Source organism: Schistocerca piceifrons, chromosome 7 (assembly GCF_021461385.2).
Source record: "Schistocerca piceifrons isolate TAMUIC-IGC-003096 chromosome 7, iqSchPice1.1, whole genome shotgun sequence".
NCBI lineage: Eukaryota > Metazoa > Arthropoda > Insecta > Orthoptera > Acrididae > Schistocerca > Schistocerca piceifrons.
In genome coordinates, this window is record NC_060144.1 from 379,883,733 (window position 1) to 380,027,911 (window position 144,179).

Genomic DNA, 144,179 nt, shown 5'->3' on the forward strand with positions numbered 1-144,179 from the left:
TATATAAAGGGGATCCCGGCAGGTTACGCTAAATTCCAAGATAACACTCGACAGGGAACACTACAGTTAAAGTGGTCCTGGCAGGGCACGATAAATGGAATGGTTAGGAAGTTTTATCCTTCTGACAGGGCACGCTAAATGGAATTTTTTTCTCTTGGCAGCTGACGCTGAAATGCATGATATCCAAGCAGAGTTGTACACAATGAAAGTTAACACTTGGGGTGACTGTATCAAAGTTATTATTTGATTGAGAATGCAGGAAAAATTTAGTTTACTTACAATATTTATTTTTACAACTCAAAAGAAAGAAACAAGACAGGTCTAATTAAACCTCAACGAGATTATTTTCGAATATCGTAAACCACAGGTGGCTTAAGAGAACAATGGACAAGGATTCTGGGTGGTGAAGATGAGTTACACACACTGGCCCAAAAAAGAATGTGGATAACGTGATCTGTAATTGTTCTGGCGCTGAGCAGACTTTGACCGTTCAATTTACATTAGGCTATGTGGGTGCAGCTGAGAGCAAATGGCGATTGGGGTTTGTACCCCTAGACAAGGTCGGAGCAGCAGTACTTTACCCTGTTTACTTCGTGCAGCGATGTAATTTGCATCTGGCGAGTCATGTGCAGCAGTGGCGAGTCGTAAGTCGGCACCTGTGAGTCGATCGCGCCAAAAAAGGAATGAAAAATCCCACGATCTAGCGATCAGGCAGACGGATCGCAATTTACTCCCTACTAGAGCCCTGAAATCGCGGAAGTTTTCAGTGTGTGACACACCCATTCGCAGTTCGTACCAAGGACCAAATCTGCTCACTTATACCGTAGAGCGTCCAAGGATGCCGAACGTCGAGACTGATAAACCAAATCCAGTAAGTGTGCCCTCGGCCAAAGACGAGTCCGAGACGATTGAAGTCCCACTGTCGGTACAGTGAAAACTTCATCACAGGCTCCCCAGTCAGTCTTAGGACAGTACCCAAGTATCAACCATACCTGCAAGATCTTCGACCAGAAGTTGCTTCCAGACCAAAGTCCAGAGCTAGAGTGCCTCACAGACTGAAGACCCGAACCAGAGTGCCTCGCACCTCTCCAAATTAAAAATAAAATTGCCGTTTTTCCGCATAGTACACGAACAACAACGCCTTCCATTCCGTTTTGAACCAACCACCGAGCTTTAGAGGCGCTGCATTTCACCTCCTACAAGCCAACAGAAACTCACGACCAATCAGCGCAAGAGGTCGATGGAAGTGGGTCACAGGCCCGTTTGCAGTTTCGGCGAACACTAAAACTTGTATATTTTTATTAGGCGTGGCGCAATCCACAATGCCCGGTTTACAACCTCAGTGTGTAGACACGTTCCTTCAGACCGTCGTCCCCAGCCCAGCTTTCGGCTGGCGCCAATGCAGGTAAAGCGGACATTGTCCTGCTGGAAACCTGTCTCGACTAGGGGGTACTCCGTCGGCCCCAATGCGGTCATGGGCCTGTCCGGCAAGATTTACTGAGGGATGGCTCAATGCCACTTGCTTTCAACTTACAAACATGCCGTTTCTATCAACTAACAACCATAAAAGTACCTTATGCCTTTAGCTCCATCAACACCCTATCAGTTTGTTAGCTTTCTGGGGTTTCGCACCTGTTGCGTAACGTTGTAAATAATTCCTTACGAGGAATAGATGTGAGAGTAACTTGCCCTCTCTCAAGTGGCCTATGCGAGAGACGGTAATTCGCTAGTCCAGCTGGAGCACGATGATGTAGGGATTTCATTAATTGTTGTTGGATAGCTGGTGCAGATGTGAAAAGATGCCGTTGTGATTTATGTAGAACATGGCCATCTCCTGTTGTGGTGGTCAAATGTGATCGATCAGAAGCTTCATGACGAGTATGGCAGACTTCACTCTTCCGTATTGTCGAATATCAAGTCACTGTAAGATCTAAGGGCCCCATAAATCTGGGTACTTTACGAGTCGACCAGCCATAAAAAAAGACCCAAAACATGACCCCTTTCAAACCTTGTCATATGGTGGTGGAACTGTCGCAGATGAGTACGTGGTGTCTCCATGTTCTTCATAGTGGCAATCGATACCGTCCCCTCTCCTCCCGGTAACAACACTAATGCTCTATTTGAGAGGTTCTACATGTCACGTAGAATTGTAACTCTAATCATTTACAAATCCAACGACGGCCACTAAGAGTACGTAGTTACATGGAGTTCGAACCGTGTCTTTTGCGACCTTCACTTCGTTTTATCTTGCAGTGTGCGTGTAGATTAAAGATTATTTTTCAGCGTAGGGATAGAATATAGTGAAATGATACTGCTATCTTCAACAGAAGATGAAGAATGACGCCATCATTTACATCACCTACCAGATATCCACTTATAAAGGCCATGTCCAGACCATTCCCCGCATTCTGATCTGGTTTGTTTAACATTTTCAGATATACGAGTGTTCTCTATTGCTTATCAATTTGGGACACTTACAAAATTAACCTAATACAAGAGGTAAAGAAGATTCTGGCGGTTTTATTGCTGGCTGCGTTTTGTTCATTGTAAGCTTCCTCCCCTAAATGCTACCTCTGTGTCCAAAATACTGGCCTTATTTGTTCTGAAACCGCTCTCCGTGTTAGGATTGTAGTCAGATCGACATCGAGGAAGATGGCAAAGTTCTTCCTATTGCGCTAAGCTTGCATTTTCATTATAAGCAGTTTGTCTTGATGCACTGAGAGGCGAGACGTTGCATCTTGATCAGATACTGTTCACTGAAATGGACTGCTATTATATGTAGCAGCCTATTGAATCACAGTAGTGGGAATTTCACGATAAATGCACGTTATTTTACTCATCATATTTCCGTTGGTCAAAATAGCACCACACTAAGAGGGCTCCCTACCAGAGCCATAGGTGTGGTTGGTGCTTGTGGTTGGAGGCTGCTTACCGTGGGGTGTGTGCCGACGCCGTTGGGTAGGTCATTAATTTCCTCGGCCTCGGCAGACATGGGCTGCGTTTCTTGAATAGGCCGTTCTGGTGCCTTAGTTGGTGGATAAGTACCTGTCATCATTCTCGATGGGTCCGGGAACTAGCATAAACACAGGTATAATAAGTAAAAAATCATTCAACATCGTAGGTAGCGTAAAATATATCTTTATTTAAGACTACTGGTTTCAACAGACTGTTGTCTTATTTAGGTCTTAAAAATCTTTTTGTTGTGATACGTGTTCATTTTACGTTGAGCCTCATGCCAAGTTATCAAGTGGAAAACATCTGCACATTATAAAAGGTTTCTCATTACCAAAATATGATTTTTTCCACTATACAGCGCGGCGTGATTGTCAGCGTAAAATGAACGTTTCTCAACAGAACCATATTCAAGGTCTGAAGTTGACGCCTGTCAAAACCGGTTGTCTTAAATAACGAGGTATTTTATGTGATCTAGGCTACTGAACGTTTTTCAGCAAATAAAACATATCGCACCTTCAAGACTCTCAGAATGAGAAAATTCAGTCGACACAAATGGTGAGCATCTTGTTCGTGGGCGATTAAGTGTTGGAAGCGATTTGACGAAGCGCCTGTTCTTTGCTGACCCCTGTTCAGTCCTGTTAATTGAGACTTGTTGTGAGTTCACGTCTGCAAGGTCGTTTAACTGATGCTAGTGGCTGATGTTCAGTCCTTGTTTTAAAAGTGGATCTGATCCTTCGCACCTGGAACACGCCCGAATTATTTTTAATATAGATGCAAATGAGGATACATTTTTGCCAGCATTAGTCCCAATATTACATCATTAACTATAGACATTGTTTCTTTAACATGCGTTCCTGTGTTTTATATGAAGCGCTCAGGGGTTCAAAGCTGTAATAAATTTTTTATTTAAAGCTCTACTGCATTCGTTTCTTGTAATTGTTTTAGCATTTCATTCTGAACGATCACATGTTCAAATGTTTTACAGTGTTCAATTGTGTGTTTTAGCTGGTTAAAGGGTAACAATTTTCTTGTTCTGAGGGCAAACACCTGCAAATGATCCGTAACTTTTACCCGTTATATAACCATAATATTAAATATTATTAAATTGATAAATTTTATGTTTTAGAGTCTGAGCTGATAAAAGCAGCTGTTTGATGCATGACGTGAGCTTAAGTCACCAACCTTAACTTGGTTACTAAAATTTCAGTTTCCCTTTAGCTGCGCTGTGAATCTATATCAAAGCACATTTTTTTTATTTGTAATTACTTATCATTTAAAATATCTTCGCAAAATGATAATATTAGCTGTTTTAATCAGTTTAAAAGATTGTCTGAGTTAAATAGTTTTTGTAATCTAAAGCTTTATAAATTTCAATAGTGGATTGTCTATTAAACGTACTATTTCTTAAATGTTTCTGATTCCTTTAACTTTTGGTGTTAAAGTATAACTAAAACGAAATATCTTTTTTTAAATAATTGTTAAGAGTGTTGAGTGTCTCTGGGATATTTTATTAAATGTCTGTTACATCCGATAATTCACATGAGTTAAAAATTGAAAATAAAAGTAACAATAATAATGAAATTTGAATATTTGAGAACTTATGCCTAGCTCCTTACCACGCCCTGATCTACGCTACCTACCATTTCATCATACTTTTCATGAACAACTTAACAATAAATACCAATGTCTAGCCCGCCGTGTGGCCGAACGGTTCTAGGAGCTTCAGTCTGGAACAGCACGACCGCTACGGTCGCAGGTTCGAATCCTGCCTCGGGCATGGATGTGTGTGATGTCCTTAGGTTAGTTAGGTTTAAGTAGTTCTAAGTTCTAGGGGACTGATGACCTGAGACGTTAAGTCCCATAGTGCTCAGAGCCCTTTGAACCCATGTCTAATATATAATTGGTCTGCATTCCTTGTAGACCCGCGCCACGACGCAACGTCACTGGGTGCCTCCAAGGCTCGCACTCCACGACCAACGTCAGCGTGGTACACTCACTTGGGACACTGTCCGTGACAAACCAACACAATGTGCGAAATGATCTGCGCTAGTAACAACAATTCTTGGTTTTCAAATGTTATCTTCAGGTTATGTTCATAAATACGTCCTAATGACACTATTAGGGAATCATTTACATTTATACAAATTCTTGATTGATTTCTTAATTAACCTGTATATGCCGAGAGTTAAATTAATGGCATACGTGACAAGTATGGACTTTGACACAACAATGAACCTCTATAACATTTTTATGTTTTTTTAAGGATTATTGAACATCTCCTCTTTCATTCCAGTGTTGGTTGTTGTAAGAAGCAGTTCACTACTGGGAGCTACAGGCAACTAAATCCAAGCATCATTTTTCCTACGGCCTGATACTTATCACACCATAGGTTTAGTGTAATTGTAATGATTAAAACTATTTTTCATTCTGGTTCAAAAATTGTAATCTGTCTTTCAACGAACCAACAGTCATATGTCATTTATTTAAATTTATGCAACCTTATTTGTGCCTTAGGGACACATACTAATTTTTCAGTGGTAAGGTACAGGTAAACGATCTGTTTAGTAACTGTTGTGCATTACTGAATTATGTGTTTGGTGTTGTATTTTTTCTTAGAGAGCACGATATATGGGCACTGGACGCGTGAGAGAAAGTTGTGTCTCCCAAAATCTACCAGGTTTCAAAGAAGAAGGAGATAGCGAATGATGACGGAGGTACTATCGATTCAGCAATGAGAAAAGGAAGAAGTCAGTTCTGTGTAAATGGCAAGACAACTTTGTTGGTTCTGCAGAATCAAATATGTGTGAAATCTTATGGGACTTAACTGCTAAGTTCCTCAGTCCATAAGCTTACACACTACTTAACCTAAATTATCCTAAGGACCAACACACACACTCATGCCCGAGGGAGGACTCGAACCTCCACCGGGACCAGCCGCACAGTCCATGACTGCCACGCCTGAGACCGCTCGGCTAGTCCCGCGCGGCGCAGAATCAAATACCATTGATAAAAGATCATTACAGCTGTCAAAGACACACACACAGAATTTCCTGGGTCATCCACTATGACAGAATGCGACAGGGGTATAACTAATAGAATGGAACAAAATGTGAATCATTACAGAAAGAATATGCGTAACTGATAATGATGCTGAGCTCTTTTCAGTTTGTTAATGGATGTCAGTGATCACAGTGGCAGGATACTCTACCGCAAAAATTGAAATACAATCGTTCAATTCAATTTTCGAAGAGATATTCTGCAAGTATGCGTGAGGAATTATTCGACGCCACTGAAAGGATCTGGACGAACGCCCACATTGGAGCCGCGTGGTCGATAAGCTCCAGTTTCATAGACTTTAGAAGTACTGGAACTCTAGAGAAAACGCTGTGTTGTAATAAACAGTAAGTCATCAACACATAACTTACTACAGGAAATTTAATGTGTCACTGTGTGTTTAGTGTTTTGTTGCTTATTATCAAATGCAGGTATTTCTCTATTCGGTTTTTAATTTGTTGTAGTGTTTAATTTGTTTGTTTCAGCACAGACGTGCGAAATATTTCTATTTACGTGTTCTTGTATGTTTTGCCCTCAACAGTGCTTAGCGTGACATACAGAGTGAAAAACGAATGCCGCACTTGCGATTTTCCATGCCAGGTCAACACAAAGTGTGTCCAGAAAAATCTGGTCCCTCCAATAGGTTTAATAGAAACGCAATTTAAGAATCGAAACTCTGCCAACGCTGTAACTGGGTGAAGCGTGAAAAACAACAGATAGGATGAACTCTGCACTCTGCTGGAGCTGTCCCATTATCTTGGACGAGGCAGTGTCAGAGAACGGACATGTAGACTCGCCGATGTTCGAGTCGCGTTCCACTATAACACTTTTTTCTTTTTTTCCGTTAAAGCATGAAACTGAATACAGTTTACACCTCCGAAAACAGTATCTTGTGTATTTCTTTCTGTTATCCGTATCTTCATTTAAACATTAAGACTGAAAATGAACTTCTTACAGACGTAAACGATCACTTTGTTTCGTCCATGACACAAATAAAGTCAATAGAAAATAATAGCGGATGCAATGACACCTTTTGTATACAATGAGGAACAAAAACCACAATAGTTAGACTACACAACATTGCAAATTATGCCATAGACAATAATTCCTTTCTATACGTTTGAGGTGCAGGGTTACTTTATTACAGCAACGTTTGTTTTAGAGAAGCTATTCAAAGCGACAATCGAGCATATGTAAACACTTTGCTACTCGCTGGATCATACTTCACTTGACAATATGCAGTAATTTTTAGGTGGTCCTTGATATCCCAGACAAGGGCGGTGGGATAGAGTTGACTGCGACCTGGTCCCACAAATTTTTGGTTTCTGACACTATCTGGATTTCATAAAGACACATGCAAAGTCGTAATAAAAAATAAAATACGATCTGGGTCACACCTTTTTACTATCGACTTCCGGTTTCCGTCTTCGCTGCACTTCATCTTCGGGTCTGGCTTCGCAATGTGCAGTTTGTTAAGATCGGTGAAAAACTAACAAAAAATACTAACGCAAAATACAGCGATCTTCTATTTTACGGTAGTTTTACGCCACTGTTGACAAACTGCTCTTTGCAGCGTACGACCTGGGAATGATCTGCAGTGCAGATTGAAGCCACTTGCCGGCAAGAAAAAGATGAGTTCCAGACGGCGTTCGTTTATTCATTATAAAAAAAGCTATCAACGTTGCTAAGATACGATCTCAATTTTGAAAAGCGTACCGTCCTCTCAAAAAATGGCTCCACGATACTATCGCAGGAGAGGTAACAGATGAGGATGCATGATCTCCGTGACGGATCGTTGTTCTACGAGATTTCCCTTAATAGCTACCAGCCACGAAGTAACGTCATGACGATGGCCGCCCACACTATGATGCCTGGAGTGGCACCGCGGTTCTGGCTTAACCACAATCGATATTGAGCATCTTTGGTCGGAATTTAAAGGTATTGCACACCGTGTGCTAGAGACGTATGTGCCTAGCAAAAACATAGGGGAAGGGAAAGTTCCACCTTGGTACAACAAACGTAGTAGTAAGTTGCTGAGAAAGCAGAGAATTTGGCACAGTGATTTAAACGTAGTCACTACTGCGCTGACAAACAGAAATTATGCGAAATGAAAGCAACTCTCAAAAGGTCAATGAGAGATTCTTTTAACGAATTTGAAAGCAATATTTTATCTGCAGATTCTAAAAATAACCCCAAAAGATTTTTGTCTTACGTAATATCTATGAACACTACAAATAATTCAATATCTTCTCTTTCTGACAGTACGTACGGGTAATGTAACTGATGCTGATAAAAACAAGGCCAAAATTGTAAACCTAGCTTTCCATAACTCGTTTACTGTAGAGGACTGCAGCACCTTTCCCTCCTTCAGTTATCGGACAAATGCAAGGATGGCTGACAAAGTGTTTAGTGTATCTGGGATTGTTAAACAGTTAAAATCATTTTACGCCTGGAAGGCAACTGGCGCACACGGTATCCGCGTAATATTTTATGTTGACAATGCCACAAATGTAGCACCATTCTTATCATCATCTATCAGAGATCATTGGAACAGCGGAAAGTTCAACGGGACTGGAAGTAGGCCAAGGTCATAGAAATCTGTAAAAGGGCTAAATAATCGGATACATATAGTTACCGGCCAAGTTTCACTGACATCGATTTCTTGAAGAATGAGGGAACATATTTTGTGTCCAGACATAATGGCCTTTCTAGACTCTGGGAAGTTCATCTGCAGACACCAACACGGTTTTAGGAAACAGCGGTCATGCGAGACACAGGTGGTCCTCTTTGTGCATGATATGCAACAGGCTCTAGATACCGGCTCCCAGGTTGATGCCATATATCTCGACTTCCTAAAGGCGTTCGACTCAGTCGCTCACTGTCACTTGCTCCAAAAAGTGCGCGCTTACGGTCTATCCGATGACATGCTGTTGGATAGAAAGTTGTCTAACTGACAGAGAGCAGTACGTCGTCCTGAGTGGGGTGACTTCAAAAGAAACAAGCGTAACTTCAGATGGGACCCACGGCAGCGTAATAGGTCCGCTGCTTTTTACGATTAACATAAACGATCTGGCTGATGGTATTGACAGAGGCATTAGACTGTTTGCTGATGATGCTGTAGTCTACAGGAAAGTAGTATCACACGAAACTTGTGAACAAATCAATGACGATTTGCAGAAAACTAATGCATGGTGTAATGACTGGCAGTTATCTCTCATACTAGTAAGTGTAACCTACTGCGTATAACAAGGAGGAAATCCCCATTAATGTAAGAGTACAATATAAATGCCCAGTCTTTGGAAGCGGTAACATCCGTGAAGTATCTGGGTGTGATTATTCGAAATTATATCAACTGGAATGATCAGATTGCCCATGCGATCTCTAGGTTGCGGTTTATTGGTAGAATCCTGAAGCGATGCAGTCCTTCAACAAAAGAAATTGCTTGCATTACGTTAGTTCGTCCATCTTAGAGTATTGGTCGTCTATATGGGACCCTTACCAGTTGGGTACGGTTCAAGTGATTGAGAAGGTCCGAAGAAGAGCGGCAAGATTTGTGACTGGTACATTTAGCTATCGCGAGAGCGTTACAAACCTCGTAGAAAGTTTGAAGTGGGACACACTTACAGCTGGACGACGCGCAAAAAGGAAGGGGCTGCTCACTAAATTCCGATATCCGAGCATATATTATTACCACCAACTTTCAAATTCAAGATAAAGGATATTAGACCTCTTACTGAGGCGTTCAGACAGTCGTTTTTCCCTCGCGCGATCCGTGAGTGAAACAGACGGGCGGAAATATGACTTTGGCGGGAATTGTGCCCTCCGACACACACACCGCTTGGTGGCTAGCGGAATATATATCCCTAGATGTAGAACGAAGATCCGAAACGAAAGACCAGAGACGGCAGTGAAGAATCGGCGGCCAATGGTGCGCGGAATCGGACCGCGTAGCTCCAGGCGCGCCCACTACAAAAGCTGCATATAAACGCAGCTCCTGCTAGCCTCTGCCGCACAAGATCGGCCCAAGTGTGCAACGTGATTAGTGCTACGCTGTCAGTATCAAGTGTTTTCTCGGATTCTGTGTATATTAAGAACTGTATTGTTTTCACGTCGCCTCTCGCTAGTGACATTTGCTGTAAAGAAAGTTAAGTATTGTCAGATTGCTTTCTGGAAATAAAACTACTGATGTTATTTGTTTGAAACTGTTGTATAGCATTCCGAGAACGCTGCATCCCGTAGGCACCCTATTAGCGACTAGTGAGCAAGACCCCACAACCTCTGTGCTTCTCGAGAACATTGGAAAAATAGAACCTCTCCACCGGCCACGACCATAATCGGCGACTACGGTCATCCAGGGTGCGCTCGAATTAGTTTTCTTTAACTTCATGGTCCGTTCACGAGATGGACCTACTAGTAATCAATGTAGTGTTTGACTCTTCTTGGAACGAATGCTCTCGGAATGTTAACAGTAAACGAAACCTTGGTTCAGAAAATCTATGTTGTATGTTCAAATAACTTACGTGTTTGCTGCCGGGTGACGTCGTCGACCACCGCCGATATTTCGACAGGAGCACACCCTGCCATTCTCAAGGCGCCAATGCAAGGAGGAAGAAATGTGCAAGGGAATTTAATACCTCGGTTCAAAGAGGAGAAACGAGGAAGATACCACAAACAGAACAAGTGTCAACACAATCAAAGATAACCAACATCAGAAATATCAATAGTGACTGTTAATCAACAGGTGAGGTAGCACCAATTCTGTCCCTCTGTTTTTTGATGAGAGACAGAGCCGGATTCCAAGCAGCATTTAAACAAAATCCACCATCTCCGTTTATAAGGCTGCTTGATAGTTTCATTTCAACAGCTTCCTTAATAACACTATCCCAATAGCTGGACGTGTAAGCCAGAATCTCCGTGTTGTTGTATTCCATAGGATGATCGGTGTCAAGGCAATGATCGGCAATAGAGGATTTGCTCGGCTGTTGTAAGCGTGTGTGACGCTTATGTTCAATACACCGGTCTTCCACAGTCCTCTGTTTGTCTGACCAATATATGGCATGCCACAACTGCAAGGAATACGATAGACACCAGAATTACGCAAACCAATATCATTTTCTACGGACGCCAATTGAACATTCAATTCGCCGGGAAAAGTTAAGGTCTCACGTGTATAGTGTAGCTGCTGCCACTACTGTAGGTCGAGTAGCTCCGTGACGCTTTCGAACTTTGTAAATGAAACTATAACGAAACGTGTTGCTCATCTCTGCGTCTTCTTTATTTCCTTTATCATAAATTGATTTTATGAATCGTATAGCGTACGGATCACAAACCGGAAAGAAATGTTTGCGTTTCGTCTCCATAATAAGGTCTACTAACTGCTGTTATATAGGCGCTATAGTGCTGTGCTAGAAACAATTTAAGAGTGCTTGATAAGACGGAAGGTTGTTATGAGATGGATCTTGTTCCAGCAAAACACCAGTTCAGAAATAAACACATTTCGTGAGGCTCCAGTTCCATTTGATTTATAGTGCTGACATTTGCCTGTAGCAGGCATCAGAAATATGAGGCTGTTACGTCGAGAACTGTTAGGGGCCCCGAATTTATACTGTATAGAGAACAAGCCACCTCTCACGTGAAAATTTCGGAGTCCCTTGACAAATCATAGTTGTTGCCGTTTTATCTCCGAAGATGTCTCCAACAGATGGGACAAAACGTAAATGAGTAGTTTTGTGCCCCACCCAGCGCCTTAAGCCCATAATTTTTGACCGAAGTAAACCCAGGCCGTGAGATTTACACAGTATCTGTACTTTTTGTTCCAGAACGTGGCTCATAAAAAAGGAGCTTTTGGTCCTGATATCTAGTGGTCTGTTGCTGATATAATGGTTGGGTCAAGTATTTTGGATACCTCTTGGGCTAAGGACCCTTTGCATATCCAAGAGAAGGATCATTTTGCTGCAACTAACCTGCAGTACTGGGACAAAGTCAGAATATTAAACAGTTCAGTTAACTTAGGCAATGGAGCATATTGGTTGGCTCTTTTTGCGTTAGATGTAGCATTTTTCAGATTTCTCCTCGTCAGCAGAGCATATCTAAATAATTTTTTTAAAGAAAATAAAAAGTGGTGGTTCCCCTCTATGCCCACACCGGTATGATGGCCATCACAAAAGGTCTACCGCCATCTCTGCACAAGGATTAGTTTTTACTAAAGTGAGGTCTTGCACGATGTGAGTACTGCGATGTTTGCGTCTGTCTGGTTAAGGTTAACCTTTCATAAGCGCTCATCTGGAGATGGCTTGGGTCGACAGTTGAACGAAGAGTAGCGGTTTTAATGCAGAGGAAAGAAGTGCGTAGGCAAGGGCCATGGGATAAAAAGTCTTTCTGATAGTTCGGTCGGAATGTTAGAGCAGTAGCAGTTTTCTTGCTACCTGTGACTGGTCATGCAAGGATAAGCTTTGTTACCAGTGGGTATCGTGCAGGTCGATACCTTTGACGTTGTTCGGTGGTGTTACTCGGCAGCTGCTGCTAGGTGCAGGTGTTAGCTTCTCCTTCAGCGTCAGCATACTTGTAACAGGCTCATGATCATTTTGTGACCGACAGGTCATATATCGGATTCACAGTGTAGGGCAGTGTTGGCGGTTTGTTTGTGCCTAAGAGTGCGAGCTTGTTGGCATCCCTGCTGTGGCTTGTTGGTCGGCTTTAATAGCATTAATTCAATTTAATTTACCCAATCGTTCAAGTTTTAACGGTATGTATTCGAGGCATTTATCTACCCGAAAACGTGGTTTTTTGGTACCAAAACCGGCAGCGGATTCCAAGACGGCTTGCATAGCAAATTGTGTAATTTTACGAGATATTCCCAGGATCACTATCCGAGAAACGTTGAAAATTTCGTTTATATCTTTATCGATTTCCGAGATACAGAGTTTCAGAGTTACCGTACTTGTAACTTGTGAAAACGTAGCTTATGAAGTAAGATAACATGCAGAAGTATGCTGTGAAGTGACTCTGTTATATCCAGACGGGTTGTGCAAAAGCCGCATGGTAAGACAGAAGTACGTGCAAAATTTCTGTGTCTGAGGTATAAAATTAGTTTTCTTTTATTCCACTTTCACGTTCGTAAAGTATAGAAATTTTACTAGCCCATAAAGTGCTTGAGTGACACGTCATACTGTAGCAGTAAAATGAAGGAAAACAGCACAAAGGGTGATTGTGCTCAGTATTAGAATATTGGCTGTAAACAGAGGTACCGGCTGCCTCATTTTATCTTCCTCTCCACCTTTAAAAACTTTCTCAAATATTTTGGCATGCGAACATCTTCGTCATTTTTCATTGGTGAGACAAAAGGAGACTCTGGCTAAAGGAAAGAATTGGTAAAGTAATATTTAGTAGCATTACAGGAGGAAAGAAGGCAATGAGAGTGTGAGAGATAGAAAGAGTCACAGTGGCATTGGAACACGAGTGACTGAAATCTGGTACCGTGCGCCAGGGAATTTGAATCCGCGTCAGACGTCATGGACGTCGATGACTCCTAGAGGTCTCTGCAACATCGCGCCGTAAGCTGGGGCGGCGCGCCTCCAGGCTCGCATTTAGTGTGCGGGAGCCACAGTGGAACACGTGGTTCCAGCAGCCAATAGTGGCGCCCGCGTTAGTGTACATGAGCGCTTGCCTCTCGTTCAGCCAGCTATCTAGAGGGTTGGATCCCCTCCTTCGAAAACGTCAGATACCAAAGCCTCGGCTACTCTCACAGTGGAATCTCCGTCTTCGAAGATTGTTGCTGTTGCTGTTGCTGTCTGTCTGTCTGTCTGTTCGCCCGCCGCTCGCTGCTGTAGCTGTTCGTCCATCCGCCTGCCTGCTCGCCATCCATCGTCGTCGCCGTCGCCGTCACCACCGCCGCCGCCGCCGCCTGCTATCCGTCCGTCATGAGTACTCCCACCTTCACTGTCATCTAAACCTCCCCCTCCCCCTCTTCCACAGTCACTTGCTGGAATGCCGCCCCTGGCCTTCCTCCTTACACCTCACTTCCCCCACTTACCCATCCCCCTATCTCCTCCCCTGCTGTATATTCCCACCTCTACTCCCTTCCTCCAGCCTCCATATCCTCAACAGCTCCCACTGCTACCCCTACCCTCATATACGCCTCTGTTGCCGCCTCTGCTGCCACCCCTCAGGTGGTCGGCTTCCCCTCTCTCACCCACCCCATCTCTTTGTCATCTGCATCTCCTGCACGCATCACGTCACGCCGAGCCACCGTCGCCACCACTAACTGGCTGCTTCTCCCAGCGCCTCCACTACGCCACAGGGATCTGCCACCTGCCACCTCCCTCTCCTCCCCATCCCTCTCCCCTCCTCCCAGCCGCCAGTCTCGAAAGAACCCCAAAAGCGCGTCATTATCGACTCTGCTCCCGCCACTTCCCACAAAAGTCAACACCACCTCCCCCTTCTCTTGTCGTCTCCACAAACACCAACCCTCCTCCAGCTACCCAAACCCAGCCCCCACCCTCCACACCTTTGTCCTATCACCTCCCCATCCTAAGATCCTCGATTCTCGTACCCTCACCACGGAGATACGAAAGTATTTACCTGGTGCTCCCATCTCCCAACTCATTCCTCGCAGGGACTCAGTCCTTATCGAGTCCACATCCCCCTCCTTTCACACGGAACTCCCAAGAATTATGTTTGGCTCCCATGCATCTCTGACACCTTTCATTTCCTCTACCACTCCTCATCAGCCCCAGCCTCCCTTTCGCCCCCCCCCCCCCCACCTAAACCGCTGTAATCACCAAGCTCAGCCCGTGATCACGGAGGATGAAGTGTTGGCGGAACTAAACTCCCACCCAGACCTGGAAATCCGCCATATCCACAATGCCTCTGGTCCCACCTACCTCATGTGGGTCTTCTCTGAGTCCGCCCCCTCCATTGACCATCTCCTCACCCATGGTGCCCTGATATACCACCGTCGCCACCCTGTTGAATCCTCCAAATCCCCTCCCCAATCCTACCATTGCCAGTGGTGCCTGATGCACAATGACCACCTGGCTCCCAACTGCAAAAACCCCCCACCTGTCCCCATTGCAAAACCTCCCACTTTCTTAAGAACTGCCCCAACCTCGCTGCTCCTCCTTCCTGTAACACCTGCAATGGCCCCCAGTCCCACCAACTCCCACTAGTGTAAAGCCAAACCCCCTCCAACCACCCCTGAACTTACAGACAATGTTTGTCCCATTGATACCCCTGTCCATCCCAACAATTCCATCCATCTACCCCCCCAGCCGAGGACATCATCCAGTTCCTTACCATTGTACTCCAAAACATTCACCCTTTTCAGCGCCCCCACACCTTCCAACAAATCTCCCTTGCCGCTCGCTCTGTTTTCCACCTGAACACCTTTGCCACTTACTCCAACAACCAAGCCCACTTCACCTTCACCTGCCTCGACACCCTAGTTTAAGCCTCTTCCCTTCCCTCTCTCCCCACCTCCCCCTCTTCCCGCCATGGCGCGGCACGAGTATCACATCCTCTTCCAACATTCGCTCCTTCCGCTCCAACAAATACCTGCTCATGCACACCCTCTCCCACCACCAGGTCGACACCTTCCTCTTGAACGAAATCTTTCTCCAGCCCCACCATTCTATCCGCACCTCTCCCTATATCCTCCACCGCACTGACACTCCTGGTCCTCGTGCATAGGGTGGAGTCGCAATTGGCCACATCCTCTCCTCAATGACCTCTCTGAACACCTTTGCGTCTTTTTCCCCTCCCTCACCATTACCTGTGCCACCATCCATGTCCGCTCCACTGCTCCTATTCCTTATGACTTAATCTCGCAAATTGACCACACTTTCTCCACTTATTGGATTGCTGCCAACCTCAACATCCATAGCCACACTCTTGCCGCCCTTTGGCGGTGGCATCAGTTACTCTCGACAATCCAAGGTGACCGTTTTCCCCTTCCCCAGCACACTGGACCACCCCAGTATCGCTGTCGCCGTCCTTGACCCCACAGGTAGCGATCACCTGCCCATCCTTCTCACCATAACGTCTGCTCACCGCCCCCTCCGGCTCCGCACCTTACACTCCCTCCCAAGGTCGTCCATGACTACTCCCGTGCCAACTGGGATGCCTACTGGGACTCCATCTCCACCCAGGTCGAAAGACACCCTCTTACCTATCGCCATCCTGATGGCATCATCCACTCCTCGTCCTTCCTTCAGAAGGTAATTACTGACGCTGTGGAGGCCCATGTTCCTACTAATACCATCCACCCCCACTGTCCCACTCACCCTCTGTAGGCTGTCCTCCTCCGTGAATGCCGCCGCCCCTATCGCTCCTTCCTGCACACTCGTGACAGGGTTACACTCCAATGCCACTGGCAAATACAGCGACACGTCTGGAATCTTATTACAGCAATGAAACGCTGAGACTGGCGCCAGACCTGGACACGACTCAACACCACCCTCCCTATCAACTCCTCCAAGTACTGGTCCGCCTTTCATTGCCTTACTGGTTCCCTTTCTGCTCCCCACTACCCCCTTCTCCATAACGATCGCCCCCTTCCTGACAACCTCAGTAAGGCCGACCACTTTGCTTCCCACCTTTCTGAGGTCTTCTCCATCCCAGATGATCCCCACTTTAATTATTCTCTTTTCCCCACCATCATGGAATGTGCCGATACCTCGGTCGCTCCACTTGCTCCTAGTCTCCAGTGCTTGGGGCAGTTGCCCCCCTCTGACATAAACACTCCCATCACAGCACACGACATTACACTTATCCTCTGGTCCAAATGCAACACGGTTCCTAGTCACGACTGTGTCACCTACCGCCACATTCGAGAAAGCCCCTATTCCTTCCTGACTGTCCTCGCCTATCTCTATAACGTCATCCTCTCTAGTGGCTTCCGCTCTGACCTGTGGAAGACCTCCCACATCGTCTTATTCCTCAAACCCAACAAGCCCCCTTCTGCCACCTCTTCCTATTGTCTAGTCTGCTTCACCTCTGTCTTCAGTAAGGTCTTGGAATGCATCTTCTCCCACCATATCCATCAGCACCTTACTCAAAACCACCTCCTCCCCTTTACTCAGTGTGGTTTCCGACCCTCCTTCTCCGCTGAAGACCAACTCGTTAACCTCAATCACCTTCTGTCCCTCCAGCTCAACTCCCATCGTTCCGCCATTTTTGTTTCCCCTGACCTCCAAAATGCCTATGACTGTGTATGGCATTCTGGTCTCCTCGTTACACTCCAAACCTACGCCCTGCTTATCAAATTTGTCCATCTGGTCGCCTCCTTCCTCTCGCACCGTCATTCCTATGTCACCCTCCACAACACCAATTCTCGTATCTTTTATCCCACTGCTGGTGTACCCCAGGGTTCTGTCCTCTCCCCTTCATCTCTTTTGTATTGCTGATAAGCCCAAGCCACCCCCACCAGTACACCCTCTCCAGTATGCTGATGACACAGTATTCCTGGATCTCTATCCTACCCTTCAACAGCCACAACGTACCCTCCAAACCCACATTAACCAGTTCAGCACTTGATGTAACCAGTGGTTCCTCCGTCTCAACCCCCCCAAAACCCAGGCAATCATTATAGCCCACCCCACCCGCTCCTTTTGTCTCCATGATTTGTACCTCACCTTTTATGGTCATCGCATCCAGCTAACCCCCACCCTGAGATAACTTGGCCTCACCCTCAACCGACACCTCACCTGGACCCCTCATCTCCAAACCATCCAGCAGAAATCCCATTCCTGCCTCCGCCTTCTGAAACTCCTGTCTGGTCGGACATGCGGATTGCATCCTTCTACCATCCTCCACACCTACAAATCCCTCATCCATCCTATCCTCTGTTATGCCAGCTTTGCCTGGATCTCCGCACCTACCCGCCTTTACAAGGTCCTCCAAATCCTTGAACGCCATGTGCACCACCTTGCCTTCCATATCCGACTTCCTTCCCCACATGGCTCCTGTATGAACTGATCGCCTTCCCCCACCTCCTCCTGTTCCTCCAACATCTCTGCATCCTTTACATTGTCTACAAGCTTGATCCCCCCACCCTCTGGTTTCCTCCTTCCTCTCCACCCCCTGCCTGTTGCCCCACCTCTATCGCTGTATCCCTCCCTCTCTCCACCTCCACACCTTCCATCTCCTTCATCAGGGCAATTTTCAGCACCTCCCCCTCCCGGCTGCTGAACTTCCCTGTGACATCTATCCTTCCTTCCAACTATAACCTGGCCTTGTTCGCCCCCCCCTCCCCAGGGCCCCCTTTTCCTCTACCCTCCATCTCCAAGAGCGGATTTTCCTCCTTCCCCTCCCCCTGAGACCCTGCACCCCTTACTTGCCTCTTTCCTTCCCACATCCCTCCCTACCTGGCCCTCTTCAGCGCGCCCCCCGCCCATCTCACCCCTCTCTTCCCCTACCTCCCTTCTTCCGGTCTCCCTTCTCTCCTAGCACATGGCAGATCCTCCGTTTTGATCACTGTCAGCGTGCCCCAGCAGCGTTGTGTTTAGTGCTGTTTCTTCGATGCATCAAGAGGTGTGATATTAATTGTGTGCTGCCTTGAGGTTCGCTGTCAGTGTTTGTTATGTGCTACGCCATCCGTCGGTACTTTTATGTTCCAATTATACTGTGCCTTGTGTTCTTTTAATTTTCGCAGTGCGTGGTTTTTGTGTGCGCTACATTTTACGGTTTTTCTCTCCATTTTACGGTCGCCCCTTTTTTTGTCTATTGCCTTCCATGATGTTCCCCCTTTTTTTATATCTATGTTCACCATATTCTCTCCTTTGAATAATTTTAACTGTCGTCTATTGTTTGTTCTCTGTCTTTCGGCTGAAGAGCAGCACAAATGCTGCTGCCAGCCCGCCTGATGGGGAATTGCAATACAATAAGGAAAAAAAGAAGCTCAGCCAGCGAGTCTAATCGTTGCGTGAGTCTCGACACATCGCCTCGGCAACAGACAGCGTGTTTGTCGTTCTTTGTTTTCATTACTAGTGGACGTCTTGGATTCGTTTTGTTGTCTCTGTCACTCCGTTGCTTCTTGCATGTTGTCGTCGTCAGGTCTCTCTCCGTCGTCCGACGTTGTTTCGTGCCCGTCCTTTCCGTTCGTTTGTTTGTTCGTGGGTCCTTCTCTGTTTGGTCCCGCTGCGCTTTCCTGGCCACCCCGCGAGCTCCGTCGTCCGACGTTGTTTCGTGCCCGTCCTTTCCGTTCGTTTGTTTGTTCGTGGGTCCTTCTCTGTTTGGTCCCGCTGCGCTTTCCCGGCCACCCCGCGGCCGGAACGGTCGCGGTCGCAACGGGTTACAACAAGAAGGGAACTAGAAAGAGATTGAATGTGGCTGTGCCTGTGGGAGGCAAATAAAGAGGAGGTGCAAGTCAAAGTGGGTGAGAGTCAGTGATGCAGAGAGGTAGTCTGACAATGACGGAGAGGGAGATGGTGGCAGTGAGAAATTAGCAGCACAGGGAAGGAATGAATGGGATGTAGAAGTAAGGAAGAGTATGAGGACAGTTACAGTGAGGGACGACAGTAGCAGCAGGAGGCAGTGGCGCTTAGAGAGGCATGAAGAAAGAATGCCGCTATTTATGGCTCAAAGAGTGAGAGAATTAGCAGGTGGGGGTGGGGCAGCTGGTACCCTACTTTTCAATGAGATACGCTTCAACCGGAGCATATTGCCCTTCTCTGTGCTCCAGCAGGAGCATTTTTGTGCTGGTTATTTTATGATGGGTACCCGTGGTCTAGGGTTCGATCCCCGCCACTGACTAAATTTTGATAAATAATCAGCATTGGCGGCCGAAGACTTCCGGCATAAGAAGTCAGCCTCATTCTGCCAACGGCCTTGTCAAAGAGGGCGGAGGAGCGGATAGAGGTTCAGGGCACTAACTTGTCCTAGGGGTGGGAAATTGCTCCTAAAGGCGGAAGAATCAACATTGATCAACGACATGAGGATGCAGATGGCAATGGAAAGCACTGCATTAAATACACGTAACGTGTGTCCACAGGACATTTGGCCTGTAATTGAAGAAGTGTCATAATGATCTCTCCATTGGCAAAAGATTCCGGAATAGTCCCCAACTCGGATCTCCGGGGGGGGACTGCGAAGGGGGAGGTTACCATGAGAAAAAGATTGAATAATCAACGAAAGGATAGCGTTCTACGAGTCGGGGCGTGGAATGTCAGAAGCTTGAACGTGTTAGAGAAACTAGAAAATCTGAAAAGGGAAATGCAAAGGCTGAATCTAGATATAGTAGGGGTCAGTGAAGTGAAGTGCAGGGAAGACAAGGATATCTGGTCAGATGAGTATCGGGTAATATCAACAGCAGCAGAAAATGGTATAACAGGTGTAGGATACGTTATGAATAGGAAGGTAGGGCAGAGGGTGTGTTACTGTGAACAATTCAGTGACCGAGATTTCTAATCAGAATCGACAGCAGAGCAAAACCGACAACGATAGTTCAGGTACACATGGCGACGTCGCAAAGCTGAACAGATAGAGAAAGTGTATGAGAATATTGAAAGGGTATTGCAGTATGTAAAGGGGGACGAAAATCTAATAGTCATGGGCGACTGGAATGCAGTTGTAGGGGAAGGAGTAGAAGAAAAGGTTACATTAGCATAAGGGCTTGGGACTAGGAATGAAAGAGGAGAAAGACTAATTGAGTTCTGCAACAAGTTTCAGCTAGTAATAGCGAATACCCTGTTCAAGACTCACAAGAGGAGGAGGTATACTTGGAAAAGGTCGGGAGATACGGGAAGATTTCAGTTAGATTACATCATGGTCAAACAGAGATTTCGAAATCGGATACTGGATTGTAAGGCGTACCCAGGAGCAGATACAGACTATGATCACAATATTGTAGTGATGAAGAGTTGGCTGAAGTTCAAGACATAAGTCAGGAAGAATCAACACGGAAGGAAGTGGATTACGGAAGTACTAAGGAATGACGAGATACGTTTGAAATTCTCTAACGCTATAGATACAGCAATAAGGAATAGCGCAGTAGGCAGTACAGTGGAAGACGAATGGACATCTCTAAAACGGGCCATCACAGAAGTTGGGAAGGAAAACTTAGGTACAAAGAAAGTAGCTGCGAAGAAACCATGGGTAACAGAAGAAGTACTTCAGTTGATTGATGAAAGGAGGAATTACAAACATGTTCTTTGAGAATGAGGAATACTGAAATACAAGTCGCTGAGGAATGAAATAAATAGGAAGCGCAGGGAAGCTAAGACGAAATGGCTGCAGGAAAAATGTGAACACATCGACAAAGATATGATTGTCGGAAGGACAGACTCAGCATACAGGATTATTTGGTGACATTAAATGCAACGGTGGTAACATTAAGACTGCAATGGGAATTCCACTGTTAAATGCAAAGGAGAGAGCAGATAATTGGAAAGAATTCATTGAAAACCTCTATGAGGGTAAAGAATTGTCTGATGTGGTAGAAGAAGAAACAGAAGTCGATTTGGAAGAAATAGGGGATACAGTATTAAAATCGGAATTTAAAGGAGCTTTGGGGGACTTACGATCAAATAACGCAGAAGGGATAGATAACATTCCATCAAAATTTCTAAAATCATTGGGGTAAGTGGCAACAAAACGACTATTCACGTTGGTGTGTAGAATATATGAATCTGGCGATATTCCATCTGACTTACGGAAAAGCATCATCCACACAATTCCGAAGGAGGCAAGAGTTGACAAGTGCGAGAATTATCGCACAGTCAGCTTAACAGCTCATGCATCGAAGCTGCTTACAAGAATAATATACAGAAGAATCGAAAAGAAAATTGAGAATGCGCTAGGTGACGATCGGTTTGGCTTTAGGATAAGTAAAGGGGCGGGAGAGGCAATTCTGACGTTACGGCTAGTAATGGAAGCAAGGCTAAAGAAAAATCAATACGCTTTAATAGGATTTGTCGACCAGGAAAAAGTGTTCTACAATATAAAATTGTGCAAGTTGTTCGAGATTCTGAAAAAAGTAGGGGTAAGCTATAGGGAGAGACGGGTCATATACAATATGTACAACAACCAAGAGGGAGTAATAAGAGTGGACAATCAAGAATGAAGTGCTCGTATTAAGAAGAGTGTAAGACAAGGCTGTAGCCTTTCGCCCCTACCCTTCAGTCTATACATCGAGGAAGCAATGATGGAAATAAAAGAAAGGTTCAGAAGTGGAATTAAAATAGAAGGTGAAAGGATATCAATGATACGATTCGCTGATGATATTGTTATACTGAGTGAAAGTGAAGAAGAATTAAATGATCTGCTGAGCGGAATGGACAGTGTAATGAGTACACAGTATGGTTTGAGAGTAAATCGGGGAAAGACGAAGGTAATGAGAAGTAGTAGAAATGAGAACAGCGAGATACTTAACATTAGGATGGATGGTCATGAAGACAATGAAGTTAACGAATTCTGCTACCTAGGCAGTAAAATAACCAATGACGGACGGAGCAAGGAGAACATCAAAAGCAGACTCGCTATGGCAAAAAAGGCATTTCTGGCCAAGAGAAGTCTACTAATATCAAATACCGGCCTTAATTTGAGGAAGAAATTTCTGAGGATGCACGTCTGGAGTACAGCATTGTATGGTAGTGAAACATGGACTGTGGGAAAAGCGGAACAGAAGAGATTCGAAGCATTTGAGATGTGGTGCTATAGACGAATGTTGAAAATTAGGTGTACTGATAAGGTAAGGAATGAGGAGGTTCTACGTAGAATCGGAGATGAAAGGAATATGTGGAAAACACTGATAAGGAGAAGGGACAGGATGATAGGACATCTGCTAAGACATGAGGGAATGACTTCCATGGTACTACAGGGAGCCGTAGAGGGCAAAAACTGTAGAGGAAGGCAGAGATTGGAATACGTCAAGCAAATAATTGAGGACGTAGGTTGCAAGTGCCACTCTGAGATGAAGAGGTTAGCACAGAAAAGGAATTTGTGGCGGGCCGCATCAAACCAGTCAGTAGAGTGATGACAAAAAAAAAAAAAAAAAAAAAAAAAAAAAAAAAAAAAAAAAAAAATTCATAGTCTTACAACTTACTGAGTAACGATTGTTCATTTCCCCTTACTACAACAGCCAATGTCCGCTGGATTTCATTTAGCAGATTCCATTACAGCAGGCCTAGTTGGGCGGGCGTTTCTGGAAACGTGCAGGTGGTGTTAGCGTAACTGCCGCTGGCCCGGCACCGGCGCTACGCGGACGCGTTCTGCATTCAACGGCGGCACGGCGGCAGGAGCGACGCTGATTGCGACGGCCTGAAATTGGCCGCAGCAAAGGACACCGGAGCGCCGCGCCGAGCGGTGCTGCGCTTACACGGCGCTGGCCGGGGCGGGCGCCTGCCGCTCAGCTGGGTTGGGCCGTAGCGACACCGACACGGCACCGCGCCAATCCACTCCTGCTTCCGCAATCAGCCGGCGCAAGCCGCAGGCGCAAACAGCCACGAACGCGCGCCGTGCACTGCAGTCACCTGCTAAAGGGCCCTCTGTATAACAGTTGCTAGTAAATGCTATGAGAAGTTACGACCTGTGAAATTTCTTGATAAGGGTATAATTCTGATCTTTGTCATTTTGACTTATCACGCATTAATTTTTATTTTAAAATTTTTTCTCTTTTGAGACAGCAGCCTACTGACTTGTTTGAAGCGGGGCCATGATCGACTCAAGTCCTCAGTTACATCTACGTCCAAATCTACACAGGTTCTCCGCAAGTCACAGCACGGTGCATGCGGACGGGTACCCTACAGCACTACTCGTCATTTCGTTTCATTTTCCACTCGCAAGTAGAGCAAGGGAAAAACGACCGTCTATATGTCTCCGTAAGAGCCCAAATTCCTCGTACCTTATATTCGTGTTCCTTATGTGCAATGTATGTTGGCAGCAGTAGAATCGTTAATCAGTCAGCATCAAATGCCGGTTATCTAAAGTTCGAAAGTAGTGTTCCTCGAAAAGAACGTCGCCTTCTATCCAGAGATCCCCATTTTGAGTTCCAGAAGCATCTACCTAACACTTGCATGTTGTTAGAACCTACTGGCAACACATCTGGCAGCTTGTCTCTGAATTGTTTCATTGTCTTGCTTCAATCTGACCTGGTACGGATCCCAAACACTCTAGCAATACTGAAGAATAGTCTCACCAATGTCCTATATGCGGTCTCCTTTACAGGCAAAGCATTCCATCTTGTTGTTGTGGTCTTCATTCCAGAGACAGGTTTCATGCACCTCTCCATGCTACTCTATCCTGTACAAGCTTCTTCATCTCCCAGTACTTACTGCATCCTACATCCTTCTGAATCTGCTTAGGGTATTCATCTGTTGGTCCCCCTCTACGATTTTTGCCCGCCACGCTGCCCTCCAGTGCTAAATTTGTGATCCCCTGATACCTCACAACATGTCCTACCAACCGATCCCTTCTTCTAGTCAAGTTTTGCCAAAAATTTATTTTCTCTCCAATTCTATTCACTACCTCTTCGTTAGTTATGTCATCTACCTATCTAACCTTCAGCATTCTTCTGTAGCAACACATTTCGAAAGCTTCTATTCTCTTTTTATCCAAACTATTTATCGTCCATACATGGCTAAACTCCATACAAATACTTTCAGAAACGACTTCCTGACGCTTAAATCTATACTAGATGTTAACAAATTTTTCTTCTTCAGAAACGCTTTCCTTGTCTTTGCCAGTCTACATTTTATATCCTCTCTACTTCGACCATCATCAGTTATATTGCTCCCCAAATAGCAAAACTCCTTTACTACTTTAAGTCTCTCATTTCCTAATCTAATTCCCTCAGCATCACCCGACTTAATTCGACTACATTCCATTATCCTCGTTTTGCTTTTGTTGATGTTCATCTTATACCCTTCTTTCAAGACACTGTCCATTCCGTTCAACTGCTCTTCCAAGTCCTTTGCCATCTCTGACGGAATTACAATGCCCTCGGTGAACCTCAGAGTTTTTATTTCTTCTCCATGGATTTTAATACCTACTCCAAAATTTTCATTTATTTCCTTTACTGCTTGCTCAATATACGGATTGAATAACATCGGGGAGCGGCTGCAACTCTGTCTCACTCCCTTCCCAACCACTGCTTCCCTTTCATTCCCCTCAACTCTTATAACTGCCATCTGGTTTCTGTACAAATTGTAAATAGCCTTTCGATCCCTGTATTTTACCCCTCCCACCTATAGAATTTGAAAGAGAGTATTCTAGTCAACATTGTCAAAAGCTTTCTCAAAGTCTAGAAATGATAAAAACGTAGGTTAGCCTTTCCTTAATGTGATTTCTAAGATAAGACGTAGGGTCAGTATTGCCTCATGTGTTCTAACATTTCTACAAAATCCAAACTGATCATCCCCGAGGTCGGCTTCTATCAGGTTTTCCATTCGCCTGTAAAGAATCCGTGTTAGTATTTTGCAGCTGTGACTTGTGAAACTGATAATTCGGTAATTTTCACGTCTGTCAACACCGGCTTTCTTTGGGATTGCAAGTAGGGACAGGGAAAAACGACCGTCTATATGCCTCCGAATGAGCCCTAATTCCTCACAACTTACCTACGTGGTCCTTATGTGCAATGTATGTTGGCAGCAGTAGAATCGTTAAGCAGTCAGCTTCAAAGTTCCTCAGTAGTGTTCCTCGAAAAGAACGTCACCTTCAAACCAGATATCCCCATTTTGAGTTCGCGAAGCATCTCCCTAACACTTCCATGTTGTTAGAACCTACTGGCAACAAATCTGGCAGCCCGCCTCCGAATTGCTTCGATGTCTTCCTTCAATCCGACCTTGTAGGGATCCCAAACTCTCGAGCAATACTGAAGAATAGGTCGCTCCAATGTCCTACATGCGGTCTCCTTTACAGGTAAACCATTCCATCTTAAAATTCCCCGACAAACCGTAGTCGACCACACGCCATCCTACCACGGCTCTCACATACTTGTTCAACCTCATATCGCTTTGAAAAGTTACGCCCAGATATTTAATGACTTACTGTGTCGAGCAGGACACTAGTAATTCTGTATCCGAATATTACGTGTTTGATTCTCCTATTCAACCGCATTAACATACGTTTGTCCACATTTAAGGCCCGCTGACATTCATTAACCTACTGGAAATTTTGTCTAAGGTGTATCTTCCTACAGACACTGATCTTCGCCACCTTATTGTGCACCACGTCTTCATCAGAAAACATTCAAAGACTACTGCCGATCTTGTCCGCCAAATCATTTTTGTATATAGAGAACAACGGCTTTCCTATCACACTTCCATGGGGCACTCTTGACAATACCCTTGTCTCTGATGAACGCTCGCCGTCGAGGATAACACACTGGGATGTATTATGTAAGAACTCTTCGAGTCACATACCTGTGAGCTTATTCCATACTCTCGTACCTCCATTAACAGCCTGCAATGGGTCACCATGTCAAATGCTTTCCGGAAATCCAGAAATACGGAAACTGCCTCTTGCCCTTCATCCATTGTTCTCAGAACACATTCCGACCACTGTTGCACCATGGAAGTTATTTCCTGGTGTTTCAACAGGTCCTGTCCCATCTTATTGTCAGTGTTTTCCATACATTCCCTTTCCCGTAGATTCTGCAGACAACCTCATTCCTTACCTTATCAGTCCACCTAACTTTCTACATTCGTCTTCAGCATCACATCTCAGATGCTTCTATGTTCTTCTGTTCCGGTCTTACCACAGTCCATGTTTCACTATTACATAATGCTGTGCTCCAAACGTACATTCTCAGAAACGTCTTCTAATAATTAAGCTGTATGTTTGGTATCAGTAGACTTCTCTTGGCCAGGAATTCGCTATTTTCCAATGCTAGGCTGCTTCTTCTGTCATCCAAGCTCCGACCTTCATGTGTGATTTTCCTGCCTAGCAGAATTCCTTAGCTTTGCCTGCATCGTGATCCGTAATTCTGATATCAAGTTTCTCGCTGATCTCATTTCTACTACTTCTCAGTACCTTCGCCTTTCCTCGATTTACTCTCAGTTCATATTCTGTACTTACTAGGCTGTTCATTCCATCCTGCAGATCCTGTAATTCTGCTTCATTGTCACTGTCGATAGCAATGTCACCGAGAATCTTTGAAATTTAGTCCCAGATATTAAGCTTTCTGTTATTTCCGTCGTTGTTCATTCAATGTATAGGTTGAACATCAGGGGCAAAGGACTACATCTCTCTCTCACAGTGGCTAGCGTTCCTGCCTCTGGATCAGTGGGCCCCAGGTTCGATTCCCAGCAGGGTAGGGGTTTATCTCTGCCCAAGGACTGGGTGTTTGTGTTTTCCTCAACATTTCATCGTCATCACCATCAACATTCGTACTAGGGCCTAGATTAGACTGTGTAAAAAATTAGACTGTGAAAAAAATTGGGACTTTGTATGACTAATGACCGCGCAGTTGAGCATCCCACAAACGAAACATCACGGTCATCTTTTATGCTTGCTTTGTAATACGAGCACATCGGTCTTTGTCTCCTACTCATTTTGTTCCCCGTACGTTCTTATTCATGCTACCCGCCGTTCTCTATAGCTCACTTCTGATTATCTCAGAATTTCTAATAACTTGCACCACATTGTCGAACGCTTTCTCTATGTCGACAAATCCCTTCAACGTTTACTGATGTTTTTTCAGTCTTGCTTCAATTATCAACCGCAACGTCAGTACTTTCTCTCTTGTGCCTTTACCTTTCCTGAAGCTAAACTAGTTTTCATGTAACAGATCAATCTTCTTTTCCATTCTTCTGTATACTACTCCTATCAGTAACTTGGATGCATGAGTTACTAACTTGTACATTCTACACACCAAATTCTACAAGTGATTTTAGAATTTCCTGTGGAATGTTATGTATCCTTTCTGTCTTATTCGATCTTAAGTTCTCCAAAGCTCATTTCAATTCTGATTGTAATACTGCATCCCCTACCTACTGGCTATCACCTTTTGTTTCTTTTTCTGTCACGTCGGTGGACGATTCCTACCCCTGATAAAAGCTTTTTATATACTCTTCTCGCCTACCTGCTTTCTCCGCTGCATTTAACAGTGATCTTACCATCGCACCCTTAATGGTATTGCCCTTGCTTTTAATTTCAGCGCAGGTTGTTTCGACTTTTCTGTAAGCTGAGCCAGCCGTTCCAACAATCAGTTTAACATAGACACCTAAATAAAAATTTAACCTCCACCTGCCTCTAACTGTACCCATCAATACTTCTAACTGCACCTCGTTAGATGATAACTTTCTAAAACCCAATCATCAGTCCCCACTAACTCTTTAGGAAACCGTGCACCTTTTTATGTGATCATTGAACTATAGCAATCCGGAAGGTTCACTGCAGCAGATAAAACATAAAAGCCGCAGTATTAATAACGCAGGATGAACTCCATAAACAATCATAGAGAAGATAATGGATAGGAGGAAAGAATGCATTTAAGGTCGCCACAAGGCAGACAAACGCTAAGATTAAGCGGCAAAGGAACAAACTGGAGTTGAAAGACATAATGGATCCAGTATTAGAGTTTAATGGAACTTTGGGATCTATGTTATCAAATAATAGGAAGACATCATTAAGAATTCTTTGGAATTTCTAAAACCATTTCGAAACAGGCATATAAACGACTAACCAGGTGGTATTTAAAATCCCTGTCATCCCCTTGAGTGCGAGGTCGCAAACGGCAGTGATGTTTAGGGCGTTAGATTCCCTACAAATCGCGTACCACGCAGCCGCCATATTGACTACTAATGGCAACAGAGGGCGGGACTGGAGGTGTCCAATGGTGAGCACAGTACAGACAACGGCAAGACACAATTATTTTTAGGTGAATGAGAAAGAGAAAGAGGAAGATTAGCGGAAAACATGCCACAGACTACGATATCAAAGCTCGGACTGGGGAAGAATAGGAAAAGGAATAAGCTATTCACCAAAACCGAAAGCGATTTAGGGAAATCACGGACTGCCGAAATCTGGATGACCAAACGTTGGTTTGAGCGGTATGGATGGGAAAATGGCGAATGTAAGCATAGCGGACAGTACATGGAGAAATTTCTACCGAACTCGGTTCACCAATGTCACTTGTGGAAGATAGTAAAAATAATCGAAAACGAGCTTTATTGAATTTGACTCAGTAGTTTTTGGGGTTGTTAGGTTGACAGGTAAGAGCCTTGACGACATTTAAGCCCTAGGAGACGGTGCGACATTAGGAAGGAATGAAATACGTGGAAGGCATATGCCTGGAACTCTACTAGCGTAACTGCGAAACGGAATGAAAAATTGGGAACTTGGTGCATACATGGATAATAATCTACAAAAACAATGTGCCGTAAGACACAAGTATTACCCATATTTCTGTTACTATAATTGTGGAAGTGATAGTTAAGAAACACCTGGAGCAATCTCAATCAAAATCATACGAATGCGGTTCTTCCTATGTGTACAAAATAATGGATATGGGGTGGAAAGGCACCCCCTGGGCAACCAGTAGTGGGGTGGAGATGGGAAGGAAGTAACGCCAAAACAATCAACAGCGGCCGATAATACTTCGAATAAATAGTTTTCGGTGCTGCTGGACTATGGAGCGGTAGTCTCGATGACGCTTCACGCTTACTAGTTTCCTAAGTGTGAGGGTGGAGAGTGGGATTCCGTGGTAAATTAATAGACTAGTACAGATACAGCCGTCGTGCCGAAAGCTCATCGGAGTTGTGACTGACTGACGTGCGCGCGCGAGAGCTTGTACCTACACGTACAATCCAAGACAGGGTGCATTTTGCCTTAACCTGTGTAAGTGAAATAAACTAATTCAACAATAAAGTAAACATAAATAAGAACGTAGAATAATATTAGACTACTTCTTTCCTCATTGTTTGCAAAAGAAAACGCAGAATATATCGAATTGAAGCTATATTTGGAGCAGATATTCGTTTACACGATCGCAGCTGAATTCGCTGAGTCTAACAGCTCAGCGGATAAAAATGACTTAGTTGCCTCCTATTACAAAAACTTTTATATTTTACCGTGTTAACAAATGACTGCCTCAGAGGGCAAAACCAACAGCAAAGCAGACTGTAATTTGTGTGTACATATCTTAACTAAAGGCAGCATTTTGGCAATAGTAAATTAAGTCTTGCGATATCGACACATATAAATTGCTTGTAATAGCCAACAGATATTATTGTGAACTCACTTCTGTGCACTACAATGACATCTCTCGATGGTTAAGTCACTGTTGCTTTACTGCCTTAAATAATTTTGTACACATAAATTACTGAATAACTAGTAAGAAAGCCTACAATACTACACAATATTTGCACTTTAAATTTCCCGTGAGAAATAAATAAACAGACGAGTAAGGGCTACAGAAACGAGGTCACCAACTTGCCAGCGGAAAGCGCAGCAAATCTCGACGCCTTCTTTGCAGAAGAGGAGCGGCGATTGCCTGTGGAGAGAAGACGGTGGCCAAGGAGAAAATTAGTATCATCAAAGTCTGGCGCGAAGAACGGCTCTTTTATCTTAAGCAATCGGACATCCAATTTTCCGGAACTAACCCTTTCAGTGTTCTCTTATCTCCTCGTAGCCGTGAGCACCAAATCCCAGACGCTTAGCACAGGCTGTTGGAAATGCCACGTGATAGTTACTGCATCGACTATCAGCACTGCGAAGGAACGAAGATGTGGAGAAGAGCAGAAGAAAACTGAAAATATAAGCAGGGCGCACATGTAATACTGTATGAAACGTCATAAGGTTTACGGTGTATACTGTCGTATTGAAACGTAGAAACAGATAGATAAAAATTAAATCCTTTTTTATTGTGTCTGTGTCGGCTCACGGTTCGCTACAGATTTGTTTTGTGTCAAAAATTTATCAACAAATTCAGTGGAAAGTATACGACACGAAAGAGTACACAAAGGAAGCTACGATTGGGAATAAATTTGCCGCTGACTGCAGCAATAATTCAGTTTCATTTTATTGTGTAACGATCGGTTTTGGTGTTACCAGCTCCATTCTCAGGTGCCTCTGTCCATTTTTTCTTTCCTCTTGTTAAGAAAATTACATTATAGCAGTGCATACACAATACAGAAACTTTACTCTTTGATTATATGTTACAAATTCATTGACCTCTTCCGATCATTAGATTATTTAATATTCTTATGCTCTAGTCAAGCTGTAGGTAAATTTAAATATCAAGATAATCCTAGAGAAAAACGTTACTACAATTATCTCATATAACTTACGCTTGTTAAGCATCGTCTAATAATGACGGAAATCGGCTTTCACCATCAATTAAGAAATACTTAAAGTGAAGGTGTTTATGTAAACTTTCACTTGTAACGGAACATTGATAACGTTCGATCAAGTAGTTGTTGTCAATATCTGACACGATGATTTAATAATTTCATCTAAGTTTACTTAGAATGGTAAATGCACGATTAAATTACTATTTTGGAATTAATAATATGGAACAAATCCATTATTTTTAGTCTGAACTCCCCCTTAGCGTGGAATTAATTATTATTACTAAAAGCATAATATCATTTACAAGAGAGAAGGAAACCATTAGACCTGAGGGAAGTCACACTTTTGCCCTGGTGGTTTCCTTTCGATGAACTGGTGTAGAGGGCAGACGCAGCGCAGTGTGTTGAGATATGGGTAACTCATGGCCCTGACGCGTTCCCTTCCTCGAAACAACATTTGTGTAGAAAAATTTTACCACAGACAGACTGAGCAGTGTAGGGTGGCTAGGCAGCTGTAACAGTGAGAGGTAGTGTTTTGATGCGCTCAGCAAGACATTACAATTTTTTTCATTTTAATAAATATAGCAACCAACCACTTTGTTATGTACTTTTATTTAAGGAGCTTCGGGTTTTCACTCACATTCAATTAGAGTAAGAAGACGTTGACTCTTCAAACAGGATATAGCTACAACATCGACAGCAAATAGGCTGCTGCAGCTACTATTCTGCTGTGCTCGTTTTTGTTTCGATTTTAGCGTTTGGGATGTGCCACGAGTTGTAATTACGTACTGAACGAAAAGTTAAGTATCTATTGTTCTATCTGAAGATGGTTGAAGGCTGCAGTAATAGAGTTAAATTCGTCGGTATAAAACCATGCTGTGAATGTTTCAAGAGAATATTAACATTACTAAAGGAAAAACATTATTCTCAAGCGTTTTTGAAATGTTTTAAAGTAACGAAAGGAAGTCGATAAATATCTTGTCAGTTTCATTTACGTTCCCAAAGGCGAGACCTAACGTTATAACAACATGAATTAAATAAGTGTTGCCATTTAGTGAACAGATTTAAGTAACAATATTCGTTCCATCAGAATGTGGCGACCGGTGTTCAAAAAATTCAGTTTCGTGACGGAATGCTCAAGGTTATTTTAGTAATGCTTCTTGTTCCACTGGTGAGTGTGATCACTGAGTTTAGGGTGCACATTAATTATGAGAACGATAATTCAATGTAAGTGTGGCAAATACTTTGTTTCTAAATAAAGTGTCCAAAAGGTTTGTCTAATATACGTTTCAAAAAAAAGTTCGACAGCTAAATTAAAATTTAGGCTGGTGAATACACGGTCAAGATTAGTCAAACAGTGCATTATAGTCTGTATCCAAATTATTAATACTGCTACTTGTACAAAGGCTCCTTAGAAAAAAATTAAACTTGTTTACTACTACTACTAGACCAATTACTGTTTAGCTCTACACGACCGTTATACTGAAATGTTTCCCACACCACCTTGTATTGTCTTTCCATGCGTGTGAGTAACTGTATGTTCACTGCTGGAGAAATATGCTCCAGTGCTGCAGATACCGTGTTGAGCTGAAAGGGTAACCAAAGTAAGGAGAAATATTCTTCGGGGCTCTGTTGCATAGCAATCAGATTGCTTTCAATTCTGAGAAATGTCCAGGTACAATTGTGGATTTGAATGATCCATGAAGTGACTTCTTTTCCGAGGAAAGCATCGAACTATTTCACTAGAACTGAACGCTCCCGTCGGAACTGTTCTCAAGCTGGTATTTATTACTAAATCACAATAGAAGTATACTCTGGTTGTAGAATTACTCGTACCTTCTTGAAATGAGCAATATTTTATTGTTCGATTAACTGATTTCCTTCCATACACACATATATTTTAGAATGTGAATCAAAATCTTGCAATGGCGTCGATTTTTACATCAAAAGAATGGCTCTCCTCTTGTAAAACTACTGTTAACAACAACAAAAGCTCTATATCCTAAGAATAATTATGTGAGTGCTGACCGCCACAGAATAATAAACAATATCTTTGTCTTTCTCTCTCTCTCTCTCGCAGTGTCACAGCCAGTTATGCTGCATGATACATCAGATATGCGCCTCTTGTGGACGAACGTTTTCGGGCAAAAACAAACACGAGCGCTCACACAACATAATTTCGGTGATTGTTTATGACGCTGTATTACTGTCCACTAGAGTATTAATGTCCACTATATTTCTTATGATATTTTGGTATTAGTGAAAGACTATCGAAATGGAAATTATAGATTTCGGTGCATATACGGCTGACGAAGCCTGTGCTGCTTGAAAATTCCTGATGCAGCTTATATGCATATCTTACTTCCTTCCTTTTATACATTTGTCGAGGATGGCATGAGATGTGATCAGAAACCTTTTTTGTCATCACTCAAACCTTCTGTCGTACGCCTTCGGATGTCTCAAACGGGTAATCTAGTCATTCGGCCAAGCCCCACAAAGAAAACCAAAGGAAAACCTCGGGGTAGATTTACCGTCCTCGTATTTCTCATTTGCAAAGAATATTAATTGAATTACAATGGAAAAAATATTTATAACATGGATATACGTTTAATGAGTTTAAATACTGTTCAAAAGACAGACACAACACTGTTAATCTTCTGTGTCTTGAGGTGAACCGTCGACGCGTTGGTTTACGTCCATCTACGATTCCCTTCTATCTGTCATCCTCGGGTAACTGATTGAATTCTATTCCCATTTCACCGTATCCTCATGGGTATTATGGTTTTCCGCATATGGTTAAAAAATGGCTCTGAGCACTATGGGACTCAACTGCTGAGGTCATAAGTCCCCTAGAACTTAGAACTACTTAAACCTAACTAATCTAAGGACAACACACACATCCATGCCCGAGGCAGGATTCGAACCTGCGACCGTAGCGGTCGCGCGGTTCCAGACTGTAGCGCCAGAACCGCTCGGCCATCAGCGGCCGGCCCGCATATGGTTAACATTAAAATAAGAGTCAGTGTAAGTTCTGTGGAAAAGGTGTTTGATCTATGCTGAGCTGAAATAGAATCTAATCTAAAGTCCTTTCTATTTCTCAGTCCTGAATTCCAAATATTCGGAAGTCGTAAAGTGTACTTCATTTCTATCAGCAACCATAGAATGCACTACGCACAAATCCAACTGGTGATGCCGTCTCAGCTTATGCTCGTCATCTTTGAGATGGACTTTAACACTTGTTGATGTGCTTGTAACTGATCGGCATTCGCTCAGTTTGTAACTTCGCGAGCAACAATTGACACAACATAATTTACATACACAGATATGTTACAACAATAGTACAATTAAAAAGATAATGTCAATCACAAAAGATTGAAACAAAGTAATACGCAGTTTTTTTAAAACTGAGAACGGGTTACCACTTCCGAACAGCATGACTTAAGCTCAGTGAGAAAGAAAAAAAAATACAAACATACACTGACACTGTCAAATTGACATAAGAAAAAAATATCTTGCCATAGACCAGATTCATTTGAGTCACTAACCCATGGTCATTATGCATATGCATTTTTTTAAAAAGAAATCATTCATACTATAGCTAAATTCTCTGCATACTGAAAACTTATCTTTGCAGTGGAAAACAAATACATAATGTCTGCTTATCTCTCGTACATTATGCCTGAAAAGGAAACTAAGTACTAAATTGCAAAAAGAAAGAAACTATCCTAAGTGTGATTTATAGGTTTAATGAAAATTCGCTAATCAATATTATTTGATAAGAACAGTATCTTCAATCTTCGGAATCTTCAGTTATCATGAAATTCCTTTAACAAGTGATGAGGATACATTTCTTTCACCTTTCCACTCTTCACATCCTTCAAAACATATGTTCCTGGATGGGGTATTTTGGTAATCACAAATGATCCTTGGTACAATAATTGCCATTTTGCCTTCTTCCTCTGTATAAGTGAAGCTATAGGATGAGTTTTTACTATAACTTAATATTATTTTATTTTTCCAAGTCGATTGTCAAAATACATTTTCCTTTTTGTTGCCTTGTCCATTATATTGAGTACAGATTGTTGTACTTTATTTTGTAGGTCTATTTTGTTAATAACTACTTTAGGAATTGATCGAATCCAGTCATTCTGTTCCTGTTTTCCAAACATCAGTTCGTATAGGGTGTATTCTGTCGTAGTATGTGGAATATTGTTTACAATTTCCTTAAAATCGTCAAGATAATCGATCCATTTGGGTTGCTGGTTGTGGTAATATGTTCTGATGAACCGGTTTCATTCACGAAAAACTCGTTCCACGGGATTCGCCGAAGTGTGGTACACTGATGTTACAATTTGTTTTATACCACAACTGGTTAATGTTTGCCTCCAACGAAATCTAGTGAACATTGACCCATTCTCAGAAAGAATAGCCTCAGGTTTGCCTCCCTCGACTATATAATCCTTTATCAGCTTCTTGGCTATGGATGCACCAGTAGCTGATTTTAACTGATAAAGTTTGACGTATTTAGTGAATATATCAAGAAAAGCTACAATATATTTGCATCCTCCCCTTGATGATGGTAGAGGACCACAGACGTCGACCGAAATGATTGACAGCGGTTTAGTGGGTATAATAGAATGTAGGAAATCTTTCACACAAAAATTTTCTGGTTTGGCTAGCTGACAAATTTTACATTTCATTAACTGTCTGTGTACTTTCCTGCGAATATTTGGGAAGTAGCAATATTCTTGAATCTTCCGAGCACACTTTAATACTCCAAAATGTCCCCAAGAGATGTGCGTGTACAAAATTAAGCCATTCTCATTCTTCTTGGGAATACACACCTTCCAATTATCTGAATCAAGATGCCCTTTGAAAAATAAGACGTCGTTCTCAACTTTGTACACTCTCTTCAGATCATCGTTTCCAGGCTTTGCTAAAGTTTCCTTTATTGAATGCTAACGAGGATCTTCATTCTGTAGTCTTCCCATGTTCTTACACTTGTCAAGAAAATGTTTCCTATATCTTCTACCAGTAATAATAAGAACTTTAAATTCAGACGGATTGTCCGTGAAGTTGATTGTTGACAAATCTCCATCTGGCATTGTAGACAGTGCATCGGCTATGAAATTATCCTGTCCGCTTATGTATTTAATTTCTAACTGAAATTCTTTGAGTGAGAGCGTCCATATTACTAGTCTTGGATGTAATAATTTACATATTTGCAAAAAACGTAACGCTTTGTGCTCACAGTATACTGTTGTCTTCGCTCTGTGTAAGTAATATTAAAATTTCTTAAATGACCAGACTACGGCAAATGCTTCCTTTTAGGTTGTCGTATATGTTTTCTCACAGGCAGTTAAGAGTCGCCTAGCAAAAGCTATTGGACTGAAAGTTGATTTTCTATCTATCATCTTTACTTGGAGGAGGCATGAACCTATTCCAATTTCCGAAGCATCTACCATTAAACCGAATTCTTGGCTCTTATCTGGATGATATAATATTTATGAATTGACTAAGGCATGTTTTATTGCTTCAAATGCATTCTGGCATTGTTGCGTCCACACCCACTGAGTATTTTTGCGCAACAAGGTGTGCAACGGTTCTGCATTAATAAAGTGGTCGTGAATGAAACACCTGAAAAAACAGACAACTCAGAGGAACCCCTTTATTTGCCTTTTTGTTGTTGGAACTGCAAAGTTTTTGATTGCCTGTAGTTTCTCGGAGTCCGGTAAGGTGCCTTTTTCATTTATAAGATGACCCAGAAATTTGATTTTATCTAGAGATAAATAAGACTTTTGCATATTTTCGGCTATGCCTGCTTCGTTGAAACGTTCTAACACTCTTCTCAATAAATCAACGTGCTTCTTCCATGTGGTTGTAGCTATGACCATGTCGTCCACGAACAAAGTTAAACTGCTTCGAAGTGCAGGTCCCAATGCGTAATCTAGAGCATTTATAAAAACTCATGACCCCACGTTTAGCCCGAAAGGTAAAACCTTCAATTGATAGCTTCTACCTGCATGTACAAACGCGGTGTACTTTTTTGATGGTTCGTCTATTGCCACCTGCCACAATGAAGTTTTCAGATCAGTATTTGTGAAGTATCTTATCCCCTCTAACTTTTGAATTAACTCATCGATATTTTCCGGATGAGTTCGCACGGGCACGACAATCTTATTTATCTGCCGTGCGTCTAGCAAGAGACGAACTTTTCCTTCTTTTTCGGGACAACATGAAGCGGACTACGGTATGGACTCGTCGAAGGTTCGATCAGATCACATTCAAGCCTTTCGTTGGTGCCACGGTAATGGATAAAAAATACGGCAGAAAACTTGGTGTGGAATCACATCTAAATGGCATTTGTATCCCTTGATTACACCAGGTGTTTCTTGAAAGACTTCATGATATTCCTGTAGAAGATCATATAATTGCATTCTTTGATGTTGTTGCAAATATTCAGTTTCTTGCACCATTTCGTATACCATATTTTCAGGTTTTAAGACTGGTTGCCAGTAATTAATTTGGTAATACCGTGCAGGTTTGCTATGTATCCACTCTATTTGCAGCTTTCGTCTCTGACAATACTTTCCATGGGTACTATATTCCCTGAGAAGATTCAGTTGATGTTTCTGATCCATTATTGTAAAACTGGCACGGCCTAGAGAAAAATCTATATGCCAATTTCACTCTCTAAATTCATCTATACCCAGGATACAGTCCTCAACCAATTTTTCTATTGCAAGGAACGTGCAATTTATAGCTACATTTCCTAAATATAACTGGAGTTGAGTCTGCACTTTAACCTGAGAAGACTTATGACCAGTAGGGCCTACAATTCTACAACACTGAACAGGAAAAATCGGTGGATTTGCATTCTAAAGTATTCTTTGAAATAACTTCTCAGAAACGACATTTACTGCTGCTCCTGCATCTAAAGTAACTTGCACAGTAATGCCTTCAATTGCCGCCTGATTTTTGCAACAGGTTCAGTGATGTGTTCCTCTTGACAAGGAATCATATCCTGCTGAAGTTCTTCTATTAATAATCTGCCAACATTGCACCGAAAAAATTTACACTTGAATTTTCGCTCCTCAAAACCTCCTCGACCGCACCGTCGGGGCTTCTGACGGTCGAGTTTAGTTTCATGATTGTCCATTGTTAGTATATGTCTGCTCCGTTACGTCAGTTATTGTTGGTGGTTGATTTCTCCATTCATTTGCATTACCATTTGGTACCCAACCTGAAGTTTCTGGTTGGTCGTGATATTCTTGGGTTGGTTGCTGATATCGGCGTTTTGGCTGATAATTACCTTCTTGATAGTATAATTTCCTCTTCGTATTATCCTTCCTCCATTTCCGTTTATACGCTTGTTCACATTGTTGGTCATAATTACACTGGTCGGGATTTTCCTTATCAAATTTCACGTTTTCACCTGCGGGTTTGGTGAACTGTGTGCAAAAGGTTTGTTTCCATACTGTATGTTGTTACTCTAGTATTTGTTAGTTGGTAACTTGGTTGGTTATAGCGCATACGTGATTCTTCGAACAGAATGTCTATTGAATCCAATGTGGCTAGAAAATCTTCGGCGTGTTGTTCAGGCACATGTAGAAGTTTTCCTTAACTTCAAGTGGAAGTTTGCCCTTTATTATTCGAATGATATCCTGCGTCGGGATTGGTTCATTCCAGTATTTGCTTTTATTTATATACTTGTCGAAATACTTTCTTAAAGATCCATTTTTGAAAGAAAATGGTTGTGGGTCAAAAACTTCCTTACGTAGTCTTTCTTGTACTTCCTTATTCCAGTATTTCTGCAAGAAAGCGCGTTCAAATTGGTCATAATGTTGACACTAATCGGATGCTTCTGACGCCCACATCGATCCATCTCCATGTATGAATCCTGCAACGTACATAATTTTTTGTTGCTCAGTCCACATTCGCGGCAATATCCCTTTAAATTGCTTGATAAATACCACGGGATTTATCGACTTTCTTTCGGGAATAAATATCTGGAATTGACGATATTTAAGCATTTTTTCTTCATTCATAGTCACAGGTTTATTCTGGTGGCTACTTCGTGGTGGATGATAATCTTGATAATTTGTTTCTGGTTTATTATCTGAATATGCACCAATACATGGATATTGTTGCATGGATTTGGTTTCACTGGTTTCATCAAAAACTATGTCTGCTTTTGATAAAGTGCAAGTTGTATGTGCCCCTCTAGTATTAGCTAGACCCTGCTGGCATGCTTTTAATGCATCTTCTATCTTTGCTTTCCAAGCAGGAAATTCATATCCTGCTTTAAATTCTGCATTAAGTTGTTCTTGTGCAGTTTCGTTGTTAGCTTGCAGGTTAGAAACCGTTTCTTTCAAGGTTTGGTCAACCAAATTTCGCACTGTCTCGGTTTGCTCTTTCACCCAATTTTCAATATCCTTAGAGAATGCAATCTTATGTTCATTGAAAAGTTTCTCTATGTGTTTCTCGCCTTCCAGACTGAGAGTATCTACCCTCCGACTTAGCCCAATGACAGCTTGCTCGTTATCGTGCTTAATTGTATTCACGTCGTGCGCAATATTGTTCTGTACATGAATAAATTCTTGCACTTGATGATTTAGTGTATCTTGACCACATAAGATGTCTTTGTATTTGGTTGTTAATTCCTGATACTGTTGTTCTTGTGTAACTATGAGTTGTGCCTGACTGGCAATCAAGTGACTCTGCTTTTATTCCAAACTTTGGAAATTTTCAGTAATCTTATCATTTATTTCTTTTAGTTTATTAGATTGCTCCTGGGTCAAATTAAACTGCGCACTCTCCAATACTAGGAATCTACGATTCATGCCATTTGCAAACGAGGATTGCGTGGTTTCCAATACCTGGAATCTACGATTCATGTCATTTGCAAACGTTGATTGTGTGGTTTGCAATGCTTTAATCCCTTGTGTTATGACAGTCAAACTTGACATCATCTGAGATAAGAAGTCTGTATTCTCAGCAGTTGACGATTACACTGGGCTTAATGAGGATTGTACCGACACATTTTTCGGTAAAGTCATTTCGTTTTCGCACGCGTCTGTGTCAGAGATGAAATTCATGTTGTTTGTTGGTTGCTGCATATTTTTCTGGGCTTCACTCGACATATGAATGTCGAAACTAGCAACCGTTTGTGCCGACGGCGTGAGCGCATTAATTACTGCAGGTTGCTCAGCCGTAATCGACATATCGCTAACTACGGCAGTATTAAATTCTGTGAAACTAGTTGACGATGCATTCACACAATTTAATTCATTTTGTTGCATTGTGATGCGTGCTTGCTTATTGGCTTTGAACATAGATCTAGTTATCAATATGTATATAAGCAATTGACAGTTTCTCCACTGAATAAGTCCTCCAAAAGTGACTATTAAATTTTACGCACGCAAACAATATTACTGTCCTTATACTGTTAATGTACTCTTTACAATGTGACACAAACACAACACATACATAACACATAAAATATTGTCTTATTATATCTACTGAAATACTGGAATTCTAGTAAAAGTTATGTAGCAACACCATTTATACTTAGAAAATCAATACATGAAAGGTAACTACAATGCATAAATGCTCAAGAAAGCTAGTAATTCTAATGTTCTTGCCTTTTTGAAGTTTCTGTTCGGCTGCTGGGACGGCGTAGTCGTTCTCTTCACAAGATACTCCCGCACGTTCCGTTAGCATGAAACATACAAAGGACCATACTGTAGTTACTCTATAAAACTAGACATATATACACACAATGAAACATTAATTACTAAATTACTAACATAGTTATATTGCAGGTTCACTATGAGTGTTGTATCAGGATCGTGTCCTGTCTAACGGTAGACATAATAAAGGCTCATTTGAACAAAATTAAATCTGTTTACTACTACTACTACTACTACCACTGCTGCTAGGCTAATTACTGTTTATCTCTACAGGACCTTTATACTGAAATATTTCCCACATCACCTTGTATTGTCTTTCCATGTGTGTGAGTAACTGTATGTTCACTGTTGTGGGTAAATACATACAGCGAACACAGGCCGATGTGTGAAATTGATAGCGATTACACGCTTCCGCTTTTGTAGAAATGTGCTCCAGTGCTGCAGATACCGTGTTGAGCTGAAAGTGCTAACCAAAGTAAGGAGAATTGTTCTTCGGTGCTCTGTTGCACAGCAATCAGATTTCTTTCACTTCTGAGGAATGTCCAGGTACAATTGCGGATCTGAATGATCAATGAAGTGACTTCTTTTCCTAAGAAAGCATCGGACTATTTCACTAGAACTGAACACTCCCGTCGGAACTGTACTCAAGCTGGTATTTATTATTAAATCACAATAGAAGTATACGCTGGTTGTAGAATTACTCGTACCTTCTTGAAATGAGCAATATTTTATTGTTCGATTAACTGATTTCCTTCCATACACACATATATTTTACAATGTGAATCAAAATCTTGCACTGGAGTCGATTTTTACATCAAAAGAATGGCTCTCCTCTTGTAAAACTACTCTTAACAACAACAAAAGCTCTATATCCTAAGTATAATTATGTGAGCGCTGACAGCCACAGAGTAATTAACAATATCTTTGTCTCTCTCTCTCTCTGGCACTGTCACAGCAAGTTACGCTGCATGATACGTCATACTTGGAATTGCGAGTCCGATTTTAAACGTAACGGAAGAGTGACAAAGTAGTAGGGAGATCACGCTGCGTCAGAGACACGACAAGCGTCTCATAAAATACATACGTAAGGAGATCTCCTTGCGTTGTAAACTGTCGTCGTACATATTTGGCTTCGAGGAATACGTCAAAACCTTGTGGTTCCAATGGCTCTGAGCACTAAGCGACTTAACTTCTGAGGTCATCAGTCGCCTAGAACTTAGAACTAATTAAACTTAACCAACCTAAGGATATCACACACATCCATGCCCGAGGCAGGATTCGAACCTGCGACCGTAGCGGTCGCTTGGTTCCAGACTGCAGCGCCTAGAACCGTACGGCCACTCCGACCGGCTCAAAACCTTGTGATAAAACAAGGCGTGATTTACTTCAAAAAGGCAACGACACGTAACAAAATATTCAGATGGTCACCAACATTATACCAGATTCGTCGGTGGGCTGTATAATTACTATCAAATTCCAAGCCTGCGAACGTGAACAGGAAGAGATTTTCACATCATTATACAATTACTTGATAATTTATTCAGCACACTGCACTGCGGTTAGGTGATTAATTTCTCTTTACTGTTTCTCACGCTCTTTTCGGAGGTTGTGGACACTAGTCAAATAACAGCTCATCAGCCACATCAATGTAGCACATAATGAAGTTGAATATCATCATTCTAGGGATACATTTTTATAAGAAAATAAAGATGTCATTACACTATTGATCTCAGACACAGTAAAAGACGGATGTGGTGGTGAAACAGTACTATTCTGGAGAGGATGTGACGACGGATTTCGTTTAGTTATAGTTTAGGCCTGATTCAGTGACCAGGATTTTTATCCGGAATGTTTTGCTCATGCGTAGGTGAGGAGCTGATGAGAAAGTGTAGGTTTGGGAAGAGAATGGCCAGGTGAGCTTGAAGAGGGCTGAGTCGGGTGAGTAGCATCTGGCTTCGTTTTGATGTTGGTAGGTTACGGTATATATGTGTATGCAGCACAAAGTAAGGTGGTTGCATGGAGTATCCAGTATTATACAATTCCTGGAGAAAAAAAAAGTGAAACACCAGGAAAGCGAGGAATGAAAATTCGAGAAGATACGACGTACCGGAATGTAAATGATTAGAATATCGAAACATATTTAAGAACAATATTACAGATTGAGCTCTCTTAAAGTCTTGACGTTGCACCACTTATGGGCTTGAAGCATGCTTGGTTGGGAAAGGTGTCATAAAGGTTTCGTTTCGTGTCCTGACGAAAACTGGCCCACTACTTCTGTTGAAGATCCTTCGTATCTTGAATGTTGACGGAGTTGACGTCGGAGGTGGTCCCGCACGTTTTTTAATAAGAACGGATCTGGGAATTACGCTGACAGAGGGAGAACCTCAGCATGATGCGGACAGTGAACAGAGAAACGTGCCCTGTGTGGACGAGCATTATAAAGAGAAATAACGATAGGCCAGTTGAAAACATTGAAAAATTTTGACCTCACACGAGAACAACGACATTCTCGCACGCAAAAGCCATCCTGGTTAGCTTAGTGCCACGTCTAATCGCTGAGCACAGTGTGAAGCCATACATCAGCAGTCCGCGCTCCGCGACGGCGCCAACCCTCCAAATGCAGCCGTGCGTGTTTTGGCGTTAGCGGTAGCCCACACATGGGGGCACTGATTTCCTAGTCCGGTTACTGACTGTTTCCGAGAAACGGTGCGGAACGACACAGAATGTTGCTGATATTCCAATTACTTGGGAGATTCAAGGGTAGACGTGAAGGTGTATGTGGTTAGTGCACAGTAAGTCTATCCTGCTTTGTGGTGGAAGGTCATCATCGACCTGAACCTTGATGACAAGTATGCCTGCCCTCACATTCCCATTAAGTCCAACATCAGACCACTGTCACATCCAAATGCCCTACAAATCTAGACATAGCTGGAATCTGCCTACTAGCAATATTGAGAGACACAAAGTGGCTTCCTTCAAATAATCAAGTGCTGATAACACTGTCTCACATGACTACACGACCCATCCGTAACCTTCTCAGTGATCAACTACCATCTGATGCTGTCCACATCCCTTACATACCCTACCAGGCCTGATAACAACACCAAACACGAACAACATTAACGAATTCTGGAGGTCGTTCTACGTGACACAGAGAACTGCAACTCTAAAAAATTACCTATCTACCGATGATTTGTAGGTACACGAAGTTACGTTGATATTTGACGTTGTCGTCTTAGAGCTTCACTCTTTTTGTCAAGCACTTTATCTACAGTGCTGGCAGTGGCACGCTAGTGTTTGCAGATACAATATGAAGAGACTTAGCCTTTTACTTTTATGAACAAGAAGAGTGATGAGTGCCGTTGAGCGACACCAAAACATTTACCGCCATTTTGTAACAAGGTGTGACCATCTACTGATTCTAGCGCGGGAGTGATCGAAAGACGTCGGCTTGGTACGGGGACATTTGTTGCCTCTGCCGTATTATCAGAGCCGATGTCGGAGTTGAGTTGGGGTTAGGTCGTTTTGAGGGAGGAGACCAAACAGCGAAGTCATCGGTGTCATTGGGAAATGATGGGGAAGGAAGTCGGCCCTGCCCTTTTGAATCGAACCATCCCGGCATTTACCTGAAGCGATTTGAGGAAATCATGGAAAACCTAAATCAGGTTGGCCGGACGTAGGATTGAACCGTTGTTCTCCCGAAAGCGAGTCCGGTGTCGATGTCGGAGTAAGACGAAACCAAATCACCCGAGTAACTGCTTCTAGAGCTGGAAGGAATAGTAACCCAAAGTCAAAATAGCTTCTTATCATTCACGCAGCTACAGAAAATCTTTGTCAGTTGTAGACGGAATAGGAGATAAATGTCTGGGAACGAATTCGGGTAAGTCAAAGACAGAAACTTGTAAACTACAATATCTACTGAAATTAAGAGAAAGTGATTAATGAATCTTATGAAAGTATAAAATTTGGTATTAAGAGGAGCGTGTAACACCAATATCGATTGTAAGTAGGTTATATTATGCAACTGTGTGTTTGTAACTATGAAGTTGTTGTTCTTTACTAATGAAGGTCATTTATTGTCAGAGGTAGAGTTGAAGATTGTAATATAAGTATTGCAAAAAAATAATGGATTTTATACTATATGTCTGCTTGTAAGAGAGAAATTGTGCTTTGAATGGTGGTTCATGCTTAGGGAATTTGTATTGTGTAGTATAAAAGATGTAGGAACCCCATCTGCTACCGAAGTGGCTTAGCGCACAGTGAAAGGTTGTTTTGGCGGTCGATCTGGGCGACTACTGGGTGAGCACGCTATGCAGTCAGCGGCTATCCGTTGTACGGTGAACATCAAGGGTGGCAAGTGAGGCATTTGGAAGCTAATCTATATTGAAAACTTTTCTCGGATGTGGATTCGGCTGTCGAATGGTGGTCTTGCTTTTATGGAATGGCTCTAAAACGAGAAAAATACGTCGCCTAGAAGAATTTGCAAAGAGCATTCAACTTCAGGAGCGTGGTAACAGTTAGCCGCCACTTTGCTTGCCACCACTATTGCGCCACTGCTCCGCCAACTTCCGGAACACAGATATGTATTATAGGATGGACCAGTATATTTGCGTGTGTTTGCAATAATAATCAAAGTGCTGTAAACTCGTATGTTGAACCCTAACTTTATCCAGATAATGAACCGATGCAGCATCCTTTCCTAAGTGTGCAGAAAACTGAGTGTCCTGTGTTCAACAAAACGATGATTTCTTTCTGTGTGTTAAATGTGCAATAATTGAGTGCCAAAGTGTATAAAAGTTACTGTCTAAAATGCCTGATTCACAGGTGATGGAAAAGGCACTCATGAATAATGTTGTTGATATTATTCGAGTACACTGTTGAGTAATTTGCTTTGAAAGATGACAACTGAAACTATTCCAAGCATGACTAATAATTAACTCTGACGGAACTGAACTTAACTGCTGAAATTATCCTAAGGTTTGCCTAAAGAGACAGTACCAGTTTATCGGTCCCCAGTCATATTCTTCTCACACCAAAAATATATATTCAATATTATCTTTACTAAAGAAATCAGATATTTTCCCATTAATGAGAATATAAAAAGTGTATACTTGATATTATTTAATTTTACTTGTAATATTTACAGGCCAGTTAAGTCATAACTCTTTCCAAGCCCAAATTCAGTTCAGGGTACAATGCAATTTCGTCTTAATACTGTGTTACATAACGATTGTGATTACAATTATTACTATGAGGACTGAGGCAATATCTTACTTTCTATGATTACTAGCTAGTGCATTAATAGTAACTAGTGCTACCCACAACTTAGATCGACAGGTATTTGTGTGTTCCCAGTGCACTATTCAAAGGGAGCATGTAATGGAAGTTACTTTAGCTACTCATGTTCAATGTCCTTGAACATAATGTTTTAATTATTATGCCTAATTAGGCTGACGATCGTTGGTTATTTCATTGGTATACACTTCTATAATTTCATTAACCCTAAAGTCTGTTAAGTTTCCTGTTAATTGCCAATGGTATGAATTTACTGTCCATCACTCTCTATTCATTAAATAAAAACACGGTCAAACATCAAATTCCTCCCAGCTCCCAGAGGGCAACGCTTGTATGTGAGCATAGAGCTGTACTTGGCGCAAGCTTGCAATATAGTGTTATAAGCGTAATACAGCCTAACTCTCAATACTGTTGGTTAAATTCAGTCTCAAGAAGCAATGAAGAATGTAACCAAATTTCGGAAGAGACATACAAATTCCAAAGTTTGAGACATAACCTCTAGTCTTCGAGATGATACCATTCTCCTAGCTGAAAAGTATTTGGTAAGGCTTTGTAATGGTATTAACCCAACAGAAAACACAAACGGATGTTGTCCGACGAAGTTAAGAAAAAAAATTAGAAGCTTAGCAAAATGTGTATCAGCGATATATTTAAGGTAAGAGAAGGTGTCAACACAAAAGTTGTTATGCATGGTGTTCAGAATTTCTCATTACAAACTACTAGGACTTGTAGACGGGCTTGAATACATAATATTTTGGATAAGAACCAACGTCCGGAAACTTACCGTTTCAATTCACATGTTTAACTTATTCAGTTCTGCTTGAGGAACAGAATTAGGTGTGATGCAGTACAACTACTGCGTAAGAAATCGAAAGGAAACACGAGGAAACATCCATTTACCACTTAAACACATTTCTTTGTATTAACACATGAACATTATGTGTTTACTTTATTTCAGAAGCAAAAAGACTCCAGCATACTGTACGTACATAACGGTACTTAAGCGTTACAACAGCGGCTCGATGTGGTGACCACCAAAGTTGTTACAGACATCGTACTTACGAAGCACGTTGTCGTACACTCTCTGCTCCCAGCATGGTGTCTCTTCAGTCTCTAGAGCAGGAAACAGAACTCGTCCCAGCATGTCTTCCTCTGTCTCTAGAGGAGCCTCAGAATTTAAACTTTGCATACGACCTCACAAGAATCGGCCCATAGGTGTCAAATCAGGCAAAACCACGGCCACACGCAAATATAGATCACCTTTACAAGTGCGTCAGTCGTGGAACAGAAATGGCACATTTCATGACGTGATACCTATTCAAAACACTATGTACTCACTCCCCTTTAACAGTCCTTGAAATTTGTAACGCGAATTTCCGTTCCCTTTATTTATATGTCTAGATTACAGCACAGGATGCTCGAAGGAGTGTCGATATCAGAAGCACATGTACTTCTTCAAAGAAATTTTTCTTTCCCGAAACGAACTCTAGATACGGGTTTAATGAACGATCTCGTGAATATGTCTAGAGCAGGGGTCACCAAGCTACGGCCGGTGGGCTGGACCTGGCTCATGACTTTAGTTTATCAGACCCACCGACGGTATTTGGATTTTCTTGACAAAATGTACAGAATATGTGAAAACATGAGAAGCTGTGATAGAATTTAAATATTATGTAATAATGCTAGGAGATCTTCACACTGTCGTATGCCTGATATTTACTAAATCCAATTTTAAATTATTATTTACAGATATCTCAATATATTTCTTACGCTTGTAATTCCATGTATATTATCATTTTCAGATTCCGTTTGCTTCACCTTTCGTTATCGCCACAAAGAAAATGAAAGTGGAGCTGAATTTTGTGTTTTCAGTGAAGCGTAGGAAGTAAAGTACTTCTTTGTGGAAATAAAGGAGCAAATATTGACCTGCGTAATTAGCAGCGAAAGTGTTCTCTCTTTGAAAGAGTACGATTTTCGACGTCAGTGTGAAACACAAGTTGTATCAGCATACGCTATTCAATAGCTACAGGAAAATTACGCCATGAAAAATACGAGTCTGTGAAACGCAATGAAAAACAAGGAAATCTCATTACGAAAACGTTTTCGGTACGTAGATCGTGACTTGTACAAGATCTGAAATAGTGCACATGCTGGCTGAACACGGAAAACCGTTTACCGATGGCAACTTCATCAAAGTGTTATTTTATGGAAGCACCAGATAACGTGTGTCCTAAGAGTGACAAATTATTTGGAAGCATTGGCCTTTTGGCGAGTTCAGTTGTAAGGTGAACAGAAAAAATTGGATAGATCATAGTGCTACAGATAAGCGAGAAATCAGGAAACTTCTAGTGGTACTCTCTGGTGCTGGATGAGTCTACTGAAATCTCTGTATGTCAACTTCTGGTGCTCATTCTTGGTGTCGATTTCGACATTCGGATAACGGAAGAGTCGTTATTTATTCCCAGCATGTATGGACCGGCAGCTTGAAAACGTATTTTCATGGAAGTGCATAAAATTTTGCAACACTATAAACATCAGTGGCATCAGCTTCAAGGTGTTTCACTGTGATGAAAGAAAAATGTCGCTGGATTGAGGAAATATCTCGTGGTTTGATGAGAACCCAATTGGATGATATGCCAGTTCCATGAGCTCTGATGGTACAAGGTACCAAACATCAGCAAGCTCTCTGTGGGGAACGTAGATATTCCTTCTGAAACCAGTCGTTTCTACTGTTAACTTCAATCGGACACATGCACTCAGTCACCGTCAGTTCTTGGGTGTTCTTGAAGAAAGTGATTGTCAAATCTGTGACTTCCCTTCTGGCACATTAGGGAGGTGGCTCAGCTCTGGTAAAGTCCTGTTTCGTATTTACAATGTCCGAAAAGAAAGAGATGGGTATCTCTCTGAAACAGATAGAGATGGTCCACAGCTGTCAGAGTCTACCTGGCTGTCAAAGTTGTCATTTTTGCCGAAATCGTATCTCACCTGGAGGTACTGAATTCCAAACTTCAAGAAAAGGTTAGTCTCATCTGTGATCGCTACAGAAGCATCAGAGGCTTTCGGAATTAACTGTCATTGTTTGAAACAAAAGTGGAAGGAGAAATCTGTTCTGATTTTCACTGATTTAGACCTTTGTACTGTAATATCAACCTCGATTTTGCGAAAAAAATATATTACTGCCTTGGAGGATAATTTTTTGGAGTTGGTTTCAGATTTTCACGGAACTGAGAATGACGTTGTTCTGTTCTATAATCCGTTTGGTTGTAACATCACTAATGTGACAGTTGAACTACTGGTGGAGCTCATTTATTTGCTGCTAGATGACTTGTTGAAAAAGAAGCACAGATAAGGAAAACTTGTTGAGCCTTACCACTGTTTACCTGATGTTCGGTTTCTGTAACTGAAGGAATTTCACGGTGGTACGACATCAATACGTGGAGCAATTTACCCTGTGAGGAAACATTTCCAAAAATGATGTACGTGAATTCAGGACGACCGAGAATTATTGGTGAACATTTGGAAGCAATCCTCTTGATTGGATGCAGGACTTGTTACTACAGTTACGAGTGTCACAAACTTCCGAAAGTTTTGATATTGAACATTGTAATCCTGAAATGCGTCGCAGCATAAAGACATCGTATTGCTTGCGACGTTATTGTAGACAGATGAACGGTGCAGAGAATGTCACTGTGAGCCAAACTAATGTTTCTAAAGCCTGAAAAATGTTTCCAGGGATAGAATCATGTGAGGTTTGTTACAGAAGTGGCCATGAAAGAAGGATAACATGTGTCCAATACCGATATCGGTGTGCAACAGCAAAAAGAAACCCTCGACGCCATTCTACTCGTCTATGACAGCAGTTCCAAATGACTATATGTCAACATAGAAGATACAAAATAGGTTGTAGGAGCAGATATTCCGTGTCAGACAACCTCCTAAGTCTTCCCCTGTGAATCGGATTCAGATGGGGGTCAGGTCACACAAGTACGAAACCATTCTTTGTGGACTAGACAACAGTGGCACACAACTCTCCTTTCTCCACCTTACAGGGCTTCATACATGCCTCTATGGACACGCACGCTTACCTGAACAAATTTGTAAGGAGAGCGCCTAACCACATTTAAAAGTGTTTCCAAATATAATGAGAACCATTATATTAATATACAATGTGTTTGCAAGATGATACCGAGAGGAAACTGTAGTGTTGGCAATGGAATTTTTTGTAGCGTTTTGCTTCAGATTTTTATTTTTGTTTATCAAGAGGAAATGTATGTTCCATACTTTTGTCTTCTTGTGACTGAACTTATCAGAATAATTGAATTGTTTTTTCTGTTATGTCTGGCATTCTCAATAATGCAAAATGCAACCTTTCTTTTGACCACTGTACCTTGAAAGCTAAATGTCACCTTCACAAATCTTACCAACGTTTTTGCTTCGTAGGGTGTAAGATGTGCACGATAGGTCTGATGTAACTTTCTTTTCGCCTTCTTTCGTAACTATTTTAGTAAAATATCTTGGTTGTCGGTATTTTCTGTGTGTTGCATGCCAGCTACCCACGATTAATACGGAATGCTGCAAGTAGTTTATATAGATAGGAATACCAGCACTGATTATTAAAACTGCTCAATTTTATTGAAGATACTAAGAAAATGGCCTCAAAATTTCTAAAAATATAAAAATTTATCTAGTAAATTGCACTTTTAATTAATATTTCAAACAGTTTTACTGTGAAATGGAGCAGTTTTAATAATCTGTGCTGGTATTCCTGTTTATATAGAAGCCCAAAAAGATTCAATTAATTCATTACAATGCTCTCAGGAACACATGTAATCAATGTGATATAAGATTTTAGAAATTTGTCCGTTATTCCAGTGCGTGGCACTTTTTAATTAATATTTTTGGAGATTTTGAGCCAATTTTTACTATTTTTAATAAACTTGAGCAGTTTTGTAGTTTTTGATATTTTTAGAGATTTTCAGCCAATTTTCATTGTGTTTTTAATAAAATTGAGCGGTTTTGTAATTTTTTTATTTTTAGAGATATTTAGTCAATTTTTGTACTATTTTTAATAAAATTGCGCAGTTTTAATAATCTGTGCTGGTATTACTGCTTGCATTTACTACTGCTGCACTTAGGTTTCCCCCATTTTTACCAGAGCTCTCATTCTGGCCAACAAGTGTTATACAGAATGATGATGTGACTGTGCTTCTCATGTTGGCAGTTATGTAGCTCACTGTGAAAAATGTTTGCTGATGAGGAACTAAATATACGAAGCCATGTTGCAATGTCTTAAACGGACGATATATTTCTCACTACGATCAGTTAGGTATTTGTTTTAAATGAGGATATTGAATCAGAAACACATGGTAGTGACAATTCTTCGAAGACTTGAAACTTGCAAATGCAATTCCCCTTACCGGATTTTAGACATAGTTACGCAATAATAGGTGCACAAAATATATTAGTAAGACACACACACACACTATATATATATATATATATATATATATATATATATATATATATATATATATATATATATATATATATATATAAGCTGGAGTAAGTTAAATTTTTGGGAACGGTTACTTCGTGGCCATTCCCTGTATTTTCCGACCAACAAATCAAACGATTGATCATTAATAACAGTTCTGATATTTCCTGCCAGTTTCGAACTGTGTGCCAGACCGAGTCTCAAACTCTGGACCTTGCCTACTGGCGGAAGTACAGCTGTGAGGACTGGTCCTGAGTCGTGCATGGGTAGCCCAGTCGGTAGAGCATTTGACCGCAAAAGGCGAGGTGCCATACCCCACAGGGCAGACTTTCACGGGTATTTTCAATTCGCAGTGTTGTAGGCAGTAGAATATATTTCAAATGAGTTTGACGTTCTTAATATTATTGTTCAATATCTCAATCTCATACCTACACGTTCAATATTATTGTGCATCAGGAAATATTGCGCAGTGTTACTGAACATGTAGGGAATGCCTAAAGAGACAAATAGTGACAGAATACCGAAGGTACAAGATGTTGCTTGTCATGGTCAGGATTGCAATTATTTGTCACTGTCAATATTTACCTCAAATTTCTGTCTAGAGAACGAAATACACACAACAGGCTCTTAAATACGAGGTTTGTTCTATATCAGACTAGGTCTAAATAGGAGAAGAACGTATAGTTTGGATTTAGAAGCACGTACATAGCGACAGACCAGCGTTGGGGTCTTTGTAGTACTGTCATGGGTGTGTCTGATCATTTAGCTGCCACTTTGCACTGACGTGAAATGATATCATGAGCAAACTTCTCTAAATATCAGGAGGCGAAGACAGTTAAATATTGGCAACCTGTTTCTTGTACGACTACCTATACTTGAACGAGCAGGATGCCCTACAGTGATATCATTAGGAAACTTTTATAAACATTCGGAGGCGAAGGTGGTAAAATATTCAATTAAAGACAGAGTCGTTAACTAAAATGTGGGTCACCGTAACTCATTGTGATTCACTATCACTTAAACACAAGGAAACAACACAAAAAAGCTTGCATTATAGTCATTCTGTAAAAAAAAATATATATAAATAAAATATTTTTATAAAAAACATTCACACAAGGAAACAAGGCATCGAAAACGTGCTAGACAGTCATTTCATAATATATCTTTGTAAAATATATTGTTTAAACACAAATGAAATAAAGATACGGGAGCTAAGGCACTTTAATAGGAAACTATGACTGGTTAACACTGAAAATCATGGAACTTCCATTGGCAAAAAAGTGGAAGTGTTAAAATAAGTATACCCTTGTCTCATTACCGTCTAAAATACGGAATTTACCATGCGTAAATTGGGCGCTGACGTACTGCATAAACGAGAATCTGTTACAATATGACATTCTGAATTACCTACACCACATTCCTGGGTGATTTTCTGGGTTTATTGTTAGACGTGTGTCTCGGGACCATGCTATGCGTGGAAGTGGGTTACAATTACATTAGACCTCCTCAGATGACACATTTTTTTGTCCTTCAGCGCCTGTCAAATTTTCTGTTACCATAAAATGACATTGTGCCTAAACAGGGAAGTGACTGCAATTTGGTGATGATATCTTCTGTCTCATTGCCAGTATCTATTATGTACATTTACTTGTTGACAGTTCTGACATTGTGGTCGACAGTAGAAGTAAGACTGAAGAAAAGTCAAGACACCTTCAAGAATTTGCCAACCTGGAAAAGGTGTTCGACAATCTAAAATGGAAAGACGGGTGTCATTACATACAATATCCGAGATGGAACCATGAAAGACCAAAAACGAAGTGCTCGGATTAAAAAGGGTGTGAACAGCATGCGACCGAACCGCCGAATCTTTCCATCAGTAAATGGGATATGTTCTCAACTGACTCGGTTGTTTTAACCCCCTCCACTGACGGAATGACCCGCTTCCTACTTCCGTATGTATAAAGCCAATACGGACTTGTAGCTGTCACGCCTTTGCGCTTACTGCTACGTATTTTAACCGTAAATAGCTCAGTCGTAATGGTAAGAGGTAGTAGTGAATTCACGTTATTAATCTTTGAATACAGCACTGCTGCCACAAGCTCAGCTCACTTTTACCCCACTCCTACCCTCGCCATTGCACCACATTAACTAGGTGCTACATGGACCTTGCTAAATTCACTTGCGTATACATTTTTGACCGTTACTCGCCAGTATTTACCTAATGATTAGTACACTCCTAACCGGACTATTTCCGAAAGAGCTGTGATGATTGAACGGGTTCGATCGACGGCCTACAGTGCCCTACAGTTCACACGGTAACACTGCCTACCTGACCCACTTAACTTGGTAGTGAGCTTATGTATCCAATCACCACTTCTAGCAGCTGTGGATAATCCTATCAGCACGACGAGAGCAGCAGACTTACCGTCGAATCCTCTTGAAAATACTTATAACTACGGTCGCCAGCTCTGAAAGAGCAAAAGAATAAATCAATTTTTTGGCTCGTTTCAAAGTGAAACGGCTTGAGTTGAATTTAAACTTAATTCTGAATATTACTATTTCTGATCATTCTAGGTGATTCTACAAAGCAAATACTCTCTCAATTTCTGTGAGTTGGCTAGGTAATTACTACCAAGACAATTTATGCAACTTAGGTTAACAAAATCCTATCTTTCAACTTATTTAATGATTTTGGATATTACTCTTTGGACAACTGACATAGAATTAGTTAAGTGTCTTAGTTGAAAGGTTACTCAGAAAAATTTAAGAAACCATAAATAGGCGACTCATTCTGGTGTGACCATTGCTCTTTTCAACATTCTTATACGCTAAAGTATTCTACAACCAAAAGCATTGTAAATGATAGAGACGATGGTGGCCTCAGTCTGATTTCACTATACTATGTTTTAGGTTACTACACTTTACAATGAACAACATGCGTCGTAATTTTACTCATTACTATATTCTGTCCTCTGCACTTGCATAAAAGAAAACTGGTATTCTCCTTTTACATGTATACAAAGTTCGACTTAACAACTGCAAGCAGTCTTGCCTTGGGTAGACGTGTCAGTGCTGGTGGTGAGATGCATGTGGCTAACGCAGCTCTTCACGCCTCATGCCCTTAATGGCGGCTGGAGCTACGAGCTGTAGCACTCGTATAAGCTACTGCCCATCCACCATAAAATCTCGCAGTAACTCTTACAATCAGCACCAGTGGCATAGAGACGGCTTCGACAACCAATCGTCGCGTTCCACTCCACAGACGGCGACGATATTCGCCTCTTCGCTGTTGCACAATCACTTTTGCGTGAGCACAGTTACGCACGTCCGATCACGTCAACACTCCCCAGGCCATTCCATTGTTCAATCCCTGTGTCTCCAGCTACCTCTAGCTACGCTCGTATCACCAAGAGTGGGGGCGTTCCCCTACCACCTTTTCACCGAAATCATTTAGTATTTAAGAATATTTATATTTATTACCCTGGAGTTCATACCACTCATAATAATTTACTACTAGCGCTTTATAACATTAAATCATACAGTAATAACTTATAATTACCAAGAAAAAGAATACATTTGACTCCGAGAGCTTAGTGCAATGTCTGACAGGTAGCGCTAATTCCCAGTTTCGCCAATAGATGGCATCAGGGTGCACTCCCTGGCAGTCTCACACCAGCGCTCCCGTTTCCGACGCGCGGGCTCCAAATTACTGTCAGACCACCATCATTTCAGTTCCGTTACACATGCCCCACTTCTTATTGAAGTATCTAACAGTGATAATTCAATAAGAAGTCTCTCCTATAATGAATCTGAAATTTTCGTTAAGCTTTTTACCAAGGGTTTTCCCTTTCTTACTGATACACCTCGGTACTTATATTACTTATTTAAAATTAAACACCAATTCTTTCTATCTTTCTTGTTAAATATTACATAAATGATTTACATATATTCTTTCCAATTTTCTTACTTCTAAACACAGTACATTTTAAACATCTTTTTTTACAAAAATTTTAAAAACACTTCTTTTATCTCAGGCAAGTAAGACACACGTTATGTGCCTATTACTTTATAGCCTGTCCTTTTCACTTTACCTCCTCTACCTCTTCCACAACACTTATTTACAAATCTATTAAGGCTTTTTTAGAAGCTCAGTCTTTCCCAGTCTGTTTAGTCTCTACTTAAACTAGAAGTTTCATTAGAATACTGCAACATATTTTAGTGAACATTTACCTTTCACATAGAACAAAAGAAACAAAACTATTTAAATATTGGTTTATTTTAATATTTATTTATATATTTATTTTCAATCTGGTAGAATTCGTGGTTCATACCTTTTGAGATCCACTATGTTTCTTACTCCCAGGCGTTTGCCTGTTAATGGGTACTCTAAATAATAAGCATTCACATTGGGTATGGACACTATTTTAAATGGTCCATTATATATATATTTAAATTTGCTGATCTCGTTATTAATTTCGCTTGACTTTTCATGTGTTTTTACAAGAACGAGATCACCTATTTTGAATTTAGGATTCCTTACTTTTTCGTCGTGACGACGAATTCTCGCCTCTGCTTGTTTTCTCATCTTGTCTTTTACTAAGTTCTTTTTACTACCATAATCTAATTCAACTCTATCTGGGAATTCTAGTAGGTCTTCTACTAGACTTTTACTTCTCGTCTTTTTCAGGATTTCTTCTGGAGTAAATCCAGTGCTCTCGTTTGTTAATGAATTCATGATATCTTCGAATTCACTCACATACATGCCCCACTTCTTGTGGTTACTATGGCAGTACGTCCTAAATAACCGACCTATCTCACGCATATATCTTGCTGCCGGATTGCTTGATGGGTGATAAGCTGAGATATGTACCACTTCTACCTGATTCTCAGTTATCCCATCCTTCCACATTTTTGAGCAAAACTGAACACCATTATCTGATAGTATTCTCTTTGGCTTCCCCACTTCCACAAAATAATCACACACCATTTTATCATACACAGCTCTGGCAGTAGCTTTTCTCAAGGGATATAGCTTTATATAATTTGAGAAAAGTTCAACTGCTACAAATATGTACACAAAACCCCCATGGTTTTCGGTAATGGTCCAAAGATATCTACTGCTACTACTTCTAATACTTCATTAGGTTATATTGATTGCATGGGCCCTTGATTAGTTGCATTTGTTCCTTTCGCCTTTTAGCATAGATCACAAGATCTTATCCTCTGTGCAACCCTTTGTGTCATGTTGTTAAAGGTAATGCATTCATCTAACTTATCGGTACACTTCCGTGCACCACAATGGCCATATGCCAAGTGAACATAATCTATCAGCACTTCAGTGTGTTGTTCCGGCGAACATACTCTCCACTTCCCTGGATTATTTAATCTTTGAAGATACAGTACACCTTTATGTATTTTATATGAAGCCCTTATGTTAGTTGCGTCCGGATTGTCAAACTTGACCTTTACCGACTTGAGTGCATCATCATCACTTTGATATCTTCGCATATTCCGACATATTTCCCAAATTTTTTCTCTTCCTTCCGCTTTTTTGAAGTAATTCACCTCAAAAACATCTTCCCTATTCTTTACACTTTCTAGTGTCTCACATCCTTCCGGTAATCTCGACAAAGCATCCGGTACTCCATGTTCTTTACCTTTAATATACTTGATCTCTATATCAAATTGTTGTAAAAACAGCGCCCATCTGGCCAACCTGTTATGTAACAATCTGCAGTCCTTCAAAAATATTAAAGCTTTGTGGTCTGTATGGACCACAGTCTTATGTCCCCATAAGAAAAGTTGAAATTTCCTAAAACCCCATACTATAGCTAAAGCCTCCTTCTCTGAAACCGTATAGTTTCTTTCGTACTTAGACATGGTTCTACTCGCAAATGCTATTTGTCTATGAGTTTTTTCCCCATCTATCATTACCTCCCAATCCATAATCTGAACTATCTGTTGCCATGTGGAATGGTTCACACAGGTCAGGGTGCCATAACTTTATGTTTTTAGCCAAATTGTCTTTTAGCCGGTTGAATGCTGTTTCACATTCCTCAGTCCACATATACACACTGTTCTTCTTAAGTAGGTTGTTCAGATGTGGGCTATTGAACACCTGATCATCCACATACTTACGATAAAAGGAACAAAGTCCTATAAACGACTTTAGTTGTTTTTTATTCTTGGGAGCCGGACAATTTCTTATTGCTTTGACTTTATCGGGATCCTTTTCAATTCCCTCTGGTGTTACTATGTGACCTAAAAACTTTATTTCTTTCTTCACCAACTCGCATTTTTTCAGGTTCAGGGTCATTCCTCCTTTAATTAAAGCTTTGAACACCCTGTCACGTAACTCCATGTGCTCTTCTAATGTACTTGTAGCAATTAACAAATCATCTACATAAACTGTGATTAGCGAACTAAGTTCACTCCCTAAAATTATGTCTAAAGCCCGAATGAACACTGGAACGGAAGTATTTAGGCCAAATGGTACCACTGTGAAATGGTAGCATTTGCCATTGAATAAAAATGCCGTGTACTTCCTAGACTCCTCACTTAATGGGACTTGCCAGTATCCTGAAGTTAGGTCTAAACTAGTCATGTACTTTACACCATTAAACTTCTGCAATAAATTATCTATGTTCTCTGGACGATCTTACTCCCTCTTCACTACTTTATTCAGAGTACGAGCATCTATCACTATTCGTACACTTCCATCCTTTTTACCTATTATCACCAGTGGGTTATTATATGGGCTAGAACTCCGTTCAATGACCCCACATGAAACCATTTTATCTATTTCTTTTTGAACTGCTTCTTTCTTAGACAAGGGTACATTATATGGTGGTTTAAAGAAAGGTTCATGCTCCTCTACCTCCATGCAGTACTCATAATTTATCACTCGTCCCGGTTTGTCCGAAAATACCTCCTGATTTTCTTTCAGAATTTGCCATAGATCCTCCCTTTGGGCATCAGATAGTCCTTCCGTTTTATCCACTACATTTCGAAGGAGTGTCTCCTTATTTCCATGTTCAACTATCTGCCTCACCAGAAACCAATCGAATTTTTGACCTATTCCTGAATCATGATCATCTCTAAATTCTACCCATCTCAGCTGGTTCGCTTCCATTACTCTAGATGACTCAAATGGTATTTCTAATACCGCACTATCAACTTTACAAACTATTATCCCTTTGTCACAATCTATAATTACTTTCTGTTTTATTAACCAGTCAATGCCTAAAATGCTCTCGGCACTGAGCTCTGGAACTACTAAAAATGCATTCGAAAATTGCTTGTTTTTTATCTTAAATTCCATCATCACTTGATGTTTAACAGGTTCACTTCATTTCCCTGTCGCCCCTATCACTTTAACACCTGTTACTGGCATCATTACTACTCCTCGTTGCTCTTTGATCATCTCAAAAAATGCGTGCGAAATAGCACTTATTTGAGCACCCGTATCCAACAGTACATATAAATCGTACCCACATACATTAATGGGCAGGATTGTTTGCATCCTATTGTCCTCTTTCATATTTTCTTTATCTTCCCATAATAAATCCTTTTCCACCGCCAAGTCTTGCCATATTATTTTTCCGGTTTTTATACTGAGCATTCCATCTGGAGGTTTCTTTCTCCTTTTCATCCTAAATTCTTTCACCACTTTTTCCAATAGTCCTTCGTCTAGGCTCTTTAATGCCATCTCGTTCTCATTCGAATCTGTCATGCCTGAACTCTCGGTTGCGGAATCGGAAACTTCCTCTACTTCTTTTACTCCCTGGATGCTTTCTGATGATTCTGACGATAATTCCTCCTCCTTAGAAATATGACCTTCTTCAGATTCAAATAATTCTTGCAAATTATAATCCATTTCTCTACTTTTCCTTTGTTGGATAGTTCATTCGCCACTCTTACTTTCATTATTTTCCCCTACTAATGGAATTCCAGTCTCACTCAACTCATTTGCTTCAGTACTACAGGGATCACAACACTCTTTCTCTTGGTTAGATACACTTTCTCTAATTTCTTTAAAAGAATCTTCATCAGAGTCATGTACTCTTGCTGTCACTAGGTACACATCATAATCGGTATGGGTCTCTAACACTGTCATATTCGGGTCCAAATTAATCACTTGAGTGGAAGATCTTTCTAATTGTGCTGGCTGGCTTTTGAGCTGACGTACATATTCTGCATACGAGGTAATTTCTGAATCGGCATGCGTCTCTGCCCTATGCCCCTATTTCTTATCCGCCCTTCCCTCTTTAATTACTTCTCGATGCGATTCGTCGACTATTCGTACGAACCTTTTACCATAAGTCACATCACTCCTACCTTGCCCCTGCCTCTCTGCACATTTGCCATCCCTACCGACAAACAACGCCTTCTCTGACTCTTCCTTCATCAATTCGTCACTCTGACCTCGAGTTGTACTTATTTCATTCACGTGAGCCTTCACATCCGACCGATATTCTTTTCCTACTTCATTTCCCTTAATAATTCCTCCCTGCTCTCTCTCCTCTGTTTGTATCCCTGCATTATACTTCGCAAAGTTTCGTTTATGTAACTGCTCTTCAGGCGAACGACGCACTATCCTACTATAGTACTGTCTACTTCGATCTTCCCTATATGTGTGCCATTTCTTTCTATCCGCGCGCGTTAGGCCCTTGACCAGCGCGGTATTTAGTTTTCCTGATTTTGATAATGCATCCCGTTTCCCTGATAGTGTCCTCTCCCTCGCTGAGAGTTACCTCCTCGACCTCTTCCTCTCATCATGTTAATTTGTGGTTCATTCCTACCACCTTTTACCATTCCATTCTGATTTTTGAAACCTCGAAACTCTCTAGTTTCACGCCACCTATCTTCATTCTCGATTTTTTCTAAAAATTCATCGAATGTTCGATGAGTGCCTCCTACATAACGCTTTGAATCGTCAGGTAGCTTTTTCCACAACTCCCACACTATCTCCGATTCTGATCTACGATCTTTAAGATACTCCAAACGCTTGAACCATCCTTCACAGTATTCTTTCATGAGCCCACGCCCATGTTCTGGCATTCTGGCGACAACGAATTCTCTCCACAACCTATCTCTCTTTTGTGTGCTCCAGAATTCCTCAAGGAACTTTTCTTTGAGGTCTGTAAACTTCAAATTGTCGATATCCAAATTCAATCCCCAACGTTTAGCATGACCTGCTAAAGCGTGTATTACTAAATTAATTTTTTCTTTATCCGACATGTCTGTTGGCAAGACACGTTCACAATTTTTTATAAAATCCATTGGATGCCATCCACCTTGTTTCTTTTGAGGATCGTATTTTTCCTCCCTACTCAGTATTCCCCATTTTTGCATTACCAATGGGATACCACTACAGTTAAGAAGCGTCTGATTCTGAACTTGCTGACTTAACAATTTCATCTCATTACGCAGTGTATTTTCCTTCTCCTGCACACATGCATCAAAACTCAACATGGTATTGCGCAGTGTTTCAATATCCGCTGCCGTTTCTTTAACAATCTCTTTCTTTACAACTGGTACTATTTAACGAAATCGGTCGTAATGAATGGGATTGATTTGAAATTTCGTTAAAGAAGAATAATAAAATTTATCTGTTGTTTTAAGTTAATTTTCTTTCGTGCGAACTTTGTTGTAGAACCACTCTCTTATTTTCGTGTGGTAATAAAAAAATTTTACTTACTTAATTATTACGTACATTTAAAGAAAAAATAATATTTACGTGAACTCATATGAACTGGTTAAGAATATTAGGTTGAGAATTGGGTCCTTTAAATCATTCGGCCTTGGCATACACTTTCCTGATGCAGTGGATTTTTTGTTAAATATTTTTACTGAATTTTATCCCGGCACTAGCCATAGAACACAGGATTACCTCTATTAGCAGAAAATGTTTTAATTATTGCCGAGCCGACATTTATCACTGATCAAACCTACTTCATTACACATTTAAGATATTTTGAAAGAACCAAACTGTTTAAATTTCAATGTTAACTAACATTAGCTATCCGCCTACGAATGCACAAACGTATAATTAATTCAAATTTTATCAGCCACAGGATCACTGAAAAAGAAGAACAATTTCTTAATTCACCATTGATTTTTATGCATCTGTTCCCGATTTACGGGTTTGCTATTGTTGGTCGCGGCACAGCCCAGCAACACCGCTAAAAAATGCTGAAAAATTCTTAAAGAAATTTTATAGATGACGTGGGCAAGCTAATTTACATAAATAATTCACACTTTTGATAAACTCTAATATATTTAGATCAAACAACAATACAACTCACATTAATTCGTAACGCATCGTCTAATGGCGGCTAAGTCCAGACAGAGACAAAAGAAGTCTACCCATTCGTAAAAAACTCTTTAACAGTGTCCTACCGCAATGACTTCTGAACAGAGAAGACCAAAGAATACATAATGCATTGTGCTTAAATAGTATTGCTGACTATTAACATTTCTTTGCAAATTGACGATATTATTCTCTTCTGGCAACATATCTCTGCTATCGCAAATACTGACACATTTTACAATCACATAATAAATACAGAAAAAATTCCTATCCTAAATACAGACAAATATTACAACAAAAAATATAAGGAGAATAACAAATGTCTTTTACACCACATTCAGTAATATTTTTGTTCAATAATTACGATATATACAACTTGCCCAGAGCGGCGTATATGGTACAAACAAACTCTTTTTTTTTTTTTAATAACGTGAGTTTGCCAGGGAACGTTACATTGCCCCCTGGCAGCATTTGGCAAAGAGTTTTTACACTTTGACACAATGGTGCCAGTAACGTTCTTTACACTTGTATATTTTACGGAATGGCTCTTTTATTTAGTCCCAGGATTATATAAGTTCATGGCTCCCCCATTTCGGCGTAGGCAAACAGGAAACCTGGGCAAAACTGTGCCGGAGCCCAGCCATCCCAGTTGGTTCATGGTCATTTGAATTAAATGCAGTTATTCATTTGAATTAAATTCAGTTCGTCACAAACGGTTACACAATTACACAATATCACAGTCACATACAGTTCGACTGAAATTTTTTTGTGTGTGATACTATTATTCGTGTGATACCCTACAAGGTCACTTGTCCTACGTAGTAAATGTTCAATGTTTATCGAAATGAAGTCATTGACATGTTATTCAGTTTATGTGAACATTAAAAAAAAATCAATAATGCTGTATTTGGTGAGCGGTGCGGAGTGATTGTTGAGCGGCGCTCGGCGCGGCGCGCTGACTCCGTGTAGGTCACCGCCCCCGGCGTTGACAGCTACGGCGCGGAAGGGCGTGGCTGTCTGTCTGGTCTGCTACGGGCTGCTGCTGCCGCTGCATAGCTGATGTAGCCGGATGCGCGTTGGATATCCGCTCGCCCGTGCGACGTTTTCTTGCAGTGCTCCAGGAAACATGCAACAAGTTCAGAAACAGTGTACTATCCTTATAGGCATTTTTCCTGCTGTGGGAAAGAACGCACACAGTTAGTGGCAGTTATTACTCAGTAGGCCTTCACTAGTCTGGTTTGCACAATGTTTCGTTGTCACAGTAACACGTTTTATGGGCATACAATATTTTTCACCATGTCATGACTTGTCATTAGTCACACGCAAGTTTTCACCTTAGGACAAAATGTATCTTCGTAGTCAATGCGCTTTCCTAGCGTCCCTTGACACACAAAGAGTTAAAGTTTGACACTAGCTTGATCCACCGTCCGTTATCGGTTCACTGTTCGTGTCGTGCTAGTTCCTTGTCCATTTGCACACACGGCGATGATACAGTTTTTTATCACTTATACACAACTATTCCGTGACGTATTGCTGCAGGTTTAACAGTCACTGTCTGTCTCTGCCGCACAATACTGCACTTTTGTTAAGTTCCTTTATTTTTATTTACAATGTCCGCTGTGCATTTCTTTTTTTATTTTTATTTTGTAATAGCACATTCGTAACTCTTTACCAAGGTGTGATATTTGCGTACATGGTAACAAAATATTAAAATTTGGTATTAGTTTGCCCAAAAGTCATCTATATTCGTGTTCGAGTAGATTTTATTTGTGCATTCCAGCCGGATTCAGGCATATTGTTCAATAACTCCTTTGAACTCATGTCACACTTTACTATCAACGTCCTACGTAACTACAGTGTAGTCTCTGTAGGCAAAAATTGACTTGGACTGTATCTGGCTAGCTCTTTTTTACTGTTTGAATCTGCACATGCTTCAATTGAAGCTTCTTTGTGCGTAACTTTGCATTACATAAATTTGCAACAAGTTTGCCTCCCGTGGTGCCCTCGGGTCACTACTGGGTGCATTATTTTCTCTAATAACATTGGTTAGATAATCAAGTTCTCAGGGCCTCATATTATTGATATTATTCTGGGTTCGAATCTGTCAATCTGACAGCTACACATATATACCTACATACACATAATAGAGAAGATTGTGCCAAGAAATATTTCAAATTTGGGCACATAGAAAATTATGTAGTACACTAACTAATCATTACTAAAATGTTCTTTTTGATTGAACTCTGTCACAGCTTAACACTACAAATAATTGCACTAATCAGATTATCTGTGCAAACATTTAGAGCATGTTCTAGATAACACAAATTAAAAGAGTACATAACACAAATATCCATACACATGAGAAAGTCAATCATATTCTTATAACTAAACACTTCTACACTAGTACATTATCTCTAAAGATCACACATCATTAATGTTCATTATTTACAAAAGAATGGTGTTCACATAGGACTATTAGTCTTTTACTGTAGGAATGCTTTTACATCCTTACGCGGATACAGTCCCCGTACTCTCCCTGAGTGGGGATCTGCTAAGAGATAGCTACAGTCATGTGGCACACTTACTACTCTAAAAGGTCCATTGTACACCAATTGCCACTTGCTATTTTGTTTCAAGGATGCCGAGGACTTAGGATGATTGCGTAAGAGTACCAAGTCCCCAACACTAAATTTTTGGTTATTCGTCACATGTCGATTATATTTTTCTTTCCTTTTCTGAGCGCACCTGGTAAGGTTGCACCCTGCTTTTCTTATCTTCTCTTCCTTAGGCTCAGGAATGACTGGGACCTTAGGCAAAGGTGCCAGCCACTCATTCAAAACTCTATTATTATTCATTATAATCTCGTTTGGTGGATACCCCGTAGAAGCATGCGGGGTTGCGTTGTGAACTTCTACAAACTTAGGTATCAGATCTGGCCATCTTGTGTGTTTATATGCAATGTATAACCTGAAAAATTTATTTAACTCTCCAAATGTTCTCTCTACTAAACTTGCTTGTGGGTGAAAACGGGAAATTAGTATATGCTTTATATCTTGTTCATGTAAATAGTTTTTCCAGGTATGGCCTGTAAAATAGGAAGCATTATCCGATATTATCGCTTCAGGCTTACCCACTTGTGTAAAATATTCCTTCCCTAACCATTTAACTATTCCACGAGCAGTGGCTGATTTAAGGCAGTATATTTTTAAATATTTAGAGAAAAGGTCATACACCGCTAAAATGTACTTCAATCCACCCCTGGCTCGTGGGTAGGGTCCTGCTATGTCTATAGATACTAACTGAAGTGGTCGATGAGGCACTATAGGATGCAGTTCAAACCTTGTGGACTTATTTTGAAACTTAGCTTTTTGGCACAGAGGACAAGTCCTGATAATGGTGCGAGTCTGCTGGCTTATCCCCTTAAAATAACAGAATTTGGACAAAATCCTTATTGTCTTGCCTATCCCAGCGTGACCCCATGCTAAATGCGTGTGCCACACTACAGCTGGGATAGCCTGTTGTGGTATACACACGACTCCATGGTCATTTGACACACCTGTTTTATAATACAGAATATTATCTACTATTTTGAAATTCTGAATACTTTTAAGATTGGTTCCTTCTTTAATTTTACTAATGATATCTCGCCAGATCGGATCAGTTTCCTGCAATATGGACATATTTTTACACATATGTAAAAAGTCCCTCCTATGTACCTTATCTTGTACTAATAGTATTCGATATTCCTCCGATTGTCCCAAAATATTTGACATTGAGGATTGCCCTAGTGGAAGCCTCGACAAGGCGTCTGCTACAACATTATCTTGTCCTTTAAGGTACATGATTTTAATTTTATATTCCTGTAATGCTAACCTCCATCTTAGCAAGCGGGTATGGTATAATTTGCAAGTCATTAAATAGCTCAAAGCCTGGTGGTCACTGAATACTTTGACTTCTTTACCATAGATGTAATAGTTAAATTTCTTTACCGCCCAAACCACTGCAAGAGCCTCTAATTCGGTAGCGGAATATGCTCTCTCGCAGCTGTTTAGTGTGCGGCTGGCAAATCCGATTACATTGATTGTTGTGGGGTCGTTGCTCCTGTCCCACTGAAATAAACACGCGCCCAGACCATATGAACACGAATCTGTCGCTATACAAGAATCTTTTGTCATGTCTGGGTGTCGCAGTATGTTGGCGTTCACCAAGGCATTTTTGATAGCGTCAAATGCGCGTTGACATTCTTCTGTCCACACCCAGTGCGCATTTTTACGCAACAGGCTCAATAAAGATTCGTTATTCATTAATTGGTTTGGAACAAACCGTCTAAAAAAAGATGCTAGACCTATAAATGCTTTGAGCTGTTTCTTAGTTCTCGGACTAGGAAACCCACGAATTACATCAAGTTTTTTGCTGTCAGGCTTGATGCCTTGTGGTGTTATTATGTGACCTAGAAATTTAATCTGATTACGTCCAAATTTGGATTTATCAAGATTCGCTGTTACTCCCGCTTGCTTAAACCTTTCTAAGACTTTACTCAGTAGTTCTACGTGCTCCTCCCAGGTGGCAGTGGCAATCACTAGATCGTCTACATACACTGTTACCCTTTGCAGCAAATCCGGACCTAAAACCGCGTCGAGGGCTGTTATAAAAACTCCTGCACTTACATTTAGGCCGAAAGGTAGTACCCTAAATTGGTAGCTCCTTCCCCCAAATATAAATGCAGTATATTTCCTCGACTCGGGTGTGAGCAGGATTTGCCAGAAAGAACTTCTCATATCAATAGATGTCAAATATTGCACTCCATGAAATTTTTGAATTTGCTGATCAAGATTTTCCGGATGAGTCCTAACAGGTACAATAATTTCATTTATGTCTCTCGCATCTAGTACTAACCGTACCTGTCCGTCTGCTTTTGCTACCGCCACCAAAGGACTACTATAAGGGGACAAAGACGGTTCTATTATTCCCCACTCGATCAGTTTTCTTATTTCTTTAGCTACTATTTCCTTCTTGGACCAAGGAATGGAGTATGAGGCTCGACAGTAAGTTTTGTGAGGCTTTACCTCGATATTGTACTGATATCCCTTAACAATTCCTGGTCGTTCTGAAAATACATCTGCATAATTAGATAATAACTGTACCAAATCCTGCTGTTGCATAGAGTTCAAATTTTCGGACTGTGATACTTTGTTCACAAGTGAGTCCACATTTGCTTTTAATTGATCATCTTGTACGCCAGGATAATAGAGATTCTGACCTAGACAATGATTGTCTAAATGTAGTATCCACTGATTCCTACACCTTATGTTAATAGCGTTACAATTAGGTACAGGTACCTCTTCAGATCTGAGCATGGACAATTCTATTCTCCTACCAGCATTCATCAAGCTTAATTTTCCCCGAGAAAGGTCGATTATTGCGTCCCTTTCTCTTAAAAAATCTACCCCCAAAATGCAGGCTACCTTTAAACCCTTTACTACCAGGAATGAGCACGCTATGGCTTCATCCCCTACATACATCTCTACCCGCACTTGGAGTTTAATTATTTGTCGCTGTGCACTTATGGCTCCAGTGACTTTACAATTATTCACGGGAAAAGTCAGCATACGCCTTTCCTTCCCCAGTACTTTGAATAAGTCCATACTCATAACACTGACAGTAGCACCTGTATCTACGACCGTTTGCACATCAATATTGTTAATTTTGACCCCTATTATCGCTTGTACTTTGTCTTTGTGCTCCTTTATGCACGTGGATGGTTCAGTTATTAATTCATCTCCCATCTGTACCCCGTCATTATACCTAAGGATACAGATTTTGTTCGGTGTTTTGTTCTGTGTCGGGCTGCTCTCACTCCAAACCTCAGCCGACGATGGAGAGCGTATCTCGGCTGCATCTAGTTTGTTGAATTATTGCTAGTGGATGGGCGTGGCTGCTCTGTGTCACTGACCTCCACTATGTGCACGTTGTGTTGCGTCGGCCGCCACGGTTGCGCAATTGGCGCATTTTGTGGTGGCGGTCGGTTATTGTCATATCTTTCACTGTTTTGCCGGTCCGGACTGGGCCTCTGGTTCTGCGGCCAAGTTCGGTTTGCATGATTATAAGTATTAGTGTTGCTCGGCCCCCTGGCATTTTTCCATCTATTATTGCTTGGTGGGCCTGTCTCATACCGGTCATCGAACCTCCTTTTCCGGTCATTATTCACCGGCGGACTATTGCCGTTCCGGTCTCTACCTCTATTTCCGTTTTGTGCATACTCCTGTCTCCTATTATTACCTCCGCCGTTTCCATTACTTGGTGGAGGCGTGTTATTTCTACCATTTCTATAACCATTTCCGTTACTTCTAGCCTGTTCAGAGGCTGCCTTAACGTCCTCCTGAATCAGGTCAATTGAGTCCAGAACAGACAAGAAATGTTCCATATCATTTTCAGGCACGTGTATAAGTTTTTCCTTTACATGTATCGGCAAGTGTGATTTCAAAAGCCTGATCAAATCCCGGGATGAAATCTGTTCGTCCCAGTAACGGGTCTTATTAATGTACTTCTCGAAATATTTTCGCAAATTGCCTAGTCGTGGAGAATACGGCTCTGGATTATATACCTCCTTCCGTAATCTCTCCTGGATACATGTTGACCAATATTTGGCCAAGAATGCTTTTTCAAATTGCTCATATGTATCACAACTGTCAGCTGCTTCGGTTGCCCATAATGCAGCATCTCCTTGTATGTAAGACATAACGAACTGTATTTTCTGGGTATGACTCCAAACGCCAGGCAAAATGTTTCTAAATCCCTTGATAAACACTACAGGGTGAACAGACTTCTTCTCCGTTGTAAAGATCTGAAACTGTCGGTTCCTAATCAAGCTTTCTTCAATCACTACTTTGGAATGACATTTATTTGTTTCGCTTACATTGGTTGCCTGTTCTGTCTCGCAGTCGCAATTTTTTACTGCAGTATTTATATGTCTATCATTATTGGACCTGGCTGGCGTGACATACGCCCGTGCCTCGTCATGCCGCAAGCTAAGCTCCATCTCGGCAAGACGACGGTCCACACTCCGCTGCCACAGCGGAATGTCTTTGTGCACTATCCTTTTTAGATCTTGCACATCCGCACTGGAGCCCACATCTCTGGCCTCAATTGCGGCGTGCAGTTTCTGATCTATTTCTTTTATGACTTCATTTTCTACTTTGTGCGCTTGTTCGATCACTTTGTTCTCAATTACTTGAGTTGTGTCAATTTCTAGTTGTTCGACTCTATTAGTCAGGACACTGATTTCCTCTACTATATTGGCGTTAGCCACTTGAACACTATCTACTCTTTCGCTTAATTCTTGCACCGTTTTGGGTATGGTTTCATATTTTTGTTTCAAACTAACAATCTCACTTTGCATAACTTCTAAAGTTTGCATCAACTGCAAGTCCCTCTCATGCAGGCGTCGGTCACGCTCTGCTTGTTTAGCATCACGTTCTCTATCGCGCTCTGCTCGTTTGGCAAATTCAGCTACCAATCTCTGGTCACGCTCTGCTTGTTCAGCATCACGTTCTCTATCGCGTTCTGCTTGCATACATGCAAATTCAGCTACCAATCTCTGGTCACGCTCTGCTTGTTCAGCATCACGTTCTCTATCGCGTTCTGCTTGTTTAGCATCACGTTCTCTATCGCGTTCTGCTTGTTTAGCATCACGTTCTCTATCACGCTCTGCTTGCACACGTACAAATTCAGCTTGGAAATTGAGCATGCGCTCGAACATAACTCTTAATGATTGCACTTCTGACACCTCACCACTCTCTGGTCCGTGTCCAGTGCTTGCGGATGGCACAGTATTTCCGCTATCAACTGAATCACTGGGTGGCAATGGCAACATTTCTTGTCCTTCTGCCCCCAGATTCTCACATTGTACTTCCTGAACTACGTCACTAACATTACTTTGTGTCCCACTTTCCAACTCGGTATCACTACTTACTGACTGTTGCTCATCATCCATGTTGATATCTTTCTGACTACGCAATCTAACCATAGTAAACAAAAGAAATAAAATCTGAACTAAATATCCTAACACTCAGGTTTCACTGACATAATCACACAAGAAATGGACATTAACTAATACACACTTACTATATACTACAATGACTAACTACCTAAATGTCCTGTTATTTTAAAACAAAGTACTAACAACAAGCACACCACTAATGATCCGAGAACACTGCACTGAGGCTACTTTACTACCGACAGGACAACTACACCGTAGCTTTACCTTTTGGTGATCTATCTTGGGTGCAGCTGCCCCCTGATATTGTGGTAGGTAATTAATTTTTCGAAATATTGAGCTCTCTTCTTCAGCTTGCCTCTGGGTACATAGTGTTCTCATGCAAAAAATCATACACAGGTATTACCACACAATATTGGTTATGCAATACATACAATACATAGAAAAATTATTAAATGATCTCCAACAAAGTTCGACTATATTAATTCCCTAGTTATCTCACGGGTATTTAGTGGCCACTGCATATTCGAGCCCCACGTTGGGCGCCAATTTAACGAAATCGGTCGTAATGAATGGGATTGATTTGAAATTTCGTTAAAGAAGAATAATAAAATTTATCTGTTGTTTTAAGTTAATTTTCTTTCGTGCGAACTTTGTTGTAGAACCACTCTCTTATTTTCGTGTGGTAATAAAAAATTTTTACTTACTTAATTATTACGTACATTTAAAGAAAAAATAATATTTACGTGAACTCATATGAACTGGTTAAGAATATTAGTTTGAGAATTGGGTCCTTTAAATCATTCGGCCTTGGCATACACTTTCCTGATGCAGTGGATTTTTTGTTAAATATTTTTACTGAATTTTATCCCGGCACTAGCCATAGAACACAGGATTACCTCTATTAGCAGAAAATGTTTTAATTATTGCCGAGCCGACATTTATCACTGATCAAACCTACTTCATTACACATTTAAGATATTTTGAAAGAACCAAACTGTTTAAATTTCAATGTTAACTAACATTAGCTATCCGCCTACGAATGCACAAACGTATAATTAATTCAAATTTTATCAGCCACAGGATCACTGAAAAAGAAGAACAATTTCTTAATTCACCATTGATTTTTATGCATCTGTTCCCGATTTACGGGTTTGCTATTGTTGGTCGCGGCACAGCCCAGCAACACCGCTAAAAAATGCTGAAAAATTCTTAAAGAAATTTTATAGATGACGTGGGCAAGCTAATTTACATAAATAATTCACACTTTTGATAAACTCTAATATATTTAGATCAAACAACAATACAACTCACATTAATTCGTAACGCATCGTCTAATGGCGGCTAAGTCCAGACAGAGACAAAAGAAGTCTACCCATTCGTAAAAAACTCTTTAACAGTGTCCTACCGCAATGAATTCTGAACAGAGAAGACCAAAGAATACATAATGCATTGTGCTTAAATAGTATTGCTGACTATTAACATTTCTTTGCAAATTGACGATATTATTCTCTTCTGGCAACATATCTCTGCTATCGCAAATACTGACACATTTTACAATCACATAATAAATACAGAAAAAATTCCTATCCTAAATACAGACAAATATTACAACAAAAAATATAAGGAGAATAACAAATGTCTTTTACACCACATTCAGTAATATTTTTGTTCAATAATTACGATATATACAACTTGCCCAGAGCGGCGTATATGGTACAAACAAACTCTTTTTTTTTTTTAATAACGTGAGTTTGCCAGGGAACGTTACAACTATCACCTGTAATTTACTTTCAATTATCGGTTCTAATTTTTCACTAACCAAAGGTTCCACTGATTTCTCTATTCTCTGAATTTCGGTATCAAATCTTTTCTCTATTTCTGTGACTTTTCTCTGAACATTTGTTATTTCAGCCCTAATGCTGTTTACTGATTTGTTTACCTCTGTGATACGTTGGCTTTGCCTATTCAAAATATCTAAATTGGCTTTTATTTTACCAGATAGGTTTTCCTCCAACTGGGATATATGACTAGCCATTTCTGCTTTCAAAATAGCATTACTTTCTCGATTTTGCGCCATCATCCTATTTAACAAACTTGTTATTTCCATATCCTCTCCCTTGTGACTTGCATCCACAGATACATTGGGTTCACTTTTCACTACCTTTGGTTTCACTTCCCGTTCCTCCTGTCTTGAGGGTGTGGATTCATCTATAAGATTTTCCAACCCTACAACAGTATCTATGGTCCCTGATTCTGGGTCTGACCTTGTAACGTTTTCGTCTTGCTTATTACTATTCGACTCCATCTTATGCTGCTGTATTTCGCGCCTAATAGAAATGTTTATTAAATCAAGTATTACTTGTTTAACTCCTACTATTGAACTTTCTTTTGCTGCCTTGCAGGTTGTCGTCTTGAACTTACCAATTGTGGTATATTTGTCTACAACAGAATTTTAAATTTAAAATTTTCTTGAAACTACAAGTTTATATAAAACACTTTTATTGCATCCATTATTCTACAAACTTGGTAAGTCCTGTCACGGTCGCCACATACGACCGAACCGCCGAATCTTTCCATCGGTAAATGGGGTATGTTCTCAACTGACTCGGTTGTTTTAACCCCCTCCACTGACGGAATGACCCGCTTCCTACTTCCGTATGTATAAAGCCAATACGGACTTGTAGCTGTCACGCCTTTGCGCTTACTGCTACGTATTTTAACCGTAAATAGCTCAGTCCTAATGGTAAGAGGTAGTAGTGAATTCACGTTATTAATCTTTGAATACAGCACTGCTGCCACAAGCTCAGCTCACTTTTACCCCACTCCTACCCTCGCCATTGCACCACATTAACTAGGTGCTACATGGACCTTGCTAAATTCACTTGTGTATACATTTTTGACCGTTACTCGCCAGTATTTACCTAATGATTAGTACACTCCTAACCGGACTATTTCCGAAAGAGCTGTGATGATTGAACGGGTTCGATCGACAGCCTACAGTGCCCTACAGTTCACACGATAACACTGCCTACCTGACCCACTTAACTTGGTAGTGAGCTTAGGTATCTAATCACCACTGCTAGCAGCTGTGGATAATCCTATCAGCACGACGAGAGCAGCAGACTTACCGTCGAATCCTCCTGAAAATACTTATAACTACGGTCGCCAGCTCTGAAGGAGCAAAAGAATAAATCAATTTTTTGGCTCGTTTCAAAGTGAAACGGCTTGAGTTGAATTTAAACTTAATTCTGAATATTACTATTTCTGATCATTCTAGGTGATTCTACAAAGCAAATACTCTCTCAATTTCTGTGAGTTGGCTAGGTAATTACTACCAAGACAATTTGTGCAACTTAGGTTAACAAAATCCTATCCTTCAACTTATATAATGATTTTGGATATTACTCTTTGGACAATTGATATAGAATTAGTTAAGTGACTTTACTTGAAAGGTTACTCAGAAAAATTTAAGTAACTATAAATAGGCGACTTATTCTGGTGTGACCATTGCTCTTTTCAACATTCTTGTACACTAAAGTATTCTACAACCAAAAGAATTGTAAATGAAAGAGACGATGGTGGCATCAGTCTGATTTCACTATACTATGTTTGAGGTTACTACACTTTACAATGAACAACATGCGTCGTAATTTTACTCATTACTATATTCTGTCCTCTGCACTTGCATAAAAGTAAACTGGTATTCTCCTTTTACATGTATACAAAGTCTGACTTAACAATTGCAAGCAGTCTTGCCTTGGGTAGACTTGTCGGTGCTGGTGGTGAGATGCATGTGGCTAATGCAGCTCTTCACGCCTCATGCCCTTAATGGCGGCTGGAACTACGAGCTGTAGCACTCGTATAAGCTACTGCCCGTCCACCATAAAATCTCGCAGTAACTCTTACAATCAACACCAGTGGCATAGAGACGGCTTCGACAACCAATCGTCGCGTTCCACTCCACAAACGGCGACGATATTCGCCTCTTCGCTGTTGCACAATCACTTTTGTGTGAGCACAGTTACGCACGTCCGATCACGTCAACACTCCCCAGGCCGTTCCATTGATCAGTCCCTGTGTCTCCATCTACCTCTAGCTACGCTCGTATCACCAAGAGTGGGGGCGTTCCCCTACCACCTTTTCACCGAAATCATTTAGTATTTAAGAATATTTATATTTATTACCCTGGAGTTCATACCACTCATAATAATTTACTACTAGCGCTTTATAACATTAAATCATACAGTAATAACTTATAATTACCAAGAAAAAGAATACATTTGACTCCGAGAGCTTAGTGCATTGTCTGACAGGTAGCGCTAATTCCCAGTTTCGCCAACAGATGGCATCAGGGTGCACTCCCTGGCAGTCTCACACCAGCTCGCCCATTTCCGACGCGCGGGCTCCAAATTACTGTCAGCCCACCATCATTTCAGTTCCGTTACAAGCAATATAAACCTTTGCCTCTATTGTTGAATCTATACACCAAAGAAACCGTGACGGAAATAAAAGAGAGGTTCAAGAGTGGAATTAAAATTCAAGGTGAATGGGTACCGAAGATAAGATTCAATGATGATATTGCTGTCTTCGTTAAAGGGGGGAAGAATTACACAATTTGCTGAACGAATTGATCTGTCGAATGACTCCACAGTGTGGATTGACGGTAACCAGTAAACCGAAGAAAGACGAAAATATTAAGAAGCAGCAGAAATGAGAACAGGTAGAAACTTAACATCAGAATTGGTGATCTCGATATAGATGCAGGTAGGGAAGTCTGCTCGTATCAAAGCAGCAAAATAACACATGGTGGAAAAAGCATGATCTTAAGAAGCAGACTGGCACTGGTAAAGCGGCATTCTCTGTCTAGAGAAGTCTACTAGTCTCGAACATAGGCTTAAACTTCTGGATGAAATTTCAGAGGAAGCGCCTTGGAGGCACTGAATCCTACGGTAATGAAACATGGACTGTGGTAAAACGGAAATAGAAGAGAATCAAAGTATCAGAGATGTGATGTTGAAAGTCAGGTAGACAGAGGTGGTAGTGAATGAGGAGGTGGGCTGCATAATCGGCGAGGAGTGTAATATATCTAAAACATTGAGAAGAAGAAGGTGCAGGATGATAAGAAATCTGTTGAGACATTAGAGAGTAACTCCCATAGTACTTGAAGGAGCTGTGGAATTTAAAAATAATAGGAGAAGACAGAGATTGGGATACATCCAGCAAATAATTGAGGATATAGATTGCAATTGCTATACTGAGATGGAAAGGTTGGCACGTGAGAGGACTTCGTGGCAGGCCACATCAAACCTGTCACAAAACTGATGAGAAAGAAAATGGTGACTTCATGTATATCAGCTTCAAATATCTCCCCTGGACATACATTCCCTTTTGGTGTTGGGAGAGAAATTTGTCCCCGATAGACCACATAATTTGCTGTGCCTTATACATGTAATGTATATGCAGAGACTGAGCTGGATCTCTCGCTTGCTGACTACGTGTTATTAAGCGTGCAGCTCTTATTACAGGCTTCCCCACGCTATTTGTTTGTGGAACATAGTGATTCACACTGACAGGCAGTAGAAGCGTAATGTATGTCTTGTAAGTTTCCTCTTGAGTAGGCAAATAACGTTTCCTTAAAATTCTTTTCTTGCACTTGAGTCTGGCTTCTGCCTTCCCCACACTTGGTTTTGTGCTATTGCTCTGGACAGATGGAACTACGTACTTAAAAGATTTGACTGATTCCATTGTCACATCAGATGTAGTAAAATATCATAGTATAAGGACTTTCGCTATTTGCACGTAATGTAATTCACTGACCTGCTTCTAGTGTCAACTGCCACACTTTGGATCATACGTTCATAATATTCAAGGTCCTCGGCTTTTGAGACATTTTTCGAGCAAGCAGCTTCTGGCAAGCAAACTCTCTTCGAAAATCTGGTTCACCAAACAGAAAGAATTAAACCAATGGACTATGCTTGAGCTAGAGTGTCCGTTACGGAATGAGGGACTTCAAGGTTACACTCGTTCTGCGCATTCCAGCAGCCCTAAGCGCTGTGATTCGCCTGCCTATAGCTTTGTTCCCACATGCTCACTGTTAACAGAGCAGTAGGTCAGCACTATCTGAATGTTCTGTGTTTCCGTACCATATTGTGTGTTAAGATGTTTCAGTCTTTCATGGAATGAGGTACTGACGTGTTTGGTAGTGAACGAGATGCTGGAGATAGGACCTATATGTAGTGCTACTCTGTTCAGTGTGTGTAAAGGGCGAAAAGACATTCGAAAAATTCTAAATTTGTCGTATCGATTGTATTGAAGATTTTCCACTGATCTGGCCGACAGTGAAAAGTCAGGAATAACATAAATTTTAAGGGAGTTCATAAAATGAAAACAAAACCTTGTGGTATTTCTAAATCGACTGTATTCTATATTAACAGTGCAGTAACGCCGGCAGAATCTCCAAACGTGAGCACTTGTTTTCATTCTCCAAGAAACGGCTATAAATGATAACGCTACATAAAAATTTTCACAAACAGTTAGTCTATGCAGCTGTACTACATTACTACAACAAAGGGGAGCATCTTATAGCTAGAAAAATTTGGACCAATCTCCGTAAAAAATTAATTAATCTGGTTCAGAACCTCCATTCTCTGTCTTCCCTGCTCACCCGGGTTTTGCTTCAGAAAGTATTACGACGGAAAAAAATTTTGATCGATTATAGATACATTGCAGCAGCAATAAGGAAGATTTGTGTAAAATACAGGGGAGTCAAAAAGGGCTTCACAACTTCGGGATGATTAACTAATTTACTGAGATAACGTACAGAGCCAATGTATGTGCCATTTAATAGCACATAACCTCATGTTTGATTCACGTAGTGCATCTGTATCCCATTCCGCCACGAGGAGCGCCAGCGTCGTGCGCAGCTAAAATGGCTACTTCCACTGATGCAAAGCATGTTTGCTCTTTGATTTCGTTTCATGACACGAACTTTGCCACAATTGTTCAGCATAAATTACCCACCGAATATGCTAAAGTAACCTCAAAGAAGGCCAACAATTTCCTCTTGGCATACGAACTTTGTTGAGACGTATTGTTCACTGCGACATAAAGAATCACCTTGTCGACTGCGTGTTCATTATGTCGAACAGGTTAAGGAGAGCTTTGCCCGCAGTCAGCAGATATCAACGAGACGTACGTCTCGCGAGACTGAGGTTACTCAAGAGACTGTTTGGCGAGTACTATGCAGACGTTTACACTTGAAACCAAATACATTCACAACGGCACAACACATTACTGATGCAAACAGTGTTCCTCGTGGGGAATCCTGTGAGGAATTGTTGCAGAGGATAGAAGATGACAACGACAAGGTCGACGACGGCGACGATGACGAGAGATTCAAAAATGGTTCAAATGGCTCTGAGCACTATGGAACTTAACATCTGTGGTCATCAGTCCCCTAGAACTTTGAACTACTTAAACCTACCTAACCTAAGGACATCACACACATCCATGTCGGAGACGAGAGATTCCTGAAAACAATATTCTTCAGCGACGAGTCAATATTTCGTATCAGAGACGTGATGAAGAGACACATATGCAGAATATGGGACAGCAGAAGTCACGTGTAGCCCTGGAATAGGTTTATGACAGACTCAATGTTAATTCGTTTTGTGCCCTTAGCAAACTGCAAGTGTACGGTCCTTTCTTTTTGATTGAGAAAACTGTCACTGGTAGTGTATCTGGATATGCGTGAAGGCTTTTTAACTCCACAGTTCAATGAAGATCACCGAGATGGGATGGGTTACTACCAGCAAGACTGTGCATCACCTCATTTCCTCACTAGAGTTCGAGGTTTCCTCAATAGTCGCTTCCCAGGTGGATGGATTGGCCGTGAAGGGCCAGTCGCCTGGCCACCTTGCTGCCCAGATTTGACACCACTGGATTTCTTTCTCTGGGGTTTGATAAAAGACCGTATGTATGTATGTACAATGAGGACCTGAAAAATCGAACCTATGCGGCCATTGCACACGTTGCGCCTGATTTGCTGGAACGAGCGTGCGAAGTAAATGTTTGCTACAAATTGACACATCTAACGATTCTGTGAGTTATTCAAACAATTTCTATTTTCCCAAAGATAGAGCGTCCATTTTGACTCACTCTCAGCACTTCTTCCAAACTTCGATAAAACTTGGTATTCAGAAAACCGCATGAAAAAATACACTACAGGCCTTTAAAATTGCTACACTACGAAGATGACGTGCTTCAGACGCGAAATTTAACGCTGTGATATGCAAATGATTAGTTTTTCAGAGCATTCACACAAGGTTGGCGCCGGTGGCGATAGGTACAACGTGCTGACATGAGGAAAGTTTCCAACGGATTTCTCATATACAAAAAGCAGTTGACCGGCGTTGAATGGTGAGACTTTATTGTGATGCCTCGTGTAAGGAGGAGAAATGGGTACCATCACGTCTCCGACTTTGATAAAGGTCGGATTGTAGCCTATCGCGATTGCGTTTTAACGTATCGCGACATTGCTGCTCGCGTTGGTCGAGATCCAATTACTGTTAGCAGAATATGGAATCGGGAGGTCAGGAGGGTAATACGGAACCGCGTGCGGGATCTCAACGGCCTCCTGTCACTAGCAGTCGAGATGACAGGCATAGTATCTGCATGGCCGTAACGGATCGTGCAGCCACGTCTCGATCCCTGAGTCAACAGATGGGGGACGTTTGCAACACAACATCCATGTGCACGAACAGTTCGACGACGTCTGCAACAGCATGGACTATCAGCTCGGAGACCTTGGCTGCGGTTACCCTTGACGCTCCATCACACACAGGAGCGCCTGCGATGGTGTACTCAACGACGAACCTGGGTGCACGAATGGCAAAACGTCATATTTTCGGATGAATCTAAGTTCTGTTTACAGCATCATGATGGTCGCATCCGTGTTTGGCGACATCGACGTGAAAGCACATTGGAAACGTGTATTCGTCATCGTCATATTGGCGTATCACCCGGCGTGATGGTATGGGGTGCCATTGGTTACACGTCTTGGTCACCTCTTGTTCGCATTGACGGCACTTTGAACTGTGAACATTACATTTCAGATGTGTTACGACCCGTGGCTCTAACCTTCGTTCAATCCCTGCGAAATTCTACATTTTAGCAGGATAATGCACGACCGCATGTTGCAGGTCCTGTACTGCCCTTTCTGCATACAGAAAATGTTCGACTGCTGCCCTGGCCAGCACATTCTCCAGATCTCTCACCAACTGAAAACGTCTTGTCAATTGTGGCCGAGCAACTGGCTCCTCACAATACGCCAGTCACTACTGTTGATGAACTGTGGGATCGTGTTGAAGCTGCATGGGCAGCTGTACCTGTACACGCCATCCAAGCTCTGTTTGACTCAATGCCCAGGCGTATCGAGGCCGTTATCACGGCCGGAGGTGGTTGTTCTGGGTACTGATTTATCAGGATCTATGCGCCCAAATTGCGTGAAAATGTAATGAAATGTCAGTTTTAGTATAATATATTTGTCCAATAAATACCCGTTTATCATCTGCATTTCTTTTTGGTGTAGCAATTTTAAAGGCCAGTAGTGTATGTTATGCTCCACTACAACGGAAATAGTGGTGCAAAAATACGTACAATTAGTCACTCTTGCATAGTGTATTCTGGCGATTTGAGTGATGACTGCAGTGAAGAAGGGTCAGTTTGAGCTGAAAATAAAAAAAAAAAAATTGGGAGATAGAGAATATCTTGGTAGTATTAAGGTGGTCCGTCTGACTAAAACCATGGCGACGGTATACAAGTACTCGCGCGCTGTAGCGCACGGAGTCTCTAGTGAAGAAAATGCCTTAATACGTGACGCGATTCATTATCGAGGTATCAGATGTTGTCAAAATTAATTTCATTCATCACTGATGACATTTCCCGTTCCGTAGGCAAAACAGTTTCACACCTCTTGTGGTGTTTATTTTTCACATCGGAATACTTTAATGTTGCACGATAAAATATACATCACATACATCTTTACACTTTTGGGTTGTTCATATACTATTTTCAGTCCATATATGGAAGTGATCCTGTTTTCTGCGCAGGTTCGAGTAAAATAACCAACTCCTTCAAAATTGATTGTAACGTCAGTTTTCATTTATTTATTTAATTTTTTGGAGCTGCTGGCCAGAATTTTCTTGTGAAAAGTAGTCCATCATATTGTAGACCAAAAATGCGAATGTTTATTACCTTTTGGTAATTTATGTATTTTATTTTTATAATATCACAACAGCATAAACTGCAGTGCCTCGATGAAGTTCCCTGCGTTATCATTTCGCAGTGAGGCGCGACAGATGGCCAGCGCTGCACCGCCCATTACGGCGTAATTACCGCCCTGGCTGATTCCCCTGCTTAACCCTGAGGCTACGTATTCAGTCAGTGTCTGGAGCATCATTAACTACGCCGTGGTGTAAGATATCTCTAAAGTGCCACTCACAATGCTGAAAATTATGTTCCGGTAACTCATGTCCACGTACATAAGAGGCTGAAGATATCCACTTGTTATCAACTATCTTGAAGCTGATTAAAGTATGCAAAGAATAGCATTTCCTATTACAAATTACTGGCGGGTTTCTTTTACTTCTGAAGTGCTTTCCCGTTGTCAGTAAATGACTTTCTACAACACTAATAAAGATTTATACCTGCCTCGAGGATTACATGTTTTCTTGATGATTTTAGAAGGAAAGGAAACCACCCGTATCTGCACTTTTCGTTTTCTAACGTTGTCTAACGTCATAGCAAGCGCTAAATTGTGTTGCAGTAATTATTCAGTCACATTGTTCGGTACATATAGTAATATTACACAAGAAAAAAATTTTCTGCCTATGTTTAAACTTCTTTCACTCTTGTTATTACTTATTAGTGAATGACACATACCGGTGACATAGTATGATATAATGACAATGGGGAGTGGCTTTTGACCAGTAATCGTTGTATCATAAAATGAAGGATGTAAAACTGAGCCAAATGTTCCTTCCTTTTGTAATCCTTACAGCAGCTGATCAAGAACCCATACGAAGACATTTTAGATACACAATGATAGACATAACTGCTTTCACTCAACTAAGGTACTTGCTAATATTTACGCAGTTAGTTGAAATTCCCTGCAAAAACACTCAGTCATGCCCAAGCTATCAAGCATCTCTCAACTTAAACTCCCTTAACCTAAATGGTTCTCGCATAGTTGCCCTCAAGGTGAATATTTTGCAGAAAACTAACAAGATTGGACGAGAACATCTACTTCAAATATATGGTTATGATGTGAGATTAAATGTAAACAAGATCCATGAGCTCACAAATATTTCCAATCAGTTCCCGAAACTTTGATTCTCTATCAAATACACAACTTTCCTCAGATATATTCCTATGTTATATTCATAGGAAAGCGCACAAGGTGTCCCCAGTTACAGTCATCAACGAGTGCTCTAATTTGTATGTGACGAAAATAATTCGTTATTTTGAACTAACTTAATGTGCAAACAGACACCAGCTGGCTTACGTCAAGGACGACACAGCTTCAAATAACAGATATGAAACTAAGAGACCTATGCAGAAGCTGATGTACATTCAAATCACAATTCAGTAATGATGAACTATAAGAGAACCGCGAGGAAGACTCGACATGTTAAGAAGTGAGACAGAGTACTGAAATTTGTGGAATTTATATATACACTTGAAAGTCTTTCACACTGTAGATACTACGACAGTGAATACCACATTTGCTATTTAGTAGAGAAGGAAAAGTTTATCAGAAAACTTAGAAAGGTGAATGTAGATACAAAGGAGGTGTCTGCTAAGAAACTATGGGTAACAAAAGTAAATAATCAATTTCTCGACGGAAAAAATAAAACGGAAATGCTCAGACAAAGATGGAAAATACTGAAGTTGTCTGGGAAATGAAGTACTACAAGTTAATTAATAATGACATCAACAGAAATGTAAAAAACGCGAATCCACGTAGCAGCAGGAAAAAATTTTCGAAACTATAATGGTAAATAGCAGAAAGAGATCGTTTTAAAAATTTAATACTAAATTTCTAGGGCTTTAAAAGCAGAAGAATTAAAAAATCGGGTACAAGATGGACAGAAGAAAGGAGGAGACTTCGTGGGGAGAAAATGACGGAATACTGGAAAAACAGGAAACAACAACAAAGGAAGTAGAGAAACTGAAGTTGTTAAAATGATCCTAGTTGGTCAATACGATTGTAAATGATCTTTAAAAACGCAGTTTAAGCAGATACAAATTCAAAACAGCCTTAGGAGTATTTAAAAGGTACAGACAACAACATTAAAACTTTGATTGCAGCTGACGTACTTCCCATTTGTCGTTCTGCTCGTTGCGTCATTATTGGTAATCCGATTAAATGCTCACTGAGTGTCTTACACTCGGGTTGCTACCTAGGGCTGGGTTACCAACGTGGTCTGCTCCCCCATGTGCATGCGAGTGTAATTGCTTTGTCATCTAATTCTCCGTTTATAAAACTTAATCTGATCATAACTACTACGCAAAACCGGGTTATTTGTTTCTGTAACCTTATTTGCTACCCTCAGAGGGTGGCAGGGGTAAAATACAGGGAGCGAAAGGCTATTTACAATTTGTACAGAAACCAGATGGCAGTTATAAGAGTCGAGGGGCATGAAAGGGAAGCACTGGTTGGGAAGGGAGTGAGACAGTGTTGCTGCCTGTCCCTGATGTCATTCAATCTGTGTATTGAGCAAGCAGTATAGGAAACAAACGAAAAATTCGGATTAGGTATTAAAATCTATAGAGAACAAATAAAAACTTGGAGGTTCACCGATGACATTGTTATTCAGTCAGAGACAGCAAGGGACCGCGAAGAGCAGCTGAACGGAATGGACAGTGTCTTTAAAGGCGGATACAAGATGAACATCAACAAATGCAAAACGAGTAATGGAATGTAGTCCAATTAAGTCGGGTGCTGCGGCGGGAATTGGATTAGAAAATGAGACGCTCAAAGTAGTAAATGAGTTTTGCTATTTGGGGATCAAAATAACTGATGATGGTCAAAATAGAGAGGATATAAAATGTAGATTGGCAGTGGCAAGAAAAGCATTTCTGAAGAAGAGAAGGTTGTTAACATCAAGTATAGAAGTAGGAAGTATTCGTATGGAGTGTAGCCATGTATGGAAGTGAAACGTGGACGATAAATAGTTTAGACAGGAAGAGAATAGAAGCTTTTGAAATGTGGTACTACAGAAGAATGCTGAAGATTAGATGGGAAGATCACATAATTAATGAGGAGATATTGAACAGAATTGGAGAGAAGAGAAATCTGTGGTATGAAACGTCCCCTTAGAAAAATTATACATGTTTGTGTTTAAACTGACACACAATATTTTTAGCGCAACGCAATCTGACTTTCAAAAATCCCTACAAAAGAATGGCCCTGAGTAACATTAACCTATACCTTTCACAAATCACTTACCTCACAAAAATCTTCGTTACTCGAACTACTGCAATACAGCGGGCGCCACTACTGCCAGCTAAATAAAAGATTCAAACTACGGAAGGCACTAACTACTGATAGGCATAGTTAGCAAATGAAAGATTTTAATAGAGAACAAACAATGTATTTACTTTAATAGTGTCGAAAAATCATAATATAAATAGCGGTTCATGACATCCAGTCTTACAAATTTCAAAACTCCGCCATTTCTCTCCCCACATCCACCACTACTGGCGGCTCACCTCCAACTGCGCCAAGCTACGCGCTGTTAACATCCAGCTGCCCAACACTACAATGGCAGACAACAATGCAAACTAGCCACAGACTGCACACAGCACAGCCAGTGATTTTCATACAGAACGCTACATGTCGTTACCAATATAAAAACCTAAACAGCCTACTTACAGTGGCACAACTTGACTAGAAGAAGAGATTGGTTGGTAGGGCATATACTGAGGGATCAAGGGGTCCCCAATTTAGTCTTGGAGGGCAGTGTGGAGGGTAAAAATCGTAGAGTGAGACCAAGAGATGAAACCACTAAACAAAGTCAGAAAGATGTAGGTGGCAGTGGGTAATGGGAGATGAAGAAGCTTGCACAGGATAGAGTAGCATGGAGAGCTGCAACAAACCAGTCTCTGGACTGAAGACCACAACAACAACACCCTTATTTACGTAACTGTATTTAAGAGTTACCCTATTTTTCAAACAATTTATTCTTCTTATACTTTACCTTAGTAGATCGGTTTTAAAACTTGTGAAAACAAAAGAATAGCATCATCGTGAAGAATTTCGCGGACCAATCCTTCACTATCGCTTTGGGTAATCTTTGGGGCATCAGGATATCTTTAGGCACATCTGACTGCTACACCTTTGAACTCCTCGTCAGCTCCATCTTCATTAGAGGTACAGAAATGTTATAAATTAATTTTATCTAGCTATATCATTTCCGAGGAATGCCATTACGTCAGTTTTGGCACTGAAACATTTGTTTTGTAGCTGCAGCTTCTGTGATGCCGTTTATAGGTTGCCCCTGGAAAATTCTCCTGTTCCACTTGAGCAACAACACAAGTTTGCTCCAACAGTTCCGGCTTTGTGTTGGGATGCCAGAGCAATCGTCCTTCCGTTTCTGAATCATAATCACTGATAGACGTAATGTGCCATTGAAGATTTGGTACAGCTTGCCGTCATATGGTTTGTATAGTAATCAGGTAACTATGTTCATCCTGGATATTTGTCGTTACCATATACTATGTTAATTTTGTCAGCTTTTCCAAATTAGGTTGTTCCAGAGAACTGCCTAGGAGAGAGGTAAAAGCAATCCTTACTTCTGTAAGCTCTGATGTGATTACTTACGCGGTATAAATCAGCAAATCAGCAGGTCAACGCTGAATAACATCTGTATATGATAAAAGTCTCACTCTCTTTATGTGTATATTCAATATTTCCTCCTACAGCACTAGCTTAGTGTCAACAAAACTTGGAACATGTACTGTTTGCTATCTGGAAAGAAGGGACGTGTGTGTGAGAAACACATACTTCTCAAAGTGGCACAGTAGAGGGTGAAACATAATCCTAATCTCACGGCCCGCAAGTACCCAGCTTTTATTCAGTCCGTACTGGACAATGCGAGCACTTAGCAATTTGTAACAGACTTTACACTTAATTTAAAACCTTTATCAAACTTGTTATCACTCCCCCCTCCCCCCCAATTGGTGGAAGGACAAAAATCCATCACTTAATATATTTTAGTTGTTCATAGAGTAAAAACCGAGCGAGGTGGCGCAGTGGGTAGCACTCTGGACTTACATTCAGAAGGACAGCGGTTCAAACCCGCGTATTGCCCTCCTGACTTAGGTTTTCCATGATTTCCCTAAATCTCTTCAGGCAAATACCGGGATGTTTCCTTTGGAAGGGCACCTGACTTCCTTCCCAATCGTTTGCTAATCCGATGGGATCGATGACCTCACTGTTTGGTTCCCTCCCCCAACTCTATCAACCGACCAACCATGCAGTAATGCAGCTGGATAAGGCATAACGTTTTAATTCATCACTTTTTTAGTAATAAATACCTTCGCGACACAATTTTGCACACACTATCCGCACATGCTACTTAATGTGCCTGTGACGTTATATCACATTATGACACGCAGTTCGTCAGATATGGCGTAATTATCATTGAAATGTGTGAAAAACTGCCGCATCATGGATGATGTTTTAATTTATTATTATTATTTTTTGCTACTATCTATAATAGCAACACTTTCCTCAGACAGTATAAAACATATCAAGGAATGTTCTTGCAAAATTATGGCCTGCAAAATTATATCATTGTATTACACGTAGCTCAGGAGATGTGCTATAAACACTGAGCCACCTGAGGAAACTAGCTTCTCTTAAAACTGAGCGCAAATTACCATGGACACTCTCATCCCGTTTTTGATAATCAGAGCGCTTAGAAACAAACAGCAAACTGTAAAGGTAAATGTAGACGTATTGTAACCATTTTTTCGTTCACGTGGTTACTGTCAAATATTTAACACATTAATTCACTTGCGAAATAATTAGAAATTTGAAGCTCTTTATAGAAGGGTGTTCGAATCCTTATGTACAACCTTAACCGAAGCACTGTGGGGTGGAATACCACCTACATCCCAAAGTGTTATCAATGAAATATGGTAGTCATTGAGACTCAGGAACACTTCGAACAACTTCAACCAAAACTGTTAGGTACATTCCAGATTATTTGTGTAAACGTAATACTGGGGTAAGATTCCGCAGTACAAAGAGACGTGGGGGTGCGGGTAAGAAGGAGTATGATAGAAATATTCGAAAATGACCTTTAGGTATTGATTTTCTATCTGTAGTTGACTATGAATATTTTCCAACGTACGAAGCGTGATTTCTCTCCTATTTGTGGTGTTCAGTTTGTCAACCAGATCGCGAGAATGAGCATTGACGCGAACCAATAACTTCGTCAACATGTTTACTGACCTAACATCAATCCGCATGACTTAAAACGACAGCTAAAATTAATATCTTCTCAAGAGGAGTACAGCGTCAAACAGCATGGAACAGGACATATACTCTATCTCGGCAGTATGTGTGATATACGTTTCCAAAGCAACTGGATCGATTTCAACAAATCTTGGTACACAGGTGGCTAGGGATAACCAGCTGACTGACAGAGGAAGGTGGAAGGAGGCGATGGACTGAGAGTGTAGAGAGTGGAAGAAGATGAGCAGAGAAGGGGAAGGAAGAGGAAGGTATTGGGGCAAATCAGTTCTAGCAAAAAGTACCATTGGCCCAGAAGCTGGCGGCGATGAAGTCACCCAACCCCAAGGCGGTTTCTGGCACGAAGTAGCGTCATCCAAGATGACGACCATGACGTCATTCACGATGGCGGATTTTGGCGGGAAGTTTGACTTTTGGCGGGAAGATATGTCAGTTGGGCTACCTCCACAAACCTAAGCCCCCTCCCTTCCCCTCACCCCAGAAAAATGGCGGGAACTTCAAATTCCCACCGTATAATGTATCACACCCCTACTAAGCTAAGAAAATCGCGGGAATATAGGTCACTTGGGGTATCTGCTGTAACCTAAGTCATCAACCACCACCTCCTCCTAGGAACTGGCGCCAATTTTGCATTTCGGTGATAAAGAAAGGTGATCTCTACTAAGCTGAGAGAATAGCATGAAAGAACGGCCACTTGGACTACCTCCACTAACCTAAGTCACCAGACCACCACCTCCTCATAGGTATTTGTGGGAAAACGACTCGACCAGTGCTAGACGTAAGTCTTTATTATTTTGCATGCACAATTTTACTTAAACAATTAGAGGCACTACCGCCATCCAGTGTGGTCGCCAAGGAGTCTGAACTCCAACTGACCTAGTACACAGTAACACCACCAGAGGGCACTCTCATCTGTGATGTAATCCAAGATGGCAGGGGAAAATGGTGACAGAGAGTGTCTGTAGATATAGATCTAAATTCTGACTAACATAGTACACAGTAACAGCACCAGAGGGCGCTGTCGCCTGTTCCATGACATAATCCAAGGTGGCGGTCAGAGGTGGGGGAAAATGAAAGGATCGACCTGTGCTGCACATGAGTATTTTGCTGGCAGTCTTTTCTCCTGTGATGGTACAAACACCCGTTAGTAGATGAATAGGTCTAGTATAAAAGGATTGTCCGCAGCTCGTGGTCGTGCGGTAGCGTTCTGGCTTCCCACGCCCGGGTTTCCGGGTTCGATTCCCGGCGGGGTAAGGGATTTTCTCTGCCTCGTGTTGACTGGGTGTTTTGTGCTGCCCTTAGGTTAATTAGGTTTAAGTAGTTCTAAGTTCTAGGGGACTGATGACCATAGATGTTAAGTCCCATAGTGCTCAGAGCCATTTGAACCATATGAAAGGATTGCTTTGTGGAGAGCAAGGGTGCGACATGGTGTGCCATTCGCGGAAGTGAGTAATGTGCCCGCGCGAGATTTGCAACGGTCTGTGGGATATCTCCGCCGCCGGGCGACCACAGGGCCCGCAGCTTGGGGTATTGTTTAATTTTTCGCGCATTATGAGAAAACTATGGAACTTAAAGTGAAGAGCAATGAGGCAGTGGATTGTGGTCAGTAATATGCAATTTCTGAAAGATCGATCTTTATTTTAAGTCACGAGACGCAGATGTTATAGTAACCCCAAAATCGATTGATATGACAAATACTGAAAGATTAATAAAAATGGTAAATAACAACTTACAGGGATGAGAAAACACTCATTAAAAACATTTCGTCGTAGCGGATCGAGTGCCGTCGTCATATGTTAAGATTCATATATATTTAAGCCCATAAAGAGCAATAAACAAGATTTATTGGTAAAATGTTTATAAAATTTTATAGAAAATTTATGACGTGTAATCACATATAGTTATGTTATGCTATACACGTAACTTTCAATAGTTTTCATTGTTTGCAAATTATTATTAAGATTTATCGTCAGTAATTAATTAATTATTACAGATATGAAGATTTTAAGCAGTGCAATGTGTAGACTGCTACAGATTATGTCTAAAAACAGTGCTACAAGTAGCTCTGTATTAAAACTTTGCAGCACAGATGTAAACAAACAAATCTGCGCTAAGTGGCAAAATTCTGCAAAAACTAAAACTTGGATTACGTGCGATAGAATAACCCTAGAAATTAATGTAAGATAGTAAATAAGATGTACTTTTTAGCGCGGTTCCGATGGTGTACTTATTTCTGTCGAGGGATGTATGTATCATAATTTGTAACCTTAATTGGCGAGATTGGTACTTGCATAACTAGGGGGGTAGACATCCGAGTCTATGTAAGCGAGCGGCCATCTTGACCAAGGGTTAGTCGTTGGTCGGTCGTTGGGCAGTCGTTGGGGAGTTGGCCAGTGGGTGGCGAGCGAGCCCTACTTGTGGGTGGCCTATGTGGTCATTTAAGTAAGAATTTATCACGCCGATACTTTTCGACAAAGAGTATTGTTTAATAGAGCAAGTGTGCAAGCATATTTTTAGTGAACTGGAAGTGCTACCATTATTTGTGTGAGTACGAATTATGAGGTATACACTGGCGTATGTGAACATGTGGCGATCTGTGGTTGTGCGCCAAAACTGTTAGAACAAAGAGGACAGTCGGACTTCTAGTTCTGTTCGGATTAACTGAGTAATTTTCAATTATATCAGCATATATTACTGCTGTAGCATGCTCGGAGTCAAATTGTTATTAAAGTAACACATTAAACTGTCCCACCAGAGCTAATTTCTTTGTGTGAACGAAAGGACGACACCAATAAATGGCGATTGAACCGTGTTGTGAAAAAATGATTTGGCTGTATTAATCGCCTAATTTTTGTTCCCTAGCATAAACTGTACTCACGAATATTAATTCCAAAACTATAACTAATGCGCGGGTGTGGAACTGTGTACTAAGGCACAAAGTGTGGAAATCATCCCCTGAGACTTACGTGAGATCCAAAAATTGCACTAACATTTTTTAACAAACATTTGTACACGCACATTCGTGTGAACTCCTCAACCGCGATTTATTAACCGCCATATCGCAATTGGGGGCTCGTCTAGTCGAAGAACTCGACGAAGCATGAACATTCGCGGAAACGTGTGTTTCGATTAACTGCCTGCGCGCCTACTATCGTCGTTCGATGATGCCATACAGCACAGATAGAGCGGTGTGCCAGCGACCAGCAGACTTGCAGTCAGCGCCAGCAGAGTGCAGGCGCGGCCGATCCTCAACTGGCCGATGAGCGGCCAGCGGCCGGATGTCCACCAACCAGCAACAAGCTGCGGCCGTGATTTCGCTCTGCAACGCCGCTTCTTCAGCAGTGCCGAGACCGGCGCAGCCCCTCCAGAAAGATAAGTGATCACAGCCGGCGCATTTTTTTTTAGTTTCCTTGTTTCCAGTTCTTGGGTGAGCCAGGGCAACGAAGTACGAAATGAAAAAATCGTTTAGAGATTGTGGGTCGTCAGGGAGTGGTAGGGAACCACAGAGTCCTCAGAGACAGGAGGAAATCAGTATCCCTGTAAAGTCTTAAGATTTCTACAAAATATTAATAGCCAAATAGGTTCATTTAAAACTGGCATGGATAATAAATTAAGTGCTTTAGGTTCTAATTTTGGAACTAAATTAAATTCGGAATTATGATCTCTGAAGGCTGATGTAGGAAATGAAATGGCTGTATTAAAAACTATTGTGGGCCAAATAAATAGTCAATTGGGGTCAATGAAACAAGAAATTGTGACCAAATTAGATAACAGACTAGAAAAAAAATAGAAGATCGCGGGCACTCCAAGGTTGAAGCCATCGAGGCTGATCTAAGGACCGAAATTGTTTCAGAAAGGCATTTGTGTGATGATAGGGAAGAGGCGACAAGGCAATCTTTGGTTGAAGTGAATGCGAAAAGAGTGGATAGCAATGATGAGACAATAACTGTACTGATAAATAAATTAGACAGCACAGGTGATGATCTCAGAAAGAAATGGTAACTGTCACCTCAAAAGTAAACGAAAAAATTACCTAGATAGAATTGTTTAGTGCTTGGGGTAATGCTGGGTGTCCAGGAATGCAGGCACCTAGTGGAAAGCCATTTTCAGGAAAAAACGGATATCATGCCACGGATTTTTTGGCCGATTTCAAGGACTGTTTTCTGACTGCGATGTCAGATGTGGCAAAAGTAAAATTTGTAAAGAGAATGCTGGGAGGTTCAGCTCAGACATGGGCTAATAAATTTAAGGATCAGTCCATTACATTTGAAATATTCGAACGAATGTTTGTAGACAAATATTGGAGCAAAAATAAGCAGTGTAGTTTGCTAAATAAATTTTTGAATTGACCTGTGTACAGGGGAGGCAGACAAACTATGAGGGAATTTTGCAAGGAAGAGTTGAATAAATTAGTACATCTGGATCAGCCTTTAGGCGTGGTAAAATAAATATCTACTTTAAGGAGGAGACTATCTGAGGAGTTACAGTGGGAACTCATACATGGCCCCAATGATTGTGTGGAGGAAGTTTTTAGACCATGTTGAGAGGATGGAGCAGGCTATGTGCTGTAGGCCTAGCTCAAAGGGAAACAATCCAGGGAATAACCATAGGGATCTGGGGGTGAGAAGAAATATGAATTGGGGTAACGAAGATCAAAATGGTCACAGAAATAGGAATTGGGGAAATAATCATCAGAGCTATCATGGAGAAAGAAATGTAAATTAACATTGGAGAGGAAATGGGGGAAGATATTATGAAGAGAGCCACCGTCATAGGGGTTTTAGGGGCAGTGATGTGAGAAATGAAACAAGGCCAATGCTGGGGAATGGACCTGGAAGCAGGGGACAGAACAGCCACACACAATAGGAACTGTCTTAAATGGGGCCCCACTTTGGGGCAAGACAAGTTGCAAACAATAGGGCCAAGACATGGAACGATAATAATTATAATTGGACTAGGGGTGGTTATTCTAAAAGTGGGTATGACAATAATGATAGGAGAGACAAAAGAATTTGTGCTATGGAGGCCATTTTAAATTATGAAAATGTATTGGGGAGCTGGTCCATGGAGGGCGGCAAAAGGAGAGCTTTTAAGAGGAAGAATGTTAGGGGTTTAAAGGCCAGAATGGAATAAATCAATGGTGAGAATGTTTCTTGTAAAGAGTTTCGGGGTGTGAATTCTGAGAAAGATAGTAATGGTTTGATGAGTATTATTAACAGGCCAAGGACTAAGGTACTGTCTGAAAGTATAGATGGATGCTGTGATGACCAAAGTGTGTGTTAAAGTAACAGTAAGAAATTTGTTGAGTTGTGTGTAATGGGAGCGGATACAGTGGACGATAATTTTAATTCTGAGAGGGCCAATGTGCCTGAAACTAATGGTTTTGAGGATGATGGTAATGATTTTGGGGCCTTAATGCCTATTGTTGGTGTAGTGATAAATGGATATGCACCAGAGGGTGTACCAGGTGAAATTTATGAGGTTTGCTGTGAGCAGCCAGATGGGGCTGGTTCTGAGATGTCTGGTGAAAGTGTTTGTAATGTGCCTATTGGTAATGCAAGTGATGATTTTGTGGAGGAAGGTGTATCTGAATCCATGAAGCATGACGAAACAAATTGTTGTGGATTGGCAAGACATCCAATCCACTATGAGGAAGCCGAAAGGTACGCGTTTTAACTCAGGCAGGCTGGCGTGAGGTCTGGAACAGGACAAGGAATTGAGACTAGCAAAAAAGGTACGTAGCTTCTGGAATACTTAACTGTAATCCATAATTGGTGAACATCGCTCTTGACGGTACATGTCTTACAGCATCAATAGTAACTGGTAATGGCGCCTTGCTAGGTCGTAGCAAATGACGTAGCTGAGGGCTATGCTAACTATCGTCTCGGCAAATGAGAGCGTAATTTGTCAGTGAACCATCGCTAGCAAAGTCGGCTGTACAACTAGGGCGAGTGCTAGGAAGTCTCTCTAGACCTGCCGTGTGGCGGCGCTCGGTCTGCAATCACTGATAGTGGCGACACGCGGGTCCGACATATACTAACGGACCGCGGCCGATTTAAAGGCTACTACCTAGCAAGTGTGGTGTCTGACGGTGACACCACACAAATTGTGCTACTTTCCACATGCGTGGGGTTAAACAGCAAACTAAGAATGATGAACAGTGGAGAACTCAGGGGGAATCTGAATTGAACTTAAATTATTGGGTAGCAAGGGCAAAATGGTTGTAAAAATATACTCCAGAAAATTGGACAGTAGTGAAATATAATTATGCGAACGGTTTAAAGCAGTAAAATGTTGAGGATGGGGCGTATTATGATGCACTCACGAAAATATTTGATTGAGATAGAGAGTTTTATGGTTTAAGAGGGGGGGGGGGGGGAATCCATAAATGAAATGGTAGGATGTTCTGTGGAGAGTAACTGCAGGGTTAGAGGTTGTGGAAAATTAGTGTGTGATGAGGAGATGAAGTTGAAAAGGTGAATAATTATGTAGTGTAAGAGGATGAGCAGTATGGGGGTATGGAAGAGGCTGAACAGAATACTGGTAGGATGGGGAAGATTGAATGTGATTTTGATGCAAGTGATTGGGTGGATGTTACTAAGTATATACAGAAGTTGGGACCAAAAGTATGGGAGCAGGAGAAATTCAGTTTTTCCAGAAAATTAGGATGGCTGGGCTAAGAAAATAAAGTATACTAAGATTCTTTTGAAGTAATATTTGAAGGAGATAATGAAATAGAATCATTCAATAGGGGTCAAGTATGCACTATGGAAAAGCACCATGCTAATGAAGTGGGGGACGATATTTTAGCACAAGTAGAGCTCGAGGGAGGATCTTTTAGCACAAGTAGAGCTCAAGTAGGTACAGTTTTGGAAGATGCAACCAATATTTAAAGTTTAGGTAGGTAAGGTCAGTGAACAGGCCTTGATGGACATAGGTAGTACCGTCAGTCAGACAGCAGACAGTTTCTACAGGAATGACAAAATGGTAAACTTCACAGTCACAGGGGCTATAATAAAAATGTTACTGATCATTACCGCAAGTCAGTGAGGAAGGAGGCTGTGTTAGATGTAACCATTGGTGGAGAGTGGTTTAGTGACCCATTTCAGGCGATTCAAAATTGAATTATAAATATGGTTCTGGGTACAGGGATTTTTAAATAAATATGTAGCAAATATTAACAGTGTGGGACAGGTATTGGAACTGAACGTTGGGGGATGTATAATGGAGACAAAATTTGTAAATGCAACAGGTGATGATTTAGTGGCCAGTTTCCACATGGCCCAGTGCATGTTGGATGAAGTACGGATTGAGGAGGAGATGAAAAGGAAGGTCTGTGGGACAGAGGGTACTGGTGACAGTGAGAAGGAAGCACTGTACAATTTACTGGTAGAGAATAAAGATGTATTCTCAGAGAGATCTGGGAGAGTACTAAATTTTGAATATGTACTCAAGGTGAAGCCTCAGGAGCCTAATAAGAATTTTTAGGGAAGTAAACTTTATGTGGTGTGGTATCTAAATAACTGATGGGCTTATATATATATATATATATATATATATATATATATATATATATATATATATATATATATATATACATGGGGGGTCCAGCACAAGGTTTACATTGTTTGAGAAGTTTTGGGGTTACTTGTTAACATGACCATATTTTGCACTGGGTTCTGTATGTAGACACAGCAAAATTCGTTTGGTGCAGGGGGGTCAAGTTGGTGAACTGAATATTTGAGTAAGCAATACAGCAGGGGGATAGTAAAATTAAAATTAATTAAAATTAGTTCAATTTGCTGCATGTAGTGTCAGTCTGGGCTAGATGATATGAATAATTTTAACAAAGTGTGTAGGTGAATTTTAATAGATATTTTTAAAAGTAGATTAATTCATTTTTTTAGGAAACTTTTCCCAACCCTGGAATTTAATTAATGATCGTAATAATCACTTGAAGTTTTATTTATTTTTATTTTTATTTTTATTTTTTTTTAGTTTCTGCTGTCAAGCAATGATAACAGTCAGACATTATTTAAAGTCTTTTTGATTCCACATTATCAGTATCATTTTGATTAAGAAGGCAAGTGTCACCAAGCAGTACTGCCTCAATGACGTGGGCATTTCTAATCTAGTACTGAACAGATTGTTGAGCACAACTACTCAGCTGCTGCTCTAGCCTATTTCTTGTGATGGTTTGCCCTGAAATTCTGTCATAGCTGTGTTGGATCTGGATTGCTTGAGGATGGGTCTAGGCTGGACCACTACATGGTAAAGGGGAAAACTTTCCTGCATATGATAATTTCATTGGGGATTTTGTGTGTTCCCTGGTAGTGCTCCATAAACTGGCTAATGGTGGGGACAGAAAATAGCGCCAGGGGCGCCTGTGTCACTACATCTAGTCTAAGGCATCCAAGTGATAGTGCTTGTGAAACAAACTCATAAATGATACGTGTTCCAAAGTGTATAGCCTGATTGTAAACAATATGGTGTGCATAATATGCTGCACAAAATAAGGACGATTTTAAAAAATTATAAAAATTATTGTGATTTCGTTAAATGTCTGTGTGTTTGTTTTACCTTGCCAGGCCTGTTGTACAGTACATACACACACACACACACACACACACACACGGAAGACACGAATTTAGAATCATAGTTAAGTAAATAGATACTTTTTGGATTGGGGTTATTTACAGATATGTTACAAATCTCTTTTTGTTGGTCACAAAATACATAGGGAATTTTCCTTAGTTTAGGGTGATGCCACCTCCGACTAGACTGGAAAGTAAACTGTCAACATTCTAGGACCAATTTAACACGACTGCTAGTTGCTACCGCATTTACTGCATGCATTCGTTTGCATGAGGGGCTATTGTGACGGTACAAACCCCCGTTACTACATGAATAGTTCTAGTAAGCACGGATTACTTTTTGGAGAGCGAGCCCGCGACAAGATGCGCCATTCGCAGAAGATCGTGGCGTGCCCTCGCAAGATTTGCAACGGTCGGTGGGATGTCATCGCCGCCGGGCGGATACATGGCCCGCAGCTTGGAGCACTGTTTGGTTTTTCGCTCATTACGCAAAAACCATGTAACTTACGATGAAGAGCGATACAGCAGTGAATTGTGGTCAGCAATATGCACCTTCTGAAAGATCGATCTTTATTTTAAGTGACGAGACGTAAATGTTGTAGTAACTTCAAAATTAGTTAATATCACGAATACTGAAAGATTAATAAAAATAGTAAATAATAACTTACAGGGATGAGGGAGCACTCATTAAAAACATTTCGTCGTAGCGGATAGAGTGCCGTAGCCATATGTTAAGATTCATAAATAATTAAACCCATAAAGAGCAATAAACAAGGTTTATTGGAAAATTGTTTACAAAATTCAATAGAAAATTTATGACGTAAAGAACGGCACTATATAATACTTAGGATGGCATCACACGTATATTTAACTAGTTAAGTTATGCTATACACTTGCAAGAGTTTTCATTGTTTGCAAATTACTATTAAGATTTATCACCAATAATTAATTATTATAGCAGCGCAATGTGTAGACCGTTATAGATTACGTCTAAAAACAGTGCTACATGTAGTTCTGTGTGAAGACTTTGCAGCATAGGTGTAAGCAAACGAATTTGCGCTAAGTGGCGAAATTTTGCAAAAACAAAAACTTGATTTACGGGTGATAGAATAATCCTAGAAGTGAATGTAACGTAGTTCTGTCGAGGGATGTATGTATCGAAATTTGTAACCTTAACAACTGGTGAAATTGGCTTTTGCATAACCGCGGGGGGGGGGGGGGGGGAGGGGGGTTTAGACATCTGAGCCTGTATAAGCTAATGGCCATCTTGGCCAGGGGTCAGTCATTGGTCGGTCGTTGTGCAGTCGTTGGGCAGTTGGCCAGTGGGTGGCGTGCGAGCCCCACTTGTGGATGGCCCATGTGGTCGTTTGAATTAAGAATTTTTCGCGCCGATATATTTCGACAAAGAGTATTGTTTAATAGTGTAGGTGTGCAAGCATATATTTGGTGAACTGGAAGTGCTACCATTATTTGTGTGAGTACGAATAGCGAGGTATACATTGGCGTCAGTGAATATGTGGCGACCTGTGATTTCACGCCAAAACTGTTGGAACAAAGAGGACAGTGGGACTTGTGGTTTTTTTCGAAATGATTGAGAAATTTTCGATTATATCAACCTATATTTTAGCTTTTATTAAAGTAAAGATGTAAACAGTCTCACCAGTGCCAATTTCATTGTGTGAAAGAAAAGGACAAAACCAATAAATTGTGATTGATCTGTGTCGTGAATAAATGATTTTCTATATTAATCGCCTATTTCTTGTTCCCTAGCATAAATTTTTCTCAGGAATATAACTGTAATTTAAAAACTATAACTAGTGCGCCGGTGTGGAACAGTATACTAATGCCCAAAGTGTGAGAATACCTCCTGAGACTTACATGAGAGCCAAAATTTACACTAACATATTTTATCGAACTCTTGTATATGACCATTCATGTGAACTCATCATCTGCACTTTATTAACCTACCAGTCACACACCACAAGATCTAGAGTCCACCTGACCCAGTACACAGTACTGCCACCAGAGGGTGCGGTCATTTGTTCTGTGATGTAACCCAAGATGGCGGTCTGGGGTGGGGGAAAATGGTGAGAAAACAACTCTGTCCGTGCTGGACATGAGTCTTCATATGGCAGACAGTGTCTACACCACGGGATCTAAAGTCCAACTGACCTAGTACACGATACTGTGACCAGAGGGTGCTGACCTTCCTCTGATGTAATCCTACATGTTGGTCTGGAAAGTGAAATTGCCGTGAAAAGGAGTCAGCCTGCAATGGGCTGCTGGAGAGAGTAAGTGAGGAGCGTACTTTATTTAGTTTGGGACAATTAATTTATGGATGGAGTAAAATTTATCACAATGATACAAAACACATGTTTGGGGTCGCAATACTCAGTCTGCAGACCTGTAAACGTCTCCTAAGTTACGCTCTACAGACACTCAAACAACTCCTAACTTACTGAAACAATCTCAGTACAGACCTGCAAACTGCTCCTAAATAATGGAGCACAGTGATGTGTAGACATGCTCAGTACTCGTAAACTGTCCAAATAGCACATAGCACAGACTACAGACCTACTTGCAAAACAATGCAACAGACACGTACAGACAATGCCTGGCACCCCTAGTCCATTGGACTGCACACGCTCCCAGAAATCGGTATGCGCCATCAGCCCCATGAGTGATGTGTCTGTCAGCTGTCAAACCACACACAGGCGCCCGTTTGCATCCCGCACGCGTGATGTGGTGGAATCCCTTTCATACTCAACACCTGAGAAATTCCTCTCGAAATATGTGTTCACATAGGCGCCATTCATGACGCGACCAGATGGGAACGAACACCTACACTCCTGGAAATGGAAAAAAGAACACATTGACACCGGTGTGTCAGACCCACCATACTTGCTCCGGACACTGCGAGAGGGCTGTACAAGCAATGATCACACGCACGGCACAGCGGACACACCAGGAACCGCGGTGTTGGCCGTCGAATGGCGCTAGCTGCGAAGCATTTGTGCACCGCCGCCGTCAGTGTCAGCCAGTTTGCCGTGGCATACGGAGCTCCATCGCAGTCTTTAACACTGGTAGCATGCCGCGACAGCGTGGACGTGAACAGTATGTGCAGTTGACGGACTTTGAGCGAGGGCGTATAGTGGGCATGCGGGAGGCCGGGTGGACGTACCGCCGAATTGCTCATCACGTGGGGCGTGAGGTCTCCACAGTACATCGATGTTGTCGCCAGTGGTCGGCGGAAGGTGCACGTGCCCGTCGACCTGGGACCGGACCGCAGCGACGCACGGATGCACGCCAAAACCGTAGGATCCTACGCAGTGCCGTAGGGGACCGCACCGCCACTTCCCAGCAAATTAGGGACACTGTTGCTCCTGGGGTATCGGCGAGGACCATTCGCAACCGTCTCCATGAAGCTGGGCTACGGTCCCGCACACCGTTAGGCCGTCTTCCGCTCACGCCCCAACATCGTGCAGCCCGCCTCCAGTGGTGTCGCGACAGGCGTGAATGGAGGGACGAATGGAGACGTGTCGTCTTCAGCAATGAGAGTCGCTTCTGCCTTGGTGCCAATGATGGTCGTATGCGTGTTTAGCGCCGTGCAGGTGAGCGCCACAATCAGGACTGCATACGACCGAGGCACACAGGGCCAACACCCGGCATCATGGTGTGGGGAGCGATCTCCTACACTGGCCGTACACCACTGGTGATCGTCGGGGGGGCACTGAATAGTGCACGGTACATCCAAACCGTCATCGAACCCATCGTTCTACCATTCCTAGACCCGCAAGGGAACTTGCTGTTCCAACAGGACAATGCACGTCCGCATGCATCCCGTGCCACCCAACGTGCTCTAGAAGGTGTAAGTCAACTACCCTGGCCAGCAAGATCTCCGGATCTGTCCCCCATTGAGCATGTTTGGGACTGGATGAAGCGTCGTCTCACGCGGTCTGCACGTCCAGCACGAACGCTGGTCCAACTGAGGCGCCAGGTGGAAATGGCATGGCAAGCCGTTCCACAGGACTACATCCAGCATCTCTACGATCGTCTCCATGGGAGAATAGCAGCCTGCATTGCTGCGAAAGGTGGATATACACTGTACTAGTGCCGACATTGTGCATACTCTGTTGCCTGTGTCTATGTGCCTGTGGTTCTGTCAGTGTGATCATGTGATGTATCTGACCCCTGGAATGTGTCAATAAAGTTTCCCCTTCCTGGGACAATGAATTCACGGTGTTCTTATTTCAATTTCCAGGAGTGTATATACAAAGCACAGGTGCCCAAGGTGAACCAGACGTGCGTGTTTACTGCTGCTGCCATGAACCCTCCCTCTACTTGTGGTCTGGCGAAGAGCTTATTTCCAAGCGACACTGCAGAAATCCACTCCAGAGTAGCACAAGCTGCTTTCTCCCTAGCGATTGTAATGGACGACGCGTGACATGTGGCCGAAGCATCGCTCCACGTAGCTTCATTCCATCGTCGCAAGTGCATCTAGAAATGTTCTCAATGTTATACTGAAGCCACATGGATATCTAAGATAATAACCAACTCGAACTCTGTATATTGCATAGTGTCCCAGAAATACCTAACATATGCTTTTGTAGAAGTTTTCGTGATGTCTCAGCTTCTATGAACTTAACGGGTTCTGTTAGGTAAAGAATTTCCGTGCATAAAAGCTCCTACAAAAGCGTACGCTAAGTATTTCTGGGACACTATGCAATTTACTAGAGTTGGTTATTATTTTAGATACCCTTGTGGCTTCAGCATAAAATTGAGAACATTTATAGATGCGCTTGCGATGGTATGTAGCTAAGTGTAGTGATGCGTCAGCCACACATCACGCACAGTCCATATCAATCACTAGGGAGAAAGCAGCTTGTGCTATTCTGGAACTGATTTCTGCAGTGTCACTTGGTAATAAGTTCTTCGCCGGACCGCAAATAGAGAGAGGATTCATGCCAGCAGTGGTGAACATGCGTGTGCGGCCCACCTTGGCGCGTCTGCACCTTGTATATAGGTGTTCGCTCCCATCTGGTCGCGTCATTAGTGGCGTCTAAGTGGACACATATTTCGAGAGGAATTTCTCAGGTGTTGAGTATGAAAGGGATGCCACCACCTCACGCGTGCGGGATGCAAATGGGCGCCTGAGTGTGGTTTGACAGCTGACGACCACATCACTTCACAGGACATTCAGTGCATACCGACTTCTGGGAGCGTGTGCAGTCCAATGGACATGGGGCGGTGGGCGATGTCTGCATGTGTCTGTTGCAGTATTTTGCAAGCTTGTCTGTAGGCTGAGCTATGTGCTGTTTGGACAGTTTACGAGTACTGATCAGTGTGCTACATTATTTAGGAGCTGTTTGCAGGTCTGTACTGAAATGATTTTGGTATGTTAGGAGTGAAAAGCCCTGCTAAACCAGGAGGACAGGACAGGTAGCTGGAATTGTTGAAAGGGGCCAAAATGAGCGGCTGTCAGTTACACTCAAACACTTATAACTTTATTTATCTGATAAAACATTACAGTACAAATCCTTGAACTTAGTTATCGGCTGAATACACCACACTGTCTTATGCCTTAAGTGCACAACCACTCTAATTTTAAAAAAAGGCTTAAAGCCATAATCTCAAAATTTAGACGCCGAAGATAATATTTAGAAAGCAGAACGCCTCACATTAAGTAAGTTCTATAATTTTTCTGAAGGCCCAAAATATAACACTTGGAAAGCAACAACCTTAATTTAAAGATGGCTGAAGGCCCATGATTGAAGACTTAAAGTAAAATTAAACAAAAGAAACACAAGGCAGAAAGTCTTCCCTTCAATTATTCTGAAGGCCCATGACTTAAAACACCACTGAAATAATTTGTAGTAGGCAGAAGGCCCAAGACTTTATCTTTAAACAATATATTAATCATGCTGATGGCACAAACAATCTAACACTTGACAAGCAAGGAACATTAATTTTAAAATGCCTAAAGCCCCATGCCTCAAAACACCACTAAAAACAATTCAATTTTAGTTCAAAATCATCGGCTATAAGCCATACAAAGACACGGAACCTAAAATAAGAAAAGGCAGTGCATCTAATGGCAAGGGGGGGGGGGGGGGGGTGGTCGGCCAGCACTTGAAATCCCCACTTGCACCAGAATTTCAAAGATGCTGACAGCAGAGACTGTGGAACCAAACAAGAACAGATCCCAGTCAACCTATAAGGGGTAGATGACCCGAAAACCCACGTCATTTAATCAAATGACAGACTAACTCAGAGGCAGTACGCCGGCAACACTTAAATAAACTTGTCAGTGAAAATCACAAAAACTGCACACACTCCCACGAACATATGCACGAGGACTAGATAATGCTCACGGCAGTCACTGTGCGATCTCGAGAACGAACCATGAGTGGGTGAGCACAGCCAACCCACAAGCAGTCGCCACCTAGATACACGTAGTCTAACAAGACAACCGACTGACTATCAGCCAAAGTCATCCCCATGCAAAACATGTGTGTTGGCAATCATTGCGCAAGTGACGGCTAACCGCATCTTCCTGACACTGCGTGCCCCACTGGTGCTATGTCACGACTGTGCCAATCAACCAACTGCACCACATCAGCACGGAAACAGCACGAAAATAACTGGGCAGTCGACTACACAAGTACACACAATATCACAAATACTTGGACGAAGAGTGCGACCAAAAGTAAAAACAGTGACTGTGCAGTGACGAGGACAAACAATAAGTTGAGACAAACACATCACAAACCATAAAAGATGAGTGAGCCAACACATTGTCCGGTAAGACAACCAACCGATGATCAAACAAGATTGTCCCTATTGAAACCATGTGTGCCAGCAATGGTCAGGAAAATCATGGCTATCCTAACTTAACTGACGCTCCAAACCAACAGACTTCTGCCGCATCCCAACTTTTCGACTGCCAGGTCCGAACTCCACTCCTGGCACATTGCAGCTCACTGCAAGATATGAACTCCCTTATGACACACCAACCAGGAAGTAATAGCAGTCCTGCAACGATAATACAGCGGGGCATACATCGATAAGCCTTCGTGCTGCCGCTCACATGCAGGCAAGGCAGCAACTCAGTAACAGCTGTAACTGAATCAACAAAACGAGGTAGCAGTACAATAAAAGCAGAATGTAAAAAGAGAGACATGGCACAAACATGAGCCACACATGGTTCCAGGAGTTGTTTGAATGTCTGCAGAGTGTTATTTTGGAAGTAGTTTACAGGTCTGCAGATTGTGTATTATGACCCGAAGCATCTGCTTTGTAGCAGTGTGATACATATACTCGATACCTAAATAAACACTTCCTAAATAAATACACTTCTTCCTTACTCTTTCCAGATGCCAAGCGCTGGCTGAGTCATTTTCGTGACATTTTCCCCCTCCACACCACCATCTTGGATTACATCAAAGGAGGGATGACAGAACCTTCAGGTGGCAGTACTGCGTCCTAGGTCAGTTCGACTCTAGATCATGTAGTGAAGAGTGTGCTCGCAAAATTAAGACTCATGTCCAGCACAGGCAGAGTCCTTTTCCCACCATTTTCCCCCACCTCCGACCGCCATCTTGGGTTATGTCTTGGAACAGACAGCGCCATTTGGTGATATTAGTGTGTACTATGTCAGTTGGACTCCAGATCTAGATCTAGAGACTGTCTGTCGCCATTATCCCGCACCATCTGGGATTACATTCAAGATGAGAGCGCCCACTGGTGGTGGTACTGTGTACTTGGTCAGTTAGAGTCCAGTCAGTTTGTGACAATGACTGTGCGGAAGATGTGGCCGATTCTACACCTTATTTTAGATCTATATGACGATGCTGTGCTGGTCATATTTATATGTTTTGATGATGCCATTATGGCCTCAACACTTTAGGACATGGTGTAAAAAAGATCTGAGGATGGTCATTACAGACTGAAACCAGTCAACGTCTAATGAATTCATATTGAGATCGACGACTGGAATATAAGACATTTGGAGTCAAGATCCCTTGGCAACCATACTTGATGGAGGTAGTGCCTCTAATTGTTTCAATAAAACAGTGTATGCAAAATAAGACAGGCTTATGTCCAGCTCAGGTTGAGTCCTTTTCCCAAGAATCTCTAGGAGGAGGTAGCTGTCTGGTGACTTAGCTTAGTGGAGGTACTCCAAGTGTCCTTTCTTTTTCATGCCATTTTCTTAGTAGAGATATGCAAATTGACGTTTCATTCCCACCTAAATTCAAACTTGGCGCCAGTTCCTAGGAAGAGTTGGCAGTCGGATGACTTCGGTTAGAGGAGGTAGCCCAAGTGACCTACCTTCTCATGATTTTCTTAGCTTTGTAGAGGTGTGATGCATTATCGTGTTGGAAATTGAAGTTTTCGCCCTTTTTTCTGGGAGTTGGGGATAGGAGGTTAGTTAGTGGAGGTAGCCCATTTGCCTTATCGTCACACCCAAATTCAATCTTCCCTCCATAATCCACCATCTTGAATGACGTTATGGTCGCCATCTTGATGACGTCATCGCCGCCAACTTGGATGACGGTATTTTGTTATAGAAAACTGCTTTGCCCCAATACTGAGAAGGTGAACAGGGAGAGTGGAGGTGGAGAAGGTGGTCAGAGAAGGGAGGAGGAGCAGTTGGACAGAGAAGTAGGAAGGGGGGGGGGGGAAAGAGGTGAGAAGACCGACGGAGAAGGAGAGAGGAGGAACAGAGAGAAACGTTGTGAATATTATATGGAGAGAGCGTGTGTGTGTGAAACGGAGAGAGAGAGAGAGAGAGAGAGAGAGGAGGGAGAAGTACTAATAGAAGACAGAAGTAAATAAGTACCCACACAATGCCCGGTTTCTGAATTAGTAATTTTATGACAGTGTGTGGCCGAGGCTATATTCTGCTTCTTGATAAGTTCATCCTACTTAAGAGCATAATCACAGCTTGCTCCCAACACTTTACAAATTGAAATTAGATGCAAAATATTTCACATCAAATAGTATGTGTCCATGTAGAGGGAAACTTGAAATTCACGAAGTTTTTTTGCTTCTTCTTTCGAATGCCAATTCAGCGTTCACACTCATGAACTACGCCCAGAATTGAATATCTCAACAAACATAGCAAAAGTCTTAAACGCGTATTGCTGATATGCAGGCAAGCGTTGGACAATGGGAAGGTATCACTTCGTGGGTGCCGTAAGTTCTGGAATTCAGAATCAGAAAAGCAACAATTCGTAGTAGCAGTAGAGCGGAATCTGAAAAGAAAATTTAATGTGAGGCAACGCTAAGGATTGCTTTACTTTCAATTAAACGTTTTACGCAGTTGTTTGTTACGGATTGCCGCAGGCACGATACGTTTCTGCGGTGAGCGGTAAGATCGAAGCAGGAGACCGCGTACTTAACGCCTTGAGGCCGTCTAATCCCACCGTATTCTGCGCTCTCCTTCCCCTCCTTAGTTTAAAATGGCCCTCCTAAATTTATAATCTCTTTTTACGGGCCCGGCTAACATAAAGTACTACCTAATGGAAGTTCTGAAGCTTAAATTCTTTTTATGTCACTTCTTTCTCCCAAGTAACTTCCCTTAAAGTGTCTAGAAGAACTACATTAAAGTCTGCTGGCTTGTCGGTAAGAAGCACGCGCTGGAGAATAAAAGGAATTACTGTTCCCTCCCTCCCACGAACATAAAAGAGAGCGACATTACATTCACGACATCAATTGAAGCTTGGATTAGTTTCAACAAAGTGGATGATTAAGGAAACACTGAGTTAAGAATTTATTTGTGATCCAAAACAAATGAGAGCCAAATGACATGGTTTGTAGACTAGGAAGCAGTTACGAGTTACAGCTGTTGTTGACAAAGAAAGCACATTGTGAAATACAGTCTGCCAAACGCGGAGCTTATTAGGAGCGGATTACTGTTTGTAACACATCTAGGACATATGCCTTCGTATTTTTGAAATTTACGTTTAAATCTACCGTTTCAACAGAAGAAATAGCAATGTGTTGCACACGATAAATGGTATTAAACGTATATGTAATATTACCCATTTCGACAAGTTCCTAGTTATCCCTTATGTGCATCATTCGCCTTTTATGGGTACTGACTCAAATAGCAAACATTTAACTGCATGTGTGATAGGAGTATTTACACCGCATACGTACGTAAAACAAGAACCGTTTACTGTGTTTGGCAACTTATAATAACTCCTAACCTACACATTTCGTTTATTCGTCGTTATATTGATTCATACCTGATAATTTTCGCTAACTTGCTCGTCAGTAGCAACACTTTCGCGAGGTGAACAATGAAAGTATATAAAGAGTCCAAAGGTTAAGCCAACGGGTACAAAAAGCCCTAATCCACCTATCTGTGTCCAGACGAAACCACTTTCATCTGGCCATAACTGTGGGTTGCTTGATTGCTCTGGGGGAATGAAAATAAAACTAGAACACTCGAAATATTAGTTCACCTTATGACATAAATGAAAAGAAAATTTACCTAACCTTGACACACTTCTTTGTCACGGGATTGTTGTGTAATTTACGACACCCATTTACTAGCGAAGGATAATAACAAACTCTTCCCTCGGGTTACAAGATCATCAGATACTTTAACAACTCATTGCTCCTACGCTATAATGTAGACTCCTTCACATGAGGTCACGAAGTGGGGAGTTTCTGCATGCTCGGCAGTATATTGACCTCAGCGTAAGGGTGCTTCAACACTGAGAAGGAGACATCGTCTTCTGGAGTGCCTCCCATTGTAAGCTGCAGATTGCAGCAATCCCTCGCAAATGTGTGTGACATCGATTTACCTTACGGGCTTCAGTGTGGAACACCCTACATTAAAACTGAAACTTTAGAAAGATACTAATACTGTAAGTAGGTACGACTCGTCTCATAAATTAGACCAGTAATAAGACGAGTAATACGAACTGTTATTTGTTTCCATTGCTGACCGCTAGAGGCGTTGCTAATTAATAATATACGTTACAACCTCTCGCACACCTCGACCACTTGGTTTCAGAGAATCGTTTATCTAAAACTTACAGATTTTCTGTCTAAATTTGATACATCTCGGACAGCGCAGTCCTTCAACATGTAAGTGGCACAGTTTGCAAAAAAGTTGGTCGTTTGATTTAAGAAGTCAACTACAGTGTAACCTCACGCATCCGACAAAATCTTTGTATAGTTCAAACATTCCAGAAAATGTGTCTGCGGAGTCTTTTGCGATGGCATACATGAATAAAACGTTCTCTGTTTTCAGGCCGCGTAAATTCGAATAAAATCCTGGAGCTTTCTGCAACCAACTCCGCCATCGTCGTCAGGAGTTCACTGACTGCCGGGGCTGCTACGGTTTCTCGCTTATACACTCCTGGAAATTGAAATAAGAACACCGTGAATTCATTGTCCCAGGAACGGGAAACTTTATTGACACATTCCTGGGGTCAGATACATCACATGATCACACTGACAGAACCGCAGGCACATAGACACAGGCAACAGAGCATGCACAATGTCGGCACTAGTACAGTGTATATCCACCTTTCGCAGCAATGCAGGCTGCTATTCTCCCATGGAGACGATCGTAGAGATGCTGGATGTAGTCCTGTGGAACGGCTTGCCATGCCATTTCCACCTGGCGCCTCAGTTGGACCAGCGTTCGTGCTGGACGTGCAGACCGAGTGAGACGACGCTTCATCCAGTCCCAAACATGCTCAATGGGGGACAGATCCGGAGATCTTGCTGGCCAGGGTAGTTGACTTACACCTTCTAGAGCACGTTGGGTGGCACGGGATACATGCGGACGTGCATTGTCCTGTTGGAACAGCAAGTTCCCTTGCCGGTCTAGGAATGGTAGAACGATGGGTTCGATGACGGTTTGGATGTACCGTGCACTATTCAGTGTCCCCTCGACGATCACCAGTGATGTACGGCCAGTGTAGGAGATCGCTCCCCACACCATGATGCCGGGTGTTGGCCCTGTGTTCCTCGGTCGTATGCAGTCCTGATTGTGGCGCTCACCTGCACGGCGCCAAACACGCATACGATCATCATTGGCACCAAGGCAGAAGTGACTCTCATCGCTGAAGACGACACGTCTCCATTCGTCCCTCCATTCACGCCTGTCGCGACACCGCTGGAGGCGGGCTGCACGATGTTGGGGCGTGAGCGGAAGACGGCCTAACGGTGTGCGGGACCGTAGCCCAGCGTCATGGAGACGGTTGCGAATGGTCCTCGCCGATACCCCAGGAGCAACAGTGTCCCTAATTTGCTGGGAAGTGGCGGTGCGGTCCGCTACGGCACTGCGTAGGATCCTACGGTCTTGGCGTGCATTCGTGCGTCGCTGCGGTCCAGTCCCAGGTCGACGGGCACGTGCACCTTCCGCCGACCACTGGCGACAACATCGATGTACTGTGGAGACCTCACGCCCCACGTGTTGAGCAATTCGGCGGTACGTCCACCCGGCCTCCCGCATGCCCACTATACGCCCTCGCTCAAAGTCCGTCAACTGCACATACGGTTCACGTCCACGCTGTCGCGGCATGCTACCAGTGTTAAAGACTGCGATGGAGCTCCGTATGCCACGGCAAACTGGCTGACACTGACGGCGGCGGTGCACAAATGCTGCGCAGCTAGCGCCATTCGACGGCCAACACCGCGGTTCCTGGTGTGTCCGCTGTGTCGTGCATGTGATCATTGCTTGTACAGCCCTCTCGCAGTGTCCGGAGCAAGTATGGTGGGTCTGACACACCGGTGTCAATGTGTTCTTTTTTCCATTTCCAGGAGTGTATATGCATGATGACATCATCAGGAGCCAATCAGATCGACCCGAGGTGGCGCGTGCGCGTAAGTCTATTTTATGTGAACTGACGCAGCTTGAAAACCGAGAACGTTTTTTTCATTCCAGAAAATGGTCTGTGACTGTTTCCCGGCCTATTGCTACGCTACTGGCCACTAAAATTGCTACACCAAGATGAAATGCAGATGATAAACTAGTATTCATTGGACAAATATATTATACTAGAACTGACATGTGATTACATTTTCACGCAGTTTGGGTGCATTTTTTTTGTTGGTCATCATTCTACTGACTAGCTTGATGCGGGCCCGCCACGAATTCCTTTCCTGTGCTAACCTCTTCATCTCAGAGTAACACTTGCAACCTACGTCCTCAGTTATTTGCTTCACGTATTCCAATCTCTGTCTTCCACTACAGTTTTTGCCCTCTACCGCTCCCTCTAGTACCATGGAAGTCATTCCCTCATGTCTTAGCAGATGTCCTATCATCCTGTCCCGTCTCCTTATCAGTGTTTTCCACATATTCCTGCCCTCTCCGGTTCTGCGTTGAACCTCCTCATTCCTTACCTTATCAGTCCACCTAATTTTCAACATTCGTCTATAGCACTACATCTCAAATGCTTCGAATCTCCTCTGTTCCGGTTTTCCCACAGTCCATGTTTCACTACCATACTATGCTGTACTCCAGACGTACATCCTCAGAAATTTCTTCCTCAAATTAAGGCCGGTATTTTATGTTAGTAGACCTCTCTTGGCCACAAATGCCTTTTTTGCCATAGCGAGTCTGCTTTTGATGTCCTCCTCGCTCCGTCCGTCATTGGTTATTTTACTGCCTAGGTAGCAGAATTCCTTAACTTCATTGACTCCGTGACCTTCAATCCTGATGTTAAGTTTCTCGCTGTTCCCATTTCTACTACTTCTCATTACCTTCGTCTTTCTGCGATTTACTCTCAAACCATACTGTGTACTCATTAGACTGTTCATTTAGTTCAGCAGATCATTTAATTCTTCTTCAATTTCACTCAGGATAGCAATGTCATCGGCGAATCGTGTCATTGATATCCCTTCACTTTGTATTTTAATTCCACTCCTGAACCTTTCTTTTATATCCATCATTGCTTCCTCGATGTACAGATTGAAGAGTAGGGGCGAAAGGCTACAGCCTTGTCTTATACCCTTCTTAATACGAGCACTTCGTTCTTGATCGTCCACTCTTATTATTCCCTCTTGGTTGTTGTACATATTGTATATGACCCGTCCCTCCCTATAGCTTACCCCTATTATTTCCAGAATCTCGAACAGCTTGCACCATTTTATATTGTCGAACGCTTTTTCCAGGTCGACAAATCCTATGAAAGCGTCTTGATTTTTCTTTAGCCTTGCTTCCATTACTAGCCGTAACGTCAGAATTGCCTCTCTCGTCCCTTTACTTTTCCTAAAGCCAAACTGATCGTCACCTAGCGTATTCTCAATTTTCTTTTCCATTCTTCTGTATATTATTCTTGTAAGCAGCTTCGATGCATGAGCTGTTAAACTGATTGTGCGATAATTCTCGCACTTGTCACCTCTTGCCGTCTTCGGAATTGTGTGGATGATGCTTTTCCGAAAGTTTGATGGTATATCGCCAGACTCATATATTCTACACATCAACGGGAATAGTCGTTTTGTTGCCACTTCCCCCAATGACTTTAGAAATTCTGATGGAATGTTATGTGTCCCTTCAGCCTTATTTGACCGTAAGTCCTCCAAAGCTCTTTTAAATTCCGATTCCAATACTGGATCGCCTATCTCTTCTAAATCGACTCCTGTTTCTTCTTCTTTCACATCAGACAAACCTTCACCCTCATTGAGGCTTTCATTGTATACTTTCCACCTATCGGCTCTCTCCTCTGCGTTTAACAGTGGAATTCCCGTTGCACCCTTAATGTTACCACAGTTGCTTTTAATGTCACCAAAGGTTGTTTTGACTTTCCTGAATACTGAGTGTGTCCTTCCGACAACCATATCTTTTTCGATGTCTTCACATTTTTCCTGCAGCCATTTCGTCTTAGCTTCCCTGCACTTCCTATTAATTTCATTCCTCAGCGACTTGTTTTTCTGAATCCCTGATTTTCCTGGAACATGTTTGTACTTCCTCCTTTCATCAATCAACTGAACTATTTCTTCTGTTACCCATGGTTTCTTCGCAGCTACCTTCTCCGCACCTATGTTTTCCTTCCCAACTTCTGTGATGGACCTTTTTAGAGATGTCCATTTCTCTTCAACTGTACTGCCTACTGCGCTATTCCTTATTGCTGTATCTATAGCGTTAGAGAACTTCAAACGTATCTCGTCATTCCTTAGTAGTTCCGTATCCCACTTCTTTCCGTTTTGTTTCTTCCTGACTAATGTCTTGAACTTCAGCCTACTCTTCACCACTACTATATTGTGATCTGAGTCTATATCTGCTCCTGGATACGCCTTAGAATCCAGTATCTGATTTCGGAATCTCTGCCTGACCATGATGTAATCTAATTGATATCTTCCCGTATCTCCAGGCCATTTCCAAGTATACCTCTTCCTCTTGTGATTCTTGAACAGGGTATTCGCTATTACTAGCTGAACCGTGTTACAGAACTCAATTAGTCTTTCTCCTCTTTCATTCCTTGTCCCAAGCCCATATTCTCCTGTAACCTTTTCTTCTACTCCTTCCCCTACAGCTGCATTTCAGTCGCCCATGGCTATTAGATTTTCGTCCCCCTTTACATACTGCGTTACTCTTTCAATATCCTCATACGCTTTCTCTATCTGTTCATCTTCAGCTTGCGACGTAGGCATGTATACCTGAACTATCGTTGTCGGTGTTGGTTTGCTGTCGATTCATATTAGAACAACCCTGTCACTCAACTGTTCACAGTAACACACCCTCTGCCCTACCTTCCTATTCATAAGGAATCCTACATCTGTGATACCATTTTCTGCTGCTGTTGATATTACCCGATACTCATCTGACCAGAAATTCTTGTCTTCCTTCCACTTCACTACACTGACCCCTACTACATCTAGATTGAGCCTTTGCATTTCCCTTTTCAGATTTTCTAGTTTCCCTACCACGTTCAAGCTCCCTACATTCCACGCCCCGACTCGTAGAACGTTATCCTTTCGTTGATTATTCAATCTTTTTCTCATGATAACCTCCCCTTTGGCAGTCCCCTCCCGGAGATCCGAATGGGGGATTATTCCGGAATCTTTTACCAATGGAGAGATCATCATGACACTTCTTCAATTATATGCCACATGTCCTGTGGATGCACGTTACGTGTCTTTAATGCAGTGGTTTTCATTGCCTTCTGCATCCTCATGTCGTTGATCACTGCTGATTCTTCCGCCTTTAGGGGCAATTTCCCACCCCTAGGTCAAGAGAGTGCCCTGAACCCCTACCCGCTCCTCCGCCCTCTTTGACAAGGCCGTTGGCAGAATGAGGCTGAATTCTTATGCCGGAAGTCTTCGGCCGCCAATGCTGATTATTTATCAAAATTTAGGCAGTGGCGGGGATCGAACCCGAGACCGAAGACGTTTTGATTATGAATCAAAGACGCTACCTCTAGACCACGGGTCCTGATAAATCACTACTCAGAACATCCACCTCTGGCCGTAATAACGGCTTTAGTCGCCTGGGCATTGAGTCAAATAGAGTGGAGGGCGTGTACAGGTACAGCTGCCCATGCAGCTTCAACACGATACTACAGTTCATCAAGAGCGTATTGTGTCGAGCCAGTTGTTCGCCACCATTGACCAGACGTTTTCAATTGGTGAGAAATCTGGAGAATGTGCTGGCCAGGGCAGCAGTCGAACTTTTTCTGTATCCAGAAAGAAGGCATATCATCCGCATGGCCGTAACGGATAGTTCAGCCACGTCTCGATCCCTGAGTCAACAGATGGGGACCTGCAACATGCGATCGTGCATGATCCTGCTGATATGTAGGGTTTCGGAGGGATCGATTGAAGGGTAGAGCCCCGGGTCGTAACACATCTGAAATGAAACGTCCACTGTTCAAAGTGCCGTCAATGCGATCAAGAGGCGACTGAGACGTGTAACCAATGGCAACCCATACCATCACACCGGGTGATACGCCAGTATGGCGATGACGAATACACGCCTCCAACGTGCGTTCACCGCGATGTCGCCAAACACGGATGCGACCATCAAGATGCTGTAAACAGAACCTGGATGCATCCGAAAACATGATGTTTTGCAATTCGTGCACCCACGTTCGTCGTTGAGTACACCATCGCAGGCGCTCCCGTTTGTGATGCAGCGCCAAGGGTAACCACAGCCATGGTCTGCGAGCTGATAGTCCTTGCTGCTGCAAACGTCGCCGAACTGTCCGTGCAGATGGTTATTGTCTTGCAAACGTCCCCATCTGTTGACTCAGGGATCGAGACGTGGCTGAACTATCCGTTACGGCCATGCGGATAATATGCCTTGCCATCCCGACTGCTAGTGATACGAGGCCGTTGGGATCCAGCACGGCGTTCCTTATTACCCTCCTGAACCCACCGATTCCTTATTCTGCTAACAGTCATTGTATCTCGACCAACGCGTGCAGCAATGTCGCGATACGATAAACCGCAATCACGATATGCTGCAATCCGACCTTTATCAAAGTCGGAAACGTAATTGTAGGCATTTCTCGTTCTTACACGAGGCATCACAACAACGTTTCACCAGGCAACGCCGGTCAACTGCTGATTGTGTACGAGAAATCAGTTGGAAACTTTCGTCATGTCAGCACGTTGTAGGTGTCGGCACCGACGCCTGCCTTGCGTGAATGCTGTGAAAAGCTAATCATTTGCATATCAAAGCATCTTCTTCCTGTCGCTTAAATTTCACGTCTGTAGCGCGTCATCTTCGTGGTGCAGCAATTTTAATGTCCAGTAGTGTAACTGGTGTCATGCCATGTCATGTCGTAATTTCTCCACTATATTTGTTCAGACTCGCTTACATGCTTGGTTGGCCCATGATGACTGCTCCTCCGCTCCTGCAGGTCTCCTAGGTACGCTGGCCGTTAACGCATCCGTCACTCCGTTCCTCTCACTGTCCATGCGAGTGAGGTGGCGGTAGTGAGGTCGTCGGCGCTCTACATCGAACTGTGTTCTCCAGTACCCGCGCTTTCGGATCTCACTGTAGCGGAGCGCCTTTCTTTTTCTATGCTCAGTGCACGACTCCAGGTCTTGACTCCGTTGTAGGTCGCGCTATCTTAGACCATCTTGGACATTTCTCTCAACGACCTTTTGAATCACGTGATTCCAGAAGGAGGAAGATCGCCAACTTGTTTGGTGTAATCCTGAGTATCGCTACTTAATGTCTCCTGCGTCTGATATGGTGACCAGGCGTAATCCATTGTGGCACTTATGTTTACGCACTTGTCTTCTACTTTGAGTAGAGGAAACGGCCGTACATGTATGCTGATTTCATTTCGGAACTTTTCAGATTTTTCTTTAGGTTTATCATGTTTGCAATTCCTTAGTCTGATAACATGGTTACTCAAATATAACTTGAAATATATTTCTGCCGAAACGTTACGCTTAAGATTTCAAAGTAATTTTACATTGACTCAAGTGCGTAAACGTGCACCCGGCGGTAATACAAATTTGCGCACCTATGGGGGCACGTTACGCATAGTACAGAAGACAGTAATGAAAATAGAGGACACACTGCTGAAATTTTCGTAATATGTTGTATTGTGAATAGTCAAAATTACAGATGCAGTTACACCAGTTGACATGGTAAAATATTTAAAAAAATGTTTTGGCAAACTTCCGCCAGCTAGCATTATATAGCTTACATAGAAATCTGAATGTTAATTATTTATCATCATTGCCCGAGTTGCATTATAAGCACAGGAAAATATAATGTGTTTCGTGTGTCACAATCGTCGTGAGCCGAATTTCTGTCTAAGACACTGGACCAATCATTGATTTCTTTTTGATTAGTTTCATCGTTTCAAGCAATAAATACAAAGGCCATTCTCATCTTCTTCATCAGAATTTTCAGGTTATAAGAGAAATGAAGATGAACTGAATGGCATGATCGTTGAGATACTAGCAGTATCTGACAGACACCTTGGGAGTACTAGGCAGTGAGAGGAGACTGAGAGGACAGAAGAGATACGAGATGATAGACGAGATGAAGGGAAGCGGAAATTATGCGAATCTGAAGAGGATGGCACAAGACAGTAAAGCGTGGAGAGTTACTATATGAAAACACCAATGGTGACATCAGATGTAGCCTTATTCACAATTTTCCTTGTTCTTGTTTTGAGCAAGAATCTCTTTAATTGTATGGTCATAGACTTCTGCATATACCACCGGTACGGAACGGTCATGCGCTTGGCTGTACAATGCTGGACGCCATTGGTAAGTTCATCTACTACTCTCTGTCCGTCCTTGCATGAGCCCATTATATCACACCCGACCGATTCTCCAGGGCACGACCCAGTCGTCCCGTCGTCTTTAGTTTATCAGTTGCATTCTGGGTTCGTCAGTGACATCCGTCATCACTGGCTGTTGCTCTCTCCAGTCATCTGTATTCGGCAATTGCTGGTTAATATTTTGTGGTTGCCGGTTCGGATTATTTCCGTGAAACTGCTGATTTTTACAACTATGTTTGTGGTTTGCATCGGGTTGAATCTTCGCTCCTTAGCTTTATTTTTCGCCCAGCGAGGTTGGAACAGCACAGCACTGGCATTCAATCTTTGGCCGTTGTTAAGCTGTTGTTTGTTGTGCTGAGCTTGGAAGTCTGAGCTCTGATGCGTTCTACTGTTATTATTGCCGCTGGGTCCTGGGTGATATGCAAAGTTCTTACAACACTAGTTGTAATGTATAAGCAAAAAATATGTAATGTAGCTGCAACCAATACGGCTTATGTTCATCTGTGAAATTGTAATCGATAAGCAACCTGAGCTATCAGTAAACTGAATCTAACCTGCAGAATACTGTGTGCGCGTTGTATGAGTGTCAGTTTCACTGTCATTTAATCTGTCAACAGATCGTTACTCTACCATTTAGATAAGCTTTCTGATTGCGTTTTTGAACAAGAATTTACAAGTGACACAGAATCGTGCAACGGAATTTACTGGACAAGAGTAAATGACATGTTGTGGTGTGTCAGTGTCTCTGTTTTGGCCCTACGTTTACACTCATCTCTTTAGATAACTCTCTTCTTCCATGTACTTTACAGCAATCCACAGCAGCATGCAGCAGCAGCTGCTAAACCTTATTGTTACAAAGAATGGTTCTAATAAAAAGGTGTTTGCTGCTAAATAAATTTTGAAAGGGGATTACGTTAATTAGTCTATTTAAAACTTGAGAATCATCAGGAACAAGTATAAATAATGACAAAGACAAATGAAATATGAGTCAATAATTGCTGAGTCCCAGCTTAACAAATTATTTCAATTTCAAAGTTACATTAATATTTAGTACCACAGTATATTATTTACATTTGGAAAATAATTATTGCTATTTCGAAGATAAGGAGGCTTCCTTCAGTGACAATCAAAACAAGGAATTATTGCAAACTCGGACTAATAATCACGATCCTAATTCTGCCATTGCTTTTGCGCTGTGGTTGCGAATGTTATCTTGAATTCCATCTTCAAGCGAGCTCTCGACCCACACTACTCTTCCACTCTCACACACTGACCTCGTCTGTGACCGTTTTGTGAGCATTTTGAAAGAAGTTATTGGCCACATTTTAATACATGAATAATTTCAAACTGTAAAGCTGTTTTGTGAAAAAGGAATGTTCACCGCACAACGTGTTATGTATTGTTTTGGACTTTGCACACCTGGGAATCGAACCTGGGCCGTAAGGTATGACAGTCCGTCGCACTGATTACTCAGCTACCAGGAGTGGGAAGTGTAATAATACATTATATGTATTGCTCAACAGAAATTAGGAAAAGAATTGCTATGACAAAAGAAGGATTCAAGAGGAAACAAATTACTGTGGGGACCACTAAACAAAGGTCTTAGGTAAAGACCTGCCCAATGTTTTATCTGGAGTGTTGCACTCTGTGGTGCGGAGACCGGGACATTGAGGAGGGAAGATGAAAGAAGATTGGAGGCACTAGAGATGCGGATATGGAGAAGAATGGAAAAACGAAATGGGAAGACCGAGTAAGGAATGAAGAAGTATTAAGAAGAGTTCGAGAAGAAAGAAACATGCTGAAAGTCATCAGAAAGAGAAAACGGAAGTGGATTGGACATTGTTTGAGGAGGGACTGTTTATTGAATGGAGGAATAGAAGGAATGGTAGAGGGTAAAAGGGGAAGAGGAAAAAGGAGACATCAAATGCTGGACCATATCAAAGGAGACAAATATTCAGAAATGAAAAGACTGGCTAAGGACAGACAAAAGTGGAAGAGGCTTAACCCATGACAAGACCTGCCGCAATGCAGAATACCGTACTACTACTACCTCTAACAGAAAGTACCTTGGATCTTTTAAGTGTACAAAATTTAGTGTTGTAGTGTCTTTGCCGTTTCTATTATAATGTGCTTTTGCTACAGGCGTTGCTAGTCACAATGCTCTTTCACGGGAATCGTTTCGAGAATCTGGTGACGTTATTTCAACAAATTCACCCTGATTTTGCTGCTTTACATCACCGTTGGGTTTGCAATCTGTTGCTGACGGTTGTGGTTGTTTGCTGTGAAAATTTGGAGCAGAATTACTGTGGCTATTACTCTGAGTAGTATTTGCCCAACCTAAATTTGCGTTCCTATAATTATTAGATGGCAAATCACATTGATTGTTGTGGCTATATGGTAAATGGTTAAAACCATTGTGAAAACTGTACTGATTTGGATTCTTATAGTGCATGTTTTGGGGAGCATTTTTTCCCTGGTAACTGTCACTATTATAATTATTGTTCCTTCTATTACCCTTTTTTCTAATATTTTTCTTGCAATTAAAGTGACCATTCTGGAAATTTTCATTACGTCTGTTTGTTTGGAAATTACCAGAGTTATCACTGAACTGTTGATTGGGCACCTGACCTCGATCATACTGTGTTTGTTGATGGTTTTGTTGATCATAATTGTTGCAGTTGTTAGGACTACTGTTAAAACCTTTCATAGGCTGATTGTTCTGCCCCGACTGTGAGTTCTTCCCAAATTGTTGTGAATAGTCATGTTTGTATGCATGATATTAGGTAATTATGGTGGTCATTTAAGTGGCCATTAATACTGTGCTGGTTCACATAAGTTTGCTTTTGCCTATAATTTCGACTTTTGTTATTATTACAGATCTGCATGTTGAGGTGATTATAGGCATCATCTTCCAGATCTTGCAAAAGAACTGTGTACTCGTCAATATCGCCTTTGCATCTACTAGCTACAATGGCATGTTTTATGTAAGTGGGCAGTTTTTTATGGAAATACCGATAAGTTCTGCTGGACTGTGCTGAATGTCTAAATACTGGTTTCTGCTCACCATGTCCTCAAAGTACAATAATGTAATAAATCCAGAACTTTCGAACGATTTCTGGTTTAATATGCTGGTTTTTACGCGTGACTGCATTGTATGGGGCAAGTATGCCGTCAAAAAGTCTAGCAGAAATTCTGCCAATGATCGGAATTGTTGCGCAAATATAAGCATTCAAGAAGCCGGATCATTTTCCGAATAGCACATGAATTTCAATTTGGTGGCAATCGGCCATTCAGAGGATAAAGAATAATGGAATTAATCAAGCCAGGCCCTTGCGTGTATTTCTTTACTGGCAGTATGAATTGTTTTAAATTTTCGTACCTGAAGGAAGTGTTTGTGATCGGTATTATCGTCCCTTCTAGGTTCAAAATTGCGGGAACAGAATCTCATCAACTGATCTGGTTATTGCCTATTGTAATATTCACATTGATGGACACTAGTGCAAATGCGTTCTGAATGACGCTGTCCTCCAATATTGTCACCTATACGGTCGACGGGTATCTGACTACTGACGCGATCCCATTGCTGTGTAATTTCACAATATGTTTGTGCTTCAGAAGGAAGCGTTAAGAATTCTAAAGAGTTTTATATATCTTTTATTTTTGCGTTGATGAGCACTTGCCCTTCCTGTACACATTTCATTTCTAAATACACTTCCATTTGGGAGAAGTGTAGACGGGCAGTGACGTCAGAGCTTGCGTCTGCATTGTTGGATAATTCCGTAACTTTTGTTGGTAGGTCGTCAGATTTCTGAGAATTTGTACCTAATTGTACTACAATAGAATGAACGGTTCTACATCTACATCTACATCTACATGACTACTCTGCAATTCGCATTTAAGTGTTTGGCAGAGGGTTCATCGAACCACAATCATACTATCTCTCTACCATTCCACTCCCGAACAGCTCGCGGGAAAAACGAACAATTAAACCTTTCTGTTCGAGCTCTGATTTCTCTTATTTTACTTTGATGATCACTCCTACCTCTGTAGGTTGGTGTCAACAAAATATTTTCGCGTTCGGGAGAGAAAGTTGGTGACTGAAATTTCGTAAATACACTCCTGTAAATGGAAAAAAGAACACATTGACACCGGTGTGTCAGACCCACCATACTTGCTCCGGACACTGCAAGAGAGCTGTACAAGCAATGATCACACGCACGGCACAGCGGACACACCAGGAACCGCGGTGTTGGCCGTCGAATGGCGCTAGCTGCGCAGCATTTGTGCACCGCCGCCGTCAGTGTCAGCCAGTTTGCCGTGGCATACGGAGCTCTATCGCAGTCTTTAACACTGGTAGCATGCCGTGACAGCGTGGACGTGAACCGTATGTGCAGGTGACGGACTTTGAGCGAGGGCGTATAGTGAGCATGCGGGAGGCCGGGTGGACGTACCGCCGAATTGCTCAACACGTGGGGCGTGAGGTCTCCACAGTACATCGATGTTGTCGCCAGTGGTCGGCGGAAGGTGCACGTGCCCGTCGACCTGGGACCGGACCGCAGCGACGCACGGATGCACGCCAAGACCGTAGGATCCTACGCAGTGCCGTAGGGGACCGCACCGCCACTTCCCAGCAAATTAGGGACATTGTTGCTCCTGGGGTATCGGCGAGGACCATTCGCAACCGTCTCCATGAAGCTGGGCTACGGTCCCGCACCAACATCGTGCAGCCCGCCACCAGTGGTGTCGCGACAGGCGTGAATGGAGGGACGAATGGAGACGTGTCGTCTTCAGCGATGAGAGTCGCTTCTGCCTTGGTGCCAATGATGGTCGTATGCGTGTTTGGCGCCGTGCAGGTGAGCGCCACAAACAGGACTGCATACGACCGAGGCACACAGGGCCAACACCCGGCATCATGGTGTGGGGAGCGATCTCCTACACTGGCCGTACACCACTGGTGATCGTCGAGGGGACACTGAATAGTGCACGGTACATCCAAACCGTCATCGAACCCATCGTTCTACCATTCCTAGACCGGCAAGGGAACTTGCTGTTCCAACAGGACAATGCACGTCCGCATGTATCCCGTGCCACCCAACGTGCTCTAGAAGGTGTAAGTCAACTACCCTGGCCAGCAAGATCTCCGGATCTGTCCCCCATTGAGCATGTTTGGGACTGGATGAAGCGTCGTCTCACGCGGTCTGCACGTCCAGCACGAACGCTGGTCCAACTGAGGCGCCAGGTGGAAATGGCATGGCAAGCCGTTCCACAGGACTACATCCAGCATCTCTACGATCGTCTCCATGGGAGAATAGCAGCCTGCATTGCTGCGAAAGGTGGATATACACTGTACTAGTGCCGACATTGTGCATGCTCTGTTGCCTGTGTCTATGTGCCTGTGGTTCTGTCAGTGTGATCATGTGATGTATCTGACCCCAGGAATGTGTCAATAAAGTTTCCCCTTCCTGGGACAATGAATTCATGGTGTTCTTATTTCAATTTCCAGGAGTGTGGATCTCGCCGCGACGAAAAACGTCTTTGCTTTAATGACTTCCATCCCAATTCGCGTATCATATCTGCCACACTCTCTCCCCTATTACGTGATAATACAAAACGGGCTGCCCTTCTTTGCAGCCTTTCGATGTCCTCCGTCAATCCCACCTGGTAAGGATCCCACACCGCGCAGCAATATTCTAACAGAGGGCGAACGAGTGTAGTGTAAGCTGTCTCTTTAGTGGACTTGTTGCATCTTCTAAGTGTCCTGCCAATGAAACGCAACCTTTGGCTCGCCTTCCCCACAATAGTATCTATGTGGTCTTTCCAACTGAGGTTGTTCGTAATTTTAACACCCAGGTACCTAGTTCAATTGACAGCCTTGAGAATTGTACCATTTATCGAGTAATCGAATTCCAACGTATTTCTTTTGGAACTCATGTGCATCACCTCACACTTTCCGTTATTTAGCGTCAACTGCCACCTGCCACACCATACAGCAATCTTTTCTAAATCGCTTTGCAACTGATTTTGGTCTTCGGATGTCCTTACTAGACGGTAAATTACAGCATCATCTGCGAACAACCTAAGAGAACTGCTCAGATTGTCACCCAGGTCATTTATATAAATCAGGAACAGCAGAGGTCCCAGGACGCTTCCCTGGAGAACACCTGATATCACTCCAGTTTTACTCGATGATTTGCCGTCTATTAATACGATCTGCGACCTTCCTGACAGGATATCACGAATCCAGTCGTACACCTGAGACGATACCCCATAGGTCCTCAGCTTGATTAGAAGTCGCTTGTGAGGAACGGTGTCAAAAGTTTTCCGGAAATCTAGAAATAGGGAATCAACTTGAGATCTCCTGTCGATAGCGGCCATTACTTCGTGCGAATAAAGAGCTAGCGGCGTTGCACAAGAACGATGTTTTCTGAAACCATGCTGATTACGTATCAATAGATCGTTCCCTTCGAGGTTATTCATAATGTTTGAATACAGTATATGCTCCAAAACCCTACTGCAAACCGACGTCAATGATATAGGTCTGTAGTTCGATGGATTACTCCTACTACCCTTCTTAAACACTGGTGCGACCTGCGCAATTTTCCAATCTGCAAGTACAGATCTATCGATGAGCGATCGTTTGTTTATGATTGCTAAGTAGGGAGCTATTGTAGCTGCGTAATCTGAAAGGAACCTAATCAGTATACAATGTGGACCTGAAGACTTGCCCGTATCAAGCGATTTGAGTTGCTTCGCAACCCCTAAGGCATCTAGTTCTAAGAAACTCATGCTGGCAGCTGTTCGTGTTTCAAATTCTGGAATAGTCCATTCGTCTTCCTTGGTGAAGGAATTTCGGAAAACTACGTTCAATAACTCCGCTTTAGCGGCACATTCGTCGGTAACAGTTCCATCGGCACCGCGCAGCGAAGGTATTGACTGCGTCTTGCCGCTTGTGTACTTTACATACGACCAGAATTTCTTCGGATTTTCTACCAAATTTCGAGACAATGTTTCGTTGTGGAATCTATTAAAGGCATACCGCATTGAAGTCCGCGCCAAATTTCGCGCGTCTGTAAATTTTAGCCAATCTTCGGGATTTCGCGTTCTTATGAACTTCGCATGCTTTTTCCGTTGCCTCTGCAACAGCGTTCGGACCTGTTTTGTGTACCATGGGGGATCAGTTCCATCTCTTAACAATTTATGAGGTATGAATCTCTCACTTGCTGTTGCTACTATATCTTTGAATTTGAGCCGCATCTCGTCTACATTCGCATAGTCAGTTCGGAAGAAATGGAGATTGTCTCTTAGGAAGGCTTCTAATGACACTTTATCCGCATTTTTAAATAAAATTATTTTGCGTTTGTGTCTGGTGGATTTGGAGGAAACGGTATTGAGCCTAGCTGCAACAACCTTTTGATCACTAATCCTTGTATCAGTCATGATGGTCTCTATTAGCTCTGGATTGTTTGTGGCTAAGAGGTCAAGTGTGTTTTCGCAACCATTTACAATTCGCGTGGGTTCGTGAACTAACTGTTCGAAATAATTTTCGGAGAAAGCATTTAGGACGATCTCGGAAGATGTTTCCTGCCTACCACCGGTTTTGAACAAGTATTTTTGCCAACATGTCGAGAGAAGGTTGAAGTCCCTACCAACTATAACCGTATGAGTGGGGTATTTATTTGTTACGAGACTCAAATTTTCTCTGAACTGTTCAGCAACTATATCATCGGAGTCTGGCGGTCGGGAGAGGGAGCCAATTATTAACCTAGTTCTGCTGTTAAGTATAACCTCCACCCATACCAATTCGCATGGAGTATCTACTTCGACTTCTCTACAAGATGAACCACTACTGACAGACACAAACACTCCACCACCAATTCTGCCTAATCTATCTTTCCTGAACACCGTCTGAGACTTCGTAAAAATTTCTGCAGAACTAATTTCAGGCTTCAGAACCTGTTCTGGTGCCAATTTCTGCAATTTTTCGTTTGCAGTGCTGTTTGAGATCTGTAAACAGATTCCTGGGTACTGCTGCTTTAACGGCAGTTAACACATCCTGTTTGTGCTGTTGGAAACCTGGCTCAATTATTCAGAGTTTTTCTGATTGTTGAATTTGCAGAGACTCAACGGTGTTAATTTAAGTTTCCAAAGTCTGCACTTTAGCGTACAACTGTTCATGCAGAGTTTAGGTCAGTTCATTTAGAATTATTTGATTTTCTGTTAGCGACGTATTTATCTGCTCAATTTGAGTTTTCAAGCCTTCTATCATTGTTTGTGTGCCCTGTTTAGACTGGGTAAACATGGTTTGTGTCTCTTGTTGGAATTTTATAACCATGATTTGTTGAGACTTTTGTGTATCTTATTGGAATTTGTTAAACATGGATTCTAACAGTGTTTGCAACGACTCATTTGTGCCAAATTGAACAGTGCGGTTATGTGAAGCCGTATGAAGTGCTACTTGTACCTAAGAAACACTTACTGAACCGGAATTTACTGTCCCTGAAAAGATTTGTCGTGACGTCTCACTGTGCTGTGATATTCCACTTTTTGTTAATTCTGGAGTGTTTTTTGCATTGCCACTGAGGTCATCCGTTACATTGTTTGACCCCTGTAATGAGGCAGTACAAACTTTTGTCTGATTATCTATGTGAACCTTCTCCGCTTCAGTCTCTGAAGGCTGGGATTATTCTGGAGAGATAATCTCTTCATTAGTGGTATCTGCATTTGGAAGTTCCCTTAGGTCTCTAATGCGAGTACCAGATCTATTGCGGTGAGCCAACGTTGTTAATAATCAGAAAAGCATGACAGAAAGTTTCTTACCAACGAATCTATCTCTTTACAAAATCACTTACAGAACAGAGAGAATGAGTTCTACTAACGCAAGATAAATTGCCAGCCACTTAGCGTCAGTCATTTCACATGGAAAGGAAAGTGATGTTCGTAACTCTTAACCCTCGACAGTGAATTGTGAAACATGTCACACGCAATGCTCATACTTGGAATAATCCTTGCTGAAAAAGAAAGTTCATGTATAATTAGTAACAAGGCAGCGCAGCTGGAATCACTGCATGTGTAATGTTGATCTGACTGCGTTTTCATGATTTCCAATGGTGCCGTCTAGCAACAGAGTTGGCCGTATGTAACGTACACTATGGCCATTAAAATTGCTACACCAAGATGAAATGCAGATGAAAAACGGCTATTCACCGGACAATTATATTATAACAGAACCGTCATGTGATTACATTTCCACACAATTGGATGCATAGATCCTGAGAAACCAATACCCAGAACAAACACCTCTGGCCGTAATAACGGCCTTGATACGCCTGGGCATTGAGTCAAACAGAGCTTGGAATGCGTGTACAGGTACAGCTGCCCATGCAGCTTCAACAAGACACCACAGTTCATCAAGAGTAGTGACTGGCGTATTGTGACGAGCCAGTTGCTCGGCCACCATTGACCAGACGTTTTCAGTTGGTGAGAGATCTGGAGAATGTGCTGGCCAGGGCAGCAGTCGAACTTTTTCTGTATCCAGAAAGGCCCGTATAGGACCTGCAACATGCGGTCGTGCATTCTCCTGGTGAAATGTAAGGTTTCGGAGGGATCGAATGAAGAGTAGAGCCACGGGTCGTAACACATCTGAAATGTAACGTCCACTGTTCAAAGTGCAGTCAATGCGAACAAGAGGTGACCTAGACGTGTAACCAATGTTACCCCATTCCATCACGCCGGGTGATACGCCAGTATGGCGATGACAAATACACGCTTCCAATGTGCTTTCACCGCGATGTCGCCAAACACGGATGCGACCATCATGATGATGTAAACAAAACTTACATTCATCCGAAAAAATGACGTTTTGCCATTCGTGCACCCAGGTTCGTCGTTGAGTACACCATCACAGGCGCTCCTGTGTGTGATGCAGCGTCAAGGGTAACCGCAGCCATGGTCTCCGAGCTGATAGTCTATGCTGTTGCAGACGTCGTCGAACTGTTCGTGCACATGGATGTTGTGTTGCAAACGTCCCCATCTGTTGACTCAGGGATCGAGACGTGGCTGCACGATCTGTTACAGCCATGCGGATAAGGTGCCTGTCATCTCGACTGCTAGTGATACGAGGCCGTTGGGATCCTGCATGGCGTTCCTTATTACCCTCCTGAACCCACCGATTCCATATTCTGCTAACAGTCTTTGGATCTCGACCAATGCGAGCAGCAATGCCGCGATACGATAAACCACAATCGCGATAGGCTCAAATACGACCTTTATCAAAGTCGGAAACGTGATGGTACGCATTTCTCCTCCTTACACGAGGCATCACAACAACGTTTCACCAGGCAACGCCGGTCAAATGCTGTTTGTGTATGAGAAATCGTTTGGAAACTTTCCACATGTCAGCACGTTGTAGGTGTCGGCACCGGCGCCAACCTCGTGTGAATGCTGTGAAAAGCTAATCATTTGCATATCACAGCATCTTCTTCCTGTCAGTTAAATTTCGCGTCTGTAGAACGTCATCTTCGTGGTGTAGCAGTTTTAATGGCCAGTAGTGTATACACGACTAATTCGCGCCATATGTAACGAATATGCAACATCTTCGCAGCAGAACCGGATAACGTAAGGTAGCTGCAACCAATATTGCCTATGTTAGTCTATGAAACTGGACCCGATAAGCAACCTGAGCTCTCAGTAAACAGAATATAACCTGCATAGCAAAACTATGTGTGTGTTGTACGAGTGTCAGCTTCACTGTCATTTAAGCCCTCAACTAATCGTTACGTGAAAAACTTAAAACAAATATTTGGATACGCTATCAGACTACGTTTTTGAACATGAATTTACAAGTGATATAGAATCTGACCTGTTCAACGTAATTTACTGGACTAGAATACATGACATGTTGTGGCGTGTCAGTTTCTCTGTTTTGGCCCTAAATTTTTTACTCACCTCTTTAGATAACTGCCTTTTTCCATGTGGGTTAGAGCAATGCGCAGCAGCATGCTGCAGCAGCGGTTAAAGCTTATTGTTACTAAGAATGAATTTAATAAATCGGAGTTTGCTTGGGTGCGGTTAACTACTAAACAACTTTTGAGACCCGATTCCATTAATTAAGTCTATTTAAAACTTTATAATCGTCAAGAACAAGCATTAATAATGGCAATGATAAATGAAGATTAACAAATTATTGCAATTTCAAAGTTAAATTAATGCTTAGTAAACACAAGATATTATTTACGTGAGGAGAATTATTATTATTATTTGGAGGATAATGAGGATCTTTTCAGAGACAAGCAAAATCTGGGATAATTGCAAACTTGGACTATCACGAGCCGAACACTGAAATTGTTTTTGCGCTATGCTTGCGAATTTTACCATGAATTTCATCTTTAAGCGTAGTTAAGCCATCTAAATCTCTCCTTGCTATAAAAACGAAATCAGGCCTTGAGTGCGGTAACATCTGCCATTACCGAAGCGAGGGAGCGTGACGCGTTTTGTACTTCCGTGCTCTCGACCGACACTACTCTTCCACTCTCGCACACAGACTTCGTCTTACAACAATGCTTAGAATCGCGCTCTCATGTTTCTCCCTCAGATTCTTACTGTCGATATCTGAGTACTTACACAATGAAAAGAATAGCGTTAAGCTGGATATATATTGTTTTATGTAATGGAGAGTTCTGGCTACTCATGACAACAGCACAAGAAAGCAAACTACAACACAGAGAGCCAGACAAAGAGTATGAACAATTTTCGACAAAGAATTAGTATTTTACAAATCAGTGTAAAGATTGACAAAAGACAAATGTGATTACTTCAGCAAACTGGTCACAGACCGTGGACAATATATCATAGCCTTCCAGAAATCCCATCTAAACGAAGGCTATATAGCAAAGGGAAAGGTTACAGGTTAGAAAATGATAGGATACTTGCCATCATCTACACATGGCTCTATCGTGTACGCCAAAAAACAGCATTTCTGATATTAAAGTAGTTTGCTGTCAGGTGATTAGTGACACAGAAGTGAGAACTCCTTAGTTGGGTGGCTTAACTGTTGTGTCTTTCTACAAACCACAGAACGCCCAGTGGTTCACACCAGTCTCGCCATCTGTTTCATGCATTTACCTAGGTGATTTCAACAGCCACCACACACCCTGGGGTTATACAAACAGTGACAAAAATGGAGAAAAATTAGTGGAATGGTTAGAAGGAGGAAACCTCTATCTCAGCTACGATGCCAAAGAACCGAAAACCTTTCGCTCCCCTAGGTGGCACACTGACACTCATCCTGACCTGTGTTTCCTCTCCATCGTTGAAAACACGCTCCCCTTGAGTCATGAAAGGAAAGTTCTAAAGGGCTTCCCAAAAAGCCAACACCGCCCGAAAGTAATCAAAACTTGGCTGGAGATACACATTATAAATTCAATTCACAAGGCAAGATGGAATTTCAAGAAAGCTAACTGGAATCAGTATACACGGTGTGTTGACAGCAACCTACGCTGGGTATCCCCAAAAGCAGAAAACTAGAAAAGATTGGTGGGAGTCATAATTGGTACAGCCAGGAGTATTGTGCCTCCCTTGCTGGAACGACATAATTGAAAACTTATGTGCAAAATACCAAGAAATTGAAAACCCTGATACCGGTAAAATAATACGAGAACAGCTAAATGAAGCAAGAAAGCAGAAATGGATGGACATGACGTGTAGTTTAAATTTCACTCATTCAAGCTGAAAGGCATGGAGATTATTAAGAAAACTTGGCACTGCAAATAACGTCTACAATCAGCAACGGAAGAGGACGCCATCAGAACTGGCGCTACACATAAAATCGAGAGCTGAGAATCCCTGTAGACAAAACCATGAAAGAAAAAGTCGGGAACGAACTGAATGAAGTCATTAGGTACTTCCATGATAACACCACACTATCAGACCCCTTTTCTGAAATAGATATGAATGAGGCCATCAAAATATCGAAAATGAGAAAAGCCGAAGGACTGGGATGCATATTTCCTGAATTTATAAAACACACAGGGGAATATGAAATTACATGGCTGAAGAAGTTCTATAACGATATACTCAAGACAGGGAAGTGTCTCAACAATTCTAGATCGCACACACACTAGCAGTCCTCAAATCTGGAAAGACAGTACATGACCCCTCAAGTTACCTGCCAGTTGCACTGCTGAGAGTGTGCTTCAACAACTCATCCATAACAGAATACAAGGCATAATGAACAACATAACCCCAACATGTCAGTCTGGGTTCAGAAGCAAGCGTAGCTGCTGTGAGCAGGTCCTAGCCTTGGCATCCTAGACTGAGACTGAATTCCAAAAGAAATAAAGACATCGGTGGCTGTTGTTGATCTGTCAGCAGTATAAGACAGTGTGCGGCTAGATGGACTCCTGCTGAAGTTAAAAAGGCATGTCCAAAGTAAGAGATTGACAACACTTGTAGAAAATACTTTAGCCAACCGTTACTTCAAGGTTAGTGTTGGACAAAACCAGAGCAAGTAGTTTACCTTGAAAAATGGGCTCCCCCAGGTGTCCGTCCTAGCACCCCTACTTTTCAATCTGTACACCAGTGACATGCCAGACATTGCTAGCGCTAAGTTTTGCTATGTCGGCGACCTTGCCATAGTCGTACAAAACAGCACACTTGAGGAAGAAGAAGCTGTATTATCTAAAGACTCAGAAACTCTCAACACATACTACAAAGCATGGAGACTGCATCGAAATGCAGCAAAGACAGAAGTCTGCGCATTACATCTAAACAAAAGAATCGCAAACCAGCAGTTGAATGTGAGTTTCTGCCAACAAACGGTTAGACATAATTTCCAGCCTAAATACCTCGGTGTCACACTAGATCGGTCTCTGACGTATAGAAATACTTGGAAAAAAATAAGCCAAAAACCATAGACCCGAAACAATATCGTAAAGAAACTAGTTGGTACAACATGGGGTGCGGACGCATCGACTCTACTTACTACAGTACTTACGATGGTGTACCCAGTTGCCGAATAATGTGCTCCAGTGTGCCAACATAGTGCCCAAACGAGGAAGCTGGACGTACACCTGAACGAGTCAATGAGGCTACACAGCATCAGCAACATCCCACCACCTGAATTACGACGCCGAGAAGCAATCAATCAAGAATGGAGGAAACTACACCACCCCGACTATCCACAAAACCTCCCAATTCATACAGTCTTAAACAACCCTCCACCAGACCGCTAATAACCTCGCAATCCACTGTGGCATAATGAAAGAAACGATAACAAGTTAGACATCAAAGAAGGGTGCCGCTAGAGGTGGAATTCTGCAACAATAGCACATCAAGGTATCCAAGACCCAATTGCCAGCCTAGCAGGATTTCATCTGCAGAGAAGTGAGTGGACAAGGCTGGACAGAATAAGAACTGGCCACGCCAGGTGCAACGCCATGACGCACAGGTGGAGATTCTGAGATTCTCCAAGCTGTGATTGTGGGACCCAAGAACAAACTGTTCAACATATTGTTAAAGACTGTCCTCAGAGGAAGTATCTTGGACCATATAGTGACTTTATTAATGCTACTGCCTCTGCTGTTAGTTGGCTTCAATAATTAGATATTCGACTATGATTAAATGTATCTGCCTTTTTTAACTTGCAATTATATGAGTCAAAATAGTTAGTAATATCAAGTTAGTAATTTTCACAGTTTAAAAATGTGTATAACATTTGTGCCAAAAATGTAAAACTAAAGTATATGTAAATACTTAACTAGGTATACATGTAAAATTAAACATTGTGTACTTGGCAATGTTTGGTGTTGTTTCCGTACGATAAATAAATAAATAAACACACTCCTTAGATAGTCAATGACCCATTCCCATGATTTGTAGCTCTTAATTCTTCGTTTAATAAGTCGATAGTGTAGACAACAGAGAGAAAGTCTTCGACATTGTCTTCGGGAGAAGACTTGGGTTTTTCATGTATCTCGACCGGTAACATTGCCTTAATAATCCCCCAAATTTCCGCCTGTGGAACTGGAACAATAGTGGCACGATGGTATCTTCTGACTAAGAAACTGGTCGCTTAGGGAACGTCTTGAACACACAAGCTCACGGCGAAATATTGTCCGTAGTTCCAACCGTGCCAGTAACATATTCGCCCAGTATTGTCAATTGGCGAAGAAATTCCAATATCTACTTTTACTCACGTACTTCTCAAAGTACCGACGCAAGTTCCTACTCTTGGAGATCGCTCAGAATCCTCATAGGGGCTACAGGTATCCATAACATCCGTGCTCCATAAACTACCTTCCCCTTGTACGTAGCCTCGACAAAAGATATCTTTTGTTCATCTGTCTATGCACGGGCTAAAACACCTCTGAACCCGCGAATGAAAACAACAGGGTAAACAGTTTTATTCTACGGGCCGACGGCTTGGAACTGCCGGTGCTTTACGAACTTCTCCTCCACTAACATTTGCGCTCATACACTGTGGGGTGGTATATTGCCATAAATAGGGTCAGACACCACAAGTGCACTTTTTGTCACAGGCAATGGGCTACTCATCACTGAGGCTGAGTTCATTACATTTTGCTTCGTTTCATCGGAAAATGTCCCATATGTGTCAGAACCACTTCCTCTTATTTCCTTTATTGACTTGGAACAATCTTCAATCGATTTGGTGATACTGTCTTTCCACTTCAAGAAATCTTCACCAAATCATTGGCTTATCTCATCACTATCAATCTGGATTCTTGTGGAATCCGATTCATTAGCCAGTTGAACGTTTTGCACAGCTTGCTGCAGTTGTTCATTAACACATTGTGTCACCCTCTCCTCTGTTACTGCGACTAAATCCGATTTAACAAGTTCCAATTTAGACACAAGAGAATCTACTTTTGTGGTAACATCATTTACTTCGATTTGGATTTTAGTTTTCCTAACGTTCTCCTGGGACAGCCTCAGATTTACCATTTCCGTAACGAGATTATACTTCTGAATGCTTAAATGATCCACTTCGCATATGAGACTCTAAAGTTCTGTTTGGCTGGCAATCACTCACCCATAGCAATAATGTATAGTTAGTCTGATATTGGCTTGTTCAGTTACTAGTGCCTCCCGCTGCATAACGATACCGTCTTGTTTAACAGAGAGACTTGCTGGTCTACAGTATGAACTACAGTGCAAATTTTGTCTTGTTCCATTGATTCTTGTGCGGAAGTTATCCTAGACTGTTCAGTTGCTACTGATTACACTTAAGCAGACATCGATTGTTGACTTGCAGTTAACGTCTTCATAGCTTTGGATATACTAAGTAAAAGAGCTTTAATGTTAAACGCCTCAGTCCTAGCTGTGGTCATTACAGGTGCTGAACTATCAGTGGAAGGGACTTCGTCAACTGATTGAATGTTGTCCGTTGTATTCTGTTCTTGTTCCGGCCGCCCCGACAGATGAGTGGTCAGCGTGATGGATGCCGTCCTACAGGCTCGGGTTCGATTTCCGGCTGGGTCGGATATTTTCTCCGCTCAGGGACTGAGTGTTGTGTTGTTTCCATCATTACTTCATCCCCATTCGGCGCGCAGGTCGCCCTATGTGACGTCTAACGTAATAAGACCTGCACCAAAGCGGCCGGACATACCCCGCAAGGGGCCCCTGGCCTCACGCCCAATGACGGCAAACGCTGATTTTGTTCTCGTTCCATTCTCGACTGGACTGGACGCGTGTCCTAACAATAAATCATTAAATAAAAAAATCTTCACACAACCCAAGTAGTTTCAAAATACACACATAAAATCAGTACATATCTATACAAAACCTTTTCGAACATACATCTATAAGTAATATAAACAGTAGGCCTCTACAGAGAAGGACAGTATTAGATTCCAGAAAGGTAAACTTGCTGTGGCTTCCTGTAACCTATACATTCGGGTGATCTGTTGAGATGAACCTTACAACCTCAGTATGCCGGTCTTCTGTTCCCGTTGTCGACTCGAACAAGGGCAGGGTAGGCAACACAGAAATACACGTTACAGTACACTTCTTACCAATAGCATACGTACATGGGAAGGATACAAAATCCTAACAACTTCCCCAACTTTGCAGTCAGTGCTATCAATTGTTCGTCACTCTAAAGTCAACGGCTATGTCGTGAAAAAAATTAATTAATTAACTTGAACTTTGACTTTAACACAGATAAGACATTTACTGCTTTTAATCTCTCGTTTGATTTTCATGCATAGGTGTATACATTTTAAAATTTATTACCTGTATAAGATAAAATGATGTGAAAAAATTGACTATAGATGATTACGTTTTCTTAGTGGCTGCTGTAAGGACAGAACTGGTTAGATACAGGATGAGTTGGGGGTCGGAATTTTCCGTTTCTCCGCGTCTCAGAGAACGTCAGACAAAGTCGGAGAAAACTGCTACAACTCGCTATGAAGACTACGTCTGTTTTTGGAGCTAAATTACTCACAGTCCCCTAAGATTTTCTGGAAACAAACACTTTCAGAATGAGAACAGTACCACTAAGTAGACTATGACTCTTAGAACAAATTTTACAACCTGATGTTCTCTACACGGCTGAAACAGTACCACTAAGTAGACTGTGACTGTTAGAATAGACTTCCATTTTTTCGCCTCTGTGTCTACACCTGACCCACTGCCGTGGGTAAAATTGGCATTATTGGTTTGCTCTTGTCACACGTATGTGAAGGTTCTAAGCAACTTAAAAAAGTACAGTTTTTAATAGTTATAATTATTAGTCTACAAATTATGTAAATACCGATATCAGTAGGGCCTACCCCATGGTCAGTCACTGACAGAAACATCTATATTTATACCCGTTACATTGTGTATGAAGTATAAAAAGACTGGAGTAATGCCGTTCTTTGATTCATTGGCGCTCTCTAAAAGGTGTTAACCAAGTGGGATGCATATTCTTCCCTTTTACTCCTTAATTTCCTACGAGTTTTATGTCTTCTTGGTGTAACAGATATCAGTGTCCCAACAGTGCTGGCTAATACTACGTCTTTCTCAGCTGTGACTTCGTAACTTATTTTTCATGGAATTAAACATTCGTTTTATGATACGAAGAAGTTACGCATAATTCTAATTTGAACGAACAGCGTGGCGCTTATTGACTTCACCGTTCGCCTAGTGAAGTAGCATGTTAGTATCACTTGCTTATCTATTGAAGAAGCAACGATAAGCATAATTAAATAACTAAATATTTTTGTATGTGATGCCACACAGTCATCCCAGCCATGAGTCTAGCATGGAATGGATTAGCATAAAATTAAAGAAAATTAAAGGAGCGATAAATAAATAAATTCTGAGGGCAAGCCACTTGAAGAAATAACTTTTCTTATTCACAGTAAAACAACGAAAAATAACTAGCATGAACAAATAAAGAAAAATCCTACTAAAACTCTGTTTTCCAAATAAATCCTTAATTATACCCAGGTAAGCAATGCACCAACAAAATTACCTGAAAATCTTCACACTTCTGAAATTAACTATTAAAAAAATCAAATTTCATAAATTCAACATTTTTCTGCACCTTCATGTGTGTGTTCTGTCGGCAATTCACAGACCATTCGGGAGCGTGACGAACAACGGGGTATCACAGTGCTGGTACTCAGAACACCTGTGGTTTAACGTATCGACTAGTGAAGGAAGTGTCTGAGAAATGCCCAATGTACAGTTATGACGTATGACACGTCGAATGAAAGTATAGAGCTGAGGTGACATTCCTTGTTTACTAAAAGCTCCCGTTACTAAAGAGAGCGATCCTTCACGACTCTTGGGTGTTATATCAATCGATTCCTTCTTTACATAGAACCATAAATTCCTTCTCTTATCGTTCTGTACTTTCTCATTACGTACTCGATCTGTCCATATAATTTTCAGCATTATTCTGAAACACAGTATTTTAAAGCGCTCTGTTCTGATCTTATCTGTATTGTCCCCTCATTACTTCTGTACAAGACTACTCTTCAGACGATTACCTTCAGAAAAGATTTCCTAACACTTACATTGACAACAGTTGTTAGCAGATTATACTTTTTCAGAAATAATTTAGTACTGTAGCTAGTCTGCATTTTATGTCCTCTCTACTTCGAATATAGTTTGCTGCCCAAATACTGAACTCATATAATACTTTCAGTATCACATTTCCTTATTTAATGTGATCAAAAGTGTGTAATTTAATCCTACTACTTTGATTTACCCATTATTTCCCTTAAACAGATCTTCCCCGTTTTTTGGTATTCAGACCTCAAAGTTTCTGTTTCATTTCCCTGAACTGTAATTTCCTTTCCACATTAATCCATCGTTTCTTTTACTGCTTGCTCAAGGTACAGACGGAATGACATTGGGGTTAGGCTACAATGTAAACTACGGAATCCCTTTCACGACCGATTCTGTGAAGGATAGTAAAAGTTAACGTAGTGAAAGTGTGCCACAGCAGCCTCACGGTGTTCGCATCAGGCCACTTGCAGTCCTGTGTTAAACAGGAGGTCCACGGTCAGCTTATATTAGCCCGAAGAGGCGCTATCTCACTGCGCCCCTGGACTACACATCCTTGTAACGTCAGCGGGAAGTCTGTAACCGGTGCCATCAGGTCTCCTTGTCGAGGTGCACAGCTTGGCGCTGAACGTCCCCTCGGGGAAATGATGCGTCGCTTCTCATTGCCCGCTGCCAGGCTCCGCCACGGCAGTACGTCGCGCTAACGGGACACCGGGGGCCGTTTGCGTCTTCCGCAGCCACCTACACGCTACGCTGCGCCGTCTCGCAGAGTTATTTACTGCAAGCCTTCCACGTCAGCCAGTAGTTGACTTACTTCTCAGGGTGGTGCGGGACTACTGACTCCTTTTCTCCGCTCACATAGACAGTCATCTCTTAAACGCTGAGACATGCTGTGAAGACCATAACCGCCACTAGCTGTGCTTGCGTATTCGGTCAAGATGCCCACCTTCTAAAGAATCTGACACCAATTATTTGAAAGAGATCAGATAAGTTGAACTAGCAGATAATCGTTCTTCCGTTTGGTAGTAGGAGCTCTACTATTCAGATTTTTCTTTGCCTGTACGAAACCATCCTTCTTAAAGTAGATTTTCGACCTTCAGTTGTGTCGCAGTCGCTTCCACAATGAAGTGCCAATGAAACTGGTATAGGCATGCACATTCTGATACATATATATGCAAATACACCGAATACAGCGCTATATCTATGTAAGACAACAATACTCCGTCGCAGTTGTCCTCCCGCCGGAGGTTCGAGTCCTCCCTCGGGCATGGGTGTGTGTGTGTGTGTGTGGTTCTTAGCATTCGTTAGTTTAAGTTAGTTTAAGTAATATGCATGTCTAGGGATCGATGACCTCTGCAGTTTGGTACCTTAAGAACTCACAAACATTTGGACTTTTTGTCGCCGTTGTTAGGTCGGTTACTGCTGCTGCAGTGGCAGGTTATCAAGATTTAAGTGAGTTCAGACATGGTGCTATAGTCGGTGCACCAGCGATGGGACACTGTATTTTTTAGATAGCGATGAAGTGGGGACTTTCGCTTACCATTATTTCACGAATGTACCGTGAATATCAGGAATCCTCTAAATCATCACATCTCCGACATCGCTGCGGCCGGAGAAAGATACTGCAAGAACCGGGCCGATGATGACTGAAGAGAATCGTTCAACGTGACAGTAGTGCAACCCTTCCACAAATTGCTGCAGATTCCAATGCTGGGCCATCAACAAGTGTCAGCCTGCAAACCATTCAAAAATCATCTATCCGGACTTTCTGAGCCGAGGGCCCGCTCGTATAGCCTTGATGACTGCACGACGCAAAGCTTTAGGCCTCGCCAGGGACCGTCAACACAGATATTGGAGTGTGATGACTTGGAAAGATGTAGTCTGGTCGGACGACTCTCGTTTCAGATTGTACCGAGCAGATGCACGTGTACCAGTATGGAGAGAATCTCATGAATCCATGGACCCTGCTTGTCAGCAGAGGACTGTTCGAGCTGGTGGAGGCTCCGTAAGGTGTGGGGCATCTGACGTTGGAGTGATATAGGATCCCTGATACTAGATACGACTCTTACAGCTGACACGCACGTAAACATCCTATCAGATCACCTGCATCCATTCATGTCCATTGTGCATTCCGACGGATCCGAAGGACCTGGACAATTACAGCATTACAATGCGAAACCCCAAAGTCCACAATTGCTACAGAGTAGCTCCAGGAACAGTCTTCTGAGTTTAAAAACTTCCGCTGGCCACCAAACGTCCCAGACATGAACATTATTGAGCATATCTTGGATGCTCTGGAACGTACTGTTCAGAAGAGATCTCCGCCCCATGTTCTCTTACGGATTTATGGACAGCCCTGCATGATTCATGGCTCCCTTCAGTAGTACTTCAGACATTAGTCGAGTCCATGCAACGCCTTTTGCGGCACTTCTGCGTGCTCGCAGGGGCCATACGCGATATTAGGCAGGTGTACCAGTTCCTTTGCCTCATCGGTGAAGCTCCTATTTTTCAAGCGGGTTCGTTGTGGCTGCAGAACTGCGTTTGTGGGAGGCTGTTTGATGAGTTCAAAAACACTGCTCCAATCATAGAGTCAAGGTCACTGATTCAACATGATTATTACTTGTTGTCTTCAGTGAAGTACTGCTCCGTTACTGGTCTAAGAGCCAGTCGTGCCTAGTAGAGATCAGAAACGGAGCGTGTGTGAATCACGTATTGCGGGTTGTAAGTTTCTCAAATCAAAGCACGACTGTTGTTTCAGTGCTAAAGGGTCAAGGCCCACGAGAAAGTAAGGCCGTGGTGCGAACGTCAGAGCACGTAACACTTCAGGTCTTACGAGTGTCAATAGCCATTTTCGGCGTGGGGCGAGTAACTATTTGAGACGATTTCTGCAATTCTTGACTGCATGTTGAAATGCGTGCAAGTTGTCGATAACATACGACTAAACTAAAATCATTAGTTCGTAGATTTGTAATAAAATATTTATTTCCCGCAGGCCTTGCAAGGAGCCGGGCTCCCTTCCTCCCCGCTGTAGTTCCGAGAGTGTGACAATTCTGATAACTGTGGCTCTGCGTCACTTAATTATCGTCGAATCGTTCTCTGTGACTAAATCATGCAGAAATGTAAGGCTAGTCGTGACTTACTGTTCGTACAGAAGATAAGAACACGATCTTGTGGCTCTGACGTATCACTGACAAGGAGAAATGTCAATTCTTGGGATAAGATAGCTTTAACGAATCTGTGTTTTGTGAGACTGCGGAGAGTGTAAGAGGAAAAGTAACTCATCCAAAATATACAATTTAATATGCGTTCCATTAGAGCAGGATTGATATTTATAGTAATTGTCATGTTATAATCCACATTTCAATCCAAATATACAAATTTTGTCCAGTGCAAATAAAATGGTTCTATTCTTGCTTATTTCACCTCCACTACGAGTAAACATACGTGCTGTCTTAAACGAAAACCGGGCATAGAGCAACGTCACTGTTATACCCCTACTACAAAAGAGCGAACTTTTCTTTATTTGTGTGATCATGGCAATTTGTATTTACAGGCTAAGGGCGATCTTTGTAGCTTATCATCCATTTTTATAAATTACTTTAATAATTAATCACCATTTAGAGTTTGAACTACATCCGCATGTCATGATTCCTAATACTGTCGTTAGAGACTCGGTAACCAATGTCATCGTAATTGTTACACATTCTTTGAGTAAATTTACAGCCTTCGAAAAAGATTTATGGCTGTAAAGTATGTATAAACTGCACAATACTCAATGCTAACAGGTGAGTCATTATATTGGTATATAATAATCATCATACCAAATGGTTTCTTCTGTCATTTAGGCCGGCCACATATTTTGTAACTTTTCATCTTGCGCTTGAGAAAGGCTATGAAGCCGAAAACATGATTGTGTGAAATAAACGATCAGTGATTTACAGTTTAATGGCGAAAATGTCTTTCGAAATGGTTGCCTATCGAGCGGGAAAGTCGAGAGTCCGCGTTTATACATGCGGACTCATGTACTTGTGCTCCTTCCTGAGCGAGTCGAGTCCACTTGTACCTGACCACGGACTCGGGGGACGAATGAACTGCGACGGAGTCCACGGGCACTTGGAGAGGGCGAGTTCGGAGATAACGTCACGTGAGTCGCCGGCGAGACTACAACGAGAATATGGAGCTCATTTCTGATCTCAAGTGGCTGGCAGGCAGCATGTGACGACGTAGACAGAGCAGTGGCTGACTGCTGGTAGAGACCTTTCTGACGCAAGTCGTCTCTTGGGTTCGTGATGCAAGATAGTTAGAAGATGTGCCCGTGACTGTTCGTTGGAAGCACACATGTCCCACGTCAAACTCAGAACCCTCAGAGGTTGGGTAAAGTGTCAGGCGATGGCACCAGTTTGGTAGCCTCACCTCGGTGGATCCAGTTCGAAATACGGGACCATCAGAGCTAGCGGACAGCTCATATCTCTGTGGATTTGTATAGTTGTTAACGCTTTTTGATGAGGATGGCACAGCTTAACTGTACACTAGAAATATATGGCGCGCATGCTGCACCGGTGGAATGCACGATCCCAAGGAAATTGTGCTACTGACAGTGTTGGGAACATTTATATTCCTTCTGGTCAGGTGAGGTACAACAGGAGGTAGGCTCCCTTCACGTAGTTGGACATGGAAGCACCGTGTCGTCCATGTAGTAAGCTGTGGAAACACCGTGTCATTCTAAATCATGTAGCAACCCAGCCTCGTCAGAAGTCAGCCACCCGAGGTACTGAGAAAGCACTACTGATGTACGCGGCCGCAGAATTACATCAGCGGTGGCCTGCATATTCCTTGGACGGTTGCGATGACTTACTTAAAAATCACACGTAACACTTTCGAATGACTTAGCAGCAGAGCCATCATTTTTACTGGTAGCTATGGCCGTCTAGATAAACGTGGTTCCTTTGCGCAACGTGAGGGAGGTGTCATTATGGTCGTGACATCCTAAGACATTTGTAGTAGAAGTGTTTACAATTTTACAAAAATCAGTTTACAAATTTTGTAGCTAACTTTTGATCATACAGTAGCATCAAAAGTAAGAGTCAGAAAAATGGCGATAGATCTTAGAACCTGCAAGCTGAGTTTAACACAACATACTTTTCAGTTGCTTATTTGAAGGCTTTTTCACATCGATGGGCTTGCAGACTGACGACTAGCACTCCAACAAGATAATGGCAGACATAATCAGGCACACTGTTCAGCAGCAACAAAAGTAACATATTCGTGAGTCCCCAGGTGGACCCAGAAAACCACAGGAAGTCGTGCAAGGCAAGGCGCAACGGAGAAGACCTTTATTTAAAAAATTAGTAACGAAAATACTGATCTCCAGACGAGTGCAGAAACTACTGAAGGGAGTAACATTCACCCACACATTTCAATTATACACGCTTATAACCATAGTTTGCTGACCAGTGATCCCAGTCATTGTGCTTAGCAAAATGCTGATAGTTTCATAGTGGAAGTTTTGACTTTATTAAAATTGTTATAGTTAGTAGCTTTTACGTTTCTTAAACTGATTTAGAAACAAAATTACTTCTAAATTTTTGGCCATATGCTTTTCCAAGGCAAAATTTTTCCTCAACTGCAGTTTCCTGGACGCTATGCGAAATCAATCTGACATTCACCCAACGTAAACAAATCATTAGCTTTGCATTGAAATACATGATAAGCTTCATAGTATATAAACAATGTATTATCATGATACTAAAAATTTCCCAAATTTTAATGATACTGGTATTAAACCGTACACGTTTGTGAGACGATAACGAGAGAGGGATGACAACTTGCATCGGATTTTAGGCAAGGGGAGGGGGGATGCGGGGGGAGGATTGCTAGAAGCAGTAACTGTCATCAGTCTCTCCGCTCGCTCCCCCCATCCTCTGAACCGAAGAGTGGATCAGCGCCTACGTTTAGCACCGATTCCCGGTACTGAACTTTCCAGACTGTGGTCCACAGCCTGTATGTTTCTTTTTTGTGAAAACAAAAATGCAATAATGGATTCCGTATACTGATGACCTGACTCCTGACATATTGTAGAGGCGAAGGTGGCAGTATGGGCTACCACCAGGGTGAAGGTGGTATTATGGGCTACCACTTAATTTTTAAACCATAAATTTCAAAATTCTCACTGAAATTTGCTGGTAACCTCAGAAAATAATTGTTATGATGTTATAAAAGAGCAAATACATATTTTTTTTTGTTTAAATCAATATACAACTTTAATATGAAAATATATTTGCACACTTGGCATATTGTGAAAAAAGGAAAATGTGTTGGTAATAAGGGGTACCCTGAAATAACAAAAAAGTCAATATTATTTCTTGTAAATTTTTACAGAATAATTAGAAAATAGCAAACTCTTTACACTAATACATGTTCATCATAAGTTGTTCATTTAGCGACGGCAGAAATCCCAAATATAATATTCTGTTTCGCAGCCAGCACTCTCGTTGTGCACCTACATCTCACACATTAGGCACTGGATCCACAGCTATCCTGTAGTGTTTTTGGAATGTAACCCCTCTCATAAAAGGCAGGTAGCATCTCTTTCTCCAGCCTTTTCAGCACCAGTACATGGCTCTAGAACTGACTCCTGAGAGTCTACCGATCGCTCCTCTGGGCTCTCCGATGATGATTGTTGATCGATAATCAATTCTCGCATCACTGATGGCGATCTGCTTTTTATTCCTTGTTTCTTTCTTTTATCAACGTATGGCCCACGTTTCCTGTCCTTCGTAATCTCTTTTATAGCATCACTTTCGAGCTTCCTTTTTTGTCTACGTCTTTTTCTTCCTTTATTTTCATTTTCCATTTTTTAACAGCTTCCTTTTCTTCGTTCTTTTTTTTGAGCTTCTGTAATTATAGCGGCCTCTCCTGGCTTGGGTCATTTTTTGTTGTTCTTTTCTTATTTTTTGAAACAGGCAAAGTGTCCTTGAGTGATATCTTAATGTTTCCTATTGGAAAGTGGGATGCACTGTGATGGCCAGCTTCTGCTAGGTCTTTGACACATGGGGTGTTCTGGCTCTGGTCGCTAGTGTACCCTTGTGTAGACCAGTAGGGGCCTGGGGTGTGTTCTGGGGGGAGCCTTCTGTGTTATCATGCTGGTTTTCTTGAGGCAGCAAGGTCGGTTTTATCTTGGAACGCTTCCTTCCTTTATGTGTCTGGAGGATGTTTACATCCAACTCTTCCAAGTTTGAGGGCCAAAGGGGACAACTGTGCAAGCACTTCGATTGCAAGGGAAAATCGCACAAACTTCAAACCCATGCACAGTTATTTGTCCACTCTGGCACCTTAGGTATGCTTTTCCTAACAGTTCAGCTATCTCATAAGGACCAAGTGGATTATCATTGTGGAACATCCGTTGCCTAACATTCTCACTGTAGTGAAACTTGAGAGGGGACATGAAGAACTTGTCCAATAGTGTCATTTTGTGTGATATGTGGGGCGATAGGCTTACAATTGTGACATGCTTGCTTCTTGCCAGATCCACGGCACTAATATTCTTAGTATGTGTGTTATGCCCATCCATCATAAGAAGTACTGGGCTTTCTTCCGAAGGACAGACACAGTTGATTGAGTGATCCTACCATTCCATAAACAAATGCCCTTGTATCCAACCAGATGGGTGGCATCGTCCTATGGATCCCAGCAGAGCACCTTTCATCAAAAGGACGACTTACCATGTAATCAAAAATCGTAATCAAATTGAAGGGGTGAACCACATGATGCGGCATTTTCTTGATGAGGTTGTACTCAGTGCCAGCATAACATGCAGCCAAATTAATGCATAACCCAGAATCAGTTTGAAGGATGTCAGCGTTGTTCTTAACGAAAGCCTTATGTGGCATCAGTAAACGGCCACATGAAACAAAAGTAACATCAAAAAGCTGTGCAGGATAGTGAATTACAAACAAACACCGTCTGAACACCCCTTGAACGTCCAACAGTAGCAACCGTCCGCCGTGTCATCCTCAGCCCATAGGCGTCATCGGATGCAGATACGAAGGGGGATGTGGTCAGTACACCACTCTCCAAGCCGTTGTCAATTTTCGCGACCAGTGCAATTACTTCTCAATGAAGTAGCTCCTCAACTGATGTCACAAAAGCTAAGTGTACCCCGCTTGCCAACAACACTCGGGAGACCCGGACTGTGATTCATACAAGTGCTAGCCAAGCCCAACAGCACTTAAATTCTTTGATCTGAGAGGAACCAGTGTTACCACTATGACAAGATCGTTGTCATGGTGATTTACTGCCATCATAAATAATGTATGATGAAGACAATTTGTCTTTTACTATGAATCAGTAGTAATAGGAGATGTTTGACGTGGTACTATAAAAAGAGAAGTCCCTGCTGTACCTATGGTTTCGCTATGGAACAACATTAAATTAAAATACTGGAAAACTAAATCTTTATGGATATACCCTTAGTTATAATAATTTCACAAATACAGTGAAGGATTTCTTTGTACCTAAACTAAGAAAATAACAAATCTAATAGAGGTTTCATCGCTGGAAAACAAGACGTATGCATGTAGAGTTCATCTTCATCGATTATTCTTTATTGATTATCGGAAGACATTTGACAGCATATTACAATGTAAAATTATAGCAACGAAATTATAATATTTTCTCAAGTAAACTTGAAATATACAGAACTAAATATGTTTTCCTTCCATCGCACAGAGTGAATTTTTGTTTCATTTTTAATTGGATGGCAGTTTTACAAATTTTCAGTTATTTACAATCTTTTTAAAGACGACTTTGCTTACTTGCTAAATACAGTATCAAAATTCTAGTCTCACGCAACACTCTGTTCACGGTTACGCATGATGATTTTGTCATGACGTACTTCAGCAACACTGGTTACGTTGATGATATCTCGTACGAACATGACAAACAGTGAAAGACTCATAAAATATGATATACATTAACAATGAATCAACAAACAAAACTTCCTCCAAGGTTTTGTTTCTCTCGTATATGAGAGGTATTTCTCTGTCTTAGATCCACTTTCACTGTCGCAAAGTAATTCCACGATAATCCGAATCTCGTCCTAATCAGTGCAGGTGATTATTGCAGCGTTCACGATTTAAATGTTAGGTCGGCCCATAATAACTTAGAGGTACCGTGTCTTTGGGATACTCCCTGTGTCGCTGTGGCACATGAATGAAGCATACTATAGTATTGCCCTCAAGGTTGTTACAGAGTCTAAAAACTGGGCACTGTCACGATCATGACAGCCGAAATTTCATTTTACCGCAATAAATTGATTTTCGACGTGGTTCTGTTGGAGGATGTTCACCTGCTAAATTTTTTTCGAAAGCTAGTGCGTTATTGTGGCAGGAGCGTAGGGCCTGTAGCCTAGACTCTCCTGTCAGGTCCTCTATTAAACATCGTTTTGAACGTGTTGGGAAACCGTGATCAGTAAAGAGTGGATTGAAACGTATTGAAAATGTCGAAAAAACACATTCTCTTACGAATGTATAACTCTAGAATACACTAAATTTCCAAAAATACTCTCTACAAAATGCACCACATATACACGATTCAGTAATCAAAGAAATTAATCTAGGTCGTATGGGTGCAGTTACTTTGAACATAGTTTTTAACTTCAACCAGTTAAAAGTCTAAGCTTCCGTCTCCAGTCGATCCAAGGATGTTTGTCTATCACATATTTCATTTGTGGAAATGGCTTTTTAATGTGATAAATGAGAGATGGAGGTCGCGAGTAGACAGTAGAGTATAGACCCTGATAAAAATCAGAGGTAAATCAGTTCATAAGTTAAAGTATAAGTATACCACATCCACTAGGACCACATGAGACTAGAAAGCATTGGAGGCAATGCGCTCCTTGGAAGCCGTACCCAACGTATTTGTCGATACATAATTTGAACCAACATTAGATGTCTCTCATAGGCCTGATTCCTTATCACTTTTGGTCGGAGAGCACGGCATTAAGCATGACACTGTTCAGAATAGTGTTAGTGACACTGATAATTGTAGCTGAGCTGCCATATGTTTAAGATGTGTGGTGTTTACATCATAATATCAAAGACTAAATTTTACTACTTTCGGCAACTACGATATTTGCTTGTCATTTTATTTTACTTGATGATGGTCTATGGAATTGAACCTGGCGGTAAACAAAATTTTCTGCTGTACGTCCGAACCAAGAGTGCAATCTTACTATATCAAAGGATGTGAAGAAAATAGTGACGGTGAAACTGAGTGAATATCGAGAGGATTCTAAAAGCGTGGGATACTCGTAATAATAAAGACATGATGAAAATACATAAATTTCACTCAGAAATTAAATTAACCATTAATGTGGAAAAATTAAGAGCAGTGGAAGAAATCTGTCATGACATAGATACGAAATTGTAACAGGATGTCATAAATATTGCATTCGGAGCAATGAGCAATCACTTTATGAAACACGGGATCAAAGAAACAAAGAGAACAGTCCAAACTTAAATAATGCAACGAAATGAATTAGAAAAGCTTTACAGTTGTCCAGGAGGAATTAGCCCAACTGAATATAAAGAAGCAAGAAGAAAGAGGCTGTTAGGCGATATTCAGTTCATATCTACGAATTTCAAAACGCTTTTGTTAACCTGGAATGGAATACGTGCCAAACGTCAAGGGGCTGAGGAAGGGCTAGTGGGACTCGTATGAGCATGAGACCAAGTGGTCGATCAAGAATCGAATAACCTTTTGAGTGAAATTTATGGAACGGAGGAAGTACTACA

The 144,179-nt window shown here is 41.9% G+C and overlaps 1 protein-coding gene across 1 annotated transcript; it reads right to left on the minus strand.

Annotated features, from left to right (window-relative positions):
* Positions 1-3,643: 3,643 nt before the first annotated feature.
* On the minus strand, positions 3,644-70,018 carry LOC124805716 (RNA-binding protein 25-like). The gene is made up of 2 exons (XM_047266286.1): positions 69,030-70,018; positions 3,644-3,695 (listed from the first exon to the last, which is right to left on the minus strand). The coding sequence occupies exons 1-2, from the start codon at positions 70,016-70,018 to the stop codon at positions 3,644-3,646; spliced, it is 1,041 nt and encodes a 346-aa protein (XP_047122242.1).
* Between the last annotated feature and the right edge of the window lie 74,161 nt (positions 70,019-144,179).

Coding starts and splice junctions, on each gene's coding strand:
- LOC124805716 (XM_047266286.1), bottom strand. CDS start 70,018: ATGGATGATGAGCAACAGTCAGTAAGTAGTGATACCGAGTTGGAAAGT. Junction 3,696..69,029: donor CGGCATGACGAGGCACGGGC/GTATGTCACGCC, acceptor GGCGTGTTCCAG/GTGCGAAGGATCAGATCCAC.